This window comes from Erigeron canadensis, chromosome 5 (genome assembly GCF_010389155.1).
Source record: "Erigeron canadensis isolate Cc75 chromosome 5, C_canadensis_v1, whole genome shotgun sequence".
Classification (NCBI taxonomy): Eukaryota; Viridiplantae; Streptophyta; class Magnoliopsida; order Asterales; family Asteraceae; genus Erigeron; species Erigeron canadensis.
Window position 1 is genome coordinate 43,759,747 of NC_057765.1, and position 132,950 is coordinate 43,892,696.

General features: G+C 33.1%; 15 protein-coding genes and 1 pseudogene across 16 annotated transcripts; 9 read left to right on the forward strand and 7 right to left on the reverse strand.

Moving 5' to 3' along the window:
- Positions 1-6,253: 6,253 nt before the first annotated feature.
- LOC122601888 (3-ketoacyl-CoA synthase 11-like) lies at positions 6,254-8,340 on the forward strand (the record flags this gene model as incomplete). Its single annotated transcript, XM_043774623.1, has 2 exons — positions 6,254-7,102; positions 7,391-8,340. Coding segments are annotated over 2 exons (1,632 nt in total), but the record flags the coding sequence as incomplete, so codon positions are not given.
- A 6,654-nt stretch (positions 8,341-14,994) lies between these two features.
- Positions 14,995-21,222, reverse strand: LOC122599907 (armadillo repeat-containing protein LFR). Its single transcript, XM_043772515.1, has 8 exons — positions 20,986-21,222; positions 19,480-19,649; positions 19,235-19,374; positions 18,884-19,137; positions 18,187-18,292; positions 16,992-17,130; positions 16,781-16,908; positions 14,995-15,464 (listed from the first exon to the last, which is right to left on the reverse strand). Exons 1-8 carry the CDS (start codon positions 21,167-21,169, stop codon positions 15,209-15,211), a joined length of 1,377 nt encoding a protein of 458 aa, XP_043628450.1. The 5' UTR covers positions 21,170-21,222; the 3' UTR covers positions 14,995-15,208.
- A 4,528-nt stretch (positions 21,223-25,750) lies between these two features.
- Positions 25,751-26,829, reverse strand: LOC122602388 (probable carboxylesterase 12). The gene has a single exon (XM_043775077.1). It carries the CDS (start codon positions 26,807-26,809, stop codon positions 25,751-25,753), a length of 1,059 nt encoding a protein of 352 aa, XP_043631012.1. The 5' UTR covers positions 26,810-26,829.
- An 8,664-nt stretch (positions 26,830-35,493) lies between these two features.
- LOC122599549 (GDP-mannose 3,5-epimerase 2) lies at positions 35,494-43,022 on the forward strand. Of its 2 annotated transcripts, none has more exons than XM_043772073.1 (7): positions 35,494-35,612; positions 39,786-40,196; positions 41,005-41,098; positions 41,203-41,332; positions 41,494-41,626; positions 41,767-41,974; positions 42,702-43,022. In XM_043772073.1, the coding sequence occupies exons 2-7, from the start codon at positions 39,787-39,789 to the stop codon at positions 42,855-42,857; spliced, it is 1,131 nt and encodes a 376-aa protein (XP_043628008.1). In that variant the 5' UTR covers positions 35,494-35,612; position 39,786; the 3' UTR covers positions 42,858-43,022. The 2 variants fall into 2 exon arrangements, with proteins under 2 accessions (XP_043628008.1, XP_043628009.1); XM_043772074.1 differs by lacking the exon at positions 35,494-35,612 and adding an exon at positions 38,910-39,005.
- Positions 43,023-57,597: 14,575 nt separating this feature from the next.
- On the reverse strand, positions 57,598-59,377 carry LOC122599585. The gene is made up of 3 exons (XM_043772114.1): positions 58,632-59,377; positions 58,316-58,511; positions 57,598-58,229 (listed from the first exon to the last, which is right to left on the reverse strand). The coding sequence occupies exons 1-3, from the start codon at positions 58,971-58,973 to the stop codon at positions 57,634-57,636; spliced, it is 1,134 nt and encodes a 377-aa protein (XP_043628049.1). The 5' UTR covers positions 58,974-59,377; the 3' UTR covers positions 57,598-57,633.
- A 9,440-nt stretch (positions 59,378-68,817) lies between these two features.
- LOC122600186 (guanine nucleotide-binding protein subunit gamma 2-like) lies at positions 68,818-72,882 on the reverse strand. Its single transcript, XM_043772859.1, has 4 exons — positions 72,515-72,882; positions 70,153-70,205; positions 69,999-70,043; positions 68,818-69,121 (listed from the first exon to the last, which is right to left on the reverse strand). The coding sequence occupies exons 1-4, from the start codon at positions 72,623-72,625 to the stop codon at positions 69,037-69,039; spliced, it is 294 nt and encodes a 97-aa protein (XP_043628794.1). The 5' UTR covers positions 72,626-72,882; the 3' UTR covers positions 68,818-69,036.
- An 8,386-nt stretch (positions 72,883-81,268) lies between these two features.
- Positions 81,269-83,776, forward strand: LOC122602111 (polyvinylalcohol dehydrogenase-like). The gene is made up of 4 exons (XM_043774840.1): positions 81,269-81,366; positions 81,442-81,899; positions 82,271-82,874; positions 83,216-83,776. Exons 1-4 carry the CDS (start codon positions 81,298-81,300, stop codon positions 83,675-83,677), a joined length of 1,593 nt encoding a protein of 530 aa, XP_043630775.1. The 5' UTR covers positions 81,269-81,297; the 3' UTR covers positions 83,678-83,776.
- Positions 83,777-84,470: 694 nt separating this feature from the next.
- Positions 84,471-92,598, forward strand: LOC122599321 (threonine--tRNA ligase, mitochondrial 1-like). Its single transcript, XM_043771818.1, has 21 exons — positions 84,471-84,746; positions 85,284-85,521; positions 85,619-85,678; positions 86,434-86,523; positions 86,669-86,743; positions 86,840-86,968; positions 87,049-87,138; positions 87,615-87,703; positions 88,073-88,169; positions 88,249-88,335; positions 88,624-88,708; positions 89,093-89,187; positions 89,393-89,425; positions 89,513-89,599; positions 90,197-90,289; positions 90,872-90,964; positions 91,048-91,269; positions 91,438-91,509; positions 91,591-91,662; positions 91,976-92,094; positions 92,255-92,598. The coding sequence occupies exons 1-20, from the start codon at positions 84,577-84,579 to the stop codon at positions 92,069-92,071; spliced, it is 2,073 nt and encodes a 690-aa protein (XP_043627753.1). The 5' UTR covers positions 84,471-84,576; the 3' UTR covers positions 92,072-92,094; positions 92,255-92,598.
- A 530-nt stretch (positions 92,599-93,128) lies between these two features.
- LOC122599518 (endochitinase EP3-like) lies at positions 93,129-94,355 on the forward strand. Its single transcript, XM_043772045.1, has 2 exons — positions 93,129-93,549; positions 93,661-94,355. Exons 1-2 carry the CDS (start codon positions 93,141-93,143, stop codon positions 94,071-94,073), a joined length of 822 nt encoding a protein of 273 aa, XP_043627980.1. The 5' UTR covers positions 93,129-93,140; the 3' UTR covers positions 94,074-94,355.
- Positions 94,356-95,229: 874 nt separating this feature from the next.
- Positions 95,230-96,105, reverse strand: LOC122601889. The gene has a single exon (XM_043774624.1). The coding sequence runs from the start codon at positions 96,103-96,105 to the stop codon at positions 95,230-95,232; it is 876 nt and encodes a 291-aa protein (XP_043630559.1).
- Positions 96,106-102,329: 6,224 nt separating this feature from the next.
- LOC122599519 (endochitinase EP3-like) lies at positions 102,330-103,399 on the forward strand. The gene is made up of 2 exons (XM_043772046.1): positions 102,330-102,750; positions 102,835-103,399. Exons 1-2 carry the CDS (start codon positions 102,342-102,344, stop codon positions 103,239-103,241), a joined length of 816 nt encoding a protein of 271 aa, XP_043627981.1. The 5' UTR covers positions 102,330-102,341; the 3' UTR covers positions 103,242-103,399.
- Positions 103,400-108,669: 5,270 nt separating this feature from the next.
- On the forward strand, positions 108,670-111,241 carry LOC122599517 (chitinase 6-like). Its single transcript, XM_043772044.1, has 2 exons — positions 108,670-109,208; positions 110,586-111,241. Exons 1-2 carry the CDS (start codon positions 108,800-108,802, stop codon positions 110,987-110,989), a joined length of 813 nt encoding a protein of 270 aa, XP_043627979.1. The 5' UTR covers positions 108,670-108,799; the 3' UTR covers positions 110,990-111,241.
- Positions 111,242-111,319: 78 nt separating this feature from the next.
- LOC122599514 lies at positions 111,320-119,377 on the forward strand (annotated as a pseudogene).
- A 234-nt stretch (positions 119,378-119,611) lies between these two features.
- Positions 119,612-120,823, forward strand: LOC122599516 (endochitinase EP3-like). The gene is made up of 2 exons (XM_043772043.1): positions 119,612-120,061; positions 120,173-120,823. Exons 1-2 carry the CDS (start codon positions 119,656-119,658, stop codon positions 120,580-120,582), a joined length of 816 nt encoding a protein of 271 aa, XP_043627978.1. The 5' UTR covers positions 119,612-119,655; the 3' UTR covers positions 120,583-120,823.
- LOC122599515 (metalloendoproteinase 5-MMP-like) lies at positions 120,808-121,905 on the reverse strand. Its single transcript, XM_043772042.1, has one exon. The coding sequence runs from the start codon at positions 121,903-121,905 to the stop codon at positions 120,976-120,978; it is 930 nt and encodes a 309-aa protein (XP_043627977.1). The 3' UTR covers positions 120,808-120,975.
- A 1,655-nt stretch (positions 121,906-123,560) lies between these two features.
- LOC122599685 (F-box protein SKIP16) lies at positions 123,561-127,624 on the reverse strand. Its single transcript, XM_043772232.1, has 5 exons — positions 127,245-127,624; positions 125,809-126,528; positions 125,460-125,678; positions 123,913-124,019; positions 123,561-123,813 (listed from the first exon to the last, which is right to left on the reverse strand). The coding sequence occupies exons 1-5, from the start codon at positions 127,470-127,472 to the stop codon at positions 123,735-123,737; spliced, it is 1,353 nt and encodes a 450-aa protein (XP_043628167.1). The 5' UTR covers positions 127,473-127,624; the 3' UTR covers positions 123,561-123,734.
- Between the last annotated feature and the right edge of the window lie 5,326 nt (positions 127,625-132,950).

The window sequence follows — 132,950 nt, forward strand, 5'->3', positions numbered from 1 at the left end:
GGTGATGATATTAAACTAATGAATAAAAGAGATGGATCAAGTTATTTTTTGAGAAAATGAGGACAGGATAAATACTTTATAAGATAGGATAAATACAAATTTCATTAAAAGAGAGAGCTTCTAGTTGATAGAGTATGAATACAATCTCGATAGCCATATTATAAAATAAGCAACAAAAATAAACAAAGAAAGCTACGGATGATGACTTGTTACCTTTACATTATTCACACCATGTTTCATAGATTGATATGAGAACCGATTCACATATATCAACTGAAAAATGAGCACATAACGAAAATCAAAATTTAATGGAACAAAGTAAATCAATTTCAGTAGGCCTGGGTTTCTTTAACACAATTTGTCAAACACCTTAGCATTAACACCAACATTTGTTACATCTATAAAAAGAAGGAAAAAAAACAAGAGGAAAGATAGGAAAATATTTTGAAGGTGAAATACTTGTACGATAATATTTTTCATTATAAGATTCATCAGGTAACCTTTTACCCGAACAAAAAAAAAAGATTTTGATTGTGGAATATTGGAAGAGTTCTATAGTAGCAAAATATACAAAATCATGACACCTTTAGATCTTAAAAACAAAGAAGATGAAGATTTAATCTGGTGGTTGGATCCGGGAGTAGTGGTGTTGTCGATGATGGCGTATTTCAGTGTGTGTGTGTGTGTTTTTTTTTTTTGGGTTGGGGGGGGGGGGGGGGGGGGGGGGATTGTAGGGGAGGATATGCCTGAAATGGAAAACTAAAATTGGAGTTATAAAAATGGAAGGTGTGGGTGTGGGAGATGGGGGTAATAAATTGGAATGACAAATCGTTTTTTTTTTTTTACGAAATCAGGTTTGATAGCCAGCTGTTGGATTCATGAAACTGAGTCGAATCAAACCGTCGTGAATCGGGTGAACCGGACCGCTTTCAACCCATGTCTAACCGGTCAAACGGGAAACATTTTGCCAGAAATAGAGGTTGAATGGCTTGTAGACGGTGGATTTGTATTGTCTCTAGTTTGGTAAAGTACCTCTTTTTATGATTTTAATTCGATTTCAGATTCACGGATTGAAAGAATAGCGGAAAGTATCAATCTGCAGATTTGCTCCTAGATCGAGAAGTGGTGATCGTGTGTCTGTATGTGTTTGACTATTTGTGAGTGTGTGACTCTGTTTGTGAGTGTGTGTGATGGTGTGTGGTGGATGGTATTGGTTAATTAAGTTTGTTGGAGGGATGAGATAAACTCTTAAGGTATGTTCTTAAGTTTTTTTTAGAAAGGAAAGGAAAGGATTATGAAAGATATTAAAAATTTTTGTGTTCTTGAGTTTTACTTAAAAGAAGAAGAGAACAGAAAGGAAATGATATGGAAGGAGAATTCGATAGATTTTGTTAAAGATATTTTCTTCCCAATTTTTGGATGATTTGAAAGGAAAAAAAATTTACTCCTTCTCCTCCATTCATCTTTCTTCTTTTCTTTCCTCTTCCTTCAAAAAAAAAAAAAACTCAAAAACACAGGCTTAAAGGTACAGATATTAATGTTTTACGTGCTTTCACTGCTTTGTTCCTGTCACTTTATGAAGCAATTTCCACTTCTTCTTTTTCTTTTTTTCCTTTTTTATGTCTTTAATTGAGCAAATGACCTCTCACTCAAGATTATTACTAATAACATTTAACATATATACTAGTCGTAGAATACTATATTTGGTTAATTTTTCATAATATTTTATTAACCTAAAAATAATGATCGATATGCATTTTATGTATTAATATTGATATTATTCTAGTGTGTTAGATGTCTTTTATTTTAAAATTTTAATTGATTTTGAATAACTGATACTAGAATTTTTGAAAAATGTATATTTCATTGAAAACTCGGTTTAACTGTCCAATCGATCCGACCAATCCAACCAGTAAAATATTGTGTTGTCGATTCGGTATTCGGTTCGATTTTTAAAACATTGCTGCTCTTCCATTGAGTCATTCCTATACTGGAGTTTGGTCAACAAATCTGAACATCATAATTAGCTAACCAACTTCTGAAAAAAAAACAAAAACGCGCAGATTACACACAATGAGATAAGATGATATATGCTTAACCAATTCCAACGCAATTTTATTCTCTCTAAAGTCAAAACTCTTTTCATAGGAACAAAATAGTGTGACCGCACATTTAACAGAAATGCACAATTATGGATTACTAAAAAGGTAGATGCTATATTAAGTTACGAGTAATAAGTATTAAAGTACAAATTTTCTATTTATTTGAGAGACACATGGTTCACTAAATTATTATAAGAATAGTTTAACTTGTGTAGCCATTTTTTTTTTTTTTTAAGGATTACAAGTACTTCAATAGTTTAAAATAATTTATGCAACTTTTAAATTGTCGAACTCATAAATCTCAATCTCAAATTAATACATTTCTATACTAAAGTATTCGGAAAAGCAAAAAGATATCGTCTTGTAGACTTTGGATTTGGGCCTGTGGTTCTTGACATGCTATACATCTTGACCTTATTGCTATTAACCCATATGGAGTAATCAAGGGAAATGTTTTAGCGAGGCATAACTATCTTTAATGAGAAAAAAAACATACACACACTATCTTTAATGAGTCATGTAAAGTTATTAACATATGTTATTTGTCACAAAAGAAAATTAGGATTATTTCTTATGGTAATACTTATCGAGAAATCTAACTTAAAAATATGTTCATGTTGTAAAATAACTTGATTTTGGATTAACAACAACCATCGACAATATAGCAATAGAAGATGATGATGAAAATAGTGGCGGCTTTTTTATTTGAGATATTTTGCTGTTTATATCATCATAATTTAGTCAGAAGTTTCTATCATATTCCGTCTTGCACTTCTACCGCCTTGACCAGCACCTGAACAACTACCTTGGCACCGCATTCATCAATTTCGAATATTATTGCCATCAGTTCTAGAAAGTTTGATCCTTATTAAATTTAAGATCAAAACAATAAATTTTCTCTATATTAGGATCTCAATTTGAACACAACCAATCTCAAATTAGTCCAACATAAGACAAATATATAAAGTGTATACGTATCAGTTAGACCAGCTGTTGCATCTTATCAACTACATATTGTCGTAGGAAAAAAAAAAGAAATTTTGTAATGAATTAACCTTTAAGAAAGTAAGTAAATTAAAGTAATGCTTAATCTATATTTTAATTGGAAAATGATTAATCCTCAAGTAATTAGCCTCAAGATCATCCTAATTATAAAATGATAATATATAAAAAAATCAAGTAGGAAGATTAAAAAATAGAATTAATGGATAACACATGTCAGCTTCTTATAACTTTAAGAGAATTTTTAAACTATTCTTTAAAAAAATTTATAATTTTCCATTTCAAATAAAGGGTGCACATCCTAAATTCCCAAAATGTTGGATATAGACCATTATAGATCATATTTGTATGTTCCATTTTAGAGGACACGTCTTATTTTATACGAGAGATAGTGCTCGCGTATTGCGGCGGTGAGATGGTGTGGGTGATAGGTCAAGTCATAGAGTATGATAGCCAAATGCCTTAGCTGTACGGGCTCTGCCCACAGGTCTAAAAGTTCGTCAAAAGTATATCGAATGACATCTCTAATGAAAGAACATGAAATTTAAGAACACCCATACAATTTTTATAATTTATCGATATACAATATTTGAGATAAAATATTTTGAATGAATTAGAGAAATAAAATGATTTATGGATGAGAGAGAGAAAAAATAAGTGGTTGAGATTTGAAAAGAGAGAAAAAATAATTGGTTGAGATTTAAGGATATTATAGATATATTAAGTAAAGATGTTTAAATTACTGAATAAAAAAAGGGATATATCAAATACTTAATTGAGAATTTAAAAAAGGACAAAATATTTTATAAGATAGTATTAGATATTAGATGAAGTTCACTAGAATAACAGTTATAACTATGGGAGTAGGGGTTATGGTTAAGCAGAATTAAATGCTATACATGGTTGGTAAAACTTTTTTTTTTCTTCATAAAACGTTATTTTTATTACAAATTTTTTGTGTGTTATTCATAGACTACGAATAACAAAATTCTTTCTTTTCTAAACCATAAAACATTATTGAATTTTCATAACTAGAATGTCTAAACCGAAAAATTGTATAAAGTCAAGATTGCTAATATCTATTTCTAACTGTATTTGGAATACCAATCAATAGGACAAATAAATTCATTACTTTTATATATTCGTTCAATTTTAATCGCTAAGAACATTCATCAAAATAACATAACATTATGATCTATAACTTTTATAAAAAAAAAACACATACTTTACCATCTGTATTAACCAAAGCAAAGTCTTGCTAAACAAAAAATTGAAAACATCTCTCGCAACAGGCCTATGTATCCATGAGATAACTCATTAACTAATATAATAATAAATTAATAAATAAAAAAACCCGACGAATTATAAATGTTTATAGATTTACGTGAAATACTTGCATTCTTAAAAATAATAAAGAAAAAGTCACAAATGGTCCTTCTGGTTTGTCTTATTCGCATTTTGCCCCCTGTGCTTTTTTTTTCGTTGCAAATGGTCCCTGACTTTTTTCATTTTCGTTGCCAGAAGTCCCTGACACTAACTTCTGTTAAATTTGATCGTTAAAATCTTTCACGTGCGAACCACGCGAGGGTAGAATCGTCTTAGTAACCACAGGGACTCTATGTGATAAAAAAAATTTACATTTATTTGCATATATTTCTATCTTTTTCTTATATCCTTCAACACCTTTTTTCTCTAAATCTCTACACAAATTCCTCCATTCCTGAACATAATTTTTTAGATCTCTTCAAGAATTCCATTTACTTTTTTCACCAACTCTATTCTAAAATAACAAAACTCTAGGTCTATATTTACATATAAGTATACGTATATGCAAAAAATAAAAATAAAAAAAAAAAAAAGCCTAAATCTTTCATCAACCTATTATATATAGGGTGTATATATATATATGTATATATCCCAAATCTTTCTTCTCTTACTCCAATCTCTCTTCTCTTACTCCAATCTCTCATCGGCCGAAGATCCGATCGGTGGAATTTTTTTTGGATGGGTTCGGGTTTGAAATCTGGTTGTAGCTTTGGGTGTTGGATATGCTTGGGTTCGTGTTTGATGCAGGCTCGGTTGTACACCATGGGTGGAATGGTGATGGCGCGGTGGTTACATGGTAGTGGTCGGCAGTAGGTATAAAGGGAGTGAAGAACAAGTGTTTTGTGTTGATTCATGTTTGTGAATTTATTGAATGAAATATAGCTGGACAAATTGAATTCAATATGGATATGGAGTGAGGAATTTGAGTTTTTGCCGTATGGGATTTGTTTGACCAAGAAGAAGCTCTTAATTGCAAATAAATTAAGTGCAAATTTTTTAGTGTGAAATTTATCTACATAAAAATAAAGCTGCTAATTGCAATTCAATTTGTTAGATCTGAATTTCAATATAGTCTTTTGTTCTTGATAGTTCTTGTTGGTCACGAGATAGAGAAAAAAGGAGGATGAATAAATATTTTGTTGGATGGTTGATGTAATAATAGACATGTATTGTATACACGTTTGGATTGGGGGCTCAATTACATCGGGTTTAGAGAAGTGGTTTTGTCGCTTAAGAAGATGGTTTTATATTTCAATAGGTAATCATAAAAACCATGTAAAATTTTGGTTTTGTGTTCAAGATATTAATGTGTATAAATATAAGATTGTTTGTTTTTGTATATGATTTATTATGCATAAATATAATTACAAAAATATAAGATTGATATGGTGGAATATATGGTGATCTGAGTTGTGTATTATAGGAAAATGACAAAAAAAAAGGGGTGTAAAAGTCGAAGAAGATGACTAAGTGAAGTGATTGAACTCAAATGGACGATTATATCCTTATTAACGGGTAAAAACTAACGATTGTTAGTGACAGGGACTACTCGCAATACAAATGAAAAATTCAAGGACCGTTTACAACGAAAAAAACACAAGGGGCAAAATACGAATCCAAAAACCACAGCGATCATTTGTGAAATTTTCTCAAAATAGTATTTAGGATAAGGTACACACCACAAAAACATTATTAATGTTATTTTGATTTATACACATATGCTTAAGCATTAAAAAGTTCGTTGGGGTAGTTGCACCCGCCTTTTCCTTTAAATTCCCATTTCCCCCCTTCTTTCCATTTCACATTTCACTTTTTTTCTTTCTCTCAACATCCAATTTTTTTCACAACTTATCATTCATCACAAATTCATTCTTCAAAACATATACATACATCAATCATTTCTCATATTTTCATCATTTGTTTTTCATTCATTAATTTCCATGGCTGATACAATTAGAACAACAACTCTTCCTAATTTACTACTTTCGGTTAAACTAAAGTATGTCAAATTAGGCTACCATTACTTAATCTCACATGGTATGTACCTTTTATTAACTCCTTTAATCGCGATCTTCACAATTCAATTATCAACACTCACTTATGACGATTTAGTCAATTTATGGAACCAATTTCGGTTCAATTTAGTAACCGTGATCATTTGTTCCACGTTGATCGTTTTTTTAGCCACGTTATACTTCATGAGTAGGCCCAAAAAAATATACCTAGTAGATTTTTCGTGTTACAAGCCCGATGATGAACGTATTGTCACACGAGAAATATTTATGGACCGTTCGGCTAGAGCTGGAACGTTTACCGAAGACAATTTAGCCTTTCAGAAAAAAATATTGGAACGTTCGGGTTTAGGACAAAAAACGTATTTTCCTGAGGCCGTGTTGGCAATTCCACCAAACCCGTGTATGGCTGAAGCGAGAAAAGAAGCAGAGATGGTGATGTATGGAGCTATTGATGATTTGTTAGCGAAAACCGGGGTGAAAGCTAAAGAAATCGGGATATTGATTGTGAATTGTAGCTTGTTTTGTCCAACTCCATCTTTAAGTGCCATGATTGTGAATCATTATAAGCTTAGAGGAAATATTATGAGCTATAATCTTGGTGGTATGGGTTGTAGTGCTGGATTAATCTCCATTGATCTTGCTAAGCAACTTTTGCAGGTAATTAATTTCTTAATTTGTTTTCCTTTTTAAAGATATTTTGTTTTATAAAATATGTAATAAGCTGTTACTGATAGACCTGTTAATATCAAAACCCTACTCTAACTCAGTTAGATTTGATTGAAGGTGGGTTTTGGGGGACAAAACATTTTGATGAGATCTATATACGTTTAAATTTGATGGGTTAAAAGTTAATGGGTTACTTTTAAGATTTATGAATCATATCTATGGAAACTTTTTTTTTAAAGAAAATAAATGACATTTTTGTGGTTTGTTTCTTGGAAATAGGTGAACCCAAATTCGTATGCATTGGTTGTGAGCACGGAGAACATAACATTAAATTGGTACTTTGGAAACAACCGGTCAATGCTTGTGTCAAACTGTCTATTTCGAATGGGTGGGGCCGCGGTTTTGTTGTCAAACCGGTCTTCTGATCGTCGTCGATCAAAATATCAACTCATTCATACCGTTCGTACACATAAAGGTGCCGATGACAAATGTTACAGTTGTGTTTATCAAGAAGAGGATGAAAAAAAAGAAATAGGCGTGGCACTCTCAAAAGACCTTATGGCGGTCGCGGGTGAGGCCTTGAAAACGAACATCACAACTCTCGGACCATTAGTGCTTCCCATGTCCGAACAACTATTGTTTTTTGCAACATTAGTCGCGAGAAAAGTCTTTCAAATGAAAATCAAACCGTACATTCCAGATTTTAAGCTTGCATTCGAGCATTTTTGCATCCACGCGGGAGGGAGAGCGGTACTTGATGAGCTAGAGAAAAATCTCGATTTGTCAGAGTGGCATATGGAACCATCGAGGATGACCCTAAATAGGTTTGGAAACACTTCAAGTAGCTCGTTGTGGTACGAGTTAGCTTACGCCGAGGCCAAGGGTAGGATAAGGAAGGGTGATCGCTCATGGCAAATTGCATTTGGGTCGGGTTTTAAATGTAACAGTGCAGTTTGGAAAGCGATAAAGACAATTAACCCGGATAAGGAGAAGAATCCTTGGACTGATGAGATTGATGATTTCCCTGTTCATGTTCCTAAGATTGAGAAGATTGGTTCTTAAACCTTACATTTATTGTTTGACTCTATTACTACAAATTTTTTTGATTATAGAATGAAAAGGAAATGCATAATATTGTTATGTAATTGTAGAAAAGTCAAGTGGCAATTGTCAATTATGATGTATTGAGTTTTGTACTTGGATATATATTTAAACATACGGTTTGTTCATACTTTGATATACAATATAAATAGCGTTGCCAGTAAAATTTATAGTAATAGTAGTGTATTATTAGTAGATATTATCTATACTTCTATACTCCATATTAAAAATTATATAGGGTGTTGAAAAGTTTACATGTTTGGAATATGCAATTTTACCCTTTTACCCTTTACTTTAATACAAAACTAAATATTCCCATTCTCTCTCTCTCTCCAAAACAACACACAAAATATTCTTTTTTTCTATATACCAAAACAATACACAACCCCTTTATTTTCGTAAATAACCACCGCCGTTGTCTATTATCAGGCATCGTCGTCCATAATATCTGTCGCAACGCGCGGGTACTATGCTCATTAAACTAGAATGGTATCTAATGTTGATGAATTTTAAAAAATATTAAATGTTGGTGTAAAATTATACATATGTGATGATGGCCGATATCTGTTTTCGCTAATCTTCTGTCTTAATTGCTTATCATACGTTAATATCAAAATTTTGTTTGTTAGATATATTATAGAATAGATTATATCTATCTATCTATCTATAACAATATATACTAAATGGACACTCCAACTTGACTTGTGAGATTAAGACTTGGTACAGCTAGTGCCAACGGAGGAGTGGTGTGATATTTAATGAGAAAGTGTAATTGGTCATGTTGTCTACTAGTGTACGTAGTTCCCTAACAAATATTTAATATATGCTATTATTATTTATTATTATTGGGAAAGGAATTCAGACGTTAAAAAAAAATACTCCATTGAAAAAAGAATGAACAATCGCATCAAGTTTACATATTGTAGAACATGAACATGATTTTCTTATGATATAACTATTTTGCGTAAGACGTGAATGGTTGTTATGAAAATATGTTTATATCTTGTGGAACACACTTCTCATACGATTAAATTACTTTACTAAATATAATATAATATTATTTGAAAAGTCTTGTTCGTGAGAATTACTCTACCTTATACTTTAGTTTTTTCTTTTTACTCAAATTCTAATGCATGTGTTTACAAAATAATCCCAAAAGATTTGGATTCTTAATTATGAAAAAAATATTAAAACTTATATAATAATTTGCCAGTTTAGGGAGTAGAAACTAGATAGGGAATAAATTAGTCAAAGAGAAGTAAAGAAAGGAGGTAGTTGAACCAAGTAATGAAAAATGTAACAGTAATCAGACCACCCACTTCATCCAAAAATACAACTACACGAGTTCTTAAAAAAGATATGTACATATTATATGTTTGAAACAATTGGTCTGATCTTATTTATCAAAACTAGAAAGTGTATGTGCGTTGCAACGAAATCAATTTATAACGCGTGAAATAACGTAACGGTAATACAAGATGTCTAGGTTATTTTCATTAGATGCGGTAATGGGTATCTAACCGTGATTATCATTCTAAATGTAAGTTGAGAATTAGATGTAGAAAATAATAAGGTGCAAAAACTAACCATTCCAAATATATTTGTTCAGGTTATTTAGGGGTACTTTAGAGATATTGAAAAAGGTACTTAATTTCCTAAAATATAAAGGCTAGTTTGTTTTATAAATGACTAGCCTGGTACCCGCGTGTTGCGGCAGTGATGAACAGTGTTGATTGTGGCAGTACAGATGGAGGGCGGCGATGGAAGGGTCAGATGTGTGTTACGATTAGTCAGAAACGGGTAAAAGAGGTTAGCTTTATTTTTAAGTGAGGTATTTTTGAAAGAAAAAAAAATGCTTAATGTGTTAATCTCTATTCTCTTTATAAAGCTTCTATAGTAGAACTCATTCGGGAGGGCTTGGTGGTCTTAAGAATGGTTCGGGTGGAGGCTGAATAAAGAAGACGAATAGAATAGAATTCATGTTTATAAAGGATATAGAGATATAGAGATTATAGATAGATTACCTAGTAGTTATTAATTAGTTGTAATTGGTTTGAAACAACTTTGTGGAGTACTCGTGTGACGTATTAACCATTTGCTGCCTTTTAATAAAAATTAATGGCTTAAACAAGCGACTTTTGTTTAATAAAATAAGATACTAATAAGTAATTACTACCGACCCGTTCACATAATTAACTAAAAATCATACATTGATAATAATCATTATCTTTGCTGGATATATTTAAAGCCCTATAACATACTACATACTCTTTAAAAAATTTTGTTGTGTTTGGATGTTACGGTTTCTTACAAATAAAAAGTAATACCATATATATAGATAATTAGTGCTCAGACCCATTCAATTGATGGGTTGTCTCAAAATATATTAATCAAAAATAAAAAAAAATTGAAATTCAAGTATATTAAATCTCTATGACCAATATCATAATTTAATCAATACGAAAACTAAAGAAGAAACGTATGAAAATTAACTCCATATAAATATTGATTTTAGTTTACCCTTTTTTTTTCAACTTTAGTTAAATAAAAAAATTTGCAGTTTGTTATATCTAAACTTACTACAAACACAAACAACAATTTTAAACTAAACGATTAAAAGTTAAGCTCAACAAAAAGAGAAACAAAAAATGTACATTATATAATTTGAAAAATACATATCAATTTATCAACAAAGATCATCTCGAACGTTTTGATTTTTCTTCGGGTTGTTCTACTCCGAAACAGTCCATACATACACAACATAGAGTCGTAGATGATGGTTAACATATGTTGGATTAAGATTTTCAAGATGAATTAATGTAATCTTATTTTTTGTTGTTGAATAAAAAGTCATAATGAACCTATAATGGACAATAAAATAAATTAAAAAAAATATTATAATAATAATAATAACAACAACAACAATGATGATAATAATTTAATAATACTAATAATATCTAAAAAAAAAAATAGAGGATTAAAGAGGAGGGAAGATTAGGCTCAAGAAGGAAGATTAGGGGTGACAATTGTACTTTCAACCTCCTCTTTTAATTATTTTATAAATTTTTACATCATATGCGTATTACAATTAGTTTATTTAGTATTACAATTTTTTTCTTTCATAAGTTGTCTTTAATGAGATCAAGCATTATTATGTATTAATGTTATACGAGAGAAAGGTACTTGCGCGTTGTGGAAGTGGTGGAGGTGGCGACGACGGTGGTGGCGGTGACGGGTGGTGGTGGCGGCAGAGATTGGTGGCGCAGTGAATAGTGGAAGTTATTGATGTAATTTGGCTTTAATGTATGGTACATCATGCATTAGATTGTGTACTTTATTGAAACTTAAAATCAATATTGAAATTTTAAGTTCAATTTTAAAGAACAAAATTAGATTTGCTTTATAATATAAATATAGATATTAAAAAAATTACAAACCTTACCCAGTGCATGAATGAGGGAAGTCTTGGTGAAAAAATGCATAACACTTGAAAATGTTCGATCAATAAGATAGAGACATGGACTAACCACAATGATTATTCGTGTACTTTACCTTTTTTTTTTATATGGTAAAATCATTCACCATATTATTCACTCATCCATTTTCTACTTTTTAAGATATACAAGTAAACATAAGATTTGATCAAATAAGGTGTATTAAATATTTGAATAGTTAATTTTATTAGCAGAAAGTAACGTGAACATTAATGCTTATGAATCTGCACAAGTTTAAAAATTATTTAAGTTTTGTGACTAATGGGACGGGGATTGTCGGGGATCTTAATCCCCATCTCCGTACCCAATTTTTACTTGTAATTTTCATCCCCGTCGGGGAATTAAATTACATTCCCATCCCGTCTTCATCGGGTATCGGGGATACCGTTTTTGAATGAACATGAATTTATCTTGATAAAAAATACGTAGGAGAATGTATATTTCGACATTTTCTTTCTATGTATAAATTAATGTATATGTTAAGTAAATAATTAATAAAGTATAACACATAAAAAGTATTAAATAAAAGCTCTAAACTTAAAATTGATTTTAGAATATAGATAAGGACTTAAAGTGTAACTAATAAATATATATATAATATTTTCGGGTTCGGGTATGGGGATCGGGGATTTACGGTTTCTCATCCCCGTCCCCAATTACATCGGGGATTAAATTTATATCCCTATACCCGTCCCCATCCCCGGTCAAATCGGGTGCGGGTATCAGGTTCCCCATCGAGTACGGGTATTTTTGTCATCCCTACACTTATTGCCATCAGAAAGTTATAAGCAATTTAATATATCTTTACAAGTTATTCAGATTTTGGACGCCAACTTTTTGGAGTGTTCTTCCGTATAAATGGTAAAGCAAATGATAGGGTTTGGTAATGCACTTAGAATGAAAATGGTAATCCGAGAAAATGAGATTAGCTTAACTCAAGAAAGTCTTTAGCGCAACCGGCTAGACTTTGTAAATTGTAAGGCGGGTGCAAGGAAGTGACTCCACCGATGGGTTGAAGAAGTAGGGCAAGTCTGAATGTAAACCTAAAATTTCTTGGTAAAATATAGTATTGAGTTGTGTATATATAGTATACAAATTTAAGACATGAATGTAGAAATGTACAATATGTTATGATGATATAAAAGTTCAAATGTTTTTATTTTAAAACAAATCTTACATCAAAACTAATTTATAAACTACAGTACTTTATAATACATCATTGTCAGGATTTAAATCTTGGTACGAAGTATTTTTTTTAAGAGGTCAAAGTCTTTACTATTCCATCTATGATAATGGCAAAAGTTCAAATGTTCATTTTGTCATGTGACCATGTGGGTATTATGTCTTTGCAGTTACAAATGATAAATCTTCCTAACTAATCTTCCTAATATATCCACTTGTTAACACATGTAATTCACTAATTATTTTTCCTAATCTCACCCTTGATTTTCTACATATCACAATCCTATTAATTAGGAATATTTATAGGCTATTAACTTAGGAGGATTGATATTACCCATTTTACAAACATCAATGTCATGTCCAGAAACAACAGCATTGTGAGTCGCTTTCTTTACCAATGAACTGTATGAGTTATGACAGTATAGCTTACCCAATTTAATACATTTGGACTTTAGCTTATAATAAAGTGAAAATTCAAAATGAAAACAACACTCATGTATTGATTGGAAAATGGAAAGACAAAATTAATTGAAAAAAAGTTAGGTCTGAAATCTCTATTTCAAAATGGAACAGCTTAAGTTTAGTTTAATTATACTGGTTGGTAGCTCAGATGTCAATTATAACATTACCTTTCCCACTTGGTTGTCTGTACTTTGAATTAGAATTCATAACCTAGAGAACAAGATACCGAATGACTTTTAATTTAGAGCTCCGGCAATGAGTATCACGTGACTCGTGGGGAATATATGATGGTCTCCACCACGAGCACACACGATTTTGTATGACTCGTGGTGGACGTGTGGTGAGGGCTTTTGTAGCGGAAACAAAAGTGAAACTTTAACAAGATATTTCAGCATGCCGTAATCATATTGTCAATAATGCTGAACATTATCACCCCCTCTTCGTTTATTCTAGATATATATATCGTGTGAGCAAAGTTTCCAATCATAACAGAGAATCCACCTATAGGCTTAACCGAAACATGTATATCTTTATTCAAATGTGGCGGTTATTTCTATTTTTCGACTCCATCTATTTAAAGGGGATAACATAACATGACGATGACCAAGCTATGACCAACCAAACATCAAGATAAAGGTGATACGGCTTTTGACCTTTTGCCATTCCCAAATCTAACGATCACATGTGTACATGACAAATCTTCCTGCCAAAAATAGAAGATGTGGACCGATATGAAGGCCATGATAATGACCGTAGTATAGGAATAGGTGGATTTGACTTTTACCAAAAAATGAAATATCAAAATTTCCTTCCTAGAAATAGAAATCCAAATTTTAAGGTATTCTGCATTGCATTTCTTGCAGTTTAGATGTATTAAATATTAATGCCCCAAAACCTACACGATGGCAAAGTCACTTTACCAATGTAACGGAAAATAATTTTATTTGTGCTTTTAGATTCACAAACCATGCAAGTATGTATCAAGTATGACATTAACTCATTCTTTGGCTTTAGATTTTTAAGCTGATACACCAATCAAATATGAATTGCATCTACTGTAGATATTTCTCGAGATATCAATCCCAGGATCTCAATATAAAATCTGTCTAAACACTCATTAGCTTTAATGTGACAACTGTTCCTATATTTTCAGTCCAAGTTTAATAGATGTATATCATTACCATGGTCAGTCTATGCCCAACCAAATACGGGTACAGCCGGCTTAACCATTTGCCGCAATCTAAACTCTTAACACATAATACTCAAACACTTGCACAAATCGATCATAATTTTATAAAAGCATTGCATCACAACAAGGATGCATTGTTTTAGAAGTACGGCACAACCAAAGTTGGACCGAAACAGTCACCACGGCACTGACAACTTAGATGTGACAAATTTCAGCCATTTTAGAAAAATAGATCGGGGTTTGGTTGTACATAACCTCTAAACAATCAAATAGGTAGATGCAGAAGCTTAACTACAAATCTACAATGCAAGAGGTGAGAGTTATCTTCGTATTTCTTCTATTTTAGATAGAAATTTATTTTTTTGGTAATAGCATGGCAATACAAAATATACATGATCATATTCCACAATTTCAAAAAGAAAGAAAAAAGGTAAAGTAAAGCCGACAATCGAAAGTAAACCCAAGTGAAAAGGCATTACTCATAAGCTACGATCCCAATTGTTTATCTACTTATAATTAAATTACTTTGAACTGGCAGTTACTAACAACTTCCCTCAACTACAACACGAAAAAGGGGGGGACACATTCATGCTAAACTACAATGAACTACAGGAGTTTCATATACCTATTTTTCCCATACCTGCCGAACTGGCTGCAATATCACATATACTACATGCCCCATATACCACGAGCAGTTGCTATTTTGCTGTTGGGCTTCGATGTTAATTCAAACAATATCCTAGCAAATGTATCTGAATATTTTCCATCAGAAAACAGTATTTCTGCAAATGCGTTTTCATAGGCTAGGAGCAGGGGACGGTTTTGTGGTTCAGACACTAAGCTCTCTAGTATCATTGCTGCTTTTCTACACACTTCCGGTACTGGATGTGGTCCTTTGATGACTTTTAGCAACCGGTCTACCGCCCTGACCAGTTCAGATGAAAGCATAAGTTGAGTTTACTGTTTACATAATTGGGCTGAATAACAGATCAAGCCATTTTTTATAACCATGGCAAAACAAGTTATCATTGGTGTGAGCTGTGTTATGACTGTGATAAACAGAAACACTATTTGTTCAAAACGGATTATCTTTCTATAGATAATTTGTATTAAAAATGATATGAAAATTGAAAACTAAATGGGTACCACACTACCACAAAATCTACTTTGTATCAAATACACTTTGGACAGCCTTCAACCAGCTTCTGCTTTTACCCATTTCCCTTTAGCTAATTGTTGTTATATTTTTTACCCACTTGAAAAGTCGGAGATAATAAACACCCAAACCAACCCATTTGTAAGCAAATGGGTAGATGTTGTTACTTCTAATATTCAAGAGATTTACTCATGCTTTTTTAACCTTTGAACAATCCTGAAGTACCTGTTATAAAGCTTCTCTCTTGACAGCTAAAAGAATTGTGCTTAGTGGTTTATTATGTCATTTTCTTAAAAGTTGATACAGTCAGTTTCATAAAAAAAAGATTCAAAAAGAGAGAACAGACCTCAGTATCTTGCTAGAACACCCAATGTTAGATCTTTAATTGGCAAGATAGTGTATTTTGCCTCAAAACTCAAAAGTCTAAGACGTTCTTTATGGCATTGGATATATACAGTCCCAACAACCATTCAATATTCATAACTTATTTCAATGTCTATCTCACTTTCCAATTTTAATATAGAAAGAAAACAGGAGGTCCCCCTACAAAACCAACTCACCACGAATCACGACCTGACTAACGCAAGCCAAGATTAACGAATATTGTAAATTCATTATATAGAATTATACTGTCATAATAGTAGTATGAACCAAGTGTAAGGGTCGCTTCAGGCTATATTTTATCTAGCAACCTCAAAATGATTAGTTTGATCAGAAACAAGTAAGACTGGTCAAACGGGTTGGAATCATCCAAAGTAAACTTTAGATGAGAGAAAATCATCCTAAAATCAAGATTCAAGAAAACAGGAAGCTTTTCGTTATCGTATTTAACATGCTAGTTATTCTTGAGAAATGCTAGAAGTGGGACCAAAAGTCTAATGGGTCAACTCAATCCGGCCCGTACTTGTGATTTGCTAGGCGCCTCCCATTTTGCAACAATAACCTTTCTAAATATAGTTATATAACCATTCAATTAAAGGTGTATTTACACAGATTTTGTATTTGCTTGAGCTAGTCTACTAAAAATGTTTCTAAGTGAGGCATTCAACTTTTAATGTTCAAAGAAAGTAAATAGAACCTCTTACCATCGTTCACCAGCAAGCTTCAATCGGCAGTCCATATTAACTTCAGCAAGGTTATAAAGTGCACCCACAGCAGCAGCTTGTGCATCCACAGCTGGCATGCTCAAAAGATCAACCAATCGCTTGTAGATCTGTACAAGCGACTAAATGTATTAAAATAAATATAGCTGAAAAACAATACCAAATACCACAATAGATAAAAGCAAAAGCAAACCTGTGGTGCAAACGGAAGAAGAAAGGGTTCATTGTCAGGATTTATTATAATACGCCCAAGTAACTCAGCGGCCGCACAATGCCATGTTTTAAAAGTAGATCCCAATACTCCCATGATGGCTTGAACAGCACGTTTTTCTCTTTTTTGACAAATTCCAAAAAGATTTCATAAGCATGTTGCATATGGTTATACGTCCTATGTTAAAAACTATAACGTAAAATGACAGGTTGGATACTAACATAATGGGTGGTCTAATTTGCACAGAAGACCTATTTTCCAATAATAGCACTTGTATAATACATAACTAGTACGGCGAGCATAATTATATATATTCATTAGTAACCTTTACGTTACAAAACTCGTATGGAAATGATGGAGTAGTTGTGATAGGGACCTGCCCTGGAGCCCAACAGATTCAAGCCCAAGTCTCCTAGACCCGAGCCCAAGTCAGAAGTGGATTAATTTGGCCCAGTTGGAGTGTCAAAACACTTAATCGCTTGCACCAGTTTATTCCCCACGTTTTGTTCCACAGCATTTAGTTGTTATTTTAATTTTATTAAGTGTCCTAATATCTTTTATTTTGAAGTTTTCAAAATTGTTAGTTTCATTATTCTACAAGTGTAAGGAACGTGGGAGGTAGTGCTTTGTTAGTTTTTTCTTTTTCATTATTAGGTACTGGGAAAAAGGGGAATGAAAGACAGATTCGATTTCCTGAATTTTATTCTCTATTTTGGAGGATATTTTCCATTGCTATTCTAATTTCTTGGCAGGAGGTTAGGAGGTGATCTTTGGAAGTCTAATTCTAGTTCTCGTGGTGTGACTGTATCGGGAATTCGAATTGGAGATTCTGCCTAGCGATTACTCTAGAGTGGTGTGTCTGTATCTCGTAAAGAATCGTTGTAGTTTGTGTTTGGTTTCGGGTATTGCGATCAGATTATAAGTTGATTGCCATCAAATTGCGTCTTTGGTGGTGTAATGTTGGGTTGCTTATGATAAAAAGCATGCTTTAAAAAAGAAAATTTGGAATGTTTTATGCACTAAAATTCATTTTGGGCATCTTTGACCCGGGTATTTTCATTCCACCCGTTTGAACCAATAACGATAAAACCAGAATACCTCCATGCACAAGTAAATGGAAAGATATCGCCACCAAAATAAACCAAAAAAGTAGTGAAGGAACTATAGAGATTCTTACGTGATCTTGATGTAGGAAGGCTTTGATGAACTGAAAATTCGAAGGTCAATAAGTGGAGCCAAATTCACAACTGTCTCGAGACAATTTGTTACCAGTTCCTCATCCTCTGTGAACAATGTAGAAGTGATATTAGTCAGATACATACAAAAGTCATTTTTATCAATGGACAAATTATATAGACCCTTTAATTTGTATATAGGTTGTTATCATAGAAAAAGTTGTAAACATCGCTCAAAAAAGGTTAAGTTCTAGATCAAAGATACCAACTAATCAATGATAGTTGCATACAAACCCATTATATTATTGTTTCATTAACTAAATTAAAATAAAAAGTTTATTCTGGGCGCATGTATGCTTACACTTCTTTAAGTAAAATGCATAGCTCACAAATTGCTAATGTGATATTACAGTTATCTTTTTAAGATAAATCCATTTGAGTATAATATCACTATTATATATCGTTCAATGCATCACCACGAGTTTGACCTTTAAATAGAAGTTATTTACAATTTAATTGTTAAAAGAAAAATTTAAGTTATAAAAACTTGATAATGACTTGTGTATTTTTATATCAAGAAAGAAAATTTTTTGTTGTAAGATTCAGACTGAGTTCTAGAGGAACAGTGTTATTTTCATCTCATACTTACAAACATGATGATCTAGATTACTAGGGGAAAATGTAATGTTTTCTATTTACCTGTACAATGGTCCTCCATGCACTGGAAGATTGTCTCCAGGCAATGGCGATGCTGGCCCATAATGATTTCATTTTCAGGCATAAAAGAGAAATTTCGAAGAATATTGGATGCAGCAACAGCACACTGCTGCTTTTCAGTGCGGCCCTCGTCATCTAAATTAAACAGACCATCCTCAGCAAGCCACCATTCAGAAGGTTGAGATTTGGCAGCTTTTTTCTGAGCAGAAACCTCCAAAACAGACGCAGATCCAATGCTGCCGTAAATTATAGAAACAAATACTAAGTTGTATTGACGGCAACACACAAGAATCTGAAAGCATAAAGAAGAAAAAGGTTGCACAAGAAACTTACTTTGAACTGGGCACATCATTTGAGACTAAAGCTTTATACTCATTTCCAAATCCAGTAACAACAGAGTTAACACCTAGTGACCTTGTTCTTGGTGTCTTTACAAGCTCTCTTGGAAGAGCGATATCACGCCAGTCATCTATCTGCCCTTGTTGAGCATCCAAAATATATTAAAAACAGCAATCTTCAAAAATAAAAAGAAAAATAGGATGATTAAAATGTGAGGCTACACAAGCGCGGTCACATACAACTTGGAGAAGAGCATCAAGCAATCCAGGTATCTTTGCCAATGGAGTTGCATCCTTGCGCACTTCATCTTTCTCTTTAAACGAAAGCAGAGTTAGGCTATTTAGTGCCCATGTTAGCTCGCTCTTTAATCCACTTTGAAGTGCAAGAACAATCCGTTTATTATTTTGGTCTACAAAAGAGAAATAAGAATTGCATCAAAATTTTGGAGAAGTTTTGTTATAAAAAAAATATTAAACTACACTAAACTAAAGAAACAGCATTTCAGTTTTCATCCCCGCCACATTGAAAAGGCTACAGATTATGAACCTCAAAATGAATCATTATGAGCCAAACTAGCAAGACTTCAAAACATGATAAGCATCCTTCTATGCACGCTTCCATGTAAAGTTAATTCCTTAAATTAATTCCAATCTTTCAGAATTCTCATCACTGCTTCCGATATGTCAGTATTAGGCTCTTAGCATGTCCTTGCTTCTTCTAACTCCCTCTAAATATCACATCGGAAATGTCCATATCATCTGAAATAATAGTATTGATCCCTATAAATTGGATCCACTACTGAGTATATTCAAAATATTCACATCTTCCAACCTATTCACCCTTGTGTATATACACGTCCAATTATGCTATATACCCTCACTCGTATCCTAGTATACTAGAAAATACTAATATAAAGTATATAGACAAGTAAAAGAAGGTGGGTATGGTGCTGAAGACAACAAACAATTGCTTCAAGAAAAGCAAAAATAGAGTAACAGTTAAAGAACAGAACAGAATTACATAGCGGCACCAACCAACATCTTATCAGCTTTTTTTTTAAAATGGGTTGCAACATAGTAATAAAGAAAAACTATTTTTAGAATCTGCTACCATTTTAAATCCAACGAAGTTGGACTCTAGACCCACCACACTCTTTTGTTAAGGCTTAAAGCTAAACCAATGGATATCCGTAATCATCTCACACAAAAGCCAGCTCTGCAGAACACCAATCAATTAGATAGCCTCTCTCTGAGAGTCGGTTTCTATTCAATTAATCAAAAGGTAACACCTTGGACATAATGGCTCCTTATGTATCTGCTATCAACTAACTTATGCCCTAGCCACTTAAACCCTAATACGTGTTCGAACCAATAGACATCAGCACGCATTCTTTAATAAACTAACCAACACTTATGACGCGACGCCACCAACCCGGTCACATTCATGTCAAGTAATCCAAATTTACTTAAAGTTGAAACTCTTAAACCCTAATCTCTCTTCCAGAGATACAATCCTATCCTATGCATTAAAATATCGTGTACGTAAATTTGCAATAACTGTGATTCTGGAAAGATCTGTGAATGTTTTTCAAAATCTTGATACATAAAATAAACCTAAATACAAGCTAGCTAAAAAGTTTATAAATTTATTATTTATCTATATATTATATTGAACAAAAGTAAAGAATTCTAAATTGAAAGAAAAATTAAAATTAGGGTTTCGAAATGAGGGACTGATTTACTGACCAGCGAAAGCGGAGTGAACTTGAAGCGATGGGCCAAGAAGTGATAACGGCGCATTGGAGTCCGCTGCCAATGCAGCGACGGCCATGTTGCTGGCGGTGCTGCCAACTGGACGGCCTCTCTTCGCCGCCGGTGTACCGGAGCCGCCGGAAGCGCCGGCTTGTTTAGCTAACTCTCGTTTCTGCATCTCTCTTTTTTGGTTACGCCAAAAGTGTAACGGGAGTACGGGACTAGTTGATTTATTTATTAAAGTTCGTTCTTTTAAATTATAACTATAACTATATAACTATGTATATGTATGTAACTATGTATTTTTAAATTTTATCAATGCAACAAATTATTTGAATTTAAAATGTATCTATCTATTATAAACATGACAAGATTAAAGTTTTCCATGGAAATTATGCTAATGGGTTAGAAAAAATACCTTTATGGATTGACGAATATGTATCGATTTGAAACGAATATCGAGTCTCTACAAAACAAAACAAATAGTTATGCATCACCAAACCAAACTCCCAACTTTTACCTAGTTAACAAAACAAAACATATAGTTATGTCGTTTCATCAAGTAACTTGAAAAATCAAACCAATTTTTGCTTGCTATCTTGCGTCTAGAGATAAAAAGTTAAGGGATAAGTATCATGTAATATAACAAACTTTGGACGAATGTATAATAAAATATAACTAAAGTTGTGTATATTATATGTAAACAAATCAAAAAAATGTTTATTGTATGTAAGAAAACATACGTGACAATCATATAGAGGTGCTACTTGTTAGATTTTAATTGGTTGAATACATTTTTTACATACAATAAACATTATTTCGAGTTGTTTACATATAATACACACAACTTTAGTTATTTTCTACTATAGACATTCGTTTCAAAATTTGTTACATTCCAAGATATTTATCCCATAAGTTAATGATATAGTTTTGTTTTCTTTTTTTCCCTCAAGCTTCGAGGAACAAAAAAAAAACGAATGACATATAATGATAATATATATGTTATGTATATATCTATCTAGGGGTGAGATATTTTGAGACCACCTCTTATTTTAGGACCAATTATGACCATTGATTTTTGTACACCATCATCATCTACTACGATATACAAGACTTTTTTGTAAAAACACTAAGACTTTCAGTCGATGGGCCCACCAGAACATCATGTGTAACTTACACATGTGTAGGCTAACTTACACATGATTTTTCTGTGAGCCCATCACTGGAAAGTCTTAGTATTTTTACAAAAAAGTCTTGTATATCGTAGTAGATGATGATGGTGGTGTGTAAGTTATGAAAATCAATGGTCCTTTTTTGGACTTTTTTTAGTTGGTCTCAAAATATTTTTCCCCTATCTATATATATATATTTATACTACATTATAAAGCATTTGTTCCCTCCATTTTTTCAACTTTATACAAGTAAAAATCCCAAAATACTCTTATCACTTATTCATAATATCCTTAGAATAAATCTCACTCTATGACATATCACAATTTATGACCTATATCACCATACCATCTTACCGCGACAACGCGTGAATACTTACTTTCATATATATGTATATATATATATATTTAGTAGGTCAAGGTTATTATTTGAAAAAATATTATATTATAATTAGGTTAAGATTATTAATTTTAGAATTATATTATATATTATAATTATATTAGGAAAAGGTTATCAACCTAAAGATAAAAATTATTTTATTAAAAAATAAACTAGAAATACATTTTTCAATCAAAATTTACGTCACATATTCCTTAAAAAAAAATTCAATCATGTTTTAACATATTAGAGTATATATATTAATATTAATATTAATAACTAGATTAACCCCCTACATCGTACAGGTAAAAAAATGGTGATGTAATAATAGTATGTCAAGACTATAATTTTTTTTTAATACCATAAAGTAAATATGACACAAAAATAGAAACCAAATAAGATAAACGGAACCATTAAATAATATTTATTTCAACTGTAATTAGAAATATACAAATACTTCTGTAAAATCATGTTAGTTGTAGCATTGGTACAACCTTCATTTTGTCCAATTCTAGAAGCTTCAAACTGTTTGTTGCTCTCAACTCATGAAAGGTTGACATATAAATGACCATGACTAAAACCGATTTTCAAATGGGTAATCGAACATCTAAGTTCTAACAATGTTTGTCGTTGACATTTGCTAAGGCCTCTGTCAACCCATGACACCATCATTCCTCTTCCTCACTGTTACATCAACTTTTCTCTCTCCTAAATTACTTCTTCCTCACTCACTACCAACCCTACCTCTTACTCACCTCTTTCTCAACTTTTCTCTCTCCTTTTCTCTATCCTAAATATATATAATAAACATATATTTACACTATAAAAACAGACAAACAAAATGCGCCTCTCTCTCTTTCTCGTCGTCCTCATTCGACCCAACGAAGCACCTCCATCGAAGAGCTCACGAACCCCTTGCTGCCAACCCCTTCCTCGTCAATGGCTTTGAGAAAGAGCCCACGAAGGGGTCGTTGGCTTAGGCCTAATAGTCATCGCGAAATAAAAGTTAATTTTCTGAAATTCTAAATTTCGAGTTTTATGCCCTTTTATTCTTGAGCTAATAAGAATAGATATATTTTTTTTCAGATCATGTAAAATATGAGAGAAAAAATTTTTAACGCAAAAATAACTAAAAGAATCCTTTCGAATTATATCAATATATTTTCATTTTCATCTTGTGAAAACAACTCAATAAACCAACTTATTTTAACATCATATGCATTTTTTTTTCCATATCTGAAAAATTGTCAAGAACATAATGTTAATAAGATGAAACAACTCGACGACCCAAAAATAAAAATCAATTACTAGAAGATCTTTAGTTTTAAAAAAGTCTCAAAATAATTTAGGATAAAATATCTCCACGTTAATAATAGCTTATTGACAACGTCTTAGACCTTGGGAAAAACCACTAAAGTTCGAATATCAATTTCTAAAAATTTTATGAGTGGATTATGGGGGTGGGGTTGTTTCGAGAGTCTTGGGTTTCATCTCAAATATGTGTGGTTTGAGCTCTATATACTGTCTAATTAGATGTTATTAGAGTGTTTTGAATATTAACTGCTAACTCGTTGTTCGATAAGAATAAATAATATATGTGGACGTTTGAACTTTTATCCATTTTAGAAAGTAGAAAGAAAGAAAAAATTTCATGAAAGTTTATATACTTTGAAGAAAATCCATGTGCTTATATACAAGAAATACTCGCCCTTTGAAAACTTGCTAGACCGCTAGAGTATTTAAAAGCACATATATCATGGATGAGCACATATGACCGTATGAGTTTTTTTTTTCTTCTTCTTCTTTTTTTTTTGCCTAATATATATAGAGTTAATAATGTCTACCGTTTGATCGAGTAGAATAAATTTCATGCAAATTTTAGTAGTGGCACGCCAACAGTTGATTTGATATTAGGCTATTAGCTATGCGATGAGTCGATGATAGATCTATCGAATATCGATAGGTAGGTTACTTGGTGTACGTTGTTTTTTTTCCCCAGCAAATGTAGGTGTGGTTCGTTAATACAAATTAAATATCAATTACTCAATTATAGTGGTAGGTGAATCAATAATAGGAAATTATTATCCATATATTTTCCAACCAAAAGATAAATAAGTTACAGGTAGATGCTTCGCGAACCATATTCTTAAGGCATTTCGTTGTTCGAAAGCCGCCCTTACCAATTAACCACCTGTTCATTACCTTTATTTTCTTTTTCTTTTTTTTAAAAAGGTAAATGGGTGGTCTCATGTAATATTTTGGTACCCAAAGCGCACACCGCATATAACTCATGTCCGGTAAGTCACTATCCTCACACATGGGATCACATAATATAGATTTTCTACTTGACTTTGGCACATTTTGAAACTGTGACCTTTAGTATTATTTGTGGGCCTATGTGGTCACATGATTGCGGTACCATTAACGTTTCACCCAATTGGTTTTTCAATTTATTTTTCAGAAACAAATAAACATAGGCAGAGGGTAACACCACCAGACAAAAGTGAACCCGACCAAAGCATTTGCGGCGACGTCGCCGTTAATACTCTGACACTGACAGGGGGCCCGCTATTTTCTCTGCCAGATTTGTCATTACGAACATGGGGGCCCACAGTATTAGCGGCGACGTCACCGCTAATAGTTCCTGGTCGGGGTCTTTTTTTAGCCTGGTGGGTTTACGCTCGTAAACATATTTACTCAAATTTCATTTAGTATATATTATCGGGTCATTCCACATACTATATACTAATTAAGTGTCAAAACTCAAGGTTACTCAATATATTTTCTTATATATTATTGTTGAGACTCATAATTTATAAATTGATGGGTTATCACATGTATCATAATATGCTAGTGTAAATTCAAAAGTTTAAACTATTTCTTCATGATTGAAGAATTGTACCGTATTACAAAAAACCTTAGGACACTCTAGTCTCTCAATACAAAATGCAATCTAGTCTCTCGATACAAGATGTTGAATAGCAAACAGATTAAACTATATATGCAATGAGAAATGATAATCGTAACACACTTTTTGATTAATCTACCACTATCGTGCATCATATACTTCAAATTCATCGGATACATAATATATTGAATCTTCCAACATAGTCATTGTAATCTCGAAATATTTGGCATTTACTTTTTAATCATGTATCATACTATTCTAGCTGAAAAACTTCTAGATATTTCTTTAGCAATCTTTAATATTTTATGACTTGCTACGAATCACATTGACAAAGCTACATATGTTTTTGCGCAATATAGAAGCATTCTTACATGATCTATTATGCAAAAAGAACACATGCCCTGCCCCTTTGCTCTCAAATACCTTCACAACCCCTTTCCACCCACTCTTTTCAACTATTTTTTTGTAATTCAATCCCCTATCCCTTAACCCATCCTTCTCTCCAACACAAACAAGTATCTTGGAGCAACCCAAACTCGATATATTTGGGTTTCTAGACGGGTTAAACAACGGGTCATCCAGCCCGTCGACCCCAACAGGGTTAGCTAACATCCACAAATGATCAACAAACGCCTTGTTTTGTTGATGTTTATTAAACTCGGATCCAATAGGTTCTTTTCCACCGAAAAATGGATGAAGTAGTATAAGACCTTCTAGTTTTACAACCTTACATGGGTCTAACTCTAGCCCGACCCGTATAGCCATATTGTGAGCAATATTTGCACCCACACTATCTCCACATAAATATACGTTATGAAGATCCGCGTAGTCATTTAGCCACGACTCGTGACCATTTCCTTTTAAATGTATGGCCACCCATTTCATTGCTTCCCATGCATCCTCGTATGCAATTGGGATAAGATGTTCTGGTGCCAATCTATAATTAACCGAGATTGCGACCATGTTGGTTTCTGAACTAATTAAGTTTAATGTCGGGTGGTACGTGGAGGAACCGGCACATTCTGTCACGAAACCGCCACCGTGATAGTAAATTAAGGTAGGAAGTTTCCGATTTTTGTTAGCGCTTTTTGGAATGTAAAGCCTTATAGAAACGTTGGGTGAGATAATGATATCTTTGGATTGGACCCCGGTTAATGGATCCATACCCGGTGGGATGATGTCATTTCCTACCAATCTTTCACATCGACCGTTTTTGTGGATTCGTAACCACCCATGGATTTGTAGAGGGATTTCTTCGCTACTTGACATATATCGTGAAGGAAAAACATTACTAGTCATATTGTGATCGATATATGATTGATGGTGATCGAGAAAACAAAAGAGGTTTTTAAAAAAATACATATGTTTGTGGTTCAGTTCAAATGAATATAAATAAAACAACGTTAGTGTCAAGCTAGCAATTTTGTCAGAGGAAAATAAATGTGGGTTAATGTGTTTTGTTCATCATATCATGGGTGCTCCACCCCGGCCCAATACCCTGTTACGTACACCCCTGCTATTAACTCGATCTCATTTCACTGACCCATTATAAAAAAAACAATGTTATTGGGTCAGAATTTAACTCTCGCGCGTTTCACTTTTTAAATCTGAAAAAATTGAATTAATTCAAGGAAATAGATACGACTAATATATAAAGAAAGATAAAGATTGACAAAGTTTAGAAGGCTAAAGGGGTGTTTGGGGTTGCATTTGTTAAAATGGATTTTGCCTTTTCAAAAATGAGTTTTAAAAAAACGTGTCTCTACAGTTTTCTCTATGAAAACGCATATAATCACATTTTCAATATATCAAACAATTTTTTTGTTTATTTGCATTTTACAAACACGAGAACGGTACCCGCGCGTTGCAACGACCGTCGAGTTAGTGGCGGTGAGATGATGGAGTGATAGGTCATAGAGTGTGATTGATCATAGAATGCGATAGTTAAATGCTTTAGCCGTCCACCCTTGGATTTAAAAATTCGTCGAAAGTATATCGAATGACATTTCTAATGAAGTAGCATGAAATTTTAAGAACACCCATATAATTTTTATAATTTATCGATGTATGGTTTTTGAGATAAAAGATTTTGAATGAATTGGATGAATAAATGATTTATGTAGAAGAGAGAAAAAAATAATTGGTTAAAATTTTAGGAGAGAGAAAAGGTCTTAGAGAAATATAGAATCGATACATGGGCATTTTGTGAAAGTAAGTGTTAAAATTTAAAATGTATGAGATATCTATTTTATAATATAGTATAGATGGATAATATAACCACATAATCACGTCAAAACATATTCCAAACACTCCAAAATGTGAATTTTGTCTTCACATTTAATTCACTATTAACTAGAAAATTAATAACTTATATCTAAGGGTATAATAGGTAAAAATGTTGAGTAATAGCTGTTATTTATGATAAATGGACAGTTTAGGAAAAATAAAGAGAGTTAGTTAAATATCATTCCGTCTTATATTAAATATTCAATTTTGACTTGTTAAATGTTTTTTCAACTTTTATTATAAATGATTTTTGTTGGTATTATATAATTGATGCAAGTTATATCGATGAAAAATATAATTAAAACTCAATCAAAACATATATTTTATATGAATCTTTATATAATATAAACAAAGTTTTTTACGATTAAAGTTGAAAGCAGAATAGTTGACAAGTAAAAATTAGATTTAATATGAGAGGAAGAGTAACAAAAAAGAAAGGAAAATAGAAATGAACTAAGATAGATTTTAACGATAAATTGTTGTATGTTGTATCTGCTAGAGGTATTATGGAAAAGTTTATGTAGACAATTCTTTTGAGAGAACAACTACTGTAAAAATTACGGTAGAATAGTTAGACGGGTATATAAACTAGTATGAGTACTGTATATACTTTATGAATCACATGTGCTATCATTTTTCCAATAAAAGTGCATCTCATATGATGGACCATCTTTTGCCTCTGTGTCTGTGATCCCACAAAGTTTTGGATTCTTTGGTTTGGACATTTCAAATCAATATAACACGTACGTACAACGTACGAACTGAGCTATCATTTAATTATGTTAGAATACTATTGTATATCAGTTGCTTCATATATAGTTTACGATCTATTCTTAATACTATACTATCGTACATTGTAAAACATTTAATGTCCTTTTGGGAAAAAGACAGGTTGAATATAAGATCGAACTCGATCTTTAATTTATAAAGAAAGTGATTTCAGATTATGATTTATCTACCAGTTAATGTAGGATTAAAGATATATTAGTATTTGACAAAATAAAACATAAGAATAGTAACAAAAGGCTTGTAGTCTAGCAGTATGCGAGCTGACCGAGTAACTATAATATTGTGTATTCGAATCCCGTGAAGAACAAATATGAGTGATAATTGTGTATTGGTGTTGAACTATCTAAATTATCTTTCTTCTCTATTCACTAATTTAAATATCTATATCTAATATTCCTATGATACTCTTAAATCTCAACCACTCATTTTCGTCTCTCTACTCAAAAAATCATTTTATTCCTCTAATTCATTAAAAAATCTTTTATCTCAAAAACTGTATATCGATAAATTATACAAGTTGTATGAGTGTCCCTAAAATTTCATGCTCTTTCATTAGAGATGTCATTCTACTTTCGACGAATTTTTAAATCCGACGAAACCCGTACGGCTAAAGCATTAGCCATCACACTCTATGACTTATCATCGCTTATGACCTATCACCCCACCATCTCACTTTCGTGAAGTGAGGACACTTTCTCTCGTACAATAAAAATGTAAGAATATAATCCCGCGTGCCACATTGCTAGCGCTAGCGGACTAGGGTAGTAAAATTGAACATTTGTAACTTCTCTCTTTTATAGACATGTTACATTTGACAAAATAAAACATAAAAGGTGATCCCATTTTGATTATGAACAAACCATTTGTAACTTCTGTCTTGTATACATGACAAAATGAGTCTCATGTCCAAATTATAAAAAACAATATATAACAATTAGGTATGTGGTTGAGTTCTTATAAAAATACATGCAATACCTAAATTTGGAAACTATAACCCGACCCGGCCCGACCATAATCGAAAGAGCAATGACCAAAACCATCAGACTCAAATAATAAATGATTTGACCGAGCGACTTAAATATATAATTAATGCCTTCAGTAGTAATTCTTTTTTGTACTGCTTGTCACAGGTGTAGTTCATGATCAGGAGGACTTCAATAACTCCTTGTTGAAAGATGATAGGCCTAATAAGTAATTTTACTAGGGATGATATTCGGTACGGAACCGTACCAATACCAAAAAATACCGAAACCGAGTGTATCTAAAATCAAGAACCGGATACTGAATCGAATTTTCATAATCGGTATCGGTACGGGAATTTCAGTATTTTCCCGACTAGTACCGATTCTATACTTTGCAATATGATTTTATGTATTACTTGATCTAACAGCGAGTAAATCACACATCACTTCAGGTCAAACATGTATTACTTCTGAATATCATATCATCATCATTATTTAATCGATATATACAAAAGAAACAAGTAAGATCGAATCTTCAATGAAGAAATAATTTACATATAATAACTTTATAACTATATATATATATAATATAGGGAGACAATCAAATAAGAACAGTTTTAAAATAAGAACGGTGAGAACACCTTAAAAACATCATTTTGATGCATTAAAAGTCTATAAAACTGGCATAGTGCATAACTAATTATCATTATTTAAGTGTTTAACAACACATTGATTCATCAAAATCGGAAAAATCACGTTTTTTGTTGGATGCATCATTTTGATGAATATGCATCCAAGATTGATGCACAAAACAAAAAACATGATTATTTCGATTTTGACGGATGAATGTGTTATTAAACACTTAAATAAAGATAATTAGTTATGCACTATGTTAGTTTTATGGAGTTTTAATGCATCAAAATGATGTTTTTAAGTTGTTTTCACCGTTCTTATTTTAAGAGTGTTCTCACTGGGGTGTTACCCATATAATATATATATATATAGAGAGAGAGAGGGTACAATCAAATGAGAACCAACTTAAAATGAGAACACTTAAAAACTATATTTTGATGCATTAAAAGTCCATAAAACTGACATAGTGCATAACTAATTATCATTATTTAAATATTTAACAACACATGGATCCGTCAAAATCGAAAAATATCACGTTTTTTGTTAGATGCATCATTTTGATAATATGCATCCAAGATGGATGCAAAAAATAAAAAACGTGATTTTTTCAATTTTGAAAGATCAATGTGTTGTTAAACACTTAAATAATGATAATTTATTATGCACTATGTTAGTTTTATGGACTTTTAATGCATCAAAATGATGTTTTTAAATGTTCTCACCGTTCTTATTTTAAAAGTGATTTCACCGGAGTGTTACCTATATATATATATATACCTATATATATATAGGGAAAAGTGGGTATGGAGTTGTCCCCCATCTAAACCCCTCACATACAAATATTTTAATATTTGTTTAAATTTTAAATAAATACGTTGGCCTCAATGATTTTTATGATTATAAAAACAAAATGTGAGGGTTTCCCATCTAAGCTTAGATGAGAGACAACTCCATACTCACTTCCCCCATATATATATATATATATATATATATATATATATTGACATATATTAATAAATGGTGAATGCATATAAACTTAGAGAGTGAAAAGATTAAAAAAAATAATAACGTACGTGAAGCTTTTCCATAAATAAGAAAAAGTGAGTATTTGCATGTAAATTGTAATTATAACATACATGATACAAATAGATACATTTGAAATTATGCATAGTTATATAATAACATGATATAAATTTGAACATGTCAAACTTCATATAAGAAAAGTTGTTGCCTTTTTTTTTTCTTCCGAGGTTAGTCGGTTACATATAACAAGGGTGTTAAGCTATGTTTTCTTTGGCTAGGATGTGTGAATCATTTGTATACATATTATTCGGTATCCAAATCAGTTTTCCCGTACCGAAATACCGAAACCAATTTCATCTTGAAATCAAAACCGATTAATCCCCTTCAGTACTGATTTTCGGTACCAGTTCGGTTTCGGTACGTTTTTCGCTCATCCCTAAATTTTACAACGTCAACATTAGCACTTTACATAATGAGTCATGTGTTTGCGCAATGCGTCAGCGATACACAATGGTGATAGCGGTGGTGGCAGCGACGGGTAGCGGCTATGACGGTTGGTGGGGGCGGCAATGGTGATGAATGTAAAATTAATTGATGTTAAAAGAGGTAGGGTAATTATTTTAAGGGAGGACATCATATATCCCCCTCATAAACATCAAAGTCACATATTTACCCACTTAAACAACATAATATCATATATATTCAATCTAAACCTTAAAACTATCAAATTTACCCATTTTATTAATAAACTCATTAAAACTATATTTAATATTAGAATTTATCATGATAAGCAATAGGGGTGTGAGAAATGAACCGGAAAACCGAAAAACCGATCCGAACCGCGTGATCCAAAACCGAGAAAATTGAACCCGGAAAACACCGAAACTCGAAAAAACCGAAAGCAAAAAATCCGATGTGTAACGGTTCGGTTACGGTTTTCAATATTCATTACCCGCGGTTAACCGAACCAAATTTTGTTATATACCTACATAAATCCTATACATGTATATTTACACATATATGTATTATATGATTACATCATTTATATATCTATTTAGCTAAATTTTTGTATTTGTTGCCTAAAATATTAACAATTTTACTAACTTTCTTTCACAATCTTTGATTAGTTTTGGATATTGTAAGTAATTTTCTTATATATATATATACTCTTTTTAGAAAAAGTTGTTAACTTTGTTTAAAATAGTAATCTAAAATAATATTAATATCACATAAAAGACATTTTAAGTAGTAAATCATGATATTCTTAAATAGAAACTTGCATTACATAAATATAATGGGTTAGAAGAAAGTAATTCAAAATGAGATGTAATGTATATTTATTTATAAAATAATATATTAATGTAGTTAAATGTCTACTATACATAGAAAAATTAATTAATACAATGTAAATTGATTATTATAATTGAAAACTTAAACTTTATATTAGCATAACTTTAATAAATGGGTAACCAAAAATAAAACCGAAATTAACCGACTTTTTCGGGTAACCGAAATTAACGGTTCAAAATTTTTAGCTAACCGAAACCCGAAAAACGGTTCAAAATTTCTAGCTAACCGAACCCAACCGAACCGTTTACAGCCCTAATAAGCAATATACACATTAAAATTAAAGAGCACAATATTAATAATCATGATATATATATATATATATATATATATATATATATGCATGTGGCTAAAGAAGATAACTTAACATAAGAGTAAGTCTAGCTCTAGAGGATAGGCCTAAGAAAAACGAGCAGATTGATGGTCTAAATTAGTTAGCTAGGAAAGATCGCAAACATGAATTAATTTGTATCGACGTTATTATTACATCCACTAACACAAGTATATATTCTAATGTACAGTTGACCGAGTTAAACGTTAGTTTATCATTCGCACAAGAACATTTATGGCTTATATAAGCTCATCCAAGTGAAATTATATCAAGTTTGGTCTTGAAGGAAGATGTTTTAGTAGATGATCGATGGAGTATATATTACAATAATGAAAAATTCATGGTTCGTGTGGTTATATAATCATATAGTTATGCGCTTATCATGATAGATTTTAATATTAAATATAAAAAAAAATAAGTTCATTAATGAAATGGATAAATTTGATAGTTTTTAGGTTTAGATTGGGTATACATGATATTATGTTGTTTAAATGGATAAATATGTGATTTTGATGTTTAGATTGAGGGATTTATCCTGTAAATTAATTATAGATATATTCAGTAAAGATATTTAAATTAGTGAATAAAAAAAAATAGATATTTTATGTAATTTAAAGTTGTAATTTAATAAAAAAGGGAGGGGTTGATGCTATATGTAATAGTGTAGACCTGATGTATCAGAGGTATTATTTGCAAATTAATAACGTGTCTTCGGTTTCGCTCATCATCTCAAGCCTTTGCGTGGGTTCTTATGTGTTGGACAATTGTCTAGGCTCATTATTATAGGGTAATCAATGACGTAATGAAACGACATACGGGGTTTAAGGTGCTCCACTGACGATAATACATGTTTGGCAATTGGTATATAATGTATCTTAATCTTGATTAATGGATGTATTATACTAGTATTTTAACGAACAATGTAACTATTAGGATGAACTGCTGTGCAAAGAAGATGTCGGTCGACGTTTCTACTTATATTATTATAGGGTAATAATAATAAAGTTGATTTTGTTTTAGTGGCCACGTTTATCATGCTGTAACTTAGATGGTATTTTGTGATCACATAAACTGATAAACTTGCTACACCACCTCACCTTACCTTTATTCAGGGCCTCGATGATTGGTTTGAGTCTATTGCTCATTCACTTCTATTTTTATTTTCTTTTGGTTTTTAGTTTTTTACTTTTTGGTTTGCGGGCCCAATATAACCAACATACACAGGCCCATCGCCCATGTAATATTCAGGGTATTTTTAAAGCATCTTTAATATTCAAGGTTACACACTTTACAGTTTACACATACTGTATTACTGTAACACCACAACGCATTGGAAATATCTTTGAAGCATCCTCAATGAAAAAAAGATGAAAAAAACGCTAATAATTTATTAATTCTATTATATTATCTTTCCAATAACTTCAATCCGTCCAAAATTTATCTACTTCAATTTAAAAAATCTTTTAAAAACCTTTTTACATTTTTAAATAATAATAGACACACTAATCTCTTTCATTGAAATGACTTGGAGTTTTTTAAATCATTGCCAAATAACTTATATCATAAGTCTTCTTTAAGAAATCATTTAAGTATGGTGGTCACTGGCAAGAATATGAAAAATAAAAGTAAACAACGTGTTTTACAAGATTTTTTAGGTTTTTGAGTCTTAATACCCCGACAGTGTATGAAAAAGGTTGTAATGTAAACAGTTTTACCCCTGACACCCCGGTGGTATAAAAAGGTTGTTCACATGTTATAAGATAGAAACGGACATCCAATCTTGCAAGACATGGATAGAACCCTTTGACATATTTCTCTATAGACAAAAGTGTTAATCGCATAGGCGACTCAAGCCGTTAGGAGACCTAAAGCAAAACTTCAAATTGAGGCATTTTTTTCACGATCGAAAAATCAGTGAATTCCATAGAAAATGAATTAAGCGAGTTAGCTTTTAGTGTTTTAATGATAACTTATTCTACTACGGCAATCAATACGGGACAAAATAAAAAGATGCATATGTTATATAAATTTATCAGTTTCTTATTTTAAACTTTATAGTTTAAACCGGTTAGCATAAATATTATACAATATAAATAATTTTTTTTACCTATACTAATCATGTTCATACAATCAAATCGACTTGTTAATTAATCAGTCGTTCATTGAATTACCCAATGACTTAAATTGGACGTTAACTCAATTTAAGTGATCTGTTCTAAACAATTTGTTTAGTACAATTATTAATGTAGGATAAACGACAGCGTACGTAGGTCTAGATTGTATAAAATTTTGTAATCGTTTTTAATAATGGACTCAAAGAGATGAGGTTTAACACTTAACCTTTGTTTTATTTGTCTTACGTACGCTTGAGCCACTGTCGGATAACCGTTAAGAATGATTTATTTGACATGTGATGTAATATTTCTAATTTCTTTCATTATCAACAATTCAACATATCACTGTTATTATGTCACTTTCAGCACGTTAAGTCATTTTGGAACCATGTGACCCTATATCAGATAAGTAAACAAAAGTAAAATATATATTTCTTTGTATTTTTCAAGTTGTTTATATATTTTGTGGTGGATTTGTGTCCACATAAAAGTAGATAAGAGGATACATCTAAAAAAAAGAGTATATAAAAAGACGATGCAATAGGATAATTTGATACGACTACGAGTATCTCCCAATATTTCTCTATGATATAATCTCGTTAAACGATACTTGAAAGTTCTCAATTAAGTTAATTTGCTCTATCATATCCATCTTACGACGCCCCCCTTATCTCTTTAAGGTAATTCTATATAACTTACGAAGTTTTTTTTTTTTGTGTGTGTGTGTTATGTTAACGTTTGTGTTGTTAACTTACTAACGTTTAGTTTTTAGTGTACGTATGATAAAGCTATTAAAACCAATGTTTAAAGTCCCCTACTATACTTTTTTAGGCCTCGTATTTTTTGCAATTTATCACTATATATGTACATGTAAAAAAACCATACTTTTTATATATTTATGCAATAGAAGACACCATTTCGAATTTCGCTTTAAGCACCCACAAGGCCACAAATAAGACGTCCATGTTCTAGTCACAGGGTAAGTTTGTTTGGCAAATATTGAAACTTTTATTTAAAAAAAAAAAAAACTACATACTGAAGAATACAAATATATATTTTTCATGGATTCGTACTAAAAGTGGCTTGTCTTTTTCAATTGAGATGCAACATTCACTATTGAGTACGCTGGCTCGTCCTTCATTTTTTTTTCCCCACAATATTTGTGTCGTGTTATAATTAAAAAGAGCTTGAATAATTATTTCATACCAAGAATAGAGGGGGACTGATATATAAGAAGCATTTCCATGTGCTTCGATCACATGCACTTTACTGTATGTGTATTATTGAAGCATATATGGGTTACAATGTGTCAATGTTACATACCTACATGGTGGTTGCGATTTGCCAAACACGTTGATGGTACAATAATTTTTTTGTGATGATTGTATCGTTTAAGATAGTAGTAATTAATTAATTTTTATCATTTTTTAACGTATGGCGGGCTCTTTTAAAAGCTTTGTTTTAAAATTAGTTAATTTAGTTTGAGCATAAAATAAAATGCATTTGAAAGTCTCCAAGTGATAACAATATATCGTGGCAACTGGCAACATCAATAGGTTAATTTAGGAATACTTTTTTTTTCTTCGTATGGCTGTGTTCATATGCATAAACGTTAGTACTGTATTAGTTAGTGGGAAATGATTTTTCTATTTCAATTTTCACTTCCCTTACTAAAATCTTTTTATTATGACCTTTTTGTCCCTATTAAGAATTTTTACTCTTCTTCGATCAATACATCATTTGATGTCACACAACCTTTTTACCCTATCATTTTCTTTATTAAAATCCTCCCATCTTTTAATGCCAACAACAAGATAGAATGGGTAAAGGCAGTACCTTCAACGGCATCCTTATCGGTTATATATACTCTAAGCATATTACGAGTGTTTTAGATCAGGATGTATATCATCATAAAATATATATCATCTTAATAATCGCGCAGATATGAACGAATACATTTATGTTCAGTAGTTTTGTGCCTTTTTTTGAACTTCCCCTTTGTTTGGTAGAGATTTGATAGGAATTCTCAATCTTATTTCTTGAGTTAAACATCGTATCTATACTTATATATAAAAAAATAGCCTATTTTATTTATGAAAATGTTACTTTATGTGATATGACAAATATACTCCTTACTCTTTATTTAAATCATCTTTCTTTGTTAACTAATTTAATTATTTCTACTAATATACCTAAACTACCCTTAATGAAATAAATTATACTATTAGTCCCTCAACTATTAAAATAACTACACTAACCATTATATTAATTCCATTTACATCCATATCATTCGCCGCCGTCACCAGTCATCACCGCATTGCCGCCGCCACCGTTGCATTTGCGCGGGTACCATGCTATATGGATTAATATATATATATATATATAGGAATTTATTTATATACAATTTAATTGTATGAATATGGATTTATTTCTTAATTTCAAAACTATGAGTGGATTTTTGTGTGTTGAAACACTGGTAGTAGGAACGAACTAAGAAAGAGAAAGGTTATTAACAATTGATTGGTCGTAAAACTATTAATAAGGGCAAAACAGTCATAATAAATTATTTGCAGCATGAAAAGTAAAAGGAGTAGTAGAAAAATCATTTGCCTTAGTTTATTCATAAAGTAGTAAAAGAAAAACAGGAAAGTTAAAAGATACGATTGCTGGCTGTGACAAAAATAGGCATCGAAGAAAGGAGGAAAGTGAAGTCATTTAATTTTAATCTTAATGTAATAATAGTAATTTGAACTTTTGAAAGATTGAAATACATGTGTTAGGTTAACCGTTTATATTTTTAACTATAGGTTTTAAATCGTAATATATTAATACTCTAGCTTAATCCCTTTATGAATTTGTATGAATTTATTAGTCTACTTTATGAATTATTTTCATCTAATCTCTTAATAGTTTATATAAAAAAAAAATAATAAAATAAAAACATAAATTAAAAATGAAGAAACGTGATACATTACATATCCTAAGCTGAAGAGCTAACATCAACATTCATAAACTTAAAATTAAAGTTGTGTTTGTTAAAATGGGATTGTGTTTTAGGTTTTTAAATTTAAATTTATTTCAATGTATATTTAACCATACGTGGTTTTAAAAAATAGAATGGATAACCATTTACAAAACCAAGTAACCAACTATGTTTATGATTTTTTAAGGCCTTTACTGAAAATAACTAAAGGGAAATGATAAGCATAGCCTCAGAGACCATGTATAATACGTTATTACATGCATCAAAGGTTGTACAATAAATATCAATCCGTAAATATAGGTTATGTTCAATGTGCAAATCATTTATGCATGTAATAACATGTTAAACATAGTTCCCGGGGCTGTGTTTATCATTTCCCATAATTAAAAAATAAAAAAAAGATTTTGGTAAACTTTTTGTACTAAAAATCATGAAATGTAATTGAAACGTTAAACCAAAAAAGTTATCAATTTTAACAACCAAACTAAAATAATGAAAAACTGTCTTGTTTAATTTGGTTTTACAATTTTTCAGATGGTATTTTGGTTTTGGAATTATTGAAGGCCTCACATTATTATCAATTTTCCCTAAATATTTATAATCAAATCTTACATCCCTTACCAATCTCAAATTCTGTTCCAATCTTTTTAATTTTTATTTTTTTACCTATAGCTTGAAAAAGAAAAGTACAACTAAATGTTTTGAATATCATCAACACATTCAATGTTTTTGGACCATATGAAATTATGAATCATGAAATGATAATGTCAAACATAGAAAGAAAATAAATGCTAAAAAGCAAAAATAATAACAGCAATAAATTATTTTCCTTAAGAAAAGTGATTTTATTTTCCAAAATATGATTAAAGAAAAAAAAAAAGACACCCAAAAAATCTCCATAAAAGTCGAAATAAAAACTAAAAAGTACTCGTATATAGTAGAAAGATAAATAAATGGAGTATGTTCCACCACGAGAGTACTCAAGACATACGAGTGGCGCCCAAAATCTTGTATATAAGCGATAAGCTATATCTGTACCTCGTATTAAATTTTGATACATCCCCTCCAATTTTTTATTTATATTTTTCAGGTAAAATTCTAAATTCTTGTTTTTCTTTCAAGCATTAATCTTTCTTATGAATTGCTGTTAATTGATATATGGGGTGTAGTTAAAATCAAATCTTTTGCGATTTGTGATGTGATCTGATGTGGGGTTTGTTTAATTTTGTTTACATTTGTTGTTAGGGTTTAAAATTGTGTATGTATATCTGTATATGTATATATATCTTCTTTGAATTGCTTCAATGGTGGGTTTGAGTGCCAACCAACCGACACTGTGTGTGTGTGAGAGACACTGAACACATTAATATAGATCATATATTTAGCTATCTCATTGTATTCAAATTGTTTGTTAAGGTTCAAGATAGTCACTTTGATAGTCAAGTATCAACCTTTTTTATGTAAATATGTTTAGTTTTTTTCCAAGAAAGAAAATTGTTAATTAGTTTATACAGTAATAGATTTTTCTTGGCTCATTGTGTAATATTTGGCTAAGGTCGGGGGGTATGTAGATCATTTGGTAGGATTTGTTTGGCTGTTGTGCTTTTTGGTAACAAGAGAATTTAATGTAGATAGTGGTTAGTGCTATGTTTTTTTTTTTTGTATGACGTTGTACTTATAATAAAACCAATCGAAACGGTTTAAAGACAATAGGGTAGTTTGTAATAAGCTTCGGCGTTATGACAAAATTGCATCTACAATGTGTTATAAACATCTTGGCATGGATAGAAATTGTTGTATATGATAATATTATTCGTTTCTGATTGTACTTTTGATGGTAAATAAATTTTTTTTTCTATCATGTATGTAGAATGGGAACAACTGGTGAAACGAAATATGGGTCGTACACATATGAGAACCTTGAGAGGGAACCATACTGGCCATCCGAAAAGCTTAGGATTTCCATTACAGGAGCTGGTGGATTCATTGCCTCACACATTGCTAGGCGTTTGAAAACCGAGGGCCATTACATCATTGCTTCTGACTGGAAAAAAAATGAGCACATGCCAGAAGATATGTTTTGTCATGAGTTCCATCTTGTTGATCTTAGAGTAATGGATAATTGTTTGAAAGTTACAGAGAAAGTTGATCATGTCTTTAACTTGGCTGCTGATATGGGTGGTATGGGGTTCATTCAATCAAATCACTCTGTTATTATGTATAATAACACGATGATAAGCTTTAACATGCTCGAGGCTGCCAGGATCACTGGAGTTAAGAGGTTTGTTAACATCATCTTCTCATTAACTCACTGTTATATTTTCGACAATTCTAATACGTTACAGTATTATGTAGAAGCTGCTGCACGGAATGCAACCATTTTCTTTTAATTAGAAATCCTAAAGTAACTGCAAAATTGTGAAAGCTTTTGAGTATTTTGTTTGCATACTCTTAATTTGTAGCTATCCATTTGTCTGTAGGTAATAACTGGACATATTGGTAATACTTATTTTTTGATCCCCAAGAAGATTATTTTCAGCTATTTGGCTAATAGTCAACACTTACAACTAAATTTGTTCTAGTTAAGTCTTGCATTTTGGTGGCAGGGGAAGTATTGGTATCAGTTGCCCAATATGCTTACATAACATTTTGTAGCCATATACATTGTACTGTACACTAGCTTTCAAAGGAGTGTTTGAGACCCCCCTTGCATCATAAACCTTGTGTATCTTTATATATCTGCTTGGGATATAATGTGTTTCTTTTATATGTTGTGGAGCCAAAGTAACGCTGCAAGCTGTTCAATTATAAATAATAAAATCTTCCAGATGGCAACAGAAACAATAAAAAAAAGAAGAAAATTCCCATTCATTGCGTGTAAAAAGGAGTAGAATGTTTCATTAAATGTCAAATGTTCACATAAATTGATCCATTGATTTTGCTTTATCACTTTCTTCAATTATCATACTAGAATAAGTTTTAGACTTTTTAGTTTGACAAGAATTTTCATACAATAATGGGCCTAGTAAAGTATTGCAATTTTTTTTTGTTTATAAACGGTATATTCAAACTCATGTTATGGTGTACAGGTTCTTCTACGCCTCTAGTGCTTGCATTTACCCTGAGTTTAAACAGTTGGAAACCAATGTGAGCTTGAAAGAAGCGGATGCTTGGCCTGCCGAGGTTATTGATTAATGACTAATCTTGAATTGTGATTTCGGTAATGCAGGTTAACCACCTCATTCGGTTTCATATCTTTAATTTTGTTATTTTACATTGCATTGTAGCCTCAAGATGCTTATGGTTTGGAGAAACTAGCAACTGAGGAGTTGTGCAAGCACTACACCAAAGACTTCGGAATAGAGTGCAGAGTTGGACGTTTTCATAACATTTATGGGCCTTTTGGCACATGGAAAGGTACATAGTTTTAATACAACTTTAGTTCCAATTAAGAAAATGATTATGTTGGAAACAAAGGAAAAAATTAGCAACATCTAATTTTGTTACATATACAAATTTAGCATTTTGACTAGAAATTTATGTTTACATTTTGCTTTTTTGCATTGTAATTACTGCAGGTGGAAGGGAGAAAGCACCTGCTGCTTTCTGCAGAAAAGCACTTACAGCCACCGATAAGTTTGAAATGTGGGGAGATGGGCTACAGACACGATCATTCACCTTCATTGATGAATGTGTCGAGGGTGTCTTAAGGTACCCCTTTCGTGCTGTTTGTGATCTTGAAAATAGTTAATTCTTTTCCCATTCATTCATTATTGATTAACAGATTAACTCTGTTTACCCCTGTATTCATCATTGATGTACCAAAACATTTTTTTTTTGTGGTTTAACAGATTGACAAAATCTGATTTCCGTGAACCGGTGAATATTGGAAGTGATGAAATGGTAAGTATGAATGAAATGGCTGAAATTGTTCTTAGCTTTGAGGACAAGAAGCTTCCGATTCACCACATTCCCGGCCCTGAAGGTGTACGTGGTAGAAATTCAGACAACACTTTGATCAAAGAGAAGCTAGGATGGGCCCCTACCATGAGATTAAAGGTAATATACCATTACTGTAAGTCTGTAAGGATATGTACATAATATATGTGTATCATAAGTCATACATTTTACAAGTTCATGACAGAAGGTGCTTTAATATAGAATGGTGTTCAAACTTCAGACCAGTAAAAGAAAATGTTTTTTTTATCAGTTAGAGGTTAAAATTTATTCTTTCACTTATGAATGGGTCGGTTCTGCTATGTTTTAATGTCTAATGGGTCAAACATGTAAAATAAAAAACACAGTTATTAATAGAAACGGGTCACATGGGTTGGACGGTCAACAAAGGTATTTTCTATTCTATGAAAGCTAAATTAATTAATAATGGAAGTCACTTAATGTGAGGTTACTCCAACCCGACCCAATGTGTATCGATTTGTATAACGTTAACCTATTGAACTAACCGTTTTACCACCTCTAATCCCAGTTCACTGTAATGTATATGTATTAATGTTTATATGTTTATATCAACATATTCTCCTATTCCTATGTTTCTTCATGTAAACGGAAAGACCAAAATAGTTAGTTCTGTATTTAAGTTTTCTTTATTCGTGACCAATAGTTGATATATACAATCAAAACCAAACCCTATTGCGCCAGATACGGAGATCTCGACTAAGAGTAGAACTTTAAAGTTGATGTTTTGACTTTTCAAGCCAATCTCTATGTGTTCTCTTGCCGATTGATTATATGCTTTCATTTACACATTCAAATATATTGGATGCAGGATGGATTAAGAATCACATATTTCTGGATCAAGGAACAAATTGAGAAAGAAAGGGGTGCAGGTTTTGATCTTTCAGTTTACGGGTCGTCTAAGGTGGTTGGGACCCAAGCACCAGTTCAACTAGGATCCCTCAGGGCGGCTGATGGCAAAGAGTAAGGTTCTCTTCTGTTTTCCGATGTCCTATGTTTAAGATTACGTGTTTTGTTGATGCAACCATATTTATTCTGTTGTGTAATATTTTTAGTCATTTCAGAGCTCTGCTACATTTGCCTCATCTCTTACTGTTGATCAATCGGTTATATAATTGTGTTTTTGATTCTACTTGTCTTCTAAATGCGGCTTTTGTTATGTCATTCTATCATAAATTAGTAAATTACCTTGTTACACTTTACATCCCGTCCGTTGTGACCCTATATCTTATGGTAGGTGGTTATGACCCCGCATATTTCCAGGTTAGTTAAAGTTTTTTAAGTTGCTGATCCAAATATCAAGGGATTTTCCGTAGAAATACTACAATATTTACTAATAAAAGTCTGAAACACTTTAGGATTATCCGTTTTATAAATTTTTATGAAGGGCAAGTGTTTTATAATATATTTTCCCCCCATAAGCAGTCCATTCTAGGAAGTAATACGTGTAGTTTTTTCTTTGCTGTCCTGCTGATCTTCGATTAGGCTGTGAAGCAATACCAAAAGTTTCTAAAGATGCATATTTATGCATGTTAACGTGGGATGCCATGGCTGACGCCAGCATATTCATCTTTAGATGCTTGCAACAGGAAAAATAAGTAATTTATAGTTTGCAGTTTTACCCATTATCTACTGACTACTGTGAAATGCACCACGATTAGATTTAATCTGTAGTAAGTTTGTGTTATGAATTGATATTGATGAAAAGTTGTTCGCCAAATTGCACCTTGTATGGTCATATAGGCACACTGGAAAGTTCGTGAAATCTAGGTAGTGCTTATGATCTTTTTGATATAAAAGATGGAATAGTGTGTATCTTTCGTTGGGGATTCCCCGGAAAAAATCGCCGGGACTTCCTCCGATGTCGTGTAGCATCCCTGACAATCATGTTGAATTACTATTTACGCGTGGTTGATTACACTAATATTTGATGTTTAAAAGAGAATTTGTAAAGTCACTCACTCTCACTGGTTTTTACCACGCTGGAGTCATCATACTGGTCACACTTATACGAAGTGGGAGTGGCAGCGCGTTGATAGGCCCATCAGGGTGTCACAGCGTGAAAATGCTCTTACGCCAAGTGCTCATCTTTTTAGGTAACACACTGTAATGCTCTTTTAGCTGTATGAAGTGATGAACCTGAGATCTTTACTATCGTAGTGTTGCCTTTATAGAGTTCTAAGTGTTCAACCCAAATGCTTTTAAAATCTATTTGTGTGTAGAACATGACCTATAAAACCAGGATAAAGGTTAAGAAGGTTCGCTTCTGGTATGGTTATATTCCATCGTCTTCTTTTTCTGTACCCTTGGATGACGGTCTTTAGCTACATCTTCCCTATCTATATGTAAAATACTAATTACTTTCCGTTTTCAAGTTATCAAGTTCATGTTTGGTTACTATCATACCTCCGTTGGTTTGGCACAATAATCATGGCGTTACTTGGACGTTCTCTTTCGGTTATAAAACAATGCTTTCAAACGCATTGTTGGTATATGGATCACAAGTTTTTAAAACAATAGTAACACATAAAAATTTAACTAAATAACAAGAGGTCATTATTGTTATTTGTAAGTCTGAATCGTTTTGGTAATGATTGGTATCGTTTGGTGTAGATTGTATACTTGTATTTAATTGGCAAGGCCATATTCTTTGATTTCTTAACTTAAACTATAAAATATATTTTTTCCGATTATCTTTTAAAGTATGTTTAGATAATTAAATGTTCAATCAAAGTTGAGAAAAAAATTATCTTCTATATTAGAACAATTGCTTGTAGTCGTTGGGTGTACAGTGTACAGCTAAATGGCATTGGTGTCTACCAATGGAGCTTTGTGCCGGCGACCCAGGTTTGGAGCTGAGATAGCATGTACCATTAAATTTGCTATCTTGCCTTTAGGCGAGGAGGTTAGTGGGTTTTTTCCGGATTTGGTGTTAAATGGGTTAGGGGCTCCGTGCGTTTGGAATGGTGGTCAGATTGTGTGTACCTTTAGCCATTGAGGAGCCGCATTACGGAGTACCCGACATCATATTAGTTGGCCGTTAAAGAAAACAAATGTATGTAAAATTATCTATTAATCTCTTTTTTTTTTTTCAAAAAGCTCATGATTGCTTATATATTTCTTAAACCAAAAAATAAAACAAAGATAAAGTTAGATGGCGTTGTTAGCAACTTTAACCGAGAGGTTGTTGGTTTAAAACTTGTCAACTCCTAAGACATAAGACTTGCTTAAAATGAGTGTGTATTAGTGGGTCAAATATGAGTCCCAAAGCAGCCCATTGGAGCTTCTTGTTAGAGTTCCAAATGAGTTTAAAAGGTCGGAATTTATTGTATACGTACATAATTATCAACATACTTATGTGTATGTTGATAAAGAGTGCAAATAATAAAGAAATGCATTTTTTGCAGTATTTAGGTGGTTATAACTTTTTGTGTATATCGTTTCAGTACAATCTAAAAATAGGTAATGATAGCATGTGATCACGCCTTCCAAATGACATAAGACTTATTTTAAATGCGTTTGTTTTAGTGAATCAAATATGAGTCCCAAAGCATCCCGTTGGAGCTTTATGTTAGAGTTCCAAATTAGTTAAATGGTCAGAATCTATTGTATACGTATCTAATCATAAACATACTTATGTCTATGTTGATATAAAGTGCAAATAACAAAATTGTCATTTTTTCGATCGAGTGTTACCATGTAATGGTAACAAACCACCAAAAATAAGCAAAAGTTAGAATTAGTAAGCAAGACCAGATCTGGTATTAGGGAAATGCATTTTTTGCGGTTTTTAAGTGCCTATAACTTCTTGTGTATACTATTTCGATGAAATATAAAAATAGGTAATGATAGCATGTGATCAGGCCTTTCAGAAGACATATGAATTACTTAAAACGGACGTGTTTTAGTGGGTCAAATATGAGTCCCAAAGCAGCGAGTTGAAGCTTTTTGTTAGAGTTCCAAATGAGTTTAAAATGTCGAAATCTATTGTATACGTATGTAATCATAAACATACTTATGTCTATGTTGATAAAGAGTGAAATTGACAAAATTGTCCTTTTTAGATCGGGTCTTACCTTGTAAGGCAAAAAACTCCCCCACCCCCCCCCCCCCCCCCCAAAAAAAAAAAAGAAGTTATAATTAGTAGGTAAGACCAGATATGGTCTTAAAGAAATTGCACTTTTTACTGTTTTCAAGTGGTTATAACTTCTTGTGTATATTGTTTCGGTAAGATATAAAAATAGGTAATGTTAGGATGTCATTAAGATTTTCAAAAGATTAAAACGAGTGTGTTTTAATGGGTCAAATCTGAGACCCAAACTTGCCCATTGGAGCTTTTTGTTAGAGTTCAAATGAGTTTAGAAAGTCAGAATCTATTGTATACGTATGTAGTCATAAATATACTTATGCCTATATGTTGATACAGAGTGCAAATAACAAAATTGTCCTTTTCCGGTCGGGTCTTACCGTGTAAAGACAACAAACCCCCCAAAATAAGAAAAAGTTAGACTTAGTAATAAGACCAGATCTGGTTTTAAAGAAATGCATTTTTTTGCAGTTTTTAAGTGGCTATAACTTTTTGTGTATGATGTTTCGTTAAATCTAAAAATAGGTCATGTTAGCAAGTACTTAGGCCTTTCCAAAAAATTTGACTTACTTAAAACGGGTGTGTTTTAGTGGGTCAAATATGAGTCTCAAAGCAGCCCGTTGGAGCTTTTTGTTAGTGTTCCAAGTGAGTTTATAAGGTCGGAATCTATTGTATACGTATGTAATCATAAACATACTTATGTCTATGTTGATAAAGAGTGTAAATAACAAAATTGTCATTTTTAGATCGGGTTTTAGCGTGTAAACGCAACAAACCCCCCAAAATAAGAAAAAGTTAGAATTAGTAAGTAATACTAGATCTAATCTTAAAGAAATGTATTTTTTTTACGGTTTTTAAGTGGCTATAACTTTTTATTTATATTGTTTCAAGAAAATCTAAAAATAGATAATATTATCATATGATTAAGACTTTCTAAAGACATCAGACTTACTTTTAAAACGGGTATTACTTACTTCTTTTAACATCTATTTTTTTTGTCTCTTACCTTTACACATTAATGAGATCAATAATATATGATAAGATACGATCAATATATTCGTTTCCAAATGTTTCATAACAAAATGCTATTTTTATCATTTTATAAGAGTTTCGCACTTTTGTTGGTTTTTATTTCCCATTTAGTTTTTAAAATACATCTCTATAAGTTTGTTGCTATAAAAAAAGTTTAAAGTCATCCATATAGACAACGGACAAGTATCCCAAGTTGGCACGTAACACGAACAAAAAAATATCAACGTATTTCAGCAAGATTAATACTACATGGGGACTGATAGTCCGGACTAACCCTCCCCTTAGTATAGTTCCGGCATTGGCTTCAACTTAAAAACCTTAGAATATACACGTTGCTAGCCAACGACCGAACAACAAGTTGTACGTGCCACTTTTTCCTACACATCTCCAAAATGAACATAATACATATATCACACACTTCCCTTGTTTAATTCGAATACAAATTCTTATTTGCAAAACATAGTTTTTTCATAAGCTTATTTAGAAAAGTATCGTGTATTTCTCGGCAAGTAGATGCGAATCGATTAAATTTTTCTTTATAGAGGACGTGTTTTTGAAATGAGAATTAAGCAAAGGGTCTCGATAAATAGGAATTCTCCAGCCAAAAACACGTGAATAATTGTTTACATTCCGTTTGGATAACCGACTATCCGCTATCAAGCAGTGATTTTATCATTTAACAAAAAATAGGTTTATTTTTATTCGAAAACCACACGTGCAAAACTTTTCTTTTTGTCGAAATCTTATTCTTACAAAAATGTTACACTTCTCGTCTACATAAAAGCCACATATAATATATTCTAATTCTAAAAAGTTTCAATGGCACTTTTAAAATACATAAAACATATATAGTTTCATTGTTTCAATACACACGTATGTGGCCGGTGCATTTTGCACGTACCATGTGTGGAAAGCTTTATGATCACGATTTTTAACATCTTTTAAACTAGGACTAGGAGATATATTCTTTGCTCTTCTCACTTACCTACCAATCCATGCTTCCATTTGCGTGGTCAAAGTAAAAAATCACACAAAAAGGAAGACTTTAAAAGTTGATCCACGAAATGACATTTCCATGTTATTTATTCATTTTCATTTTCACTTTCAATTTTTCGATGTATACATCATTCGTCTTATTTTTATTAATTTCCTTATAATATATTTCTCTTTCAAAAAAATTGTCTCGTTCTTAAAAACAAATTAGTTACTCCTTATTTTTACTTTTTATATCTTCAATTAGTTATTAATTATACTTTGTTTTAATACAAATTTATTTTAATTAAATACAAGGATAAAAAAGAAATTTCTAAGTAAATATTTCATTTATTACCCATATATATTTTAAATTATGTTTTTTTAGTTGGTGGATAATATATGTGGGACGAACAGGGTATATAAATTGCTCATGTACGTATAAAGCGGTTGAGAAATTGATTTATAGGTAAAAGTTGAATAGGAAAAATTGATACACGTCGATTTGATCCTAGTTTGGCTAGCCTTAGTAATCTATTAGGTATTTTCTTTAGTGAGACGATTAACTTTGTATTTGTTATCGTAAATGAGGTCTCAATTTCAAATATATGTTATAAAATTATGTAGATTTATTTGGTTTATGTCAATGACATGTTATGCAGAAATTATGTAGATTAACAATTAACTTCCTAAATATGATGTCGATCGATCCATGGTCTATCAATAAATTAAAAAAAAATAACTTAAGTTTTCGTGGACCATGTACATGCTAGCTAATTAAGCCCATATATATACACACATTGTCGGATAGATACATATGCCTACATTTTGCAATGGCGAACTGCTTATTAAATGTCTATATTCAATTAATTCAAAATTTATGAATATTCATAAGCATGTTTCGATATTGACCTTTTTACATACGCTAAAAAGACTAGAAGACAAAATATAAAAACTCAATATTATCGAATACGTTAAAGTAACGAACCTACCATAACAAATGATCCACATGATAGATTAGTTTACCAATTAAAATTTCATGGGCAGATAGTCAAACTAAAGTTAAATTTGCATTAACCCAAAAAAACAGAGAATATCACACTATTCAATAGTGCTCGGAAAGCACCGCACCACCACACTGCAGCCAAGATTGCACGAGAGCCACTGCCGTCCTCCTTCCAATAAAAGTCCATAAAAACAAGTACAAGAATATTTGTTTGGAAACGATCAAATGTCCCCTAAGCCTCCCTCTCATGTACCGATGATGAATACGTTATGCCGCGGCACGAATCTGTTCTGTATGACGGTTTAAATAGTTTATATATATATGACCATTTCGTAATTCGATATATCTTGTGATTTACCAAATAGATTGTATAGGTTTTGTCATGTCGAGTTTTAAATTTTAATTTAGACCCTGATAGAAACAAAACACAATGTATCTCCTTATGATCAAAAAACACCACATCGAAAATAACCCATGATCGCGGACTTTCTTTGTTCTTGTAAAAACCAATAGAGTAATAAAGAAATGAAATAATGCAAAATAAATCAAATTTAATCTTTGAGTTTTTGCTTCTTTTTTTTTTCGTTAGATAAGTTAAGGTATTATTTTTTTGTGTGTTCATTTAAGCTACTAACCAATTTAAGGTGTTAACTTTGTGTTCATTTAAACCTTGAAGTACACCTAAATGATAATTTTTAGTAAATTTTTATAATTTGTTTTGATAATTTGCCATTAAAAATATATACTATACTGTTTTGTACTATGATAGGGGACTATTTTTATATATGTGGGAAAACGTTGATACTGTATGGATTTACTATTTTATGGTATCATGGATCCGGCATTTTGTATTTATATGTTGAGGCTAAAAACGGACATGGAAGACTTAACCAACAAATTATCAAATTGAATCCTTTATATATATATATATATATAGACATTTGCCAAAATATTTATTTAAAAACTAAATTTTTTGTAAAAATTAAAAAACTGGCAAAAAAACACTTATTAACCTATTCGAGCATCTCTTCATGTTTATTTCTTCATGGAAATTTTCTTTCAATTTTTTTTCTTTTAAATTTTTTTAAATCTCTCTCAATTCATTTCAATCTTCCAACAATTGTAGGCTTTCTGTCTTTCTGGCATGTTCACCCCTTTTTTTTAGTGTATTGTGTATTTGTGTATATATGTATACATTATTTAGTTTTAATTTAATCGTTTGACCCCTTTACTTCCATTGATTGTTCACCCAACTTAAGTTAATATTGAACGAATTGAATATAGAATACTTAAATAACATTAGTGAGTGCAGTGGCTGTTAAAAATCGGGAAAGTACTAGCCTGGCATATTATTGTTCAGTCACTATCCCACACGTATGATACTTCAAGTGACATAAACCATTGAAGTTTTAATGTTTGAATTATTGAACATTCATCATTTTAATATCATCATCAATATATCATTATTTTTATTATTGGAGTGTTTAGAAGTTTCTCGACTTATATGTCGACATATATATTTCATCCATTCAACACGCATAGTAACAACTTCATTTTCACCTACATTTGGTTTCATAGCTTGGGACAACATTTGATAATAATTTAAGACCACCAAATAAGATACTTGTATACCTATTATACGACAAATGCACAAATATATAATGATAAATACTGAGTAAAAGTGCTCGATCGAGGAGGGCCAGATTTGGAACTACAAAAACCTGTATTCAACTCAAGTCAAACTAAAAAAAAAATTTCATTGGTTATGGCTATAAAAAATTTGAAAAAATTTATGAATTTAATTACATATAAAAATATGTTAAAAAAGTTACATTTAAAAGTGTGAATAAATTTCAAAAGTTATAATTTTTTCACACTTATAAATGTGTAAACAAAATATTGAAACTTAAAAGTATGGACAATTGTCAAATATTTTCACACTTAAAAATGTGAAAGTCAATTTGTAACACATGATTTCTTCACACGCCCCATGTGTGGAGAAATAAGTGTTACAAATTAACTTTCACACTCTTAAGTGTGAACAATTGATATATTTTTACATACTTGAAAGTGTGAACTTTTCTTTTCTACATGCATAAGTGTGTAAATATTGTGATTTTTTAAATTTCTTGACACTTTGAAATGTAAATTATTTTCTACACACTTATAAATGTGATTAAATTAACAAAAACTTTCACACTTTTTAAAGGTATAAAAAAACAAATGTGAGAAAATGACATATTTGTTGTAGTGTCACACCTTCGAAACCTATAAAGAAATTAAAAGAATTTTTGATTTTTTGTAACCAAAATCTAGTCAAAGTTTTCTTTTAGTTTTTATATGATGATTTTCCAAACATGCTAAAATGAGAATATTGATAACATAAATGATTTTCACAACAAGTTTTATTGATATTCTATGAATTCCAGGGGCATAAAATATTTAGCTAGTGAAAATAAATAGGATTTGGACTGATATATCACAACGAATAAAACAATTAGCGTAACCCATTATTTATTTTTTCTAATACAAGAGTACTTTTATGCCGATGATAAAATGTTTGACTTTATTTTCCATAGTAACGTTATGAAACGGAATTCTTCTTCAATAAGGCACATATTTTACACATGTCCATTTTTTTTTTCATGATGACCATTTTATAGGAGTAATTTCATAGCTACAAGTAATTTTCGTGTGTTACTGCAAAATTAAGCCGTGGTGTCCTAAAAAGAAAAAGTAAAAGAAGATCAAGTTGTGACAACTTCAATTCATTGTAGCAACAAAAATTCATGGCTAACATCCATATATAAATTTTTGTGAATAGAAAGACAATTTATGTATTTCATGTTAGTAAAACATCTGAATAAATTTTGTTGTTCAAAAAAAAAAAAAACATCTGAATAAATAAATAAAGGATATGATTTGTTAAAAGTTTAAATTTGTGGACTTGGTAACTTCGGTGACACGTCGTGTTACATAAGTTGAAACTGAAAGCTTATGAAACCACGTTCCAATGTATGTAAACGAAACTATGTTCCAATGTATATAAAACGAAGAAGCATAAACTTAAAACGGTTGTATGTGACGTGCCAATAATATATCTTTGTTAGAAAAGAACCAAATACGATGATAATCCGTATATAAAAATCTAAAAAAAACCTCAACCACTAGAGCAAGAGATTTTTGTCACACATCAGAAAATTAGTTTTAACTTATTAGTATGGCTTTGTTCTCAAATAATAAATAATATGATTAGTTTATCTCCGTTTTATTGGTGAATTTTTTCTCCCTATCGATCACATACTAGTTTATACATGTTGTGACAATCGTATAAAGCATGAGATATCTCTTATCTAGATTATTTAAGAAAAAACGAGTTTGTTTTACCTTTATAATAGTCGGATGAAATGTAAAATCAAACAGTAACAAACCAGCTTATGAGAATTCAAAAAAACATGAAATTAAAAACGTTAAAAAAACATAGTTAGCTCAAGTGGTTGAGCATTTGCCTTACAAGTAAAAGGTTTTGGGTTTAAAACTTGGAAAGTACATAGGAAGTCTTTCTATGAAAGCTTGGTTTGGTTATACCCAGGTTCAAATCTGAGGAGACAAGTTTTACCCCTATTGATCGTCGTGCCTTCGGACGGGTTTGTAGGGGGGTTTCCCCCATCAGGTATTTGAAATAGGCATTTCTACTTCGAGAGAGCTCTCTAACGCGGACCCGGTTAAGACAACGTATGTTATACCTTCTGTTGTCGAATCGCGACACGAAGTTTTCAAGCGAAATTCACCTTTCAAAAAAATAATAATAATAATAAAAATAACAAAACGAAGACAAATAATAAAGTCATTGCATTACAATTTAATGATCCACCAAATAAATAAAATACATGCATGACATATCAAAATCCATTAAAAAAACATTCAAGAAAATGACATATCAAAAAGATATTATTAACTAAATCTAACTATTTTAATAAGTGAACAACTGAATTTAGGCAAACTAAAATATTTAAGTAAATAACTATGTTTACAGATATAATTATGGATATCCATGCTGTTCAAAAAATAAAAAAAGTTATCGATATTCATATAATAGTATTTTGCTAATTATATGATTATTACGTATTAAAATATCATATAAAAAAATAACTGTTTTCTAAAAATAATTTTTAATTATTGTATTTGAAAATTTATTACAAATAAAACTTATCCCTGGATATGATTTACAGACTTCATGCATATAAATTGTAAGTTATAGTCAAACAAATATGTATAAATTGGTTTTTAAAGAACAAATTGGATTAGTGACGGGTTGAATCTGATGATCTGTATTCTTCGAGTGTACAATTGAAAAAAACTTACGGAAAAACCCATGATCGGGGGTCCAAGAGTTGCCCCTACTTTTTTGTGGAGTGGGGCTCCACTTTGGGGAAGCCCCTCCCATTATTATATATATATATTTTTGGTTTTATTTTTGTTTTATAAGTATATATATAAATAATATTATATATATATATATATATATTTAAAATACAACTAAAAAGTTCATTAAAATTAAAAAAAAATTACACTACTTAACTAAAATTAAACTACGAACTACATTAAACTAAAAACTAAATTATGACTAATAATTCAACAAACTACGAATAATACTTAAACTTAAAACTACATTACACACGTTTTATTTATACTAAAGTACTACTCCTCATCGCTAACATAGTCGTTTAGGTTGGACTCGGGCTCGTTGTCGGGTTGCGCACCGCCACGCCTCCTGTTTGCCCATAGATGATCAACCAAATCCGCTTTCAGCATATTGTGTACTTCTCTGTCCCGGACGGCTACCCCATTGGCGATACGTTGTTCAATCGGCGTTTGTTGTATCCAATATGTCGGGTCCAACGTTGGGTCGTTCGGGTTGAAGTCTTGGCAAAAAGCTCTATCTTCGTCTTGTAAGATCGTGTTATGCATGATAATACAAGCATATACGACATCAACCATAGTTTCTTTTTTTCAATAGCGTGCCGGATATTTTAAAACATGTCATCTCTTCTTTAGAACACCGAACGCCCTCTCAATAGCCTTGCGTGCCGACTCCTGCTTACGCTTAAACAATTGTCGTTTTTCATCAAACGGGTCGGTGAAACTCTTCACAAACATGATGTATTCAGGATATATACCGTCTGTCAAGTAGTATCCGGTCTTGTAGAAGTTCCCGTTTGCGTAAAAGGAACCTAATTAAAGACAAGTTATATAATTTAAATATATACATATATTTATAAATACTTATATATATATATATATATATATATATATATATAAATATACTTAACATATATAATTAAAGACAAGTTATATAACTTACTTGTAAGCACTAATCTGGAAATGATTTCCTCTAGAACGGGTGACGATTCGAATATATTTATGTCGTTGTTTGATCCTTGTTTTCTAAAGTAGGCGTTCCAAATCCATAAATTATAAGATGCAACCGTCTGAAGCATCAACGACAGGTGTCTGACATCACCTTGTGTGTATGTGCGTGCCCCGCCACGCTGTGGGACACATCTCCCACGCCCAATGCATGCAGTCAATACTACCTATCATGCCGGGGAATCCATGAACCTCATACAAATGTTGGAGATCACTCCAAGTAGGCCTTCGTAAGTATACGTCTTCATACAATTCGCTTATACCTTGTACGTACAATTTAAATAAATATATATACTTAATATATATATAATTACGTATATATATATAATACATATATATATATATATAAAATACGTACTTATATCAGAAGTTAAATATATAGATATATATAATTATACCTCTACAAAACTTCTCAATTGTCTCACGTGAAGTCCTTTCCGACATCTCCAAATACTCGTCGAAAAGGTCACCAGTTTGTCCCATTGCTAGCTGTCGAAGTGCGGATGTGCACTTTTGTATGGTGCTGAAACCCAACTTTCCCCCCGCGTCATATCTTTGTTGAAAATATGAATTCCGCCTCCAAGTCACTACTTATCTTCAAAAATAAACGCTTCGACATACGAAAACGTCGCCCAAACTGTCTTTGATTATACGTGGGATTCTCAGAAAAGTAATGACGCATCAATCTATCATTTGCCTCAACCCTTCGTCGAACAAGTGTTGTTCGACGAAAGAATCCCGGTGGCCGAACCGGGGCCTCGTCTTGGGCAACTCGCATTGCGAGCTGAACGGCTGCAATCGCGACACTCTTGACCGCGTCACCGTACTCATCGGAACCGGAACTAGTCGTGGACTCTTCTTGGCTAACAGGTGCGGCTGGTGACGCGGAAGACATTTGATTTTTTAGAGAGAAAAATGTGAAAGATTGGAAGTGTTTAGTAGGTTTTGTTAAATAAAATGGTGAAGTATGTGTGTATATATATATATGATATATATATATAATTAATGTAATTTAAAATTAAAAATAAAAAAATTTGAATTTTGGCCCCAAAGTAGTCGTTCAACGGCTCAATTTTTTTCGAAAAGTAAACAAAGAGGGGCGATCAATATTTGCCGGAAGAGTTGGTTTTTGGTGTTTGCCGCCTGCCGTGACGGTGTACAATGCGGCAGAGGGGCGGCGACGGGGCAAAAGACCCCCACTCCGAACAGGCTAAAGCATTAGAATTATCGGAGATCTTATTTCATCAACTTGAGCAATAGATCATTGGTACAAATATGTACGAATGGGATAACGTTTTTCCATTTCGATGCTTTTCAAATTGTTAAGGGGACCATATATATTACGAGTGGTAGAAGTAGATATAGCATTTTTATAGAAAAAGCTAATAATGATTTTGTTCAATGGTTTTATACTTTTATAAAAGAAAAAACCCGGCAACTATTTAAACCGAGCGTGATGGTAGATGGGAAAGTTTATAATCATTTCTTCTGTGTAGAAAATAAAGTGTCGATAAGATATTTTGCGAGTTTTTGAAGCAACAAATGAAATAAGAATTGGTATTTGGGTTTTTCTGAATCGCAAGAAATGCTGGCCAATAAAAATGCTGCCTTATTCCTCAACCTCCACGCTTTCTCATTTCTTTTATTACTATTGGATATGGATATGGATATGGATATAGATATGGATTTGGATTGGAATTCTGACCCAACTCATCTTCTTTCCCATTAGATTATTTTAAAAATTAATTAATGTGTAAGCCTATCCTCAAAGGTTTAATATACTCAATAAATAGTTTATATGCTAGTAAAATCAATAAACAGTTTAATATCTTATTGCAAAGTACATAAAAAGCTATTATACTAATATACAAAATAAAATGATATGTCCAAAAAAAAACTAGCCTAATATCACTTGACAAGATTAAAGAATGAAATTAACAAAAATTAATAGATTAGAGTTGTCATGTTTTAAAGGTGCTAAAAAAAAATATTAGGCTAATTTTCTAAATAATATATCATTTCTTCAGTGGAAATTAACATGTACAGTTTGCAAAGCATAATTTATAACCCTTATAATAATTTACGTCTTATATTAAACGTGTATATAAGAAGGGTCAACTTGGAATTTTTAGTAAATTCTAACAATAATTATAGTATCTTATTGAGTTATTGACCTGAGCGTCACATTATATTTTTCAAAATATGTCACATTTTTTTTTAAACGGCAATAATATATCACATTTATAATGGATATTTATCTATACTATATTATAAAGCAAATTTACTTTTCAACTTTCAACCTTCAATTCAACAATACACATATTAATGCATAATGTACCATACATCAATGCATACAATTTTCTCTCTCCTCCGTAAATCATCTTATTCCTCTAATTCTTTCAAAATCTTTTATCTCAAAAACCGTACATCGATAAATTATAAAAATTATATGGGTGTTCTTAAAATTTCATGTTCTTTCATTAAAGATGTCATTCGATATACTTTCGACGAATTTTTAAATCCGAGTGTAGAGCCCGTACGACTAAGGCATTTGACTATGACACTCTATGACATATAACCTCATATGACATATCACACTTTATGACTTATCACCCTCATCATTTTACCGCCGCAATACGCGGGTACTTGCTTTCGTTTTTCTAAATAGAGGGAGTAACTATTGAGAGAATTTTAAAGTTGTTCATGTTTGGGAATTGGGATTTCAATATTTGATGGTACGTAACGGATATTTATATTTCAAATTATTTATTAAATTCATTTATTATTTAAAAAATTATAATAAAATAAATATAAATACAATAAAACTACATTATTAATGTTATCTAAATTATTTAGACAGAATTGCCACTCAACTAGTTAAAATTCTCACAAATTTCAAAAAATGAGACTATATTGTGAAATAAATAGAAGATTATATAAATACAGGGAAAAAAAAGTTGTGAATACTTTTGTTCAATAATTAGTTGGAGTACCATATTGTGACAGTTCTTCTGTAGCTATTTACATATGGATAAAGGGAATACTACGAAGTTTTTTATAAGGCAATGAAATGGGAATTTGGGATGAACAAAGATTTACTTTATAATATCTGCATTGTTATATATATAATTTTCATTATTTTTTTACTCTTAAGAAAATGAGTAAAAAAAAACAAAAAAGAAAAGAAAAAAATAATTCCAAAATTTGTTTATTCCATCATATGCTTTTCTCTTTGAAGAGAGAAGCTAATCCGGTGACCACTAATTTACTCCCTCTCTCCACATTCCTCGGTTTTATCGCCGGCGGCTGCCACGTCACCGACGCTGCCGACGACTGAAAACCATCATCGGATTTTCCCAACGCCGTCGTTTCATCTCCTCCAATAATCATTTCAAAAACCCCACACTCTGACTCAAAATCTTGTGAAGAAAAAACAGACGACCCATTTACGTTCTGTTTCGAGTCCGGTGTCGGTGGTGGCGTCGGCGGCATTGGTAGTAGTATCATCGACGGCGACGGAGAGAGTGTTCGGGTGTACGGAGACAGCCATTTGGATTTCATGTAGTCGGGTTTCCGCCACGGTGGAACCGGCATTCCTTTTTTCTTCAAGCTCAGTTTAGCTGCTTCAGAAATTATAGATATAATCTGTTGCAACCGATCGGCTTGGCCGACATATATGTAGGGCAAAGAATTAAGGATTGCTTTATATGTTCCTGTGGGACGAGCTATCTCGAATTCTGATCTAAAATCTATATCAATTAGTACTCTTTCTTGACCTCCTTCCATCATAACATCTACATACTCATATTCACCTACAATCAAATCGGTATCGAGAAATAAGGTCATAATAAAAATAAGGGAATTATGGAATCGGGAGGTGAGATGTAAATAGTCATACCTGCCGGATAAGAAGAAGTTTTGTCCCAATGAGATTTACATATGGAAGCATCGTGACCGATAAATATCAACCCTTCCACTACAAGCTTCCTTAACTCGTCTTTTCGCTTACAACTAATTGCTTTGTGTTTCTCAACTAGCTTCGATGTGTCTGCCAATAAGTTTCTTTGAGCCACACTCGAACAAGGCGTCAAGCTCTACATGTCATAATAATATCAAAATCATTCCTTTTGTATATGTGTACGATCGAGTTAAGAAAATCATTACGGGTACTACTTTTGTGTGTAAATAATGTGTTTAGAACAATGATTACGTACCTTGAGAATTTCGGAAGCAGAGATATCGGATTCTTCATCGTCATCCGAAATATCATTGATGTTTCCATTAAAACAATTGCAACGATTTCGGCTGCATTTGGGCTTTTCAAGAGGAGTAGTATCTTCCATAAAATTCTCAACCATTTTAGCCAAACAAACAGAACTCGGTTCCAATTCTGATCCATCAACAAGTTTCTCTGAATTGTTATGATTTTTCCGATCAAAAAGTCTCTTCAACCGAGACTTCAACACCGGCTTTGTCCAAGTCAAAGCCGGTGTTGTTTCAAAATTCTCACTTGTTTCCAAGAAACTTATGGGTTGAACCTTCATTTGGAAATGCATACTTACAACAATTATATCTATATATCTGCTATTAAAATTAGCGTTCGCCTAAATACACCCCCAAATTAAACAAAAGTACCACGTTACGTGTTAAGTATTGTTGGATTATGAATTAAGTTACTAATAATTAAACAAAACTTTGATACCTTTTCTTTTTTGGTTTTGTTTCACAAAAGAAAAGAATAACTTGTTTTAATGTTTTTCGTGAAGAATGTGACGACGATGGACCGGAACTTTCGCATTCGAGAGACGCTTTGATGAGTAAAATTTACTTGCCGGAATATTCATTTTCCGGCGAGGTTATAGTCGCCGGAGTTTATAATGTTTAAAACTATATTTTTTTAAAAAAAATAAAGAGTAGTTGGTCTGTGTGTATGTGTTTGTGTGTGTGTCTGAGATTTGTAATCTTTGGGAGTGAGTGAAAAATGTGGAGTCAGTTGAGAGGTTTTTATACAAAACCAAATGATGGATTAGAGACGTGTGGTGACGTGGATAATAAAAACAGATGGATGATGACGTGGACTGGATTATCCAATAATTTGAAGGTGGGTCACGTGCTGTGTGGACATTGGGCCTATGTGGCTATTTGGGTTTTTGTTTGTCAGTGAAAATGGACACATGCTTTGTTATCACTGGTTGATTGAAAGCATAATTACCTGATAAGAAAAGTTACAGATGCACCTTAAAGTTTTGTTCAGCTGTTAGTTTTACCCTTTGATTTCCAAACTTCACTTTAGTTGCACAACAGACATGTTAAAAGCTAAAACATTTAAATACATTTTTTTTTAAAGTTAGTTTCGATTTAGACGTGCTGAATACATAGAAAAGTAAAAATATATATTTTTTATGTGACTGAATTTTTTTTACATAATCAATATTAGATTAAGAATTGATAAATCCTCGTATAAGTGGTGATCTCAAAATACATGTTATACTTTGCAAGCAAATTTGTAGTTTGTGTTTACTAGTTTTTCAACTTATAAGTACGGCTTAGCAAGATAAAAGGTGTAATTTGTTATGATTATTTTTTAATGAGATTAGATCTTTCCTTGGTTATATGAGTTTTTAGATTTGTTTTTCTTAACTGTGCAAACTTGTTTAAATGCATTTTAAAGTTTTCGTCAACCAACATTTATCATCTTGGTATATTTATACTTGCTTCATTAACAAAACAAAACAAAAATGAAAAAAAAAAAAATATAGCTAAATCATAAAGGACAAAATACATGACGTTTGTACAACGCCTATAATGAATTCTTTTAAATAAAATAAGAAACAAAAAGAAAGTCTCGCCTACTAGCATTATCCTATTTTTGTCTATAAAACTCCAATTTTTTGGCCAACCAATAATAATTTGTATCTACAAGTAATTCAACCAAATCACCTACTCTCGAGCTTCCAACTATTTTTTATTCAGTTTTATAAAGTAAAAACAGCTCCACAAATCTCATGCCATATTTTACCGTTAAAATCAAATTTATATAGTTTTTCCTTTTCCTTTTTATTTCTTCAATTTAAATGATCCACCTAATTTGTTACCTTAATTTTGCAAAAGTTATTTATAAATTTCTTTTCGAAATAATCTAACATTTACTTATTTTTATATGAAATTAATAGAGTAACTTGAGGCTAGGATAAAACATAGTCCAAAAAAAAAAAAAAAACAATTGCAAGTCCACATTACATTACATTGTAGAATATAAACATGAAGTTGCAAAACTTATCTTCTTCGATAAGAAAGAAGACGCAAACTCTCATCGAACGATTTTGCCATTTTAGAATACCTCTGCATTGAATAGCGTAACGGCCATTGGGTAACAAAATTGAATTAAATGGTTTTAACATTTTTCCTTTTTCGGGTTCTCTACTACGCACTATCTTTTTTTGGGGGGCACATTTATTGACATCATCAAAATATTTTACGACATAAAAAGACCATTCGGACTATGTATCTTTGTTTTTCATCAATCATGAGGTGTCAAGGATCCTCATCTAAAATAACGAGCATAATATCTGCAAGTTGCGGCAGAATTTTGTTTTAGGAGTGACAACTTGTTATAAAGGTAGATACGGTAATTCAGTGTTGTAATGTATGGAGGACCATTTTGAGAACCATATATATAGTGAAAGGGGTTTTTTGGAAAAAAAAAAGTATGTTTAATTTTTTAAGACATTCCATAAATAAAACTTCAAAATGCTTTATAAGAAAGTATAGATAAGTTGGTTAATTATATTGTTCATGGATTTCAAGAAAATAATAATAACAATAATTTTAATAGAAAATAATGATAATAATAATAATAAGTTGCACGGTGGTTGCATCATATTTCATTTTACTGGTATATATATTTGAAACTTATATATTATTCCACAATGCTAAAAAGATAGTTAAAGCTCTATATATTTGAATGGCAAAACTTAATTTTGTATAACGTTATGGGTAGAATTTCATTTTCTTCCTGTCACGATTCATATTAGCTTCAATATATATGCATTTTATTAATGTAACGGCAAATTGGTAACAAAAACTAGTAGTAATAACTATGATCGTTTCCCTCTTCTAGTGATTTCAAAAGTTATAAATTATACATGGTTAATTCATATTAGATTTTAGATATATAGATACAGATATAAATCTGGATGGCTGGATGTATGGTACATATATATAAGTATATAATTGCTTTTTATCATGGATAATGATCAATACATTGATCACCTAATGTCGTGAAACATTATGGTGTTGCACGATTAAAACTAGGTGGTGTACAGATCACCACCCTATTTATAGTTATACAAAATTTTCTAAGGTTAATTTATCTCTCACGTAATGAAATATTAATATTTAAACAACTATCTTATAAGATTATTAAGTTGTAATTATAAATATGTCGTTTTCGATAAGAATTTATGCAAATAAATCCATCATAAATCACATCTTGTTCTGTCATAATTTGATGGTTGGTCCCATATGGTTGAAACCTAATGGGTATCATACATCATCTAATCTTCAAATTTGCAACCAATGGGCCGGTACCATTACCATGTCCTTTTGGATTAATTGACTAGTGCTTAAAGATTAGCTAATCTTTATTTAGCATAATTTTAAGGTATTAACAATACCCCTTTACCCCCCACACCCTACCCCATTGCAATTATAAGTTCAAGCTAAAACTTATGGTGGTGAGTGCACCATTGGAGTTGATTTTGATGTAAATAAAATGCCATTATGGTTAATGAAGTTTGAGCTCTCTTTCATCATGGTGGACATGTTCATATTGGGGCCTATGCATATAACTACACAGAAAAACGCCTTTCTAAAAGATGTGACATGATGAATTTATAAATAAATACACACACCCTTGTAGTCTCTTGAGATGGCGTTACATACCCTTGAAATGTTACAAGTTTTATGGTGAGTGGTGACGTTAATATTGAAGCAAAATGGTACAACTTGTTGGACCATTTACCACTTATTTATGAAAGATTCACTTTATATGTGGTAGTTAGTCAGTTACAACATGTAGAAGCTAATATCACAACAATTTTTCATTTCTAATAATAAGATCAAAGGAGCGAGGAGTGATGTGAAATCGGTATTTGTAGAATTATGCGCCAACCATCTACAAACCCTCTTAAATTAAAGCCAAGCCGACGAACCAACGCGCACAGTAACATATAAGTGTTAGAAATATGACGGACAAACAATGCAACCGTGTAATAAACAACATGATTGTAGCTTTAGAATCACCAAGCATATAAAATTTTGACACACACAACAATAAACAAAAAACTAAAAACAAGAACACACAACAACAATACGATATGGGAATTTAACTTGATTATTGTCAATCACTCAAACCGAATCTTTGTTCTATACCATGATCGAGCCAAAATTAACTAGATATTGTATTATTTCTATACGTTCGCTTATCTACTTCAACTATGTATAAGAAAGAAGAAATTAATTTGGTCCCAAACAACCAAAAAGGCAAAAAAAAACCCAAACAATTATTTGTATTATATAGAACAATTAGTTGGACAATATTGTAGACAATGTTATTATGGATGGATAAACTTACTTTCATGCCATACTATAATACTACATAGATATTTATGAGATATTATGTTTCAATTTCCATAGTACATGTTGTACATATTTGATAATTTTCTAACCTATAACGAACTATCGAGTGCATTTTATTTAAAGATGCTGGAATGATGCCATTTGATACTATTTAAAGTAAAGTTTGGATAATTTTTTCTTGAAAAATAAAGCGATGACAACACAATGAGGAAATAAATTTTTGCCCCTTTGAGTTGACTTATCACACGAAGAAAAGATATTACATACACAGAGAGAAAATTTTCCATTAAAAGTTCACAAATTTAATATACTTATAGTGATTTTCAATCTTATTAAAAATTTAAGTGAAAGATAATACTCCACTATACTTTTCAATATATAATACATATTTTCAATATATAATACATATTTACAGGCAAGTGTAACAACAAGTAATATAGAATGAAAATGAAACTTTGTTATAATGTTGCGTCTTCCGTATTCAAAGCTATACTTAAAATCAAAATGGTAGTTATGCCATTATAAAATTAAGTCAAATATCCACACACTTTTATCACATACCTACACTTAAATGTGTGGAAAAAATCAATAGTTAATATATTAAAAAAATGACGTGACAAATTAAATACGAAAATCGACACCTGAAATTACGTTTTAACTTTGTTATGTAGTTAATTGTATATACCTAGACGGATCCTTGGTCTGGATCCATTAGCTTATACCTTATATGATGCAAGTTGTAGTTAATTGTATGTATATAAGTATATGCATATATTTTAGCCGATATTGTGACTCAAAAAGTGTAGATATATATTTAGAGACACGAAGAATCAAAGCTTCCAACTTTTGTATACAAGTTACATTTAGAGAGAGTGTTACACTTAATTGATACTTTTATTGAAAACTTTGTAAAGAATTTCAAATATTAAAGCAAATGATAAAAGAGTTGATGAGGACATAAAGTTGTTTGATAAGGAGAGATATATATATGAAAAATGAGATGATGGGTTTTGTCTTTGTCTCACCCTTTCCCCACAATACACCCCACACCACAAAAAAACTTTAGTGATTGTATTTTAGTAGTAGTTGGGTCCTCTTCTTGTGGTACTCATGCTTGTTTCTTTTATCATTACGTACGATTTTTATTGCATATAGTACAATAAAGATGACCTCAAAACGGTATTATAATTTTTGGTTTTTGAAAATAAATGTCATCTTCAAAATCTTTTTTATATATTAATTTTCCAGTTTCCACAAAGATTGTAATCGTCATCTTTTTTATACGTAGTATATTCCTAGTCTCTATTCTCTAATTAAAATTTCTTATTGCTTGTTTTTGGTGAGATTTTAAAGATACGAGAAAGAAAAAAAACTCTTGTTAGTTGTTACTTTGCCAAGTATCCGGTTAGTATTTAATTTCGTTTCAAGTGAGAATTGTTTGCCTTTTTAGATCACAAAACTTTTGCCAAAAAAAGTTCCTTTAGATAAAGCATCTTTTTCATTAAGTAACAAAGAATACAAGCAATCATTGTCGTAATTTTGAATCGAAAACCTCAAAGTTCATTTCCTTGAATACTATGTCCCATATGCTATGGTGATTAATACTCCGTTTATGGTATGGGCAAATCTTGAAAGGTTAGACCCAATTGCATTTCATAAATTTAAATTAAAAAAAAAAAAAAAACAGAAGCTAATATCGTTTGCAATGGATGGATTTGGACATATTTATAACTAACATATAGGGCTAAGAAATGATTTTTGTTACAAGTTGTAGTCTTTTAGCAAACACATTGTATGTATGTGTTATAATGTGTGGATCTGTATAGTTAACTTTTAGTTTTATAAACAAATTATCACTAAATCATACCCCACAAAATAACTTCTTAAATAGATAAAAGTAATAAAACTACGAGCACATAAGCTTGTAAGATATTACGTACGGGAATCAAAAAAATTATGGAGTTGGTTTGAAGAAGTCTTTGAATTATTTGTTAGAAAAATGTGGGCCAAAGTGTGGGGCCCATATAGTATGATTACAGGCCAATGTGGCAATCTCAATGATGCATAAAGCCCATCAAAATAATTACTATTTATTTCTTAAACTTTCAATGTCCTCATCTTGATGTTTATAAAGTTTTGGGACCATTCATTGGAGTGGTTAAGTGGGGACAAAATTATCTCACTTGCCCTTCAATTTTGTTTTAGTTTTGGTGAAAATAAACTACCCTTCATCATAAATTTTACTTTTCACTTACCATTATATTATTTTTTTTTAGATATATCAAGATATATTATTCCATTTATTTATTTATAACAATTATATATCAGTTTGTGAGGTTCACAAAATGTAAAATAATACAAGAGAGTTTGGGATAGCCTAGGTACTTGTCTTTACAATATATATTTTTTAGATATATTAGATTTCTTAATAAATTAATACAATCTAAATGACTTTCTCAGTAATTTGATTCTATTGAATTATTATCGTTATAAAAAAAAAAAGTTAATACAATTACAATTCATTAGAAGATCCAAATCACTACAAGGATATACATATATATATATATATATTTTAAAGTACATGAAACACAAATAATTGTGGAAGTTATATATACATATATTTTTTTAATGACTAATAGTCTAATACTACATAACCTATGGACATTGGATAGGCCCTTGATGAAAAGGATAGATGAAAGTGACTCCTAAATTTTCTTTTGTATGAAGTAAGATTGCTAATTAGAAAGTATAATTGTTTTTGTTTTGTATTAGTTTTGTGCTTCTATGATGCTATATATCAATCGTTGTGTTTGTCAAAATATATATTTGGTACTTTTATAACTTAAATTAGCATAGACTATTGGAAGAAAAAAAGTACATTTTATTTGTAAAAATAATATGGAGTAATAAACAATCTTATGAAACATAAAACATTGTAAAATCAAAATGTGAGTCATTCTATGCAACTTTCATAGATTGATCATGGTTTCATACTTCTGATGTAGTAATGAAAAGAAAAGATCATCTATATTCTTAATTTGACCTAAAATTTCTAATTATTACGAAGAGTATTTATATAAATTGATATAATCAAATATGTTTTGAAACTTTCACATCATTTCATATTATATTGAGAATAAATTCTTCACTAGATTCCAAGCAACACTAAAAAGACTTGACCAAGCCAAATGATCATGATGAAAGGCTTGAAATGTTCATCCAAATGTAATTGGTTTGAAGAGAGATATTATTGGAAAATATATTTTTTAATACTTTATAACACATAGACAGACTGGAATCTGGAATTACCACCAAGTCTTAAATTAGAAATTTCAATTTAGCGTAATCTCAAAATGTTTCATTACATCATACAACATATGTTTTCTTATTGAAAAATTGTTATTTTGTTAATTATATATTAATGAGACGAGACATCTCTGTTAACATCGCATGAATATAATACGAGTAGCTATTATTGTGCAAAATTGACGCTAAATTATAATTTTAGATGACATATATGTACAAACATTACGGTTTAAAACTTTAAAATGATGATGACAAGAACATTTGGAGAGACCATTTATAACTAGTGATCCGTAATCACCCACCACACGCTGAAAATGAAGTTGATGGTATATATGACTAGGTAAAATATCTAAATTCTGAATTTTTGTTAAAAGGAATCCTCTCTTTTTTCTAGTCAGAATTACTGAAAGTCTTCCAAGTAGAGACAAAAAATAGTCCGAGATAACCAACTAGTACTATTTTTTTTAGAGTTTATTATTACTTTTATTTAATTATTATCATTATTATTACTATATATATACACTACTTTTTTTTTTAAAGTTAGTTTCGATTCAGACGTGTTGGAGGCAATTTTTAACCAACAATTCGTTGGACCTCCAACCCCATCCTCGTGGAAAATACCTTGAGATAAGAAACCCAAGACTCAAACCCGTGACCTTGGGGAAACTCACCTCCAAGGCCCACATAGTGGATTTAAAAGATACCTCTGGCCAACCCACTTAAATGGAGTTAGGTTTATATATACACTACTATCTAATAATATTCACTACTATTATGTCATCTCTATAATAACATAAAATGCACCATTGTACAGTGTTTTTCGAAAGGCTCAACTAAATTTAGTGAAAGAAGTGGTTCTAACTTCCAATGTCATACCATATTGTCTATATACCTATCGATAATTAAATTTGATTTGATTAGTATTGTAAAGAACATATAAAATCAAATTGGTTGAGGATATTATACAAGAATAGATTTTAGATACATAATAAGTCCAGAATCAATTAGATAAGTCCAGATAATTTCGCTGTCCATGTCTCCATGATAATGTATCTTATTCTTTCTTCAACTTAGCAAGCAAAATTTAATACCTTATTACCACAACTTTAAATATTCATGTCATATAGTTTTTTAACTTGAGATATGGAGAATAATAATGATGGTGTCATATGATATTATTTGATGATGATTATTTTAAACTTGAGTTACTATCTAGTGCAATAATCCAATAATGGCGTGTTGCTTTGTGCATATAGCCATATATATTATTTATAAATAAATTATTATAATAAATGATAATCTTAAATTTTATACTCTAAATTAAATTCAAGTCATTCTCACTCTCATTCAACTCTGTCATTTGAAAAATGATATCTTGGTTTTTCATACCATTTGGTGATAACTTATTTATTTAATACCAAGAGACTTGGTATACTAAGGCTCTTGTTTTAGTTAGCTATACGACTATACGAGCTTGCAAGCTCCAATTCTAACAGCTGAACATCTCTGTAAAAAGTAAAAACAAAAATATTCAACTTTCGTCTTTAAAATATGATACTTGGATCAAATAATTCAACGATGTCGTTTTACTATTAGTTAGATTTCTAGAACTACCCTAAACAGAATAATTAAACACTGTATCCAAAAGGTCATTTTTATCCAAAAATGCTAGTAACTGAAACCTAACTATAAAGAGTAAAGACAACATTCATGTCAAGCATGAAACTAAATAAGGACCTTGAGTTTGAGTTTATGGTTTCCAGAAACCCAGACTCATACAGATATTTACGCATAATATTACATCTACGCCTGGTCGCCTAATAACGTCTTATGAATAGTTATGCAAAGTTCTTGTCACAGGAACTAAGTATGAAGTAACTGTTCTTTCGAGTTTTTGAGTAAAAATCACTTCCCATTCTTTTAAAAATTTTAACAAGCCCATGTGTTTGGTTATCACAGCTTTATTACAGAGCCCAGCCCAATGTAATGAGACCACAACCCAAAGTACAAATGGGCCGCTATTAGCACCATGTTTATTTAGTGTTTAACTGTTTTCCAACAGAGGTAACATAAAGGTGCAACGTTTTGATCTTAAATTCTTAGGATTACAATCGGCAAGAACTTACCATCTATCGATAACCTAAACTTCTTGTCTGTTGGTAACCAAAGTTTTATTAAAAGTGGAGATCGTACACAAAACCAGTGTCATTTAACAATTGTGTAGCTTACTAACATGAATCATTTTATATCGAGTTGGGCCGTTGGGGTTCTAAATAGACTTTACCCTAAAATTATAAGCGACGACAAAACACATATTTGTGTTATAAAAATATCTTTTTTGTTGCATACTCCAGTCATATGGGACCATAAAACACACGACGGCTAAGCAGTCTCATCACTGCTATATAAAACGGACTCAAGATAAACCTGGAAACTCGATCTCTGAAAACATGATTATCTGCAAAAAATGAAAATCTTTTGATAACAAAATGAAAAATAATGAGAACTCTCACAGATTTTAATTTTCTCTACAAACGAAAAAGAATTAGACATTTCTGCACAAGGACGATCTGGAAAATAAGATTCTTCTCTGTATCTGTAATTGAGATTGTATAATGGAGATGGCAATGCATGAACCTTGGGTGAACTCCAATGAATTTATTCACATTATTGTTAGAGTATCCAGCATCTGCAACCGGATTTATCTTTAGGTCCCTCGAACCATTGATCCCATGATGGGTTTGCAGGCCCATGTGTCCTGCCACCAAAGTCAAAACCAACAGATTCAAAACCAAAACGGTAGCAAGGGAAAAACCAAACCACCCCCTGAGTCCCTGACTGATGAAAGTCGCAACATTGAGATTCACTATACTCACTACCACACGGTTCTGTTGGTAAAATCTCACTCTAAAATGACTTATTTGGTTTCAAAATGGCATCTTCTCCGAGGTACTTTAATGTTTCACTAGAATGCCAACATATGGCTAACCAAGCAACCAACTATCTGTATTGTCAAATGTTACAATAAGAGGTGGAAAGCCAATACATTAGTGTTTTCTTTTTAACAGGCCCAGTGGATCCGAAAAACTTCAGCCCAAATTTTATAGATCTATTAATATAAATTAAATTGCCAATTATATCATCTCAGTCATTAAAAAAATAAAAAATTATATCATTTCAATATTAATCTAAATTATTTATTTAAGAGAATTTATGCATTACAAAGACACTTGGGATGTCTTTTAACCATTGGTCAATTTCCTAAAAAGCTATTTTTAATGTTTTACGTTTTTACCATTGGATGCCACCTCTAGTCATTACTTTCATAAAGCACATTGTTATTTTGCATAAAGAGCAAACCAAACCTAACCATATTCACAAACCAGAACAGATACAAAGAATCCCATGAAAATTGCAAATTTCAAATGACTTGTGTTTTCTGCCACATATTTCTTTTTGACTAAATCTTCAAGGAAAATATGGGTCTCTACTCTCTATCCATGGTATTGATTTTGGTCAAAAAGCGGTCATGATCAAGGTTATTTTAGACATTTTAACCTACGTGCAATACAAGTGTTGCAATTTTCATTGGGCCCATATTGTTTATACTGGAAGCAAAAAACAAGAGATCTTACGTGGGAAGTAACGGATCCGGCCTTGTTTCCACATTATTTAATATTCTATCAGAACACAAAGAAAAAGAGTGTTAGAAATGGTTGATTACACATCAATATTACATTCGTTGATTATTTTAAAAGATAGACTGAAACATTTAACATTTATACTCACTCCTTGCATGCAGCGGAGGCTGCTTCCATTTTCTCAAGCTGGTCCAGCTCCTCCTGCATATGAGTATATGACATAACAGATGAGTGTTTAATAATTATTACTCGTATTATACACAATTTATAAGTAGCACCTGCTAAAGAGACAAGGTTAAAAGGCACATAGCTGCATTGATTGCCTAGTCAATTAGTCAATCTTACATGCTACAGAATTAGTCAAACACTTTGTGTAAATTGATTGCCTAGTCAAATGCTGAAATTTTGATGGGCGTGTAGACTGTAATTCTTCAGATAATCTCTTTTAAAAATCTTTCATTTGAAACTAAATTTCATTGCATTTTCTGTAGATTTTAAAAACAATAGCTTATACAATGTCCCATTTTGTAATCATATTAATACTTTTGTTGAATATATTGTACTTTATAACCTGCCTTTGATATCATACATCATTTTCATGAAGTGTTTATTATGCTGTTTAAAGCCACCAATTGGAAAAAAGTTTTTGACAGCCATTTTTATAGAAGTTTGTCAGCGTGTTGGTAAAGAGCTAATGATTACATACAGATTTTGGTCATGTGGCGTTTTTCTGGAAACAAATCTGCTACTGATTCTATAATGATCAGGTTCATACTAGATGATTACTGTATGGGTAAACTAATATTACCTATTACCTCCTTTAGTCCTCTGTAAAACAACTTTGAGAAAACCTTAACTCCCATTCAAATGTATCACCTTTTTTTTGGGCCACATACGATAACTAGAACACGACAAACACTACTATAAACAACTAATTATCTGAATAACAACTTCAAACAGAAAAGGCGCATACAAACACTATCTCCTACAGCCAATTTCGTTAAAACTAATTACCTGACACCCACAACAAGTTCTAACATTTGTTGTAAAGTGTTCATGAAGTTCTTAATACAAGTGTTAGTTTCTTGTGTATGTTTTTCAACCAATGTCTCTTTTGAAGCTTTTTGAGTTTTTGGGATGATCTAGGATTCAAAAGGCATTAGACATCTCACCTATTGCGAAGGACACATGGCTGGTCAAGACATAGAAGAGAAATTTAAACTGAACGTTTTAATTTAACTTGTAAATTCAAGTCTTGAACCTAACCAATTCAAATCAAATATTCTGAATTTAAACTGTTAATAGTGTTAGTTAAAAACCAACATAATAATAAAAAAACTGGCTTAGATAAAACGTTGTAGATTGTTTGTAATGCTATAAATTATAAACGAAATTTAACTCATAAGAGTAAGAAGTTACTTTGATCATGAACAACTTCAATCCATTATCCTAAAATATGAAATATAATCTATACTCCCTATATAAACAAACTACCCCCTCTCCAAATTAAACACTCTACCTTTCAATTACCTATTTTACCCTTAATTTACACTACCACCAAACACTTTAATCCTGAAATATCGAAAATACCTTTAAGAAAACTCACGCCCAATTTGTCTCCCTTCCCTTCTCCTGAAGCTGCTCACATATTATATCAAAAAACACACCCATACATCCCCGAGAACAAACACACACATACATCCCCTCAGAACCGTCTCCCTCTAAAACACACATAGGCACTGCCCCCCAAAACTGTCGTCATCTCCGTTGTCTAAAACACACATAGCCATAGGTACGGTGATCCGGTAATCGCATGGGTAACGCTAATTAACCAGCGTTTTTTTCCTATGCCCGCCGCATCGCGCGGGTACAAGGCTATATATATATATATATATATATATATAGGGGGAGAATCAAATAAGAACAATTTTAAGCTAATAGACCACAAATATTATTTCACATCATATTTTAAGCTCCATATAAATACAATTAAACTAAAAATCTTATTAAACTTAGCAAATCAAATTCGGACATTCAGTTGATGAACTATATACAATGCACATATTAGTCATTATACTAGCCAATTATATTATCAAATGACCATGAAGCTCCTATGAATCAATATATAAATGAAAACCTTTGGCAAAAAATATTAGAAACTCTCTATTGTACTAAGATGATTCAACAACAACGATAAGCAATTCAGTTAGAGGCAAATTATGGGGATTCAACAACGATATTTAATCCTGTCAGAGGCGGCGCAAGGGGATTGAGCTACGACAATATTCTCAGAAAACGCTAAACTACAAAATTGCAGAAATAAAAACAATCATTGCATAATATTGAACTAACTATCCTAAATTCAAAAAATTCAAAGAAAACAAATCATATAACAAAAGTTTCAATTTTGAAGTTAACCCACAAATACCCATATGGATTAAAGCAACTATAAACAATAAATATGAGAGAATCTTACAAATTATAACAACAAAAAAAATTAAAATTCAAACCTCTAAATGGCGAGTTTCTTGTTCAAGTCTTTTCAATTCAGCAGATATTCTATGTTTTCCTCTTGTATCTGCTATCACCGATCTTACTGGCTCAGATTTCTCTGTTTGCATCTCTGTATCTATTACAAAAAATGATAAACAAAAATAACCCTAAAGATTCACAAATGAGTAAAATTGTATACTCATGACACCAAAGTTCACAACTTTATGTTGAACAACAAAAGTTGGAAAAAGGGAAAGAAAAGGCAGCTTTATGGGTGTGTTGGGCTTTATGGTGGTGGTGAATTTTGGTTGGAAAGAAAGGTGAAAAACAAAATCTTTTGTAAGAGGTTTTTCAGGGATGTGTTTGATTTTTTTGTATTTTTTTGGTTGTGGGAGGAAAAGGGCCCTTAAACGCTTTTTTGTCTTGTTGTTTATATTTTTTCCCCCCCTTTGTTTACTCTTAATTTTGTCTTGCAACTTCTTTGATGGTGATGATGAGGATGATTGAATGGTATACTCTCACATTTGGGAGAGTGGGTGTCACTTTTTCATGATTTATCAACATGTCCAAGTTGTTTCCACTTATTAATTCTTTGAATCTTTTCCCAAGTGGTGGCTAAATCCCAACAAACAGAACTTGCCAAACTTTTTAACTTTTTGACAATATGAAAAGTGTTTAATTGACAACATCCATTCATTCATGTAACGTTTTTTGAAGTAATTAAAAGTATTAAAGAAATTGCAATTGAAATTTAAATGAATTAAAATATGATGAAATTAAACTTTTAACGAATTATAATCTACATCTGTTTTTGGTTGACTGAATCTACATCTGTTTTTGGTTGACTGAATTTATATGAAAACAATTGTTCTAACAATTGGTACCAGTTGGTTTCAAACCTGAGACATAGCGTCTCTTAAATGAAACTCCTACCATTAGTGATATAATAGGATTGGATCATTATATTTGTCAAAATCAATAAAAAAAACAAATAAAAATGATCGATCTTGTCATTTTTAAAATTATTAAAAAGATTATTAAAATTATTAAAGAGATTATTATAAAATTATTAAAGAGATTATTATAATATTTTGGATCATTACTGATAAAGTAATGATGATGGAGGGTGAAACGACTTGCTCATGTGACATGTTGGTCAGAAGAGTTGCCTTTCGATAAAGCTGAAAATTAGAATTTTGAGAGTGTGTCAACTTGCGCCACATGACACTTTTACATTAGTCCTCCCTTCCTAACACCTTTTTTTTGACACTTTACATTGGTCCCCCCTCTCAAATCCTTTTTTTTTCTGGAAATTGTGCCATGTCAACAAATAGAAGGATGAGCCAGGAAATTTACCCTAAATGTAAGTCGCCCCTTGGAGGCGGTGTGTAGGGTGAACTAGGATGAGATGACATGAGGTTCGCCCCTTTCTTTCTTCCATTTTTTTTAGAAGGATATATTATTTCTCAGAACTTTGTGTTACGATTAAATTCTTAAATTTTTTTAAATATATGGATGAAATTCATTGAGCAAGCAGTAAAAAGACATCATATGGAAAAAAACAAAAGCAAGCCTTAGCTTAATCCGAAGGTAAGTGAAAAGTTTAATTTACATCATCACTGCGTACGAGTATTTGGGCACTTCAAAGAGAATAGAAAAATGATTTCGTTTTTCAACTCGAGCCACTTTCAAAACCTAACTCGCACATGACATATTTCATGAGGTGACGAATAATTTAACTTAATTAACAGAGAAATAATTTAATTTTCGTAATAAAACTTTAGGTTTTTATGCATCTTTTACAGTTTTACTAACAAAATAACTCTTATTTTTGTCCTCACTAATTAATCTCCACCCCAAACACCCGGACTCATTTTTTCCAAATTTGTATGTGTGAAAACTGAAAAGAAAAGGACATGAAGCGATATCCCACAAATGCTGACGCCAAAAGGGTGTGACAGTCTCGAGCATGACTTCGAGTGGAACCGGAGTCCTCCATTGGTGCTTTGGCCCATAATGTGTACAAGTACAACTATGATGTGTAATTGTGTATCATATGGCTAAAATAAGTAAAGCTCTCATCACATATATACTCAGTCACGCATTTCTTCAACTTTGAATTAGGCACGGATGGAAGTGCGGCTTTATGACAACAATGGTACGTTTTCTTTCAAATCTTTGAATTATTTTTTTTTGACGAAAATCAATGTGGGGTCTGAAGGTCTTTAATAGCGTAAGGTGCAAGGGTATAGTGCCAAAAGATTGACAAACTGACAAGTTTTAGCAAGAAATTAGCCAATGATAGTTTGACATGTGGTTTAGCTAAAAACAAGCCAAAAGTAGTCAATACCTTGCCAAAACTAGTGGTGTAGTATAAAACTTGCCAATTTGTAGTTAGAAATTGAGGGGGAATTTTTTTTTTTTTAAAAAAACAAAAGTACAGGCTCCCACATGCCAAAAGTGGTCAGGTAGCCTTGCCCAACGTTTACTTTCATCGGCCAAAACTAGCCGATGGTTCTTGCCAATGCTTGCCTATTAAACTTGTCTATAGTGTAGCCGAAATACCGATGCTTGCCGATGCTTTTTGCCGATAAAACAAACCGACTACGCCCTTACCCCTAATTTTCCTTACGTTTTGGCGTTTTGGTATGTATGGAGTTAGAGGAATTTTGAGTGTACATGCAATCAACGTGTGAGGAATTTAATTATCGGGTTATTTACCATTTTATCGGAGGGTTGATATTGGTAAGGTAATAATCAATAAATCTATCACAAACTAAAACCAATATATTTATAAACTTGTATAATATATTGTAAAATTTGTAAATTGTGATAGATTTATCGTTTTGTGTAGTGTTTATATTATATCTTCCATTTTATTGTTAAGGCTTGTTGAATGTTTACTTGATTGGTTCTCTCAATATTAATTTGTAGGTCTAATATTAATGATCTTCCATACAAAAAAAGCGTCTGGTATCTCGACTATATTTTTAGTAATCTGATCAGACTTTTTGCAGCGACTATCGCTGCAAATAGTAGGCCCGGACAAAGTACACTATTGACTGGCATAGTCAAACAGTGCAGTTTTGTCTTATCCACTATTTGCAGCGACAGTCGCTGCAAAAAAGTCATATAAAGACAAAACTATCCATTAACAATATTGATGCACAATGAACTCCTAACGTAAGATTAGAAGAAAAGAAAAATAATTCCAGCGATGCAAAAAATTAAAATGAAATAGTTGTTGCTTTTAACACCAATTTACTCTCTTTAACCAAACCCATAAAAGATTTCAAAACTTTCATAACCGGTTTTCAAATATTTGTACGTTGAAAACACCAAATCTATACATAAATTATCGTTTTACAAATCAAATAAGAGGAGAAAAAAGAGCGGTGTTCAGTGATTCGGTGGTGGTTCGCCAACGGTAGTTATTCGGATGTCTAAAAATCTGCAATCATCTTCTTCATATTTATTTATTGATTTAATAATAGTAATAATAATAAGAGTTATTACCTTTGAGAAAGAAAGATGGAAAAAAAAAATTTTATACGTAAAAGGTTAAATGGATCCGAAAAGTTTGTTTTGAATGAGGGAGTAGATGAATTTGTTTATTATTGTGGAGAGAAAAAAAGGATTGATTTGGGATATAAATCTGGAAGAAGAGCTTTGTTTATATCAAAATTGGGCCCAACAAAAGTATTTGCAGCGATTTTTTGTTAGTGGAAGATGATGTGGCAATACTTTTTCAGCGACTGTCGCTGCAAAAAGTGCTGGTCGAGATACCAAAATAAAGGTCGGGTTACGGGCAGCGAAAAAAAACCCTGTCACTATATATTGTTTTTTAATGAAAAATTTTGTTAAATAACTTGAGTACATTTTCTCATATGACATTAATGCGTTACAGGAACCAAAAAAATTCACTCTAAAACTATTTAAGATGTAAGCAAGACACTGTCAATGATAAAATTCTTACACAAAGTAGCTAACTTGTAATTGTTAGAATATTAGCACATAAACATATAACAATTCACGAGTACGCAACGGAAAAGAAACGTATATGCAATACTATTAATTAACAAAAGAGAATCGAAACGTGTACCTTTGCGCAAAGCTTCCAATAATATTAATAATAAGATTATTATTAGTAGTTAGGGTTTAAAGGAAAACCCCCCCACAATCGCACACTAGACACCCCTATACCGTATGCTAGTACCCCGATCACGAACCAAACAAACCCCTTTGTTTAATCTCCCTTTTATTTGAACCCACTTGCAATCCAAAACCAATTTGAAGTTGTCAGACTCACTAAAACATGGACACCATAATTAATACTATTAATTATGTGTATATGATTTATATGGATTGAATGGAACATAGCCAAAACCCTTAGAGGGTGTTCGGCCGTAACCCGAGAAAGGAAAGACAATTTTTTTATGTGAATAAATGAATAAACCCTTAGAATAAAGCCTCTATATATAGGGATTATTTAGGGTTTATTTACTTGGTGACCAAGTTAATCAAGACCCCTAAAAGACTCTCAAAAACCGGCCCCCCATATGGATTTAGAGCCCAACTCTAATTTTCATATTTCACATTTTAATCCTCCATTTAATTAATTAAATATAATTAACCCCTTAATATATTTAAATTAATCATTTCGTGATCTAATTAATTAATATATTACTTTAATATACTAATTAATAATATAGAGTTACCGTGTCATTTCGTGTGACCCCGTAGACTTAAATTATTTCCAGACATGCGATTTATAATAAAATGATCACAGGTAATAATATCAATTAGAGTAACATGATATTCAATATCTTATAAATGTGTAATGTAACTATATTTAGATACACGAGTAGATTGAGAATAGAAAAAATATGATAAAAATGAAAAAAAGTAAATATGTGGTCATATCACATGTGTGTAAGTGGGTCTATATGTCAAACAAAACCGCAAGAACATATATAATATACTCGTAAAACATTTAAACATGTAATTTAGGAAGGCCAATATGAGAAAAAAAAAATGTGGTAGAAAGAAGAGAAGCGCGTGGAGAATCTACGCGGATGCTAAAAACGGGTAAAAAAGAGACAGGTGGCGATTGGTTGTCCAAAAAGCTCGTGAGTTGCTGCTGCCGTATTTGGTGCGGGCCTACGGCACCGAATGAAGGCCCATTTTTATAAGACACCGTTTATCACGTACAATATCTATTTATTACTCGTATTTTATTTCTAACACCTTGTATTTGAATTTTTGGGGCAAATCAACTTTAATTTTTCAATGAGAAACTATATTGTTTAATCTTCATTGTATTTGCTCAAATATTGATTTCTAATATATATCGACTTTTTAGTACAAACACTTAAAAAATATACAGACGTGGATACAAAGTTTGCATGATAGTCATTTTGGTTAGTACTCGTAATTTTTTTTTACAAATATTCTAGATGTCACATATTTTATTCTTTTGGATAAAAGAATTAGCCCGATAACTCGGTAAGTATTACATATCATATTTCATGAAAACTAAAACACGACCCAAATCTACCTAAAAGTGAAGTAAAAGTGTTTTGTTCCATCAATTACTAAACGGGATGTGTAACCCCACCACAGAGGGTATTAGCGGCGCCGCCGCCGTTAATACTGCGGCCCCCATGTCTGTAATGGTAAATCTCTACGATAAATTAGCGGGGCCCCTGTCAGTGTCAGAGTATTAACGGCGACGTCGCTGCTAATACCTTGGTTGAGTTGACTTTTGTCAGGTGTTACCTCTGCCTTACTAAAACACGACCAAAATCTACCGAAAAGTGTTCTGTTCCATCAATTATGTGCTATTTTGTCCTTTCGAATACAACGATTTCCGTTTATTGTCCTCATTGCATAGTTATTCACTTTTAGATTATTACTTTAAGTATCCACATTAATTATTTGTTTCTCCGTTTTCTCACTACTTTCTCAAAAATATCATTTTAACATATCAATTTTCTTTTGTTAATCATCGATGTTTTCTCTGGGGAAAACCCAAGAAAGAGAGAAGGTAAGGTAGGATGGGGTCACGCAAAAATTTCAGCCCATAGTAATAAGAAAGTGATTTGTTTTATCTTTAATAAAGGCATCGGATAACACGACTAGAAAAAGGGTAATCGGATCAGGGCGTTAGCGGCGACGTCGCCGTTAATGCTGTCACGTGGCATACCCGACATGCCTGCAATGATGACTGACAACGTCCGATCCCAAAGATGCCACGTCACGGGCATTCGTGGCGACGTCGCCGTTAATATTGCCTGAAGTTGGAAGGGTGGCCGGATTTGAAACGGGTGGCCGAATTTCTTCACCAAAAAGAGGGTGAGGGTGACCGGATTCTTGATAGAGAAGGTGAGGGGATAATATCTTGCCGAAAAATTGGTTGATGGCCGGAATATTGGAAAGAAACTTGTAGTGGCCAGATTTTTTTTTTATCGGTTTTGCTTCCTTGCGGCTGGTTTAACACAAAAATAGGTTTAAGTATTAGCGGCGATGTCGCCGCTAATGCTTAGTCAAAGGTTTCGTCAAAAGTAACTCTTGTTCGTCAGATGGGGTCCGCAGTATTAGCGGGGGCGCCGCCGCTAATGCTTCTTGGTCGGGTTACCCTTTTTGCCCTGGTCGGGTTACGCGCCTCGTTTATAAAATGTAATAAAATATTTGAGAAGAAGCTGTGAGAGACATATAAGATTGACAATGGTACTTTTTAAATTTATGAAATAAAAAAGAAGTAACATGGTGCTGGAATGGCTATGAGAAAATGGTTGGGTTGGATTAGGCCTTAACGTTACAGGTTATCGTGTGTCGTCATGTTGCGGCCTTATCTAGCTTTTGTTAGCTACAGTGGCGGCTCCGAGAATTCAAATGCCCAGTCCGAGCCGGGAAAAAAGTGCCCCCAATTATTCGAAATCCAATTAAGCAAATTTTTTTTTATATGTATAATTGAGACGTTATAACAATAACAAAATGATAGTATTAGAAATACATATAACCAATTATTCGAGAAGCTTGTCTAGCATTTTTCATAACAAATTGGTTGATTAGCTTTTCGCAGTCCATACTCTCTAAGATTTCATTTTCAATAGCTATCATCGCCAATCCACTATGTCTTTCTTAAGATTTTTTCTTGTAGATTGTAGATAAGATTTCAATAACTTCAACTTCGAAAAACTATTTTCGGCAAATACAACCGTGACTGAAATAATCAACAATATTCTATATGCAATGGTTGCATTCGGAAAACAACTAAGCCGTTTAAAAACCTTCAAAAAGTGCTAGGAGGATTTACTCTGTATCTTCTAAATTTCATTTAGATGTTTAATTTTTAACTAGGTTAAGGACTCGTGTTAACACACAGGTTCCCTTAAATATGCTCATGTGGATAGTCTAATTGTAAAAAAAAAGGTACTCTCAAGGTACTCTAAGTGTATTATTACTAAGGACATAATTTTGTATCTACATATATATTTAGTACCTAAAATATTATATTATTTACAATTTAGGCATTAATTTATTATTAGAATCAAATATATTTATATCTATATAATATATCATACTTTTACATATATAATATTCATAGAAAATTTTAAGATTCTTGTGCCCCTGTCAAAATTGTGCCTCGACCGGAGGTCTTGCTCCCCCTCCGGGCCTCCCCTGGTTAGCTAGTATAAATTCACACCCTTCGTGAGTTCGTGTATATGTATGCTATTAGATAAAGTCGAGTTGAGTCAATCTGAACATATATCTAGCTACGTTAGTCAAATCAATCGTAATATTACGTACCCAAGTCCATTCTTACTATTTAAGCTTAAATAGTAAGTAACTGCTCAGTGCTGCCTTTCGCGGGTTTTGAGCCCCAATACCTCGATAGTGTATGGGGGAGGTTAAGATGTAGGCAGACCTTACCTCTACCAAAGTAGAGAGGCTGCTTCCAGTTTCTACCTAAATGATAGAAAAGGCCCTCCAACCTTTGCATGGGATGAGGATCGAACCCATGACCTCTGTCTCCCGAGGCAAAAGTGTTTACCACTGATCCAACAATGCTGCTTACTATTTAAGCTTAAATGATTACTATAATAGTTAATAGTGAAACATTGGCAATCAAGCCGGCCAAGTGTAGCTCAAAAATATGAACCAATTAACCGACTTTGAATTTGAGAATACAGGCTTGTTGTAGCTTGTGTCTAGTTTAGAGCTTCAAGTTATATACAGGCTCAAACATCAAAATTGATGGTATACTATTTAAGCTTGATTACAATAATTATAACTAATACGTTGTCGAGCTCAAAATGGAGTCTGACCTTAAGAACAAAAGGGCGCCAGGTCAAGAGATTTTACAATCGAGTTGACTTTCAAGCTTCAAGTATTGCGAGCCTCAACTCTCAAGTTTAAACTCGAACTTGGCACCATCATCATATCAACTAGCTAGACTAATTAACTTTGGTACACGGCCTATTACCAACACCATAGACAAAATGTGCACTATAACCTTTGAAATGCAGCCCACAAATTACTGTAATAAATTGAGATGAGATGTGATGGCATTCATGTTGATTGTTGATCATACAAGTCCACATTTGAACATAGAATATATAAATAATCTCTGGATAAGAATATTAGATGTCTGGCAACTAAATTAGCAATAGTTTGACTTTTAGATCTTATATAAAAATAATATGCTTAGCCTTGATATATATATATATATATGTGTGTGTATAAATAGAGATTGCAATGCAACTAGATCTCTTTTGGAGCACATCCTACCATCTTCATGGCATCTACTTGCCTGTACTTGTCCATTTTCCTTTGGCTACTTTTTATAGTCATAACCTCAGCTAATGTATGTATTCTTTTTAATCTTTTGAACTTGTCTATTAAAAGTCTCGATTTGAGCTAATTATTTTACCGATGATAGCCAACTAGTTGGACGAACCATGGTGGAGATTTAAGCAATCGCAGATACGCAAATGGCGAAACAAAGATTAACCCTGCCACCGTGGCTAACCTTACGCTAAAATGGAAGTTTGTTGCTGGAAACGATATAACCGCAACGCCAGCAATATACAACAACACCCTCTATTTTCCAAGTTGGAATGGAAATATCTATGCCCTTAATGCATCAGATGGGTCAGTCATTTGGCAAAAAAATGTTGGACAACTAACCGGGCTTAATGCTACGGGCTTCGTACCAGGAGTTAATTGGAGTGTGGCCAGGGCTACCCCGACTATTGCTGATGATCTTTTGATCATTGGAATTTATGGACCGTGTTACGTTATAGGGCTTAAACGTAGCAATGGACAGCTCGTGTGGTCTACACAACTCGATACACATTATGCCTGTGTAATCACCATGTCCGGAACTTATCATAAAAGGTACTTTTATTGTATTGAGATGCATTTCCAGCTTAATTTCTGGAATCAATCGTTTTTAATTTGCTGATAAGGTATGAAAAAAAGTTTAGAAAATATAAAGTTGACTATGTGTATGTTTGCTTAAAAATTAAGATAGGCCTATTAAAAGTAAACCATTGACTATTGATTGCAAGTAGCAAATCAATCGTATCCAACTTGACTTTTAAATGTTAAAACATAAAGTCAAATACAATAACAGGAAGATCTATATTACTGTAACTAGATATGTAACTATAAAATGTTGTTAAGTATATGTAAAAAAATACTTCTTATTACTTTGTTGAGGCATATGAGAAAGAATACAAAAGTAACTAGTATATGATTCTGTTCAGTGCATTTTATGTGGGAACATCTTCATCAGAAGAAGCTGTCGCCACCATTCAAACATGTTGTACATTTAGAGGGAGTTTTTTCAAGTTAAATGCCAAAAATGGTAATATCATGTGGCAAACCTACATGTTGCCGGATAACAATGGGAGCACCAACAAATATTCAGGTGCGGGCTTATGGGGCAGTAGTCCTTCCATTGACATCCAGCGAAATGAGGTCTATATAGGCACGGGAAACTTATATTCTGCCCCGTTAAATGTCACACAATGCCAAGAAGCACAAAACAATCAAACAACACCAACAGAGGAAGATAAGTGCATAGAGCCCGAAAACCATTCCAATTCAATCTTAGCACTTGACTTGGATTCAGGAAACATCATTTGGTATAAGCAGTTAGGGGGATACGACGTTTGGTTTTTTGCTTGTAATAATCTTTCTACTTCAGGGTGTCCGCCTGGCCCTAATCCAGATGCGGATTTTGCACAAGCACCAATGATGCTAACTATTAATGTTCGTGGAAGCAAGCGTGACATTGTTGTCGCAGTACAGAAGAGTGGGATCGCTTGGGCTTTGGATCGCGACAATGGTAGTATCATTTGGTCTACGGTAATGTTTTCATTTATTTTTCATTTTGTATTCACAAATAGCTATCAGTGAACTTGCCATGTTGTTCAGAAAGTTTCAAGTAGACATCCCATTAAACATAAAATTATAAAAATCAGTGATGACCATAGCATAGTTTTTTTTTTCTAGGAAAGCTTAATGAAATACTTAATGTTCATTTTTAATGACAAACAGATTGTAGATATTTGTATTTGTGAATTTGTATGGAATTCTTATCCTTTGTTAATATAAAAGTATGTACGTCGAGTAGATAAAATAAAAATGATAAATGTGACTAATTTGGTAAGCCTGAACATATATACGACTAAAACTGTCAAATGTAGGAAGCTGGACCTGGAGGTGCGGGTGGAGGAGGTACTTGGGGATCAGCAACGGATGAAAAGACAATTTACACAAACATCGCCAATAGTGCGCAAAGTAACTTCACATTGAAGCCATCAAATATAACGACAACTAGTGGTGGATGGGTGTCGATGAATGCCACAAGCGGCAAAGTCTTATGGTCAACTGGAAATCCAAGTAACGCGACTGCAAGTGGCCCTGTGAGTTTAGCCAACGGTGTTGTATTCGCAGGGTCAACCAATGGGTCCGGGCCCATTTACGCAATGAGTGCAACAACCGGAGAAATATTATGGTCGTATAACACTGGAGCAACTGTGTACGGTGGTATGTCTATAAGCAAGGGTTGCGTGTATGTGGGCAGTGGGTATAAATCAAACATGGGAGCTTTTTTTCCTAGTTACACTGCTGGAACAACTCTATTTGCTTTTTGTATACTTCCATAACTAAAAATATATAAGGTATCTTGCCATCTTGGTATCTAAATAAGACACAAAGTTATGTTATTGATATTTCTCTTGAAAATTTCTCATTTTACATTTGAAGAATTATTCTTGTATGAGTTTAATAATATTAGTTATTCTCGTTTTCTTTCTAGTTTTGGATACTTTTCCTCACACATTATGTAAAGGTATTAACTTGATGCTTTCTAATAAATTATTTGTCTTTAAGTAAATATCCAATTATGACCTAAATATATATATATATATATATATATATATATATATATATATATATATATATATATACGAGAGCAAGTACCCGCATGTTGCGGCGATGAGATGGTGGGGGTGATAGGTCATAGAGTGTGATATCCAAATGCCTTAACCGTACGGGCTGTGCCCTCAGATTTAAAAATTCGTCGAAAGTATATCGAATGACATCTCCAATGAAACAGCATGAAATTTTAAGAACACCCATATAATTTTTATAATTATCGATGTACGGTTTTTTAGATAAAAGATTTTGAATGAATTGGAGGAATAAATGATTTATGGAGGAGAGAGAAAACAAATGATTGGTTGAGATTTGAGGAGACAGAAAGGGTGTTAGGTAAATATAGAATTGAAATATGGGCATTTTGAGAAAACAAATGTTGAAACTTAAAATGTAAACCTGAAAAATCTGCTTTATAATATAGTAAAGATATAGATATATCCAATATCCAATAAAACGAATGAAATAACCCAAACTAGTAAAAAAAATTATTTTGTACTACCCTTTTAACATAGTAGTATTTGCTACGAGTAATACGGAGTAAAAGTTAAAAATTCACTCTGTTTAAATAACAACTTCCGCCGTTCCGCTGCCAATCGCCACTGTTCCCCGCCGCCCGCCATCAACCATGGGAAAAGCAGCCAATCCTGCTTCAAAGTCAGCCTCAAAATCTGCAGTTTCAATAGTGAAGGATGATGCTTATCTTGATTCTGTTATACCAAAACGAATTGAATTGTTTGAAACTCTTAAAGCTCAACAGATTGCTCATCGCCAGACTATTTCCGGTGACCCCATCAAGTACATTTTCAACTTTGACTTTTTTTCTTTTCTCTCAAGCAATTTGTTGAACACTTTGTGTGCATTAGCCAATCTTAATTATTTCATATAAAGTTTTAGTTTTTAGTGTTAATTTGCTTAATGGGTGTTTGGAACTCCATGTTGTTTGATTCTTATATTTTTAACTTATAATATATTATTTTAGGGGCTGTAGATTACAGTGTATAAGAAGCGAAAATCCGGATAACATGTGTTTGTGTTTGTTCTTTAAGAAAATAAGTTGTTTAGGGAGGAGGGAGTGCCCTCTTGCCAAACACCGCCCTCTGTTTGGTCATGTTTCCCGTGTTTGTTTATTAAATGAACATGAAGTAACCTATTGTCGAAGTTTAAGTTCGTTTATAGCTCTAGTTAAGTTATATAATGGATGTTTGGATTAGAATTCAATGCTGTTTAATTATTAAGGTTGCTTGACCATTTTTTTCTTCTACCCGTGTTTAGTATTAAGTTACTTCATGGGTGTATGGAAGTCCATGTTGATTATTCGTGTTTTTTTTTTAGGGTTAAGTTACCTGATGGGACTGTGAAGGAGGGAAAGAAGTGGGAAACAACTCCGTTAGATATAGCAAAGGAGTTATCAAAAAGTCTAGCATCAAACGCTTTAATATCTCAAGTAGACGGAGTATTGTGGGACATGACAAGACCTTTAGAAGGTGATTGCGAACTTAAAATATTCACTTTTGATAGTGATGAGGGCCGTGACACTTTTTGGCATTCGAGTGCTCATATTCTTGGGCAGGTAATGATGTGTAATTTAACTGTTTTTGGTGGACAATTATTAGCAGGTATGAAGTGGATGGCGAATTTACTTGTTTTTTGTTTTGGGTTCAATGCAGGCTTTAGAAATGACATATGGATGTAAATTGTGCATCGGGCCATGTACTACAAGAGGAGAGGTATGCACATCTGTCACTGTTGATGTCAATCATGTAACTTATGCCGTTGGATGTTTGTTGTTACATCTTATCATGTTGATATCAATCGTGTAACTTAAGCCGTTGGATGTTATTGTTAGCCAGGATATTTAACTAATTTTCTGATATGGCTTTGGATTTAGTTAGGCTGTAATAGGATTTGATGTTGTAGGCAAAAGTTAGTTATTCAACTACTCTTTTCTTCAATACAATTTTTATAGTAGGTCAAATTGCAACAAATGTAGAATTGTAGATATATTTTCACTTCAATATGACGTGGTTGCTTGACTAAAAACTGTTGCTGAAATCATTATATTATCAAATTATGTTTTTTTGGGAAATTTAACATGTTGGCGATGCTAATTGGGTATCAATTGTGGAAGTAAGGCTAGGCCTTATGACTCTTGTGTTCGGTTTTGATTTATTGAACTTAATGGAGAAATATCCTAATGCAGTAAGTTACAAAGGGGTGGTTTTTTCTTTTTTTGAGTTAATATAAAGCATGGCTCAACTTCAAAGATAACGGGTGCTAATCTTTCTTCGATTAAATCATATGATTTTTCATTAATTTGTTACGACCATCATCTTTTGCTTTCGTTAAGATATTAACAATTGTACTTTATTGGTAGTAAATTTTAAAAAAAGGGGAGAGATGGTCCATATATAAACAAGCTGTATATATCTACACATTAACCAAACAAACAGGTCTGGAGTTTCACATGTTGGTGTTGTAACAGGGTTTCTACTATGACGGTTTCTATGGTGAACTCGGCTTAAACGATGATCACTTTGATCAAATTGTTAATGGAGCTAAGAAAGCTGTTGCGGTACTATGCAATCTTATTTTTATAATAATTGCTCAATTATGTTATTTTGTTTAATTCTTTGAGAGGCATATCTTTAATGTTTCCGCTAGTACTAATGTTAAACTAAATTCATATAATAAAATATGTTGTGCTTATATGGTTTTAGGAGAAACAACCTTTTGAGCGAATTGAAGTTTCACGAAAGCAGGCTCTTGAGATGTTTTCTGATAACAAGTTTAAGGTGAAAATTCCTGTCTAACATGTTTTGTAATTTCACTTTTTTTGATGTATACAACACATTTTAATGGATTTTTTAATCTATTAATGTCATTATTAGGTTGAGATCATTAGCGACCTACCCGAAGACAAGACCATTACAGTTTACAGATGTGGTCCATTAGTTGATCTTTGTCGCGGACCACATATACCAAATACCGCTTTTGTCAAAGCAATTGCCTGCTTGAAGGTGTGATTTGTGACTGTCATCGAAATCACTAGTTTCTTTCATATTCACATATATTCATCTGTGTTTTGTAATTATTTTAGGCTTCGGCAGCTTATTGGAGGGGAAACAAAGACCGTGAGAGCTTACAAAGAGTTTATGGGATATCTTACCCTGACCAAAAACGCCTGAAGGTTATTTTTGTTTTTGTCTGAGTTTTGTGTTACATATCAGCATGTATTAGTCTTTAATTTTCATGAACTTTATATTGTTTTGTCATATAACATATCATGTTTTTCACATGAATATGCATCATGCCTAGAAAATGTCACACTTATGGGGTCTTTTGCTTGAATTTTAGTGATAATGGTTAATTATAACATTTTTTATATTAATGAGCTTTTGTGGTAAATCAGTAAAGGGGCCTTCATTCTATATGGTTGTTCCTCATTTATCAACGCCATTGTTCTTTCAATGCTTCGTTGAAGTCAATTATTTTCTTTTTTTCGGTAAAGGCTTATGATATAGAATAGTCAAGTGGGTAGGATTTCATAGATCCTTAATGTCGTTCTTCCTTGAATGTTTGGATATTAGTGTAGCGATATGAAATTGTTTCAATAAACAAGCTGTTTTGAGCTCAAAACTTCAGTAACTTAAAGTATTATTTCAGGAATACATTGCTCTGCTGGAAGAAGCCAAAAAGTATGACCACAGAGAGTTGGGCAAGAAGCAGGAACTTTTCTTTTTCCACCCTCTTAGGTAAGTTGCAATTCATGAGTTTTCTAGCTGTAGCAATCTTGGTCTAGTACTTTTGAGTATGTTGATTTGGCTTATGATTTTCTGTAATGGATTCAAAGGGTAAATAACAATGCTACAAGGAATTGATTTGATTGTGCACAACCTATTATATCATCTATAACTGATATAATACAATGTTCATATCTATATTGTACATGCTGACTTGTTCTTAGAAAGTTGGCCTTTTCCACAATCTTAACTAAAGAATTACCTATTTTGGCTCGTGAGCGGATCTGCCTCACCGACCCAGATTGCTACCTTTAGAGTTCTATATTTGTAATCTTTAGCTTGTTGACTGTACACCCTTATTTCTCTTTTTATATCTTCCAGTCCAGGAAGCTGTTTTTTTCTTCCCCATGGTACTCGTGTGACCGAGAAATTGATGACATTTATACGAACAGAGTATCGTAGAAGAGGTTACCTAGAGGTGATTTTTTTGTTTATTGTTTTGTGTACACATTGTTTCATAGGCACAGTGTAGAATCTCATATATTGTTGTATTGCAGGTTACCACACCGAATATGTACAACATGCAACTGTGGGAAACTTCAGGTCATGCTGCGAATTACAAGGAGAACATGTTTGTATTTGATGTAAGTCTCCTACCTTGAATAATGTTATGGCAATCGCATATTGTTATATCTGTTGAAAATCAAGTATTTGCTAAGATGATGAACAATTGGTGCGGGTGCGGTTCTATGGGTGTAGTTATGGTAATTTCAAATCCAATTGTGTTTTGAAAGTTTGCTTGTATGACTATTGTTAGTGTTATTAACCAAATACACATGCGTGCTTTCTTTTTTCTGGAGAAGATGTATAAATGGCTTTTGTCAATAAGTTTTAAGATGAAGTTTAATGTTGTTGCATGACTTTGTATGCAGATAGAAAAACAGGAGTTCGGGCTTAAGCCAATGAATTGTCCAGGACATTGCTTGATGTTTGATTACCGAGTTCGTTCTTATAGGGGTCAGTTTTTTTTGCATATGTATGTCTATGTTGTTTTCATGCTTACATTTCTATTGATTATAACAATGTTGTGAAAATGATTGAACAGAGGGTTGAAAGTTACTCAGTCTATTTTTTAATACATAAAACCATATAAATCCTTTTATAAGTTTGGTTATGTTTTTTGAAATACCATCGTGCTTTTAATCAAAATAAAAACATTAACTGTTGACTGTTCTAAAGAAGACAATAAAGTGTTGCAGGGTAAGAATTATAGTTTTAACTTGAACGCGCTTTTACCTGATACCCTGCTCACCCATCGTGAAACCTTTAGCTGGGCTTACCATCAACCACTTGTGTAAACCCTAAAAGTTATTGAAACTTGCTTTGTTTTCATTTTTACAGAACTACCGCTTCGTTTAGCTGACTTCGGGGTTCTGCATCGTAATGAAGCCAGTGGTGCATTGACTGGGTTGACTCGTGTTCGAAGGTTTCAGCAGGTGTGCATTATCTGTTAGTTTCTTATGAGATTAAACTGTTATGGTCTTGATTTCTGTACATCCAACTAAGTCGGAGCAAGAAACACATTTTTTTTAATCATGCTCCTAGCAATCTTGTTTGCTCATTTTCTTCACCTGATAATCTGCAACTTATCATAAATTGCTTGTGGTATTCTTCCTATCTAACCGTCTTGTGTTTTCTTAGGATGACGCTCATATTTTCTGTAGAGAATCCCAGGTGAGATTAGGTTTCCTCACCATTAGTAATAGTAGCTCTCCACTTCTCCTTTGTATGTCTCTTTGACATTTTTCTTGATATATACAGATAAAAGATGAAGTGAAGAGTGTGTTAAAGTTCATCGATTACGCATATGATGTATTTGGTTTCACCTATGAACTAAAGCTATCAACAGTATGTGTATCTAGTCCTATTTGTGTTGCATATCGCCTATAACTTACTTGGTATATCTATAAAAGTTATGCTAATAAGAGGTGGCAGGATGGGCGGGTTGGGCAAAAGATTAAAACGGCTTGGCTGTGTCATCCAAAAATACTTGTTGACCATTTTTTTTTTACTGTTTTAGTGTATTGAATGTTTATCTAAGAATTTGAAGCATGGTTTTGTAAGTTATTATGGGTTCATACAATTACTGTTTGGATCTTATGATCTGTATGGCAAGTTTCCTTTTAAACTAGTTTTTTTCAACATAACTGTTAAAGTTTATAGTACACATCAACTTATTCATAATGAATGGGTCGAAATTGAATGTGCCACATCTAATGCTATGATACTTGCCTTCCATGTAGTGCTTCGGTTTATCTATCAATAAGCCATTTGATGTTTATCAAGTTTACAAAATAGAAATAAACACAGAAAAGCAAAAAATATGTGTTACTAAGGTGATTGTTTGAAATCTGCCATGATTCATATAGTATCTGCTATTTATGCTATGATATCAGATACCTTCACGATAAGTTTCTTGCTAATTTACACTGTTATGTCTTATAGAGGCCTGAGAAATACCTCGGGGATCTGGAAACATGGGATAAAGCAGAGAAAGCACTTGAAGGTGCATTGAACGAGTTTGGAAAGCCGTGGCAGGTTGAATAACTTGATCTACCTGAAATCATCAAATCGAACAATGATGGAATTTAGGGTGCTAAAATGTCGAGTAATGTCTGCAAGGGTCCAGGGGCAGGCAAAGTTCAGTTTCGAGTTTTGACTTAAAGAATCATTAAAGGAACCCGGGACGAAACCGCGTACATGCGGTTTGGTTCTTGGTTTATATTTTCTTAACATTGCTTCTCAAATCTGTTTCTGATCTGTTAGAGCCCTACGTAGGGCAGCCTGGATCCATATAATATTTTAATATGTTAAGGTTTTGAGTAGAGGTGCCAGTTTCAACCAATTTATCTATTAATTGGTTATTTTTGGTCAAACGGGTAAGATGAAAATCCTGGCTTACAAGGAAATTAGTCAAATGGGTCAAAAGTCGCCAAAATAGTATTTTAACACTCGCTGCCTGACCTCAACCCATTTTTAAGCGCATAAAAGGCCTTTTTTGTCATGTGTCTAGTATGTCTGACCTGCTCCCCCCTCCCTCCCTTGATTTAAAGGTGAATTTATTTGATTATTTGATGGATTTCTCCTGATTCTTATCTTTCTGCTGTTCTCTGTTGCTAGATTAATGAAGCAGATGGGGCATTTTACGGGCCAAAAATTGATATATCTGTTTCCGATGCAATGAAAAGAAAGTTCCAGTGTGCAACCTTACAGGTTATTTGCAACATTAACCACTATGATCTCTGGGTGTTTTGCTTGAACATATAAACTGAACTAGCAGATGTTTATTGTTACAGTTGGACTTCCAACTCCCCGAGAGATTTAATTTGTCGTATTCAGCAGAAGACGAGACTAAAAGAGAGAGGCCTGTAATGATACACCGAGCTATTCTAGGATCAGTTGAACGCATGTTTGCTATACTATTGGAGCATTATAAGGGTAAATGGCCATTTTGGCTTAGTCCCCGTCAAGCAATCGTTTGTCCTGTATCTGACAAGTCCCAAGCATATGGACAACAGGTACTTGCAGGTTCCTGCTTTGTTTTTCTTATCCAAGTCTTTTAGCAGAGGTGGGAAGGATGACTCAATATCTGTTAAATCTAATTTATAGAACACATTAAAGACTTCTATTCAAAACTAGATTGAACACTCTATTGGTCATTCAAGCAACTATTTTAATTTTGGCAGGTAAAGGACCAGATTGACGAAGCTGGCTATTATGTGGACATTGATACTTCTGATCGAACAATCCAGAAGAAGGTATGCTTAAAATCCACCACGCTCTATACTTTTAGTCTACTGTGGACTTTGTTAATTATATAAATAATTTGTGATGTATAGGTACGTGAAGCTCAACTGGCTCAATACAACTACATACTTGTTGTTGGCGAAGAAGAAGCCAACAATGGAAAGGTACATGTTTCTTTTTACATAGTTGTAGAGATTTCTGCCCGTATTTGAGATTTTTGTATTTACTTTTGGATAGAAGGATTTGTGCCTTCCGTTACTTTGAGAATGTTAAATTGTTAATCACAAAACAAATAATAGAAAATAAATAAATGGTAAAGGGCAAATTTTTCATCTGACTAAAAAGCAAGATTCGATAGTTACACTTAACTTAAAATGTTAGTATGTTTTTGTTTCATGATAATTATATTGAGACCAATACAAATGATTGTAACATAAAGGAACATATATATATATATGTATATATATATATATGCAGGTAAGTGTGCGAGTGAGAGACAAGCAAGAACATTTGGTGCAATCTATTCCAGATCTCCTTAAACATTTTAAGGATGAAGTGAAAGCTTTTCATTAGCAAACACCTACACCGTTGGAAAGGTAGAATGTTAATATTTCAAAGACGAAACTACAATTTAATCCTTAGTTTGATTTGATTCAATGAAGCCATTAAGGTTGATACAAGTTTTGTATTAAAGTATAGTTAATTGCATGATTGGTCTTTATGATTTGTTCATTTTTACAATGGGGTCCCTTTCAGGTTACTTGGCTACGGGGGTCCCTAAATCAAGATTTTTTTTGCAACTGAAGTCCAAAATTGACGGGTCTGTTAAACAGAGCTGTCAAGTGCCCACGTGCCCCTCATGTGTAGGGGTAAAACACTTGAATGATTTATCAACTGCTTGCACATTAAAGTTTGTATCAAAAAAGTAAGAGGTCTATAGATGTAAAACCAGGGGGTTTCTGAATATGCGTTTCCAAAGTGAGGGACCATTTTGCTAGTTACAACTTCAATTAAGTATGCATTTTTCCGCTTAATGCAAAGCGAGTGATGAGTTTAACAAGTATTATTCACTTTAACTATCCTTGGAGTTGGTTTCAAAATCTTTGGCTTAAATCACACTAACTTAACGTTGGCTTGTATTTTTCAACTGCATACATTCATTAACCTACTTGCATGAAAGTACGTAAGAGACCCATCTTATACATAAAATTTAAGGAAAGGATTAAATCTAGAATAAAACGATGTGATTTATAACAGAAAGGGCACACACTAATATACGATTAAAAGTGGGTAGATTGGTAGTGAGGTAGTTGAAAGAGTAGTAATTACTAAGTCATAAAGTTTTCATTTTTAGCATCATGTATATCTTGATTTAAAAGTAAATTTTTATAAATAAATTTTCTACTGTAATAAGTTTGAAAACCCCTCTATGATATGAGTATAATACAACAGTTAATTCTAGATAAAGGGTTATATGACTAAATATAAACAATACATTAGTCAAGAGTCGAGACTACATTTCTATGTACAACTTTCTACCAAAAGAAAAAATCAGCGTAGTGGGAGACTTTGAAGTTTGGAGGCAACTTCCGGCCTATAAATACATCTTTTCATCGTCTACTTTGTGCCATCTCAAAACAAAATGAAAATCCCTATCTTAACTCTCTTATTTACTACTGGTTTTCTTGCCACCCTCCTCCTGCCCGAGACCGTTTTGTCCCAAAATTGTAATTGTGCTCCAAATTTATGTTGTAGCAAATACGGTTATTGTGGCAAAGGAGATGCTTATTGTGGAAAAGATTGTCGAGGTGGTCCATGTTCTTTGCCAGCTCCTAACAATAATGCCAATGTCCCCGGTATAGTGACATTGGCATTCTTTAATGGGATTGTTGCAAAGTCTGCCGGCAACTGCCAGGGCAGAGGTTTTTACACACGAGACACGTTTCTTAAAGCCATCAACGACTTTCCACGTTTTGGTAGGTCTGGTTCCATTGATGATTCAAAGCGTGAAATTGCAGCTTTCTTTGCTCATGTTACTCATGAGACCGGATGTAAGTACACTAATTAAATTGACATTGTAACCTTGAATTTAACAAGGTGCGGTTAGTAGTATTTATTGTTAGTTTTGATTTATTTCTATAATTAATTAAACATGCATGCAGCCTTCTGTTATATAAATGAGATAGGAGGTCCTTCAAAAAACTATTGTGATAATAGCAAGGCACAAAAATATCCATGCAATCCTAATAAAAGTTACCATGGGAGAGGCCCAATGCAAATCTCGTGGAACTACAACTATGCTGAAGCAGGGAAGAGCCTCGGGTTCGATGGGCTTAACAACCCTGATATTGTAGCTACAAACCAATTGGTCTCTTTCAAGACTGCCTTGTGGTTTTGGATGGACAAGGCTCATTGGGATTTTGTCTCTGGGAAGGGGTTTGGAGCTACAATTGGGGTCATCAATGGGGTGGAATGTGATGACGGGAACCCAGGTGCTGTAAGCGCTAGAGTCACATACTACACCGATTACTGCAAGCAGTTTGGTGTTGCAACCGGCGACAAACTTAGTTGTTAGTCGTCGTTGCAACCCGTACCAGATTGAACAAACACATGTAGCTTATTTTTGGTATCTGGTTAGGGTCGGAGTTATGGATTCCAATCGGGTTTATAATACTTAATTACCTATAATATTTGAAATAAGTTCGTTCATAGTGACAAATATTTTGCATGATATTTGACACAATGAATAAGTTCAAATAGTCAGGAATAGACAATGTAAAACACTATAATCTTTGTATTATATACAACTTCTGAAACCTGTTCCACCAAATGTATCAAGAGGTATATTTCGCAGTCTTGTACTAACTTACTTTCATTCAAATTCATAATATATGGATGATGTTTCGTTCATAAAAAATATAAAAATATGCACTACCATGAAGTTTAAAATTTACCCGTCATTTAAGAGATTATTTTGGATATGCCAAATGCTCGAAACAAACATGAGCCCATACCTTCAAGTCTAGCGTAGAACCATTTTAATCTGAGTTAAGACCCAACCAAATGGGGCATGAATTCACCCAGTATCTTGGTTTAGTATCTAACAAAAACTACAATGGTGTGTGATCCACCGATTGAAGTCTAGCATTGTCAATGGGCCAGTTCGGCTAAAGATTATTCTAACCTTTGACCAAACTAATTGGGGTATGATTTAACCCGTTAGTCATGGTTTTTGATTTAGCCTAAAATATGTCTACTTTCACTGGCTTTGCGAGCTGAGAGTCCAATGGGTTGATAAGTCGCCCTGAATCTATCTATGGAGTTTAAGAAATGTTGGATATTTTAGTGTAATTGAATTAACTTGTTTGACCATTATTGTCATAATAATACATCATTTAGGCCTAGAGGAGTGAAGTGCACGTTTATCTGAATTTATTGTAGCCTTAAGCCCCTAAGGTACAAAGGTCCGGGGGCAGTGCTCCTGAGAGCGGGGTCCAAGGGGCAGAGTCCCTGGCTGGGGTTGAAAGTTAAATTTTTTTTTGGGTAAAGGGTTGTTTTACCCCGGATGATTCTATATATTAACAAAAAGAATACAAAGATCAGGTGATATAGCAGAGTACCATATCAGCTAGTTGTCATATGCATAAGCAATAGCCAAAAAATATGATAGGGGTAACAAGTCCCCTCATACAATCACACCCTATCTAGCCTAAATTAGTTATAAACATTAATCAGCTAGAAGAATTAGTACTAAGTAGCGTCTTGGGTAATCTCCATACTACCATAGCTCGCTCGACCCTCGAATTATTCTTGAATCTAAAAGTCATCAGTTTAAATCTGATGGTTTCGATCACCACTTGTACCAACTCTTCTTTCGTTCGCTTCCTCTTTTTAAATAAGCGTGTAATTCTTTCTTGCCATATGAAGTACACCGATGCAACAAGAGTTAACTTAGAAATCACACTAAATATAGAAGTCTTCTTAGAAAACAGAATCATATCCTGAATGATGTCTTCCCACACGGTCGATTGTTGATGAAGATCAGCCTTCATATTCACCTCGAACCATACCTCCTTGGCATAAGGGCATTCAAAAAAAAGATGAGAATGTGAATATGATTGCAGCTCACATAATGGGCAGAGCAAAAGTGTTTGTTGCAGGTCCCAACGTCGTATCTTATCTTGGGTCTTGAGCTTTTTCATGATTGCAAGCCATAAGAGGAACGAATGTTTTGGGATGCAATGATTGAACCAAACCAGATGGTACCAGTCAACAATACCATCTCTCGGGCGAATATCCTCCCAAGCTGTACCTACATAAAAGTTTGTTAGTTTTCCAAGTTGATCCTTCCATTGTAGGACATCATGTTGGGACTCCACCAAAATGGGAGCCAAAGAGTTTGGGAAAAAGGAATTCCAAGTTGCAGGCCATTTCCAATTGCCATTCTCGGATATATCAGCCACCTTAGAAGTAAGACTAAAGCCCGCATTTGTGACCATTCTTGGCGTGACTCCATTAATTAATGGACAAAAATCATCCCACAAATCAAACCATGCAGAAGTTGAATGGCCATCTGTAACAATTGTGGTTCCTGACCTTTTGACCATATGTACAATTTAACTAACTATCGAGTTGGCCAATATAGTTCAAGTGCAATTTGGAGTTCATGTAAGTGTAATGTGTCCAAATAGATCAATTTATCGTTTAAGATATATGTGCTAGTCGATATCATCGTTGGTGCAAATCGAACCTAAACCTTGAGATGACATTTATATCTAATTGGCTTTACGGTACTAAATGACATTAAATCTGGTTAGCAACATGAAATGGATCCTCCATGGGTCAAACCCATGACCCATCACCCAACCCTATCTTCCTTATTTTCCACCCATCCATTCATTCTTCACCCTATCTTTTTCTTTCTTTCTTCTTGCAAGAACAAAACACACATACACACTAATGTCTCTCTCTCTCTAAGATTCTTACACCAAATTATGGTTTCAAGTTAGAATTGTGTTAGAATCATCATCCTTATCATCATCTTTATTACATATCAAAGATTTGGGTTGTCAAAAGTGCAAGAACATCTTCTTTTGAGTAATTTTCGGGTTTGGCAATTTGTGGAAGTTTTGGTAAGTGAATTCTAACTCAAATTCATCATTTTATTCTTTTAATCATGTTTCCTTGTCCAATCTAAGCATTGTTGGTCAAATTTAGGTTCAAAATGGATTTGGGTCAAAATTAGGGTTTTGAAATGGGTCAAAATGGATTTGAGCAAGGATTTGATGCTATGGATTGAGATTATGATATGGGTTATGTTCAAAGATGTTAAAATATGGTGATTTATGCATAAAAATGTGTTTTGGAGGTTCCTTAGTCGATTTTGGAGTCAAAAATCTGCTAGTAGGAGCACGGCCGCACAGACAGACGCTCAGTGCTTGTGGCTGCAGTTTTCCCATAATACAGATGCTCACACGACCGACAGTGCGAGCGGCCGCAGTATTTTTGTTCCTTCCCCAACTTTTTCGTTCGGTTATCAGTCAACTTTTAATGATCCAAAACTTGTTTGTTGGTCTTATATTAACATACTAAGGTTAACAAAATTGGTTAAACACATTTCTAAACACTTTGATTTTCAAGTGGAATTTTGATGCTAAGTCATTGAACCGTGTCTAACCAAAACTCTTCATTTGTCATTTAAACGTTCTCGAATGACTTATAAAACATCTTTAGGGGAAATTGTGGTATAGTATAACTAGTATTGACCATGTCTTGTATTGTGACATATATTGTTAGGTTGTGGACTTTGGACGACCATTGGGCATTCGTAGCTTGATATTAACTTGCTATTGCCGATCAAGGTGAGTTCGTAGCTCCCTACTCGTTTGAGATTCGGGCTGAAAAGTGTACAACCTTTGTGTGTTAACTTGTTGTTTGTGCAATTATGTGATGCCTTGATTGATGACATAGTTCAATTGAGCATACGTTTGATTTCCTTGATGATGACATGACTTGATTGTGCATATGTTGAGTGTCTTAAGTGATGACATTGTTTGATTGATGGAATTGTTAACGTGTAAATATGTGGTTGTTATATGATTATTGTATGTGCGTGTTTGGTTGACTTTTAGGTTAGTTGTGTATATATGGAAGATGATAATACCTTCGAAAGGTTGGAGATGTGGTGGGAAGGCTGCGGGTGACCCTATATATAAGCATCAAAGGCCTTTCAAAAGTAGTATCGTACGAAGTATATACACATAGTGTTTGTTTCTGGGTGGACATTGATGGTCATGGTGCAATTGAGTACAATGAAGTACATTACGCGCAATTGAGTACAATGAGGTACATTACGTGTAACTGAGTGCAGGGCATTATAGAACTTGTTAGATACTTCTTGATATCATTATTACTTGTTCTTGTTTACTATGCGTATTCTAAATACCTTGTGTAGTTCATTATGTGAGTACATATGTGAGGGTCATTGATGGACATTGATTGATTATGTATTATTTGAGTATGATTGATTTATTTATGATTAGGGTAGTTGTACATACATGGAAGACGATGATACATTTAATAAGTTGGAGATGTGGTGGGAAGGCTGCGGGTGACCCTGTATACAAACATCTAAGATTCCTTAAATGTAAAGTCGTATGAAATGTATGTGCATTGTGCATTGTGCATGGTTGAGTTGATGGACATGATGGACATGATGACAATAAACGGGTACTTATGTACTTGATGACATTAAACGGGTACTTACGTACTTGATGACATTAAACGGGTACTTATGTACTTGATGACATTAAACGGGTACTTATGTACTTGATGACATTAAACGGGTACTTATGTACTTGATGACATTAAACGGGTACTTATGTACTTGATGACAATATCGATGACAATAGAGGGACAATGTGTGCATGTGCAATAAACGGGTGCTATACGTACTTGATGACAATTGGATGACATGAGAACAATTGAGGGACATTGATGGACATGTCTGGCCTTTTAGAACTTGATGGATATTTGTTGATGTCGACATTCTGTGTTCTTGTGCATTATGTGTGTTCTAGTTATGGTATGATTGTGCAATGGATACATGTGGGACCAGGTTGCGCTACGAGCCAACCTATATTGAGTACTTGCGCCTTTTAAGGACTTACTGTAAGTGTGTTCCTTGTTCATTAGCTTAGTTCATATTGTGAATGGCTTTGGCATTAGATCCTCGTCATTTGCCCCTACGAACTCACCAACCTAGTGTTGACCTTGTTTAGTACACTTTTCAGGTAACCTTGCGAATCCAAGACGTGATGGTTGATGGATGCTTGCGCTAGAGTTTGGGCTTAGTCTTACATGGATCAAGGATTCATTTGCCCCTATTTGCATTATGCTTTATGTACTTGTTGTTGATGATGGGTTCACTGAATCCCTTTATTTTCATATAGTTCATGTTCTACGATAATCCCATGTATACGCTATATCTTTTCGGTAGTATTTCGAGCCTAGCTCGGGGTGTTACACCATCTGCAAGTTTATAGAAGTGATTTCGGACCAATGGCCTAATTTCCATTAATTTCCGCCAACCCCATGACATACATCCCTTAGGTTGAACTTCCCATAAGCTTTTACCCTTGAGTTTATGCATATGGATCCACTTCACCCATAATGACTCCTTCAAAACCAAAAGTCTCCAATGTGATTAGTCATGAGTGCAATATTGAAATATTCAAGTCTTCGAATGCCTAAACCACCCTCATCTTTGGGCCTACAAACGACATCCCAGGCAACTTTAGCTTGACCCCGCTTCAATGTACCCTGAATCCATAAGAATCCCCTTAACAATTGTTCAATCTCGTTAATGACTCTAACTGGAAGAATAAACATCGAGGACCAATAGACATGCATAGCAGACAGAACGGATTGGACTAACTGGAGGCGACCAGCAAAGGAAAGAAATTTATTCTTCCAATTATTCACCTGATCATGAACAGTCTCCACCAATTCCTTACAATCTCTGTAGATGAGACGAGAAGAAACAAGTGGAACCCCAAGATATTTAACAGGAAGCTTACCTTCTTTAAAAGGAAGAACATTTAAAATCGCTATCTTTACATGGTTGAGAACATCACAAAAGTAGGCTGTGCTCTTAGGCAAACTTGGTGTCAAACCCGATGAATTCTTAAACTCCTCAAGTGCTTCCCAAATAACAGTTGCAGATTCAACATTACCCCTCAGGAAGATAAAGAGATCATCAGCAAAACAGAGATTAATAATATCACAGTGATGATGATATGAGAACCGATCATCTTGAGCTACCTTTCTTTTTAGCTTAAGGGTAAGTATTTCCATCACAAGAGTAAAAAGATAGGGGGATAACGGATCACCTTGTCTAAGTCCACGTTTTCGTTTAAAGTACCCATGTAAACACCCATTGATGCAAATAGAATAAGAGGTAGTAGTTACGCATTCAATTATCCAAGAAACCATTTTGTTGTGGAAGCCAAAATTAACAAGGATTACCTTTAAAATTTGCCAATCCACCGTGTCATAAGCCTTCTGAATGTCGACTTTAAAAGCACATCTAGGTGGTCCACGATCCAAATGATAATTATGCATGAGTTCTTGAGTTAAAAGAACATTATCTGAAATTCTTCTATCGGGCACAAAAGCTGATTGGTTAATGCTTACCAGATCAGCCAAACTATCCTTTATACGGTTTGCAATTAATTTACTGATACACTTGAACACAACATTACAGAGAGATATTGGACGAAAATCAGAAACATGAGAGGGAGAAAGAACCTTTGGAAGGAGAGTGATAATCGTGTGATTCACTTCTTTAAGAAGTTTTCCATAATGAAAGAAATCCTTCACGGCAAGAACCACATCCTCGCCAACAATCGGCCAAGCTTTTTTGAAAACTGTTGCTGAGAAACCATCCGGACCTGGCGCTTTATCATCCCCGATAGAGAAAATGGCTTTCTTGATTTCATCATCACTAATGTCTCTAACCATATCAGCGGCTTGAAAGTTAAATTTTAAGAACCTAAAGGACTAATTTAGACAATTTTGAAAACCTATGTAATTAACTGCCAAAAACTAGATATACTCATTCATTATTTTTAATGGTTGTATTATTTTCTCTCAAATATATACACACACAAAATTCTTAATCTTTGATTGTATCCAATTGAATAGTTTAGGTGAACCGTCAAATTTATTCAATCTAAAAGCGATCACGCGCCTTCAGAGATTAAAGTCCCCAACAGGAAAGGACCAAAGAATGTTGATGAGTCAAGCATGGCACAACCAGTTTTAATACTTATTGTCTTTACTTAAACCCATTTTGACCCAAATATCCAACGAATCTGGTTTGTGGTTTGTCAGTTCTACTTACCACAAATAGAGAAAAATAGAATGACATTAAAACTAAAGGAAGTTTGGCCTACTAACTATTGCTTTTTCGAGCAGTATCAACCATTTTTAAAGATGAGCATTTGCATTTTTCTTTTATTTATATTGTTGTCTATTCACGGTCTTTTGGGGAATTTGATTGTTGGTGAGGAATGAGGATATATTATTGAGATTTTATTAACTGAATAACATAAATGGATCGGATGACTGATCCGATTTGATTGACAAAATAAGTTTTCACATTTAGTAAAACGACTTATTAAATCAGAGTAAACAGCGGAATCGTGTTAATAAACTATTAAATCTGTTCTTTAATATCCCTTGCCTATGTAACTTCATATGGATTATGCTTCTATAAGCAGGGGCGGCACTACATTGTGATTAGGGGCAACCTGGGCTACAGGTCCGCTAAATCAATGTAGTGTAATTTTTTTTTAAACACATAATGTATAATGTATTGGTGTTAGTGTGCTACGGTTACTTTGAATCGTGGTTCCATCACTACCTACAACAAAAATCATTTCTATTTGTTTCATAATTAATAAGCATATATATATGGAAATCAACAAGTTTTAGATATTGGTTCATGTTAGTAAGCCATCGTACGGTTGATTCATATTTGAAAGTAGTGAAGGAACTAAATTTTTAGTTCCAGGCCAACTTGATCACTGATCAGTTTATACACTAGGCCAAGAAGGGTCAACAACCTCATAATTCATGCTTCTGTTTATACACTACTGGATCTTGTTTGACATGTACTTCCAATAATTTATCTATAATACCTAATAAAGCATACTTTTTTTTAACTTATTAAACTTTAAGCCTTTGATATGATTAAAACTTCATAACATAGAACCAAGCATCTTCATACATATCTCATATTTCACGAGTTCTCTTTTTCATTAACTATATTATCATTTTATGTGACACTACCTTTACATTAATAACCACACCGTAAACGCTACCATCACCCGTCGTTTCGCTGCCCTGCCGCCGCATTGCGCGAGTACCCCTCTCATATCTCAAAACAATTTGTCAAGAAGTGTTAAATAAGCAGTATAACATGTACTTATTAAACTTTAAAAAAAGCAATTAATTACCAAGACAAAAATATTCATTTTTAGCATAATATGTTGATTTATAAGTAAAATTTTAAGTATATATAATTAACACTAGCTAGCTTCTAAATTTCTGATAAATAACAGTTAGATCTAGACAAAGGGGTATATGACTGAATCTAAAATATACATCAATCATGAATCGAGACTATTTGTTATCTACAAATTTCTACCGAAAGAAACAATTTACTATATATAATGGGAGACTTTGGAAGAGACTTTGACGTTTGGAGAAGACTTTGCACAAGACTTCCGGCCTATAAATACATGTTTTCATTGTCTACATTCTGTCGTCCCAAAACAAAATGAAAATTACTATCTTAACTCTCTTATTTACTACGGGTTTTCTTGCCATCCTCCTCCTGCCCGAGCCGGTTTTGTCCCAAAAGTGTAAATGTGCTCCAAATTTGTGTTGTAGCAAATACGGTTATTGTGGCAAAGGAGATGCTTATTGTGGAAAAGATTGTCGAGGTGGTCCATGTTCTTTGCCAGCTCCTAACAATAATGCCAATGTCCCTGGTATAGTGACATTGGCATTCTTTAACGGGATTGTTGCAAAGTCTGCAGGCAACTGTCCCGGCAGACGCTTTTACACACGAGATGTGTTTCTTAGAGCCATCAATGCCTTTCCACATTTTGGTAGGTCTGGTTCCATTGATGATTCAAAGCGCGAAATTGCAGCTTTCTTTGCTCATGTTACTCATGAGACCGGATGTAAGTACGCTAACTGAATTATCTATCTTAATTAATTTATCTATTGTTAGTTTTAATTAATTTCTATAATTAACATGAATGCAGACTTGTGTTATATAAATGAGAGAGGCCGTCCTTCAAGAAACTGTGACAGGACACAGACCCAATATCCATGCAATCCTAAAAAAAGTTACCACGGCAGAGGCCCAATGCAACTCTCGTGGAACTACAACTATGCTGAAGCAGGGAAGAGCCTCGGGTTCGATGGGCTCAACAACCCTGATATTGTAGCTACAAACCCAGTGGTCTCGTTCAAGACGGCCTTGTGGTTTTGGATGGACAAGGCTCATTGGGATTTTGCCTCTGGGAAGGGGTTTGGAGCCTCAATTAGGGCCATCAATGGGGTGGAATGTGGTGGTGGGAACCCAGGTGCTGTAAGCGCTCGAGTCACACACTACACCGACTATTGCAAGCAGTTTGGTGTTGCACCTGGCAACAACCTTAGATGTTGATTAGTCGGTCGTCATTATATATTACCTATCATACAATTAATGAATAACCTTAGATGTTGATGGCGTTATGTATTAATTTCGAATCGTTTATACTGCATAATAATTAATTACCTATCATACAATGAATAAGGTCGAATAATATGTAGTCTTTTATGAACTGTTTTAATGTTTTTCCACTTTTATGTGAACTACTGATTGCATTTTACCAACTTTTGGTACTGGGTAGGTTGACTTTTGAAGTATGTTTCACTTGTTTGACCGAAATAGTAAAAAAAAGCAAATACTTTTGTCGTTATTCAAAGATGTCTATTGACAAGTGTTTTAAATACCGGTACGTACCGGCCGGTATTACCCGGAATACTGGATACCGGGTGGTACCCTAGTATAACTATCCTGGTATTTGTTTGATATTTTCACTATTCAATACCAGCAGGTATTTTTCCGGTATTATCGGAATAGTAATACCGGTATTTTGATTTTTTTTAAAATTATTTTTTGATACTTTAATGTTATGTTTTGTTATTTGTAAACTTTAAAACTTATATTATGTTATGAAATATCTATTTGGTATTATTTTTTAGTGGATTGTACTTATATTTTAACTATTTTCGTTAAATTATAACAAGTTTTGTAGGATTTCTATAAAAATAAAAATACAAAAATTAAATTACCGTGTCGGTACGTACCGGTCGGTAATACCGGTACCGGGTACCCGACCGGTACGACCAAAATACCAATATTTAAAACATTGGTTTTGGATGACTAACTAGAATCGGGAACGGGACAAAGATCTTTTTAAAAAATAGTAATAACATTCCAAATTTAAAAAAATATATATAGATCTTTTAAGGCCTTTATATTAGTAAATAAAGTAATTTAAATCTTAATTAAACCTTATTGGCAAGTTTAATCAATAAAATTTGGTGATTGTATTATTACAACTAACCATAAAGAAATGAAATCTGTCGTCACAAGCATTCAATCAAGTGCACAATGCCACAATGGTAAGTGCAAACCTTATAGACAATTTACAACTTTACGAGCAAAGTAAAAAAAAAATCATCTTCCACAACTCATAATGATTCCACAAGTCACAATTTAATGCGGTACACCTAATTGTATAGGAAATTTTTGACCATTAGGTTATATATCTTCCACAGATCGCAATTCTTTTAAACTTTTCCACAAATCGTAATCATTATATGGGAGTAAATAAGGGTGTTTGTTATTCACAGTCCAATCCATTTGTTATTTGAATTGGATTATATTTGGTTTTAATCTTGAATAAAATTGGATAATGATTTAAATCGAACCCCAATGAACAAACCCTCCTAGTTGTAATATGTTTATATATGGGATTGGTGGAGTTTCATTAAGTATTGATTCTTTTTACTAAAACTATTACTCGTAATATATAAACAAGTGAGATATCAAAATGACTAAATACTTTAAGTTTTGTTCGACCTGCAGTCCAATAAAAGTTTTTAAACGGACCAGGTGCACTTGTGTTCATTGTTCAACGTTTAAGATGTCCCACTTTGACCCAAAAATTCAAAGCCATCAATGATAGATTATCCACGTTTTGGTAGGTCTGGTTCCATTGATGATTCAAAGCGCGAAATTGAGCTTAATTTATTAGCCTAAGATCACAATGGAAGTTCTTAATTAGTTTTGTCACATCATGACACATACCATGTCATTCCCTTGTATGCTTAAGGGTCCATGTAAGTATTTATTAATATATATGAAAACATGATCATATTCCCCTAAAAGTGATCAACCGGGTTGCAACCCTAATAAAAGTTACTATGATAGAGGCCCAATTCAACTCTTGTAGAGCTACAACTATGCTGAGAGCACGGAAGAGCCTCGGGTTCGATGATGGGCTTAACAACCCTGAAACCAACTCGTTTCTTAATTTCAAGACTGTCTTGTTGTTTTGGATGGACAGGCTAATTTGGTTCATGTTTAATACATGTTAGAATGGTAGTTGGTTTATCTTTCGATAGGGACAAGAAGTATTAGGTAATGGGCCCGTGGCTTTTGAGTGTCTTGCTGGACTTGGACTCTCACTCATGGGCTGTAACTATATATCCATATTCATTCCACAACTCATTATCTCAATCTTCTCACTAGCAACAAGATTAGATCTTGTATATGGTACGTGTTTTATGTTCCTATGTTTAATCTATTACCTTTTAATTATCATTAAATTTCTTTAGGTTGCACCGTTTTTTGCAAGTAATTTGGTGTTTGCACCAGGGAAAAACAACCTTAGGTATTAATTAATGCAATCCGTACCATAGGGGTGAGCAAAAACCGAACCGAAAAAACCAAAAACTATTGGTTTTGGTTTTCTAAAAACCGAAAGTTGTGGTTCGGTTTTGGTTTCTAATAATAAACCCAACCGAACCAAATATATATATCTTTACTTTATTTTATATTTATATCATTTTATTATTAATTTTTAATAAATATATTATTATATTTGCATTTTGAGGTGTATATAATAATATCATTTATATGTTTTAAGTAAAAATACACAACGAAATTAATTTGTTTTAATAACTGTATAATTAAACAACGCGTAAAAGATATAAATAGTTATATATAAATTTTGTTTAAAGTTTGTACAACTTACTTTTATAGATTTGTTGTCATTGTTGTAGTGTTATTGTTACTAACATTGTTTTGAAAACTTGTTTAAATTAATTAAGGTGTAATTATAGAGTATAAACTTATAAACTTTTGAAGTTCAATTTGACTTAAACCACAAGTGGTTAAAAACCAACTAAAACCTAAAAACCGAACCGAAATAGACCAAAACCGAAAAAACTGAAACCGAAAAAACCGAAATCCAATGGTTTTAGTTTTAAAAAACCAAATTATAACGTTTTGGTTTCGGTTTTAGTCAAAAACTGAACCGTACTCACCCCTAAATTATACAGCGTACCATATGGAACCGACACGTACGTGTGTCACGTATGTCACGTGTGTCACTTATTCGGTATCTGGTTATGATCAGAGTTATTGATTGTTCATAGTAATTTATATATCTATATCTATATTACATTATATAAATCATGTGTTTCGTCCTATTTCTTTTTCAACATTAAACTAAGTTTTTGAAAAACCCTATAATGTCTCTATCATTTGTTTACTAATTTAAATATATTTAACTAAAATGACTATAATATCGTTAAAGGAAATCTTAGCCACTCATTTTTCTTTCTCTCCTCAAAGGTCAACCACTAATTTTTCCTCTCTCATCCATAAATCATTTTATTCCCTTTAATTTATTCAAAGTCTTTTATCTCAAAAACCATATATCGATAAATTATAAAAATTATATAGGTCTTATTAAAATTTCATGTTCTTTCATTAGATATGTACGTCATTTGATATAATTTCAACGAATTTATAAATCTAAGGGCGGAGCCCGTACGGCTAAGGGCGGAGCCCGTCAGGTGGATTACCCCATCACGGATCACCGACCTATCACCCCCATGATCGATCACCTCCTATGACCTATTACATTCTATAACATATCACCTTTACTATCTCATCGCCGCATCGCACATGTATAATGCCTCGTTTTGAAGATAAATTCCATTCATGGTGTGTGGAACATGGATGATCAATGAACCGAAGGTTGTGGGAACATCTTATATGTGCCTGTCTTTTTATTAGATATTGTACGTCCGTCTATATATATGGTTATTGGGAGTTGGAAGTAAATTTGGCTTTTATATTCTTATATATTTTCGAAACTTTTTTAACTTTTAACACACAAAGATAAATAAAATTAATCTTCTAAGCACACTACCACAACATGCTAAGGCAAATATCGAACCCGAAGCCATATTGCCATGGTGAGAGATCCGGTACCGGTTGGGTATTGTGGGGAAGAATACCTGTTCTCCTGGTATCCACATTCTCCTGGTATCGCGTGGATGGTGAGAGTTGTGGAGACCGTCGTCTCGAATATATATATATATATATATATATATATATATATATATATATATATATATATATATGGTCGCCGAGTGCATTTAATTAACTTGTTAGACCCGCTCAATAAAAGCTCAATATAGAAAAGGATCCACTTGACCGATTCTATATATCTTGTTAGACCCGCTCAATAAAAGCACAATTTCAAAAGAACCAAGTGCATTTATGTTTAAGGTTATAAATGGGCCACATTTTAACATATGTGCGTCAAGATTCATGAATGGCTAGCTAGCAGGACCAGAAACTTGTAATTAATTGTAGAGAAAATCGTAACAATAGCCCTTTTTCATTGTGATCGTATCAAAATAATCAAGTTTTTCGGATTATCACAAAATAGCCAATGAAAAACCAAAATCGCAAAAAGAAATACAAAATCGCAACAAGAAATGCCAAAATCGCAACTCGCAAGAGTTTGACTTTTGACTTTTTTTTTTTAACGCTGCTAGTTTATTATATAGTACATGAATGCAAAGCTTCAAATACATAAGAAACATACTAGAACTACACTAATAATCTCCTAAGTTACCTGGCTGACCTAAAAACCGCAATCGTATATAGTCTAAGGGTGAAAAGAGAAAAGACAACAACATGTAGTTGTTGTAAGGAACGTGGTCATATAAGGCTGATTTGTGGTGCACCCATGCCATCACAAACATTTTTTCCTCCATCGAGAGAGTATGGATCTTCATCAAGATCAAAATCAAAAGGGAAATCAAAATCGGCTTCACATTCATCTTCTTTCGGGAATTTAGAGGATTATTAGTATGTTTCTAGTATCTTTCTTATGTATTTGAAACTTTGTATTTATGTACTATAACTAGTATCCTTACAAAAAAAAGTCAAAGTCAAATTGTTGCGAGTTGTGATTTTGACATTTTTGTTGCGATTTTGACATTTTTGTTGCGATTTTCGCATTTCTTGTTGCGATTTTGCATTTTTTGTTGCGAGTTTCGTTTTTTTGTTGCGATTTTGTTAGTTATTTTTTGATAATTCGAAAAAACTTTATTTTGATTCGATCGCAACAAAAATTGGCTATTTTGTGATTTATAAATCCCCATATCCTTTTTTACAGCAGACCAGGGTGAGTAAACTAATTGGGATATGTGATAGTAACTTTATGTGATAGTCATTATGACAACTAAAATGGGACGGAGGGAGTAGTACCTTATAACGAACTTGTATATAATACGATTTAATTAAGATCGAGCGGCATGATGCCATATTTATTAGCATCCATGGAAATCAACAAGTTCATGCATGATCGATATTGGTTTCAATAAAAAGTTTCATAACGTATTAGCTTGATAGCATCCATGGAAATCAACAAGTTCATGTAATAAGTACTGTAATTAAGAAAACCCTCTATCTACTAATATAATATACATGAATCAAGAGTACGTATTAATTTCTACCGAATGAAAAAATTGCTATGAAAGGGAGACTTTGGAGGAGACTTTAAATTTTGGAGAAGACTTTGGAGGAGACTTCCGCCCTATAAACACATCTTTTCATCGTCTACTAATTTGTGCCATCTAAAAAACAAAATGAAAATCACATTCTTAACTCTCTTATTTACTACAGCGGTATTTCTTTCCATCCTCCTACGTGAGCCGGTAGTAGCCCAAAATTGTAATTGTGCTCCAAACTTGTGTTGTAGCGAATACGGTTATTGTGGCTCTGGAGATGCCTATTGTGGAAAAGGTTGTAAAGGTGGTCCATGTTCTTCGCCGTCTCCTAACAATAATGCTGATGTTGCTGGTATAGTGACCACAACATTCTTTAACGGGATTGTTGCAAAGTCTGCAGGCAACTGTCAGGGCAGAGGTTTTTACACACGAGATGTGTTTCTTAGAACCATCAATGATTACCCGAGTTTTGGTAGATCTGGTTCAATTGATGATTCAAAACGCGAAATTGCAGCTTTCTTTGCTCATGTAACTCATGAGACCGGATGTAAGTACGCTAACTAAATTATTTAGCTTAATTTACAGTTCTATTTTTTTAGCCAATTCAATTTAACTGTGTTTTTCGTGCCAACATATGCCAAAACATTTAACGCTGGCCGCCAATTCAAATAAAAGTCATAAGACTTGTAACTTATAATTCAATTGGACATGTTCAATTGAACATGTATGTTATATTTGTATTGGTTTTTCATGTGAAACTATAAAAAGTGAAAAAGTATTACAAATTAACTTTCACGCTATTAAGTGAAAAAGTGTACACACTTGAAAGTGTGAATTTTTCTTTTCTACTTACAATTTTGTGTAAAAATTTATATATTTTAGTTTTTTTTAAACTTTCCATTGTAAATTATTTCTAAACATTTTTTTAAAACTAAAAAAAAAAAAATGTAGACAAATGACATAATTATTGTAGGTCTTGTGACATACCTTTCATTTTGTCTTTGTTCATCATCTTATAAAAGCATCCACAATGATAGGTTAATCAAAAGGTTTTATTATGTTAATAACTCATTGAAAAGCTTTTATCATTTGAAAAGATAATTTTTTTCATTAAAAGATTGACAATTCTTAACCTATTTGATAAAAGATTTTTTTTTTTATAGATGCACTTACATTAACTTATAAATACATTATATTAGTATGACTGTATCTAACTTTTTTAAATTAATACGAGTATTATAAATTAGCTTACGGAGTAATTTTTTACACATAGCATATATCCACGCATACGTCATAAGAAAAAAAAAAGCTGACAAATGGCCCACACATCCCACTTATTCTTCTCTTTGGTTTTCCGAAGAAATAGCAGTTTTCTACCAACCGAAGAGGATGTGCGATGTGCCTGTTTTAAATACCGGTACCGGCCGGTATTACCCGTAATATTGGATACTGGGTGGTACCCCGATATAACTATTCCGATATTTTGTCCGGCATTTTCACTATTCAATATTTGTCGGTATTTTTAGTATTTCCGGTATTACTGGAATTTATTTTATGATACTTTAATGTTATGTTTTGTTATTTGTAAACTTTAAAACTTATACTTTGTTATGAAATACCTATTTGGTATTTATTTTTGACTGGATTGATCTTATATTTTGACTATTTTCGTTAAATTGTAACAAGTTTTGTAGGATTTTTATAAAAATAAAAATAAAAAATTAAATTACCGTGCTGGTACGTACCGCCGGTATACCGGTAATACCGGTACCGGGTACCGGACCGGTACGACCAAAATACCAGTATTTAAACATTGTATATGACATCTCTTTTTTATTTTTATTTTAAGAAGTGGTACGTAAAGTGACTAGAAATATATAGCTATTCATTGTTGGTTTTGATTAATTATTTTATAAACATGCAGCCTTGTGTTATATAAATGAGATAGACGGTCCTTCAAAAAACTATTGTGACACCAACAAGGCCCCATGCAATCCTAACAAAGGTTACTATGGGAGGGGCCCACTTCAACTCACACACAACTACAACTATGCTGCTGCGGGGAAGAGCATCGGGTTCGATGGGATTAACAACCCTGATATTGTCGCTACAGACCAAGTGGTCTCATTCAAGTCTGCCTTGTGGTTTTGGATGGAGAACGTTCATTCAGGTTTTGCTTCCGGTAGCGGGTTTGGGGCTACAATTCGGGCCATCAACGGGATGGAATGTAATGGTGGGAACCCAGGTGCTGTAAACTCTCGTGTCACATACTACACCGATTATTGCAAGCAGTTTGGTGTTGCAACCGGCGACAAGCTTAGTTGTTAGTCGTGATCATTGCAACCCGGCCATAGTGTAGCTAATTTGGTATCTGGCCCGGATGGATTCAAATCATTTATACTACTACTTATGTTTTAAATAAATCAATCTACGGTGACAAATTAATATTTTACATGATAAATTGATATTTGACACAATGTATGAATAAGGTCGAATGGTCGATCGGAATAGACAATGTGCAATACTATATGTCTATATATATAAATATAATTAATAAGATACGGAGTAATATTTAAATCATTTTTATATGTGTCGAAATCATCTTCAGTCTGATTAAAATTTGAATAGCCATCACATTACTATTGTCCTCTGCAATTTGTTTGACATTTTTTTTTTAATGTGATGGCTATTTACTGACTTTTGAAGAATATTTTCGAAATAATCATAATTAGCTATGTTGTCGAAAAAACAAATAATCCTATAATTAAGTAAAGTCGGTGATTGGATCAATGAATTGAAGCTGCACCCAATGAGCTTACATAACCCAACCCATATTGCTGCTCAAGTGATGGACTAAGTTTAAGTGTAATTCAATTCAAGATTATATATTTTTGTCCTCTCTTCTGCAAATCTAATTACATCTACCCTTTTACTAAAATTTTACTGTTTTTAGTTACCACGACACAAAGTTTCCACACATTTGTCAATGTCAATGATACACAATCCTACTAGAAGCAGCGTATGGGGAGGTGAGGTATAGACAATCTTAACTCTATCCAATGGTAGAGAACTACTTCTAGATGTTTGTGCACTTGTATGTTAACAATTAAATTTAAAAAAATTGTTTTAATATATATGGCTACAATGTATTAAAACTGAATATTGAAGTATAGATTAACTAATATATATAGAGATAACAACTTTGCCTAGGTACATGCCCAACCATTTTAAATGGCATCTATCTGCCTCTACTTAGCCACCCTTTTCTGTTTTCTCCTGTTCCAAGCCTCATCTAGTGTAAGTGTTTTTTTTTTCTTTTCTTTTTGAAGGTATTGTTTCTCATGTAGATAAAGAAGCATATTTCGAAGGTATGTTACAAGGAAACACAATCATTTTGTACAGATATTTTGGGAGCCACCAGGCCACCACTAATTGCAAGTTTAGTAATCTGTAGTACGTATGCAATCTGAGTCGACTATAAAATATCTTATCAATTGCAGCCAACTGACTGGACGAATCATGGAGGAGATTTAAGCAATTGAAGATATGCATATGGTGAAACAAAGATTAGCCCTGAAACTGTGGCTAATCTTCAGCTAAAATGGACATTTGTTGCAGGTAAAGATATAACTGCAACGCCAGCAATATACAACAACACCCTCTATTTCCCGAGTTGGAATGGGAACGTATATGCTGTTAATGCATTAAATGGGTCGCTCATCTGGCAACGCAAAATTGAACAGCTAACGGGGCTTACTGCACCAGGTATCATAGCAGGGGTTAGTTGGGTTGTGTCAAGGTCTACCCCTACTATTGCTGATGATCTTTTGATCATTGGAATCTATGGTCCGGCTTACATTTTAGACCTTAAACGAAGCAATGGCTATCTTGTGTGGTCTAAACAACTCGATACACATTATGCAGCTATTGTTACCATGTCTGGGACTTATCATCAAAGGTATTTTTGTCTGTTTCTATTAAAAATTATAAAGTTGGACAAGTTTGCTTACTGGCTAAAGAAAGTAAACTAATGACTAATGTATTCAATTATTATATCTAGTTGACTTTGAAAAGTTATACTAAAAGATGAACAACCAACAAAGAATAGTCTTTGAACTTTATTACAAATGTTGTATACTAACTCTTTTAAGGAAATGCTAACAACCGGCAATTGGTAAATTGTCCACGCGCTCTGTCTAGAGAAAATAAACGGTGAAATAGGCAGGATTAGCTGTTCTGCAGTAGAGACTAGTAGCCCGTTAAGTAGAGTGTCGAAAGACATGGTCATATCCACTAGGTGTTTCCTTTTGGAATCAATTGCCCACACATATGAAAGTTGACCTCAAAATTGAAACATGTGAGGATTGAAACACATCTCCAGATTCTCAAATCTCTTATTACTAGGCTAACGCCTTTGAGGTTTCACATTCATTTTGTTACAAGTTTTAGAATTATTTCTATCTCCAATATGTGCATAACTATTATATAATGTATGACTGTGTGCAGTGCTTTCTATGTGGGAACAACTTCAATAGAAGAGGGCGCGAGCATTGAAACATGTTGTAACTTTAGAGGGAGTTTTTTGAAGTTAAATGCCAAAAATGGTAGCATTTTTGTTGGGGAAATTCATGAATAACGAACAGATAACCGGATATAATCAAACTCTGAAAGGCGTGTAATCACTTTCAGATTGAATCAATTTGGCGGTTCACCCAAACTATTTAATCGGATACAATTCAGAGAATTAAGAACGTTCTGTGTGTTTATTATTTGAGAGAAAAGAACCAGAAAAAAAGAAGAAAAGAGAATGACCATAAATCTTGTTACGGGGTGTATAAATCCACCAAAACGGCAGTTATTTGCAAGGTTTCGAAATTGCCATTTTTAGTCCCTCAAGTTCCGAAAATTTAATTTTCGGAAGGATTTTTACTATAGCAATTTAATGGAAATAAAAAATTTTTACTATAGCAATTTTTAATCCCTCAGCTCGACCCCAGCCAGGGGCTCTGCCCCTTGGACCCCGCCAGGGGCTGCCGCCCCTTGGACCCCGCTCCCAGGGGCGCTGCCCCCGAACCCCCGTACCTTTGGGGCTTCGCCCCTAAGGTCGTAACGATTGAATTTCACATTAGTACATTACACATTCCGAATATTCGAACATGGTGTCGTAACGATTGAACCATGGGAACTCTATTAAATACACGAAGATAATGTACACAAAAGTTTACACACATAGTAGTTCTATCTTGACATATGTTTTACTAGCCTATGTCCCTATCCTTCATAAGCATGTCAAAGCCAAGTCCCAGCTTTTTGCAGCGGCTAAACTTCATGTTCACATAGGTAGCTCCTTTAATCTTGCACCTGCATATGCAATTTGTCAAAAGAGCTATTAAGAATATAAACATTCAACCTCCTTATCTTGCAGGTCCAAACACATACCTTGGGATGAATCTTTAAATGTGTTCCAATCTCTAAACATTAAGTCTTCCACATTGAATTCAACATCTAGCGTCATACTAGATGGGAATTGGGTATCTCAATGCTCAGAGATTTCTGACGGACTTTAATCCCACCCCTATAGCCGACTTATTCACGAGATCTCTATTCAACGCTTTGGTTAAATGTTCGGCTAGATTGTGTTGTGTCTTCACAAACACCACAGATATCACACCATCAGTGATTAACTCACGTACCATGATGTGTCTAACACCTAAGTGTCTAGACTTTCCATTATATACTTGATTGTATGTCTTAGCCAACGTGGCTGCACTATCACATCTGGTAGATATGGGTGATATCGGTTTAGGCCACAATGGAATTTCATATATCAAATTTATTAGCCATTCAGCTTCTTTACGAGCTGCTACTAATGCCACAAACTCAGATTCCATTGTCGAATTAGTGATGCAAGTTTGTTTCTTTGATGCCCAACATATAGCACCACCACCAAGAAGGAATACCCAGCCACTTGTGGAAGAGTGATCTTCCAAATTAGTAATCCAACTTGCGTCTGAATAACCTTCAAGAACAGAATGAAATCCAGTATAAGTCAAACCAAAATCCTTGGTTCCTTTCAAGTATCTAAATACTCGATTAATCGCTTGCCAATGAATCAAACCAAGATTGTGAGTGTACCTACTCAGCTTTCCAACAGCAAAGGCTATATCAGGCCTAGTACTAACCATGGCATACATGAGAGATCCAATAGCCTTTGAATATTCAAGTGGATTCACTGCAACTCCCTTGTTAGGCACGAGTTTTAGAGTAGGATCCATAGGAGTATTCATTGGAGAACTATCTTTGTGATTGAATTTATCCAATATCTTTTCAATGTAATGAGATTGAGAGTTAGTAATACCATGTTCTCCACATATGATCTTAATTCCAAGAATCACATCAGCCTCCCCCATGTCTTTCATATCAAACTTTGATGACAGGAATTCCTTAGTTTTATCAACTTGATCTTGGTGAGTACCAAAAATCAACATGTCATCAACATACAAGCAAATGATCACTCCTTTACCAGAAGTGTCAAATTTGCTATAGACACACTTGTCTGCTTGGTTTAATGCAAAACCATTAGACAACACCACCTCATCAAACTTCTGATGCCATTGCTTAGGGGCTTGCTTCAGACCATAAAGAGATTTCACTAACTTACAAGCCTTATTTTCATTACCAGGCATGAAAAATCTTTCAGGTTGTTTCATGTAAATCTCTTCATCCAATTCACCATTTAGAAAGGCAGTCTTAACATCCATTTGGTGAATTACAAGATTATGTATAGCAGCAAGTGCTAACAATAACCTAATGGTGGTAATCTTAGCAACAGGAGCATAGGTGTCAAAGTAATCAATACCTGCCTTTTGTCTAAAGCCTTGGATCACCAATCTAGCTTTATACTTGTCTATGCTTCCATCCACCTTCATCTTCCTTTTGAAGATCCATTTACTACCTAAAGGCTTACACCCAGGTGGTAAATCAGCCAATTTCCAAGTGTTATTGTGCATAATAGAGTCAATCTCATCTTGGATTGCCTCTTTCCAAAATGCAGCATCCCTTGAAGCCATAGTTTCACTGTAGGTCTTAGGATCATCATCAACATTAAAGCAATATTGATATTGAAAGTCAATTCCATTCCTTGATCCTTCCACCAAATACAATTGGAAATCATCCCCATATGACTTGGGTTTTCGCGCTCTTTCACTCCTCCTAGGCTCAGGAGGTGCTTCAGTCACTTGTTCATCTCCACCAGTGCCACTAGAGCTTGCCACTGTGTCTCCAGGTCTAGGTAAAGATGTGAACCTATCCTCATTCCCAAAATCAGCATCCCTTGACTCAACAATAGAGTGCACGGATACATAGTCATTAGGTTCTATGACATAGAACCTATAACAAACAGAATTTTCAGGATAACCAATGAAGATACAATCTATACCTCTTTGACCAATGGTGTGAATTTTAGGGTCAGTCAGTCTCACCACTGCTCTACAGCCCAAAACTCTAAGATAACTTAGATTTGGGATCTTTTTATGCCAAAGTTCATAAGGGGTTACCTTGCCGTTCTTGTTAGGAACTCTATTCAATAAATGACAGGCTGTCAACATAGCCTCACCCCAAAAACCTTCACTAAGGCCAGAATAGCATAACATGGAGTTAACCATTTCTTTTAATGTCCTATTCTTCCTTTCGGATATACCATTTTGTTGTGGAGTGTAAGGAGCTGTGGTCTGATGTACAATTCCAGTGGACTGAAAATACACTGGATCATAGTACTCGCCTCCCCTATCAGTGCGAAGGGTTTTAATCTTCACACCATGATAAAGCTCTACCTCCTCTTCCATATCACGTATGGATTGTTCAATTTGGAGACAACGTCCAAGTTGAACCATATTCATATCCTCTTTCTTATGTTTCAGATTATTTTTAAAATCTTTCCAAGAGGGGGGCAGTTTATCAATCACACTACAAACAGAAATAGATTCATCCATTTTCATACCATATAGTGCCAACTGTCCTAGCATCCTTTGTAATTCATGATATTGTTCCATGACAGGCCTAGTATCTACCATCTTATAATTAATAAAATTACTGACAATAAATTTCTTACTAGACACATCTTCTGCCATGTATTTGGCTTCAAGGGAATCCCATAATTCTTTTGCAGACTCTACGTTTTGATAGACATCAAACAAGGAATCAGACATACCGTTAAGAATATGACCGCGACAGATGTAGTCAGAATTTTCCCACTTTAAACGAGCGCGAGTTTGTTCCAGGGTTTCATTCTCAATGGCCTCACGGCATGGGGTACTCAGAACATATACCACTTTCAAATTCGTCAGATAGAAGTGCATCTTTTTCTGCCATCGACGAAACTCCTGCCCAGTAAACTGCTTCAACTTCTCAAAGGGTTTCATCATATCCTTCCCAGAATCGTTGTTCGTCATCTTCAGTAATTGATTCAATCTTTGTTGGGGAAATTCGTGAATAACGAATAGATAACCGGATATAATCAAACTCTGAAAGGCGTGTAATCACTTTCAGATTGAATCAATTTGACGGTTTACCCAAACTATTCAATTGGATACAATTCAGAGAATTAAGAACGTTCTGTGTGTTTATTATTTGAGAGAAAAGAACCAGAAAAAAAGAAGAAAAGAGAATGACCAGAAATCTTGTTACGGGGTGTATAAATCCACCAAAACGGCAGTTATTTACAAGGTTTTGAAATTGCCATTTTTAGTCCCTCAAGTTCCGAAAATTTAGTTTTCGGAGGGATTTTTACAATAGCAATTTAATGGAAATAAAAAATTTTTACTATAGCAATTTTTAGTCCCTCAGCTCGACCCCAGCCAGGGGCTTGGACCCCGCTCCCAGGGGCGCTGCCCCCGGACCCCCGTACCTTAGGGGCTGCGCCCCTAAGGTCATAATAAATTCAAATAGGCGTGCACTCCGCACCACCAATCTTATATGATGTATTATTATGACAATACTGATCAAACAAGTTAACCTAATTACACTAAAATATCCAACAATTTTGTGGCAAACTTATATGTTGCCTGATAACAGCGGTAGCATAACCGAATATGCTGGTGCTGGATTATGGGGCAGCAGTCCATCCATCGACATTCAACGTAATGCAGTCTACATTGCCACTGGATATCATGCCCCATTAAATGTCACACAATGCCAAGAAGCACAAAACAACCAAACAACACCAACAGAGGAAGATAAATGCATAAATCCACCAAATCATTCTAATTCAATACTAGCCCTTGACTTGGATACAGGGAATATAAAGTGGTATAGACAATTAGGCGGTTATGATGTATGGTTTTTTGCTTGTAGACAATTAGGTGGTTTTTTCCACTCCTGCTTGTCCCCCGGCCCTAACCCTGATGCAGATTTCTCTGAAGCACCAATGATCTAACCATCAATGTCCGTGGGCATAAGTGTGACATTGTGGCTGCTGTTCAAAAGAATGGATTTGCTTGGGCTCTGGATCGGGACAATGGTAGCATTGTGTGGTCTATGGTACATATAGCTTGTATTCAATTTGCTCTTTTTGTATGTATATTAGTATATATGTAGATATGTAAACATTGACATATAAAAAAGTTTTAATGGGTGACAAAGTCAAAAAAACTAACATGAAAACTCTTTCTAAAAGAGTTTTAATGATCAAATTGTTATCACAGGAAGCTGGACCTGGAGGTGTAACTGGAGGAGGTTTTTGGGGGGTCGTCAACAGATGGAAAGGCAGTCTACACGAATATTGCCAATAGTATGCAGAGTACCTTTATTTTGAAACCATCAAATATGACAACTGTTGGGGAAATTCGAGATAACAAACAGATAACCGGATATAAATAATCTTTGAAGGCACATGATCGCTTTCAGATTGAATCAATTTGGCGGTTCACCCAAACTATTCAACCGGATACAATCAAAGATTAAGAATTTTCTATGTGTATGTATTTGAGAGAAGAACCAGAAAAGAAGAAGAAAAAGAATGATCAGAATGTGTTACGGGATTTTGTTTTATCAACAAAAACGGCAGTTATTGCAAGGTTTCGAAATTGCCATTTTTAGTCCCTCAAGTTCCGAAAATTTAATTTTCGGAGGGATTTTTACTATAGCAATTTAATGGAAATAAAAAATTTCCAAGTTGAGCCAGGGGCTCTACCCCTTGGACCCCGCCAGGGGCTGCCGCCCCTTGGACCCCGCTCCCAGGGGCGCTGCCCCCGGACCCCCGTACCTTAGGGGATAATAAATTCAAATAGGCGTGCACTCCGCACCACCAATCCTATATGATGTATTATTATGACAATACTAATCAAATAAGTTAACCCAATTACACTAAAATATCCAACAACAACAACTAGTGGCAGATTGGTGTCTATGAATGCCACAAGCGGCAGCATCTTATGGTCAACAGCAAACCCAAGTAATGCGACAGCAAGTGGCCCCGTGAGTTTAGCCAATGGTGTTCTGTTTGCAGGGTCAACGAATGGGACTGGACCCATTTATGCAATGAAAGCCGCCACGGGACAAATATTGTGGGCATATGTCACTGGAGCCACCGTGTACGGTGGCATGTCCATAAGCGATGGCTGCATGTATGTGGGTAATGGTTATAAGGAGGGTTTGGGATTTTATGATCCAACTTTCACTCCTGGAACTTCATTATTTGCATTTTGCATTCTCCCTTAATTTAGACCTTATTGCTAGTTTGTTTTTTTTTTCATGTGATTTCCTTTTGGTCAATATGTCACTAGTTGTAGCATTAATGAAAATCCAATACAATAAAGAACAATTAGTGGGAGTTTTATGGATAGCAATAAGTAAGTGTTGTCCTGCGCATTATGATTACAATTGATAGATTTTTATATAATGATGATCTAATCTAATGGGAGACTTTAGAGAAGACTTTATCCCTATAAATCCCTTTTCAACCTGCTATATTCAAACACACCATATATATAATAAAAATGAAAACAGTCCTCCTCCTTGGAGTAGTCGTACTGTTTACAGCCGATATCCTCCTCCCACGACCGGTTGCATCACAGAAGTGTGGTTGTGCTCCGGACATGTGTTGTAGCAAGTACGGTTATTGTGGAACTGATGACGCTTATTGTGGGAAAGGTTGTCAAGCCGGTCCGTGTTCTCTTCCAGCTCCTATAAATAATGCCTATGTCCCTGGTATAGTGACTAGAGCCTTTTTTAACCGGATTTTAGTCAAGTCAGCAAGTAACTGTCCCGGGAGAGGTTTTTACACCAGAGACATTTTTCTTAAAGTCATCAAAGACTACCCACAGTTTGGTAGATCCGGTTCGTTTGCTGACTCAAAGCGTGAAATCGCTGCTTTCTTTGCTCATGTTACTCATGAGACTGGACGTAAGTTATGGAGAAATTGTTTTTTTTTATATAACAGATATGACAAACTAGCTACTTTCTTAATAGGTCAAAAATTATGTTACTGATTAGTAGTAATTTTGAAATGGACAGACTTTTGTTATATAGAAGAGATAGATGGTCCTTCAAATGATTATTGCGATAAGTCGAACACCCAATATCCATGCAACCCAAAGAAAGGTTACTATGGGAGAGGCCCGATTCAACTCTCATGGAACTACAACTACGGTGCAGCTGGAGAGAGCCTTGGGTTTGACGGGCTCAACAACCCTGAGATCGTGGCAACAGACCCGGTGGTTTCTTTCAAAACTGCACTGTGGTATTGGATGGAGAATGTTCATTGGGATTTTGCTTCTGGTAAAGGATTTGGAGCCAGCATTCGAGCCATCAATGGGATGGAATGTGACGGTGGGAACCCAGCCACCGTGAGCTCTCGTGTCAAGTATTACACCGAATATTGCAGGCAATTGTGTGTCCCAACAGGCGATAATCTTAGGTGCTAATCTTTGGTTATACTATATATTCATCAGAGAACATGAAAACCAGAGTTACATTATGTTCTATGAAATTAAAAACTATCTGTAATTCAGTAAAAACTTAAAGTAGACTGGTAATTAAAATGATACCCTAAAACAATACACTCCAATGAGTATTAATCAAGAACATTAGGTTACATTCCAAATTACAAAATAAAATAAAATGTACCAACAAGAACAAGAATTGCCATTTTTTGACGTTGTTACATAGCAGGGAATTGGAAACATAAGGTATTTTCTTGTGAGATAAAAGATAATCACCATTCACTATATATTATTCACAGTCGAATCACAAGCAAACTGAACAGAATGATATAATTAAGCATACAATCGTTGTCTAATTTGTATATATATAATAAGCTAAATGCCATATAAAGCCCGCATACCTCTGATATCGTCTGAACTCAAACCTTTTGTTACTCCTGAGTTGAATGTAGGCCACATTATTGCATTTCTAACTTGGCTATGACCAAGCCCAAGTAAATGCCCTATTTCATGTAAGGCCAAAGTCTCGACATCATAAGCATTCGGTACTGCCCCAACCACCCAATTATCATCCGCATCATAGTGTAGTCTTCCATCTGTAGGTGCAAAAGCGTGTGCCAACACTCCACCTCGTCCATCAAATGGAGACCCGTCTCCATGGTTTCCTCGTTGAAAACTAATCTTTAAGTCAGCACTTCGGTATGTTCTAGCTCTTGAGAATGTGAAATGTAGTCTAGAAGCAATAGCCCATTTGTTGAACGCACGTGCAATAGGACGCATAAATCTAGTAGGGAAATGTGATCCAAATGCATACGTTAGATGCCTTTTTTCCTTGGGCCATTTTGGTCTACCTTGAAAAAATCGATAATGTGAGACTGTATGTAATGATCCATCATTATGTTGCCGGGTTTCCTTATCAAGATACCCACAACGGGGCTTGACCATCTTGGACACTGTGGGCTCATCAAGCGTCCCAGTGGCCGTGAGATTGTAGTAGACTTGGTATGACTTGAGGGCTGCCTCAAGTTCCTCATCAAAATCATCTTCTCTAGGATTTGAGACATTTGGGTTGTTTTGATAGTTTAGGTATCCAAAACGACTTAGATAAAGTTTAAGGTTACGAATGCCATTTATATTTTCGCCTTTACGACACCCTTGTACGTTCCTTAAAACCCCGAAAGGTGACGGGTTGGTGTTATTACTCAACAAGTCATTTTGGTGCAAATGAGGATACTCAAAATGTGAAAGAACTGGAATTGTGAAAGAAGCAAGAAAGAAAACACTAAAAGAGAGTCTAGACGTCATTACAAAGAGTCAAAGACAATGTTTTAAGCTTCAATAAAGTACATTTACAAAACTTGGAAGTTCTATATATATACCAAAAAATCATATCTAAACGTTCTATTTATTCTTAAATAACATGAAAACGAAGGATTTTTGTGATGTCGACACATGGATTTTTCTTCCTAATAAATAGACAAAAAGTTAAAATACCCTTATAATCATTTCTAATCACCCAATAATTGAGAAAAAGTCAATAAGTTGACTTCAAATGGGAATGTCAACTAACTACATGCCCGCATGAATCTATGTTTTGTGTCAAAGTTCTAATCTGTCTATATACTTTGTCTAACATCAAATATGATCTCTTAATTAATGTTGACAGAATATTCTTTGAGATTTTTGAGACAATGTAGATAAACGTAATTCGTGTACATATAAACTTAATTAGATGGCTGACAAAAAAGAACGTCTCTATCAAAAAGCTAGTTTACGATATGTTATGGGTTTATATTCTTAAAAAATAATAATATAAGTTAAACATTTTTATATTTAGAATTGTAGATGAACACAATATAAGTTTAGTGATGTATGGAAAAATCACCATTAACTATATCTACCCAAAATAAATAAGCTTGTGTATGATTAGTAAATGGGTAAACAGGTGAGGTTTAGTCTATTCAGGTTATTCATAAATACTCGATGAAGTATTTTGATTCAGATGTACACAAACAGTTGTGTTTGTTTTTTAAATAAGGTCTTCAAACAGTTTTAGGTTGAGTCAAAAAACATCGAGTTTCTCTCTACAGATGGGGAATCGACGGCATATTATTAGGTCTTCAAACAGTCTTAGGATGTTGCTTCAAACAGGGCCTTCAACCTCACGTGTCGATTTATAATACCCTCTTGAAAGGTTTCATCCGTCAGGATCAGACTCACGAGGTCAAGAGATTGTTCAGTAGGTCCATCCAAAACCGACTCTGGGAACCTTTCCATCATTTGGTCCATCCATTTACATGAAATGATGGAAAAAAGATACAGAATAACTGCTTCAAATGCATCGTTGTATTTGGATCAACTTGCAGCTAGACAAACAGACAGCAAGTTGCGTGAGTTGTTCCTTAAAATAAAGCCAAAAGACTGCTTCGATCCTCTGGATTCTTATAGGACTTATACATATGAGATGGATGAGCCCGACACACTCATATATTGGGGGCCAAATATAAAAGACCCATATTTTGCTGGCTAAAAGACATATAAGGTGAATCTACCCTTTATTTCATTTAAGTTTCATTCTGGGTTTCCAGAATAACTGATGCATCTTTGCTAGAAGACATAAAAGATGAATCTTCCATCTTTGCATCTTTGTTTCATTTGTTCACATGCAAATAATAATAGCTGCGAATTTTACCAGACAACACCCGCTGTATGGAATTTTATCAAATTCCACTTAATACGAATCACATGAAATCAAACGATACCAAGGTTTCACATCACTAACTATAGCAAACGATTCTAGTTAGCACACACAAACAATAAGAGATGTCGTGTTTGTTCTCCATTGTTATTCATATCTTCTAAAAGATATATATCACTGGGTGTACATTACATGATATTCACATCACCAACTACAGCAAATGATTCTGGTTTATAGCACATGAGCGATAAGAGAAGTCGAGTTTGTTCTCCATGGTTAATTTTATTTTTCCAAAAAGAGATCACGCAGTATATTACATGATATTGACATTGTATAAAAAAGATTGACATTAACAGATAAAACTGAGGAAGGAACAAACAAACCGTTTTAAGCATAGATAGTTCAGAAATCGACTATAGAGAACACAAGACTTGCATCAGAAGATGTAATCTGGTAACACAAGAGGAAACTTAGCAACTTCAACCTCGAAGGGATCTCCTCTTGGGTGTGTCAAACTACAAACAGAACATTCAAGTTTCTACGTTACTTCCAAATATAAGTGATATAATCTGTAAAAGATTTTATAAAAAGTATGAAGAACTTGATGAACAAACCTGCCGGGAATAAATGTGAAAGAACCCTCGATGGATCCTGGTGAAGCAGCAGAAGTTGTGCAGCTCTCATAAACAAATTCTTTCTCCCCAGGACATAAGAGGGGATACTGTACATAAATAAAATATAAGTGGTTAATCCAGTGTTCAAAATGTCATGCAACCATCATTTTTACCGACAATTTAAGTTGGCAAAAACAAGCAAACACATTTAGTTTTTTTTTTTTTTTTTTTTTTTTTTGAAATAGGGTTTTCAAGACATCTTAAGTCTGCGGGAGGGCACACAAAAGCTATCAAGAGTGTTTGTTTGAAAAAAAAAAGACCTTAAGACCTTATAACAGCTTCATATTGCTTCAAACATCTTCTTGACAACCCACCCACACTCTCCCCAACCACTCTCACCACAGGCCAACAATGACTTTCGAGAAGTGGCGAATGACGAAAACCACATGTAACAATAATGACTTTCAACCATGTGTTAAGAATAGGTATATCCACTTTTTCCCACTATCCAATATTTTCACTACTTACCCCGTGGAAGTCCAGGCCACAGAGGAGAACCTAAAGCTGTTGTAATGGGGTCATATGACCCCACTTAAGAACAAATTATTTTGCCAAATTGGCTTGAAGAACCCGAGTATGTGAAGATAAACCATTAATAACTACTAACTTGGCCCACTTAAGCATACCCAGAAATTAGCCCAACAAACAAAAGATTCACATCACTTCTAAAATTCTTCCATTTTCTATCTTTTGGTAATTCTAAATATATAAGTGTTCATTTTTGGGGGTGTGCCAATAATACCTTCTTTCAATACTCTTTTAATGATATTCGCTCCCCCCTCTTCGCTCGTCCTCTCCCCTTCTCAATTGGCTTCCATAAGCTAATTTCATCACTCAATAAAATAACTGTGAGTAGAAAGTTTATTGTTTATCTTATCTATTAGTTTATTTGAATTAATTTGTTAGTCTGTTGTTGATTTGGTAATAATTAAACTTTAATTTGCAGCTATAGTTTTTTGTTTATATTTATATATTTGATTGTGGCAGTTTAGATTGCTGCCGATTTAGTCATTTGTTTTTTTGATTGAAATGTATAATTGTATGAAACCTTGCAAAAGTTAATTGCATCAAGTACTTGTTTATATATTGGATGTTTTGTGATCACATTCGTTGTTTGAAGATGTTTTGTAATGGACCAGACCCGTTTATATTATTTTACCCACCCAACTCACCGGCTTATTTTGCCACATCAACAAAGTGATCCCATTTTAGATCCTGGATTCTCACTACCGGGCCATGTCACAATCACGTGCAGCTGATCAGCCGAAAAGACCAGCTAGGCTTTCTTAAAAAAGAGCAAATACAGGCCAACCCAGCCCATTTTAGTTGTTTCTAAAGTCATCCATTTTGACCCGATCCAGTCTTAAACAGTTACCTAACCCGCACACACATCAGTAATTGTGGAGAAACTAATAAGCCTTTCGTGGAGTAAGGCTTCCCCATATAAAATCATGAGAAAGTGAGAGCCAAAGGATAGAAGGAAACACCTGGCCTATCACGGCTTCTCCGTCAACATCATCCACAACCTGGTCATTAGTTTTAATAATCCAGTGTCTCCGATAGAGTTGGCAGGATTCATGGGACATTCCATGGACTACACATCCCTCGGGTTTAAGTGATAAACGAACTGAGTAGGCAAACAAATACTTGTTATCTTCTTCCAAAAGGTCACTAAACTCCGGTACAAATACAGCAGAAGCACGAACCTGTAAGAGATATAAAGCATAACGAATCATAAAATTGATAATCACATTAGCTAAAGGTGTAATTGTACAAACTATAAACCATGATAGAAATCAACATAACAGCATGACATGTAAATCAGTTTTTAGCTACCTGAACACCACTTGTTGTAGCCGAGGAACACAGAGGAGGTTGTTCAGGGAATTGACTGATGCTTCTAGTGGTTCCTTCCTCGCGTAGTTTGATCATTCCATTTTCAAGGCGGTGGGCATGTTCCTCTAACCATAGCAACATGGCATCTTGTTGTGGCCCAGTTTTGGGATCATGCACTGAAATTATCAACTCATTTGGCACACATGGCATCATTTCTCGAACGGATAAAAGATTCTTTGTGCCAACATAGAGTTGACCAGCCTCGCAGTCGAGAAAAAAGATCTTTTTAGCAAAAGTGGAAGAAGCTGCCACAACTATATACCTTGGTCTAGTGAATCCAAGGTGACGTACAATATCCTGCGTTTCTTTGATCACAAGATCTATTGGCAGCAAGAAAATATCTACAAGATAGTTATAGAAAGAGTAACCACCAATTAGCCCACACATAGTTCTAAATTTATTTCCTCTTGATGCATCACTGACTGGTTCTTGTCCATCACAAAACCGGTACAACACTCGAGTAGGAAGAGGAAGTTTCACTTTCAATGACTTTTCTAACTCGTTTATTTCATCCTCGGATGCACCTTTACGAAGGGTGGGCAAAACCTCTGGGAAATTATCTGTAAACCAGCTTCTATTTCTGTCCCAAACGTTTTTCACTCGTCTAACTAGGGACCATGGATACATACCATAAGCTTCCCTCCATGCTCCATATGCCGCCTAAAAAACAGTTCATAAAGCAAGAAAATAAGCTTCAACATCATATCATAGGTCTCTATCTATAACTTTAAATACTTCGTATTAAATAAGCAAACACCATACAAAACAACATTCTCATAAACTGCAAAACCAATTCGACATAAGAATTCTTCTACTTGCAATTGTCGAAAATATATATAAGAAAAGAAAAACAATCAAAACATATTGCTTCCTGAAAAAACCAAGAAACAAACAAACTTTTGACATGTGTAACTTTTATTTACACTAAATGATTAAAACATTGACTAATTCTTGAATTTTTCACATCAACAAATTAAAAAGAGAACCCTAAATGAATGCATGACCACCTATTTATTCCCAAACAGCAGAATTAAAACTACTTAAAATTTATATTTAAAAAAAAAAAAGTTGATATGGGTATTGTTTATGTATTGCAAAAAATTGAAACTTTGACAAAATCTTGAAATATTAACATCATATTAAACAAAAATAAAAAAAAATATCCCTAATTGAATGAATAACCACTGATTTATTACAAGCTAACAAAATAAAAATACTAACACTAAAAAAAACAATTTCTTTTTGATATTTATACTGTTTATTCATCATAAAAGACTAATAATTTGATGAAATGTTAAAACTTTCACATGAGAAAAATATAAATATTAATTAAATAAACTAAAGGAGTGTAAAAGGAAGAAACTTTATATGATAACCTTAAAATTGGGACATGGGTTACCAAGGGGATCAACAGGGGAATTAAGATGAAGTTCTTGGTTACAAAAAGAGGACCAAATGGATCCATCAGAAGCCCAATCTTTGAAACGTTTGTTGACACATGCCACAGATGCTGCTTCTGATGGACCAAGTTTTGATATGATGATGTGAATAGCTAACCCTCCCACACTTTCTAGCCCCAAATTCTGTGGTGGTTTTGTATCCATATATGGTTTATATGATATGATGATTTCCAGGTGAAAAGATTGTTGTCACTGAGTTTTTGTCATGAGATTTTTGGGGACAAATGACGAAGAAAATGATGGAAAGTGATGTTGGTGATGCAAGACTGACACGCAAAGATTAAGATACTGCTTGGGTGAGGTTGGTTCGTGTGGTCTAACCGACTTAAACGACGGCACACGGATGTGGTTGGAGCATGTGGACCATGGACCATCTGGTTCGATTTACTTTAGTAATTCGGGAGAATTTCATATTTACCAAAAAAAAAAAAACACTTTAATATCATATTTACCTAACTTTTATTAAAAAATTTATATTTACCCTTTAATTCACATTCTATCAAATCTACCCAAATCACTTACAAAATAATTTATAACCAAATTTATATCAATAAATTCCCTATATGTCTTTAAAAATAAATAACTGAAATAATGCATCCGAATTTGACTTCTTATGTCAAGCAGAATGTTCACAACTGTGAATTATATAAGATTAAAAAAAATATATTAATAAGCAATAGATATGAGTTTCAAATTTCATTTACAATAGAAGACCTTTGTATATGTAACCTAAAATTTGATGATACAAGCCAATAATAAGACCCAACTAAAATGCATTATATCCAAGCAAATGTACTGATTTTCGTTTTAGAAAAACAACTACTTTAATCCATATTTTATTTAATTTAATATCATCAAAACTCATGCAATATCATTGAGTAAGTAACATTACGTCAGTCGTGAGATACAAAGTTCAGGTAAAAAACTATTATAAATGATTTAGAAGCAAATACAAAGGTTATTCAGATGCAAATTTTAATGGTCGTATGTCTATTGAGGGATCATTGAGATGAACGGTATTAATAATCTTTTACACTGCCATGAAAGTATAAATGGTTTTGCTAATTAGCGATTTGGCTGGAGTGTTTTCTTTTTTTGCTCATATAAGGGTATATTAGTGATTATGTTATTAAGGGATAGTATAAAATTATATATAGTTTTAAACATAAAATAATTTGTGATTTGGGTAGATTTAATAGAATGTGAATTAAAATTGGGTAAATATGAAATTATTAATAAAAGTTGGGTAAATATGATATTAGGGTGTATTTTTTGGGTAAATATGAAATTATCCCTAGTAATTATTGGTTTGTCTTGTTCTGGTGATGTTTGGGTCTACGTCTACCACAGTAAGACAAATTTTGTAAGAGGTGTTTGGCAAAAATATATATTGGTGGTGGTGGTGGCGGTGTTAAGTGGTGTAGGTCGATGTAAAGGTGATAGTGAAATATTTTAAAAGATAAATGCTTAAAGTGTTAATTATTAAAATAAGGGTTTAGATAGTAGATTAATTCATTAAGGATAAATTTGATAATTTTTAAAAACTCTTATTCATAGTGGGTATTTATTAAGGACAATTTAGTAATTTCGTATGTAACTATTATGTAACACTTTCCAAAATTAGGGGATAGAAGTATAGATATGGATGTTTTAAATTTTTTTTGTTAGTTATTCTATATCATTAAAAAGAGAACCAAACATGTAGATAGAATGTTAATTACATATCTTATAACTTCTTTCACTTTTGTTTTATCATTATTTCATTCAGTCTAACCAAATATACCCAAAAATTCCAAACTCGATAATTTTAAGGTCAAATATTAGTCTTGTTTACTCAGTATACGTCTTGTTTTTCCTTTTATGGATAGTCATGGATTTCAATTATTTCAAATGGACAAGGATCCCCTCAAGTCAAATATCAACAAGTCAAATTGAGATTTTTGTGAGTGCAAAATATGTAAGTCTTATAGTAAGTCCGATTTCTTTTTTATTATATTAGTTTTCATTTACTTGCAAACTCAACTTGATCTATCAAAACTTACCTGATCAAAGTGGGTAATTTATGGAAGGAGAGAAATTATGAACAGGATATTGTTGAGATAATTGAGGATATATATATGTGTGTGTGTGTGTAAGGAAAAGGGAATATAAGATTGTCCGACATTTAAGTTTAGGTGTGGAACCCCTTACATACTAATATTTTATTATTTATTTTTTAATGAATAAATGCATGGGCCCCCATAATTTTTATGAATTAAAAAAACAATATGTGAGTGTTCTACACCTAAGCTTAGATACCCGACAACCTTATATTCTCATCCCCTATAATATATATATATATATATATATATATATGAAAAATGGAATATAAGGTTGTCCGACATTTAAGTTATTAATATTTTATTATTTATTGTTTAAATGAACAAATATCTGGCCCCCATAATTTTTATGGTTTAAAAAATTAATACGTGAATGTCTGACATTTAAGCTTAGGTATCTAACAACCTTATATTCTCATCCCATATATATAATACATACATACAGAGAGGGGGGGGGGATTCTGAGGGGATTATAGAGTGGATTAGTGTGTAGTGTGTAATAGAAGATGAGATAATTGTGTGTTGAATTGGTAGATTAGCCATTTTTTTTATAACAATTGATATTTGTACCACAGTTTTTTATACTTTTACCGCAATGTACAAATATAACAACATATGGTACAACTATTTAATGCACAGTTGTGGTGAAATAATTAAAGAGATTGGTACGAATATCAATTCTCTTTTTTTATTGGCTTAGAAATTTTCCCTCACAATCCGATCACTTTTGGCTGGAAAGTTTTGGATCAAAAACTTTCTATTCTTAAAAAAAAAAATCTCATGAATGCAACAATAAAAGATTTTTTATTCTTTCTTTTTCACCTTTAAAAAAAAAACTCAAAAATGTACTCTAAATAATTAAGTATAACCATTTTAATTACCTATCAATTATTTTTATATCCTCAAGCAGTCAAGCCAAACACATATCTATTTCTTTTAATTTAACTACTAATTAAGTATCTATAGTAGTAGCATTGCTAACGTTGTTTTTCCAGTAAAAACACTTGTTTTTGGATTACTCCAATTTCTTTTAATGAACTTAAAATCCGTAAATCATTTCTTATTTCAAAGGAGAAAAGAAATTCAAATTCAAACTTAAGATAGTTGGGTTTGCATGTATGATTAGTACATACCAACAATGCTTTAATCATGATTAAATATATCTGTGAGACCGCCCTATATACGTCTTTCTCGCACAACTATTTTTGGTATCGTAATCATATTCCTCAAACAAACTCACTCACAAGAATACGGTCGGGTGACAAAATCTTAATAAGATATATAACACGTACAGTCTATATATATATATTGAGCCCCATACATTTCGAGGGTCAAGAAATTTTTATAAAAAATTTGACGGTCATGTCTTTTCATTATCTCACGTAAACTTGTTAGGTAGATAAAAGAAAATTAAAAAAAAAAGAAAAAAAGGAAAATGATTAATCTTTTAACTAAATAGTCTAATAATTCTCCTAACTATACAAAAAAATTAAGGGTCAAGATTAGTAAAGAGATATCACATGTCATCTTCTTAGTTTATTAAGGAGGGATTATTAGACTATTAATTAATTTGATTGGGAAGGATTTATCAAAGACTAGTAGAATTTAGAGGCTCTTTATATCCAACTTTTTAGTAGCGGAGAGAGAGTCAGAGACCTTTCAAAAACCGCCTCTTCCATTTCCTTATAACTTCTTCTTTCTCTTTACATTAGTAAACTTTTAAAAAAAAAAGAAAGAAAAGAAAAAGGAATTGTTCTAAAAGAAGAAAAATGGGTGTACCTTCATTTTACAGATGGCTTTCTGAAAAGTACTCAAAAATAGTAGTGATGAGGATGATGGTTTAGTGCAATCATAATAAGTTAGTATTAATTAGCATGATACCCGCGCAATGCGGCGACAGTGATGAGGATGACGGTTTAGTGGTATCGGTGACGGTATTATTAGTGGTGGCGGTGTCAAGTGGTGTAGGTTAATGTAAAGGTGATAGTCAAGTATTTTAGAAGATGAGAGATGGTGTACGCGCGTTACGGCGATGAGATGGTGGTCAAGTCATAGATTATGATAGTCAAATGCCTTAGCCATACGGGCTCCGACCTTAGATTTAAAAATTCATCGAAAGTATATCGAATGACATCTCTAATGAAAGAGCATGAAATTTTAAAAACACCCATACAATTTTTATAATTTATCGATATACGCTTTTTGAGATAAAAGATTTTAAATGAATTAGAAAAATAAAATAATTTATAAATGAGAGAAAAAAAAAAGTAATGGCTGAGATTTGATGAGAGAGAAAAAAATGAGTGATTAAGATTTAAGGTTATTATAAGTATATTAGGTAGAGATGTTTAAATTAGTGAATAAAGAATAAAGGTATTTTGGTAGTTCAAATCATCTTTTCTTAAAGAAAATGACAAAATGCTTTATAAGATAGTACTCCGTATTAGATAAAGCCATAAAGTATTAATTATTAAAATAAGAATTTAGAGCGTAAATTAATTCATTAAGGGCAAAGTTGATAATTTACGAAAACTTTTCATAATGAGTATTTATTAAGGGTAATTTAATACTTTTACATTTTATTATTGCTAACACTTTTTAAAACTAGGAGGTTGATAATATTATAATGGGAGAAGAGAATATGAGACTGTTAGACACCTAAGTTGGGTGAAAAATTTCACGCATATCTTTTTTTAAACCATAAAAATCATGGAAGACCAAATATTTGTTCAAAATAATAAAATATTACTCGTAGTATATAGAAAGTTTTTCACCCAAATTAAATACATAACAGCCTCATACTCACTTTTATGTATTGCTAACTATTCTTTGGGAACCCAAGAAATTGGTTTAAAAGAGAAGATAAAAATGCAATCATACTAGCTAGTACAATACTGTACTTTGGGAACCCAAAAACATGCAGTGAGGCACCATCCGTCACAAACCATCACTTCAATTAATTAAACTGCCTTTAATAATTTTTTGATCTCTTAATTTATCTTCTTTCTACCACTCACTCTCTTTCTATATAAGTGCATATGCATACACTATTAATTAAGATAGATCAAATATCGACATTATGGGTGTAAAGACTTTTTACAAGTGGCTAGTGAGCAAGTACCCAAAGATAGTTGTGAATGCAATTCCGAAGAGTACTACTGATGAAGAAGAATACGACCCAAAAGGGATTAAGTATCTATAGTAGTAGCATTGCTAACGTTGTTTTTCCAGCTAAAATACTTGTTTTTGGATTACTCCCATTTCTTTTAATGAACTTAAAATCCATAAATCATTTCTTATTTCAAAAGAGAAAAGAAATTCAAATTCAAACTTAAGATAGTTGGGTTTGCATATATGATTAGTACATACCAACAGTACTTTAATCATGATTAAATATATCTGTGAGGCCGCCGTATATACGTCTTTCTCGCACAGCTATTTTTGGTATCGTAATCATACTTCTCAAACAAACCCACTCACAAGAATACGGCCGAGCGACAAAATCTTAATAAGATATACAACA

What these genes read in the sequence shown, in the direction of transcription:
- LOC122599907 (XM_043772515.1), bottom strand. Translation starts at nt 21,169, where the DNA reads ATGCAGAAACGAGAGTTAGCTAAACAAGCCGGCGCTTCCGGCGGCTCC. An exon ending in TTGATGCTCTTCTCCAAGTT is followed by an intron (nt 19,375 to 19,479) that starts GTATGTGACCGC and finishes CAACAAGGGCAG; the next exon opens with ATAGATGACTGGCGTGATAT. An exon ending in AAGCTTGCTGGTGAACGATG is followed by an intron (nt 15,465 to 16,780) that starts GTAAGAGGTTCT and finishes TGAACTGGTCAG; the next exon opens with GGCGGTAGACCGGTTGCTAA.
- LOC122602388 (XM_043775077.1), bottom strand. Translation starts at nt 26,809, where the DNA reads ATGTATTTTTTTAAAAACCTCTTTTGTTTTCTCGATCACCATCAATCA.
- LOC122599549 (XM_043772073.1), top strand. Translation starts at nt 39,787, where the DNA reads ATGGGAACAACTGGTGAAACGAAATATGGGTCGTACACATATGAGAAC. An exon ending in CGGATGCTTGGCCTGCCGAG is followed by an intron (nt 41,099 to 41,202) that starts GTTATTGATTAA and finishes ATTGCATTGTAG; the next exon opens with CCTCAAGATGCTTATGGTTT. An exon ending in CCCCTACCATGAGATTAAAG is followed by an intron (nt 41,975 to 42,701) that starts GTAATATACCAT and finishes TATTGGATGCAG; the next exon opens with GATGGATTAAGAATCACATA.
- LOC122599585 (XM_043772114.1), bottom strand. Translation starts at nt 58,973, where the DNA reads ATGCATTTCCAAATGAAGGTTCAACCCATAAGTTTCTTGGAAACAAGT. An exon ending in CTGCTTCCGAAATTCTCAAG is followed by an intron (nt 58,512 to 58,631) that starts GTACGTAATCAT and finishes TATGACATGTAG; the next exon opens with AGCTTGACGCCTTGTTCGAG. An exon ending in AACTTCTTCTTATCCGGCAG is followed by an intron (nt 58,230 to 58,315) that starts GTATGACTATTT and finishes ATTTGATTGTAG; the next exon opens with GTGAATATGAGTATGTAGAT.
- LOC122600186 (XM_043772859.1), bottom strand. Translation starts at nt 72,625, where the DNA reads ATGCAAACAGAGAAATCTGAGCCAGTAAGATCGGTGATAGCAGATACA. An exon ending in GCCTCCGCTGCATGCAAGGA is followed by an intron (nt 70,044 to 70,152) that starts GTGAGTATAAAT and finishes GTGTTCTGATAG; the next exon opens with AATATTAAATAATGTGGAAA. An exon ending in CCGGATCCGTTACTTCCCAC is followed by an intron (nt 69,122 to 69,998) that starts GTAAGATCTCTT and finishes CTTTGGTGGCAG; the next exon opens with GACACATGGGCCTGCAAACC.
- LOC122602111 (XM_043774840.1), top strand. Translation starts at nt 81,298, where the DNA reads ATGGCATCTACTTGCCTGTACTTGTCCATTTTCCTTTGGCTACTTTTT. An exon ending in TAGTCATAACCTCAGCTAAT is followed by an intron (nt 81,367 to 81,441) that starts GTATGTATTCTT and finishes TACCGATGATAG; the next exon opens with CCAACTAGTTGGACGAACCA. An exon ending in GTAGTATCATTTGGTCTACG is followed by an intron (nt 82,875 to 83,215) that starts GTAATGTTTTCA and finishes TGTCAAATGTAG; the next exon opens with GAAGCTGGACCTGGAGGTGC.
- LOC122599321 (XM_043771818.1), top strand. Translation starts at nt 84,577, where the DNA reads ATGGGAAAAGCAGCCAATCCTGCTTCAAAGTCAGCCTCAAAATCTGCA. An exon ending in TTTCTGATAACAAGTTTAAG is followed by an intron (nt 86,744 to 86,839) that starts GTGAAAATTCCT and finishes TGTCATTATTAG; the next exon opens with GTTGAGATCATTAGCGACCT. An exon ending in CTGACCAAAAACGCCTGAAG is followed by an intron (nt 87,139 to 87,614) that starts GTTATTTTTGTT and finishes GTATTATTTCAG; the next exon opens with GAATACATTGCTCTGCTGGA.
- LOC122599518 (XM_043772045.1), top strand. Translation starts at nt 93,141, where the DNA reads ATGAAAATCCCTATCTTAACTCTCTTATTTACTACTGGTTTTCTTGCC. An exon ending in TGTTACTCATGAGACCGGAT is followed by an intron (nt 93,550 to 93,660) that starts GTAAGTACACTA and finishes ACATGCATGCAG; the next exon opens with CCTTCTGTTATATAAATGAG.
- LOC122601889 (XM_043774624.1), bottom strand. Translation starts at nt 96,105, where the DNA reads ATGGTCAAAAGGTCAGGAACCACAATTGTTACAGATGGCCATTCAACT.
- LOC122599519 (XM_043772046.1), top strand. Translation starts at nt 102,342, where the DNA reads ATGAAAATTACTATCTTAACTCTCTTATTTACTACGGGTTTTCTTGCC. An exon ending in TGTTACTCATGAGACCGGAT is followed by an intron (nt 102,751 to 102,834) that starts GTAAGTACGCTA and finishes ACATGAATGCAG; the next exon opens with ACTTGTGTTATATAAATGAG.
- LOC122599517 (XM_043772044.1), top strand. Translation starts at nt 108,800, where the DNA reads ATGAAAATCACATTCTTAACTCTCTTATTTACTACAGCGGTATTTCTT. An exon ending in TGTAACTCATGAGACCGGAT is followed by an intron (nt 109,209 to 110,585) that starts GTAAGTACGCTA and finishes ATAAACATGCAG; the next exon opens with CCTTGTGTTATATAAATGAG.
- LOC122599516 (XM_043772043.1), top strand. Translation starts at nt 119,656, where the DNA reads ATGAAAACAGTCCTCCTCCTTGGAGTAGTCGTACTGTTTACAGCCGAT. An exon ending in TGTTACTCATGAGACTGGAC is followed by an intron (nt 120,062 to 120,172) that starts GTAAGTTATGGA and finishes TGAAATGGACAG; the next exon opens with ACTTTTGTTATATAGAAGAG.
- LOC122599515 (XM_043772042.1), bottom strand. Translation starts at nt 121,905, where the DNA reads ATGACGTCTAGACTCTCTTTTAGTGTTTTCTTTCTTGCTTCTTTCACA.
- LOC122599685 (XM_043772232.1), bottom strand. Translation starts at nt 127,472, where the DNA reads ATGGATACAAAACCACCACAGAATTTGGGGCTAGAAAGTGTGGGAGGG. An exon ending in ACCCATGTCCCAATTTTAAG is followed by an intron (nt 126,529 to 127,244) that starts GTTATCATATAA and finishes ACTGTTTTTTAG; the next exon opens with GCGGCATATGGAGCATGGAG. An exon ending in TTCACATTTATTCCCGGCAG is followed by an intron (nt 123,814 to 123,912) that starts GTTTGTTCATCA and finishes TTCTGTTTGTAG; the next exon opens with TTTGACACACCCAAGAGGAG.